Source organism: Sorghum bicolor, chromosome 3 (genome assembly GCF_000003195.3).
Source record: "Sorghum bicolor cultivar BTx623 chromosome 3, Sorghum_bicolor_NCBIv3, whole genome shotgun sequence".
NCBI lineage: Eukaryota > Viridiplantae > Streptophyta > Magnoliopsida > Poales > Poaceae > Sorghum > Sorghum bicolor.
This window is the reverse complement of record NC_012872.2, coordinates 69,619,031-69,735,786: the sequence shown is the minus strand read 5'-3', so window position 1 is coordinate 69,735,786 and position 116,756 is coordinate 69,619,031. Positions and strand designations below refer to the sequence as shown.

General features: G+C 45.3%; 14 protein-coding genes, 1 long non-coding RNA gene, 1 other non-coding gene and 1 pseudogene across 28 annotated transcripts; 9 read left to right on the top strand and 8 right to left on the bottom strand.

Annotated features, from left to right (window-relative positions):
* Positions 5,897–7,032, top strand: LOC8063310 (uncharacterized protein DKFZp434B061). Of its 2 annotated transcripts, none has more exons than XM_021457980.1 (3): positions 5,897–6,008; positions 6,266–6,685; positions 6,785–7,032. In XM_021457980.1, exons 1-3 carry the CDS (start codon positions 6,003–6,005, stop codon positions 6,863–6,865), a joined length of 507 nt encoding a protein of 168 aa, XP_021313655.1. In that variant the 5' UTR covers positions 5,897–6,002; the 3' UTR covers positions 6,866–7,032. The 2 variants fall into 2 exon arrangements, with proteins under 2 accessions (XP_021313655.1, XP_002458900.2); XM_002458855.2 differs by having other exon boundaries at positions 5,988–6,008; positions 6,263–6,685.
* Positions 18,183–18,979, bottom strand: LOC8078661 (annotated as a pseudogene).
* On the bottom strand, positions 20,182–22,764 carry LOC8078660 (2-alkenal reductase (NADP(+)-dependent)). The gene is made up of 5 exons (XM_002456723.2): positions 22,345–22,764; positions 22,031–22,208; positions 21,284–21,450; positions 21,101–21,183; positions 20,182–20,718 (listed from the first exon to the last, which is right to left on the bottom strand). The coding sequence occupies exons 1-5, from the start codon at positions 22,591–22,593 to the stop codon at positions 20,340–20,342; spliced, it is 1,056 nt and encodes a 351-aa protein (XP_002456768.1). The 5' UTR covers positions 22,594–22,764; the 3' UTR covers positions 20,182–20,339.
* On the bottom strand, positions 25,714–27,759 carry LOC8078659 (polygalacturonase). Its single transcript, XM_002456722.2, has 3 exons — positions 27,233–27,759; positions 26,837–27,126; positions 25,714–26,455 (listed from the first exon to the last, which is right to left on the bottom strand). The coding sequence occupies exons 1-3, from the start codon at positions 27,686–27,688 to the stop codon at positions 25,990–25,992; spliced, it is 1,212 nt and encodes a 403-aa protein (XP_002456767.1). The 5' UTR covers positions 27,689–27,759; the 3' UTR covers positions 25,714–25,989.
* LOC110434168 lies at positions 30,753–31,339 on the bottom strand. Its single transcript, XR_002451641.1, has 2 exons — positions 31,258–31,339; positions 30,753–31,010 (listed from the first exon to the last, which is right to left on the bottom strand). It is a non-coding gene; the product is annotated as an uncharacterized LOC110434168 (long non-coding RNA).
* On the top strand, positions 31,418–36,303 carry LOC110434167 (beta-hexosaminidase 3-like). 3 transcript variants are annotated; one of them, XM_021457957.1, is made up of 15 exons: positions 31,418–31,521; positions 31,716–32,053; positions 32,176–32,250; positions 32,659–32,694; positions 32,792–32,903; positions 33,002–33,072; positions 33,221–33,351; positions 33,499–33,564; positions 33,741–33,841; positions 34,074–34,133; positions 34,227–34,260; positions 34,396–34,494; positions 34,588–34,647; positions 35,000–35,250; positions 35,899–36,303. In XM_021457957.1, exons 2-15 carry the CDS (start codon positions 31,751–31,753, stop codon positions 36,063–36,065), a joined length of 1,566 nt encoding a protein of 521 aa, XP_021313632.1. In that variant the 5' UTR covers positions 31,418–31,521; positions 31,716–31,750; the 3' UTR covers positions 36,066–36,303. The 3 variants fall into 3 exon arrangements, with proteins under 3 accessions (XP_021313632.1, XP_021313630.1, XP_021313631.1); XM_021457955.1 differs by having other exon boundaries at positions 31,454–31,597; positions 31,704–32,053; XM_021457956.1 differs by having other exon boundaries at positions 31,456–31,597.
* LOC8062461 (TPR repeat-containing protein ZIP4) lies at positions 36,462–40,136 on the bottom strand. The gene is made up of 5 exons (XM_021457954.1): positions 38,635–40,136; positions 38,350–38,539; positions 38,238–38,270; positions 37,538–38,155; positions 36,462–37,437 (listed from the first exon to the last, which is right to left on the bottom strand). The coding sequence occupies exons 1-5, from the start codon at positions 39,984–39,986 to the stop codon at positions 36,730–36,732; spliced, it is 2,901 nt and encodes a 966-aa protein (XP_021313629.1). The 5' UTR covers positions 39,987–40,136; the 3' UTR covers positions 36,462–36,729.
* Positions 42,934–43,914, top strand: LOC8062460 (S-norcoclaurine synthase). The gene is made up of 2 exons (XM_002458853.2): positions 42,934–43,196; positions 43,479–43,914. Exons 1-2 carry the CDS (start codon positions 43,013–43,015, stop codon positions 43,781–43,783), a joined length of 489 nt encoding a protein of 162 aa, XP_002458898.1. The 5' UTR covers positions 42,934–43,012; the 3' UTR covers positions 43,784–43,914.
* On the top strand, positions 48,024–51,809 carry LOC8062459 (G-type lectin S-receptor-like serine/threonine-protein kinase At2g19130). Its single transcript, XM_021455857.1, has 2 exons — positions 48,024–48,334; positions 49,224–51,809. Exons 1-2 carry the CDS (start codon positions 48,121–48,123, stop codon positions 51,509–51,511), a joined length of 2,502 nt encoding a protein of 833 aa, XP_021311532.1. The 5' UTR covers positions 48,024–48,120; the 3' UTR covers positions 51,512–51,809.
* Positions 64,454–67,726, top strand: LOC110433470 (LOB domain-containing protein 6). 3 transcript variants are annotated; one of them, XM_021455668.1, is made up of 4 exons: positions 64,454–64,661; positions 64,918–65,340; positions 65,493–65,853; positions 67,225–67,726. In XM_021455668.1, exons 2-4 carry the CDS (start codon positions 64,930–64,932, stop codon positions 67,230–67,232), a joined length of 780 nt encoding a protein of 259 aa, XP_021311343.1. In that variant the 5' UTR covers positions 64,454–64,661; positions 64,918–64,929; the 3' UTR covers positions 67,233–67,726. The 3 variants fall into 3 exon arrangements, with proteins under 3 accessions (XP_021311343.1, XP_021311341.1, XP_021311342.1); XM_021455666.1 differs by having other exon boundaries at positions 65,493–65,896; XM_021455667.1 differs by lacking the exon at positions 67,225–67,726 and having other exon boundaries at positions 64,923–65,340; positions 65,493–66,165.
* TRNAI-AAU lies at positions 72,795–72,868 on the top strand. Its single transcript has one exon. It is a non-coding gene; the product is annotated as a tRNA-Ile (tRNA).
* LOC110434157 (rhodanese-like domain-containing protein 4A, chloroplastic) lies at positions 74,768–78,218 on the bottom strand. 2 transcript variants are annotated; one of them, XM_021457933.1, is made up of 4 exons: positions 77,477–78,218; positions 76,597–76,699; positions 76,263–76,517; positions 74,768–75,217 (listed from the first exon to the last, which is right to left on the bottom strand). In XM_021457933.1, exons 1-4 carry the CDS (start codon positions 78,130–78,132, stop codon positions 75,164–75,166), a joined length of 1,068 nt encoding a protein of 355 aa, XP_021313608.1. In that variant the 5' UTR covers positions 78,133–78,218; the 3' UTR covers positions 74,768–75,163. The 2 variants fall into 2 exon arrangements, with proteins under 2 accessions (XP_021313608.1, XP_021313609.1); XM_021457934.1 differs by having other exon boundaries at positions 76,372–76,517.
* LOC8062458 (zinc finger protein 316) lies at positions 83,976–85,568 on the top strand. Its single transcript, XM_002458851.1, has one exon. It carries the CDS (start codon positions 83,976–83,978, stop codon positions 85,566–85,568), a length of 1,593 nt encoding a protein of 530 aa, XP_002458896.1.
* LOC8078658 (DNA-directed RNA polymerase III subunit RPC4) lies at positions 94,893–97,824 on the top strand. 4 transcript variants are annotated; one of them, XM_021457820.1, is made up of 10 exons: positions 94,893–95,049; positions 95,759–95,823; positions 95,925–95,983; positions 96,084–96,138; positions 96,289–96,328; positions 96,493–96,590; positions 96,721–96,763; positions 96,851–96,984; positions 97,107–97,331; positions 97,410–97,824. In XM_021457820.1, exons 2-10 carry the CDS (start codon positions 95,770–95,772, stop codon positions 97,551–97,553), a joined length of 852 nt encoding a protein of 283 aa, XP_021313495.1. In that variant the 5' UTR covers positions 94,893–95,049; positions 95,759–95,769; the 3' UTR covers positions 97,554–97,824. The 4 variants fall into 4 exon arrangements, with proteins under 4 accessions (XP_021313495.1, XP_021313494.1, XP_021313493.1 ...); XM_021457819.1 differs by having other exon boundaries at positions 97,104–97,331; XM_021457818.1 differs by having other exon boundaries at positions 96,066–96,138; positions 97,410–97,823.
* LOC8062457 lies at positions 97,877–99,553 on the bottom strand. 4 transcript variants are annotated; one of them, XM_021457816.1, is made up of 4 exons: positions 99,415–99,553; positions 99,225–99,328; positions 98,628–99,002; positions 97,877–98,488 (listed from the first exon to the last, which is right to left on the bottom strand). In XM_021457816.1, the coding sequence occupies exons 1-4, from the start codon at positions 99,482–99,484 to the stop codon at positions 98,066–98,068; spliced, it is 972 nt and encodes a 323-aa protein (XP_021313491.1). In that variant the 5' UTR covers positions 99,485–99,553; the 3' UTR covers positions 97,877–98,065. The 4 variants fall into 4 exon arrangements, with proteins under 4 accessions (XP_021313491.1, XP_021313492.1, XP_021313490.1 ...); XM_021457817.1 differs by having other exon boundaries at positions 98,628–98,999; XM_021457815.1 differs by having other exon boundaries at positions 99,225–99,331; positions 99,415–99,548.
* Positions 101,387–102,810, top strand: LOC8062456 (mitogen-activated protein kinase kinase 9). The gene has a single exon (XM_002458849.2). It carries the CDS (start codon positions 101,683–101,685, stop codon positions 102,643–102,645), a length of 963 nt encoding a protein of 320 aa, XP_002458894.1. The 5' UTR covers positions 101,387–101,682; the 3' UTR covers positions 102,646–102,810.
* LOC8062455 (signal recognition particle subunit SRP72) lies at positions 105,502–109,911 on the bottom strand. Its single transcript, XM_002456719.2, has 6 exons — positions 109,635–109,911; positions 109,412–109,548; positions 108,047–108,426; positions 107,666–107,762; positions 107,305–107,592; positions 105,502–106,704 (listed from the first exon to the last, which is right to left on the bottom strand). The coding sequence occupies exons 1-6, from the start codon at positions 109,759–109,761 to the stop codon at positions 105,730–105,732; spliced, it is 2,004 nt and encodes a 667-aa protein (XP_002456764.1). The 5' UTR covers positions 109,762–109,911; the 3' UTR covers positions 105,502–105,729.

Below are 116,756 nucleotides of genomic sequence, written 5' to 3'. Positions count from 1 at the left end.
CTATGAGGACTGATCCGATTGTAGTGTGCAAAAATAGTTGGAATAGGTACACCTGCAGACACCAAAAATATAAAATTGGCTACCTTATAATTCTGGAACTTAGGTAGCCAGGGAAATTTCAAAAGTAGCAAGAGTGCTAGCAAGCAGATCAAACTGCACGTAACACGGGATCATTTAGGGCCACTGATACATGCACATAACATCTACATACAATCTGATTTTGTGTGCTTGAAGCATGGAGAGGTGCCCACATATATTGTTGATCTGTTGTAGACAACTCCATACCTAGTTCATACAAACGCACAACCCGTTTATTCTTTGCATGATGGAAGAGGTGGCAAAATAACACCAATCAATTAATGACCAGACCATTATCTATGAAAAATATTAATATGCGTATTCTAGGCATCCATACCAATCTGGATCTACAAAATCCAGCAGAGATAAAAAAAAAAGCAAATAGAGGTGGATCACACATTGACATTTCGCTTCAAACAATGCAGAGATTATAAAGTGAAACATTATTTTTTGACCATGGCACATTTTGTATATTAAAGAGCAACCCTTGAAGACCTCGTATGCAAACTCAGCCCAATTATGCTACATGGCAAACTCTTGCAAACAATAAATGTGAGAAGTTGGGAACGAAACTGACAATACATTTGTGTCGATAACACAAATGAACGAAATTAGGCATACTGACTTCAGCAAGGCTAGATTTTGAACCCAATTAAAGAAGAAGATCCTTGACAAAAAGAAAAGCATCCACACCATAGTAAACATATAATATAGTATGCTTTAATACAAAGTTTTTGCTATAAAGGTTTTGTTCTTTTCTTTTTTATATATATTTATTTGGCTGAATCTTTGAAAAATTATAGTAAATCATAGAAAAAAAACATAAAATAGAAAATCTAATTTTCATAGACTCCAAATGAGTATATATACACAATGAACATATAATATATGTATGTTTTAGTCCGACAAATAATTATAGAAGCTACAACTATGAATTATTTCAGTTAATTATAGAAAAGTATAGATCTAAAGCTACAACAAAAAAATTATACTAAAGCATATCATATCATATATTTACCATGTAGATATGCTCATGTGGAGTCTAACAAAATTAGATTTTATATTTTATGATTTTTCTGTAATTTACTATGATTTTCAAATATTTAGCCAAAATAAATAAAAAAAGACAAAACTTCTATAGAAAAATCTTTATACTAAAACATACCATATTATATGTTTATTGTGCAGACCTACTTACGTGGAGTCCAACAAAATTAGATTTTCTATTTTATGATTTCTCTGTGATTTACTATGATTTTTCAAGATTCAACTAAAATAACTAATAAAAAAAATAAAACCACTGTTACTATAGTAAAACCAGTGTTTACTATAGCAAAACTGCTTCGGAAAGAAATATAAAGTACACGGTTTGAAAAGTGATCTAGCAGGCCCAAAGTACCCAGTACTCATCGGCCATGGATGGGCCCATGGCAGCTTATGCTACCTTCCTGTGTGCTGTGGCGCTGGTCCTGCACCTGCACCTGCTCGGCCCGGCCTGCCTCCCAGCCCCGCCCCGCCAATGATGCGACGTTGATGGCTTGATGCTATTGCTGCACAGCCTGAAGCGTGCTCCCCCGCGAACCGGCTCGCACCCGCACCCGCACCCGCACGCAGAATTTGTCTTGTTTTCTTCGGTCGGTTCGGTGGTTTTTCAGACTTGTTTAGTTTCAAAAATATAAAATTTTTTAATTCTCTATCACATCAAATTTTACTGTGTTACATAGTTTATCTATAATTTATAAGATAAATCTTTTAAACCTAAAATCTATAATTAAATAATATTTATTAAATACAAACAAAATTACTATAATATCTATTTTATAAAAAAAATTAGAATTAAACAAGACCTTAGCCTTCCTCGGACCCTGCATGGTCCATGGACAAGCACGGCATGCAGCTGCGAATCTGGAACGGCACAGGGCACAGGCACCGACCAATTCTGCGTCAAAAGTAATCTCCGGTCGTGAGACTCGTCACCGGAAGATGCACTGGTCGACGTGAATAGCTGCTGCAGCGGACCAGCGGTCACTTTTCTCGTCGCTCGTCAGGCAGAAAGAGGACGTAGTAGATGTACAGGGTATGGAGCTTAATTAAGCGCGTGTCCTCTGATTCCGCTCGCTATTTTTTTTTAGCTAATACGGGTACCGATGTTGATTTATTATGAGACAAAAAATACTATATTATCTATTACGCTTATATGACAGATAATATCTATTTTGTCTGTTTATACTTTTTGGTGTTGATTCAGCGAATCCTAAACTGGTGTTTCTATTCTCAAAAGGACATTTTACAGGCATCGACATCAACTTCAATTGAATATAAGTATATTTTATTTTCAATCTCAAAGCATTTTGGAAATGATAAAAAAAAAGTTGAAACGTACATAATACAAATCCTGTTTTAGTTTCGTTAAAGTCGAATTCACAATAGTTGTCCATAGAGCAAAAACTACATATATGTCCCTGTAATTGTAAAGTGGGCAAGTGGAGCTCTGTTATAAAACTTTCCCCTTTTATTCAGTTTATTATTATTTTCAGTAGGCCGGGGCTCTGCCACCCAAAGAAAACATAATTTGCTAGGGAGCAGGGTCCCGTTTTCTATCTTCAGCGTGTGTTGATTTGTGTTCAAAGCAACCTGTTTGGATATTAAGTGCATCTACATTACTCATTTTGTACTAGTAAATTTTGTTTGGATGCTAATATATTTGAAGTTTTGAATAAATACTACGATTTTGCAAAATACTTTGGTTTCAAAAACACATGATTGTTTGGATACAACAAACTATGTAGTTTCTAAAATTGTGATTTTAACAAAAACGTAGTATTTTTGGGTTTCTAAAACACTTCACTAAAATCTTTTTTCCTAGACAATAGTTTTATACGTTTTTGACTTAGAAAGCCATAAATTTTTAAAACCACGCCATCTAAACAGGTCCTAAATGGCAGGGACAGATCTAGCATCGTGACAGAGTGGGCTCCAGCCACCACTATCACTACTCAAAGTATGAAGCCCCTCCTAAGCTCTTTAGAAATTGGTACCTATAGAATCTTCAAAGGAGGAGATAGAGGCTAGAGCCATAGAGGTAGAAGATAATGGAAGAAACCCCTCCTCTTAGACCTTGTTTAGATGCGAAAAGATTTTAGATTTCGCTACTGTAGCACTTTCGTTTGTTTGTGGCAAATATTGTCTAATTATAGACTAACTAGGATCAAAAGATTTGTCTCGTGATTTACAGGTAAACTGTGTAATTTTTTTTATTTTTGTCTATATTTAATGCTTTATACATGTGTCGAAAGATTCGATGTGACGAAGAATCTTGAAAACTTTTTGGTTTTCTGGGTGAACTATACAAGGCCTTAGGCCTTGTTTATTTCGCGAAAATTTTTGGGTTTCGCTACTGTAGCATTTTCGGCTTTATTTGACAATTATTATTTAATTATAGACTAACTAGACTCAAAGATTTGTCTCGCAAGTTACAGGTAAATTGTGCAATTAGTTATCTTTTTTATCTATATTTAATACTTCATGCATGTGCCGCAAGATCATGACGAAAAATCTTGAAAAATTTTAGGAACTAAACAAGGCCTTATTTTCTTAGGCCTTGTTTAGTTCCGAAAAGTGAAAAGTTTTTGGTAGCAATTTCGTTTGTTTGTGATAAATATTATTCAATCATGGACTAACTAGGATCAAAAGATTCGTATCGTGATTTACAGCTAAACTGTGTAATTAGTTTTTATTTTTGTCCATATTTAGTGTTTCATGCATGTGCCACAAGATTCGATGTGACGGAGAATCTTGAAAACTTTTTGGTTTTCAGGGTGAACTAAACAAGCCCTTAGATCTTGCCGCTGTAAATGGGCATAGGAAACCACCGTGCTGCTGCCAAATTCCCATGAGGATTTCGGTACGCCGTTGGAGGTTAACGATTGATTGTTGTACCATCGTATTCAGGTATTTGACATCAGTTTCAGAACCAAAACATGCACGGTGATGAACTGATGAGCTCGATCAGAAATTAAGAGCAGCCAAATTAAATTAAGGAGAAACTATTTATATGTCGTCCTGACATCCCAAATGTAATGATACTAAATTAATAAAATCAATGTTTCGCGCAAAAAAAACTTCAGACATTTCGGTCAAAAGACGTAGCTAGCTTCGTTCTCACTTGTTGAAAAAGTTGTGTAAGAACATAAGAAAATATCACTCGCAGAGAAGAAAATTTTGCTCCTGCAGAGACAACGAGACACAGGACACATGGAGAAGTCGCAGGTGCCTCCAGATGGAGGTTAAAAGTCTAAAGTTTCATTGTCTTGTTCTTCTCATGCATATATAGTGTCCTATATGTTATTTGTGCATAACTTGAGGAAACTATATATATGATGAATTCAAGTCAAATTTTGGCCGAATTTTATCAGAATGTGATTTGTTTTTATTATAGTCAACGACAGCTAGCTGAATCCCGAATTTTCTAAATTTCGCCTAGGCAACAATTTTTTCAGCTTTTGAATCCCCGAACCATGCCTAGCACCAGTATATATGCATGGCACTATGGCAGTGTATGTGTAGGACGACCGGCCGGCCGGTTTCCTTCGGTGCATGCAGCCGCTGACAAGCACTGGACTTTGAAGCTATAGCTGGCCCTGGCCAACTCTTTGTATTGCCCGAGGAGTATTTATCAACGGTTCACATGCACTCTTCCAAATAAGCAGAAGCAGCTGGGGCCGCAGCCTGTAGCCTCCCCAAACGGGGAAGTCTACTCTCTACAGTCTCCCCGTATGCATATGCATATGCATACGCATACGTAGGAGACTGGCTACGTACCGTAGTTTGCATTGCCCTGCGCGACCCAAATTAAAGGCACAATGATGGACAAATCACAGCACCCGCTGCTACACAAGCACTAGTAGTAGTAGAAGCTAGTGCAGTCGTGCAGAACGTCGTCGGAACGTACTCCTATAAATAAATACTAAAATAAATAAACGACGCATGCAGCTGCAGGAAGCGTACGTACAAGGGGTCATTGAAGACTGAACCCGGCCTGCACTGCACTGCAGGCACAGCGACACCCGGGGCCCTCACCCATGCTGCCCAGCGTCAGCCGTCAGTACAGTACAGGTCGATCGACCCGGCCGCCCACGCGTGGCGCAGGTCGTCAATGAAGACCTCGACGATCGCATGCAATGCAATGCAGTTGCAGACTTGCAGTGGGAAGCCACAAGCCACGATCGATCGAGCACCAGGCCAGGCGCGCCGGCCAGCCATGACCACCCATGAGCCATGGACGCAACGTCAAACTCGAATTTACTCCGGCCGGCCAGTCGCCCACGCCCCGGCGCAGTTCTGGCCGGCGTCCCCCACCACACCACAGCTTCCACTTCCACGACGATGGACCTGGACCCTGCTGGTCACCGGCCTCCTCGCTGCGCGCTCCAGTGCGCACTACTTGTAGGAGTAGCAGTAGCTTCTACTGCTGCTGCGGCTGCGTACTTAGGCCGAGGACGAGCTAGCTCGCTCGGCATCGATCCGAAACCCATTCCCTGCCTGTTGGCCTGTTGCTGCATGCCTATGCCTTGGATACCTAGTACACTACTACCTTGCTCTCTCGCTCATGCCTTCAAGAAGTCAAGGCCTCACATCACACAAACCGCGGCCGGCTTGGCGTCCCCTGTTCACTTCATTCGATCGTACTCTCGCCTTTTAATCTTTTTATTTATTACGGCTATAAATACATGTGTACAGGCTCACCCGTCCATAAAATGTCCGTCAGCTTGGAGCTGGCTACTAGGCTTTCCCACTCTCTCTCTGACCATAGCACGCTTGTGATCCCCCAAAGTCTCTCCGATCCTTCCTTCTCTCATTCTGTCGTCTGCTCCTGTCACCCACCACCCCCGTGCGCTCGCTGCGGACCCAAAGCAAAGCAGCAAATGGAGGTAAGTGAACAACACGTCAAACAAGCTCTATAATAATGTGTGAAACCATGCAATCGTTGTTCCACCCATGAAAAGTTGATTGATTGTATTGCTGCTCTAGCTAGTTACCTCTATCTAATGATTTGATTCACGAGGCTATATCATTCATGCACCAATCCGCATGAGCTTCGTTTAATTTCCTTGGCTTGCAATTTCCTTATACTATCTATTTACATATGAAACGGGATCGCCGGCGTGCTTGCGTGTGTGTGCAGCAGAAGGCGAGGCGGCGGCGCGTGCCGGCGTTCGGAGAGTGGAACTACAACTACTACGGCAGCGCCGAGCTGGCCACCCCCGCGGCGGCGGTCCCCTTCGAGAGGTCGTACGCGGCGGCGCCGGAGCTGGAGGCCCGCAGCGACGTCTGGTTCAAGTACTCGCCGCCCCCGCGGAAGCCACCGCCCGTCAGCAGGAAGGCCCGGAAGCCACCGGAGAAGTCTTACGGCGGCAAGCGCCCCCGTGCCGCGACGCCTGCGAGGGCGTCCGACGGCGTGGTCCCGTCGTCGTCTGTGCCGCGCACACCGGCAAAGATGAGCACCGGCACCGCTGCTAGGGCGGCGCGCGTGGTGCAGCGCGTCGACGCCGACCTGTACCAGGTGCCCCCGCCGGAGTTCGTCCACGACGACGACATGAGGCCAAGGGTAGGTCCGCAAATGTTGTGGCACTCGTCTTATCTTAAACTGTAATTATGTGCGTAGTATGATTTGTCGATTGATGTCACATGTCGCTTGCATGCACAGTGGAAGCAGCAGCGTCGTAAGAAGGCGTCGAGGAGCCTCTGGATGGGTTGCTTCGGGTTCAGCTGCAGGCCGGCTGAATAATTATTTTCTGTATTTTTATTAATTCTATCTACGTATATGTATCTACTAGTTTAATTCTACTCCTTTCAGATTGTGCAATATTTTGGATTTTTTTTAAATTTCTATTAGGGTATTGTACAGTGTTGATCGAAAAAAAAAATCTATGCATGGTGCCGTATTCACACCCACCTGACACGCGTCCCAGAACAATCCGCGCCACCGTGCTACAGAGACTACGGCCTCGTTTAACGGCCTTGTTTATTGTTTAGTTCCTACACGAAAATTTTTTAGGTTACTGTAGTATTTTTATTTTACAAACGTTGTCTAATTATAAAGTAATTAGATTTAAAAGATTTTGTCTTTTGATTTATAAATAAACTGTGCATTAAGTTTTTATTTTTATTTATATAAAATGTTCTAGGCATATACCGCAAAATTCGATGTGACAGAAAATCTTGAAATTTAGTTTTTTAATGAAACTAAACAAGGCTTCACGAAAAAATTTTAGATTCAGTTACTAGCATTTTTATTTATATTTATTAATGATTGTTCAACTATAAACTAATTAGATTTAAAAGATTCGTCTTATAAATTACTAGCAAATTGTATAATTAGTTATTTTTATATATATTTGATATTTTATAAGTATTTTAAAATATTTGATGTGACGAGAAATTTGGAAAAAAAATTAAGAACTAAAATTTTAGAGCGAGCGGACGAGCCCGCCTTCCTCGTCTGCCACCTCAGCATCGTCCCTGGAGTCATCGGCACCAGCAGCGACAGGTAGATGGACGTGATGAGGTTGGGGCGTTGGTACGGAAATATTTGACTGTTTTTATTTTCCATATTATAATATAATATCGTTTTTTGGGAAATATAAAAATATCATTTTTAATTGGTTTTACTCTCATTTTAAACAATTTTTTTTTATATTTTTTAATTGCTAAAATTCGTTTCCGTTTCTTTAATGAAATTGGAGGAACAAAAGTCTCTACAGATAATTATTTATTGAATGAAAAAATTATATAAATTACAAAGAGTGGTGTGTTATAGCATCCATAGCTCATGAAACATAAAAGGAAACAAGCTTATGAGTGAGCGAGAGCCCCCCGCGCCGCCACCGCCGCCGGCGGCGGCCACCCCCACCAAAAACTCCACCCCGCGCCCACTAGCTACAGATCCCCCCCCACCACATCCCCCACCCCCCTCGTCAGAAGTTCCAGAGCCATCCGAAGAGCCAGAGGTTGAGCTCATTGACTACGGCGACGAGGAAGACCCGGACGACTACGATTCCGACGAGGCGATTCAAGACGGTGATGGGGCGGACCAGCCTGACCAGCGCCGGGATTCCGGCCTGGCGATTCAAGACGGTGGGGCGGACCAGCCTGTCCAGCGTAGGGAGGACGTTGGGCGGGCAGATCCGCGTTCAAACGACGCTACGGCAGCAGATCCGCGTTCAAACGATGCTACGGCAGCAGATCCGCTTCAGGCCCCGACGATCTCCGCCTCGGTCGAGGAGTCGCCTCTTCCAAGCCAGGTGCCCCCTGCTCCCTCCCGACGACCTCTTATGAACAAGCTCAAATCAGTATTGGTGCAGCCATCGCATTCGATGGCCTTAACTCTGCCTGCTGCTCCACGACGCAAGACGGTGTGGCGCCGTCTGAGTTTTGCCCCTGCGACCGCCCTGCCTCCCAAGGCCATCCGACCAAAGCCACCGGCCACCCCTTCTGGGCGAGGAAATTACCCCAAGGCTGCTGAGCTCTGCGAGGCCACAGCAGTTATTGCATCCCAGGAAGACGCAGTTTCACCGAAGTGGCAAGAAAAGAAGAGTAGGCACTGGTGGCGGAAGGACGCGGCTCGGCACCGTACCAACTCCGGCGGCGTAAACGGGCCACCTCCGGCGAAACCCAAGGCTCGCGACGCCTTCTTAAAGCGCCTGGCCGGGCGTTGTTTCAAGTGCCTTGCCTCCGACCACCTAGTTGCAGATTGCCGTGACCCTGTCCGCTGCCTCCGGTGCCGGAGGAGTGGACACACATCCTCCTCCTGCCCTGCTCGCCGGCCAAGAACCATCTCCCCCAATCTCCGCTCCAGGCTAAAGTTTCCACCCGAGAGCATCCACAGCCGCATCACCTTCCCCCCGCTCCCATCCACTTCCAAACCAACCACCCCTTCAACCCTCGACGCCGTGGAGATGGAGCACACCCCTGGTTTCCCCAGCCGCAGGCCGACACTTGGCCGCACGGCCTTGGTGATGACGGATGCCATGTCACGTGCGGCGGCGCGGCTCCTCGCGCATGCTGTTGAGGTGACCATGCCTGAGGAGGGCTACCGCCCTTCCACCTTGGAGGTCGCCTATGCCCTGAGCGGCCAGCTCCATGTCCCCCGCCTCAACATCCGAGTGTCGCGACGCAACTCCGACACTTTCCTCGCTGAGTTCAAGATGGTCCCTGAGCGGGACAGAGCAGTTGGCAGGGGCTCGATCGACATTGGCGGCTCCTCCCTCCCTATCCGACCGTGGCGCTCTGCGGGGGGGGGGGGGGGGGGCTGTGGAGCGCGTCTGGTGGTACCACGCCAAGGTCACCCTGGAGAAGGTACCTATGGAGGCATGGAACGAGGACGGAGTTCGGCTCATCCTGGGGGACTCCTGCATCCTTGACCGCCTCGACAGCTACTCCGTGGAGCGGGAACAATCGGAGTTCCTCACCTGCTGGGTGTGGATGGAGGATCCCGACGACCTGCCAAGGGCGGTGGAGCTCTCCCTCTTCGCGGCGGGTGCGGGGCGCGCTTTCGACATCAACGGTTTCCCATCTCCGACCCGCATCCCGGCCTCGCCGCCGGTGGGAAAGAAGGGGGAGAGCGCGATCCTGGTGCACCTCGCGGGCTATGAGGATTGGAGACCACGTTCCCCTGAAGCAGTCCCCTCTGGCACCTCCTCGGAGACAGGAAGCTCGAGTCCTCCGGCCTGGGTCCCTTTCACCTGGGTCCCTGGGGTCCTGGACGGGCGGCGCTCAGCCGCAGCCATGGGCCCCCGTGCAACAGTCTGTCGCCCGCCGGCACCCCCCCTCCAGCACCGCGACCGTGACCCAGAAGATGATGACAGGGGGCCCCGCCGCCAGCCTGGCGAGCTGAAGAGCTACAGAGTGCGCCAGCTGTTCCCTGGGTGCGCCTCGAGCCGCTCTGTCCGCATCCGCACCCAGTCACCGTCGGGCTATCGCCAACACGGCGACGGTGGCTGGCGTGCTGTGGGGGAGCTGGATTCCGGTGGCCGCGGACGGAGCATGGTGCGCTCCCCCCCGAGGACAGCGCGTGGCAGGGACTTCATCCCACATGCGGCAGAGTGCTGGGAGCGTCGCCGCTCCCGCTCGCCGTCTCGCCTCGGCGGACAGGATGTGGAGGAGCTGCTGGTGACCTCCTCCCAGGAGCCGCCTACTTCGGGGCGCTTCGACCCAATGGCTTTGGAGGCCACCATCCCACCGCCGGCACAGAGCCCTCATCTCTGTTTCTACCCCGACAACTCCGGCGAGGCCCCCCTGTCCCCGGAGTATGCCCCGACCTCGCTGCTGGGGGCGGGAAGCCTACAAGAAGTGAAGTTTGGACCGGGGGTACAGCTCGGGGATGATCAGCCTGTCTACCGGGCCACCACGCACCCTCCGGTGGAGGAGATGCGTGACATTGAGATTGCTGACCTTGTACACAGGATGGAGATCGACACTGAGGGGGGGCATGAGATCGATGAGGAAGGTGTGGATGGAGCTGCTGCTGCTGCTGACGGCCGGGGCCTGTTCAAAGAGCTCCCCGGCCCTCTGCTGCCTACACCGACGCCTTCTGCTCTCCAGGAGCCACCCTACGGGGGCCGATCCAGGAAGACGATGGCATCCACTCGCTGCAGCCTCCGTCTTGCGGCCAAGCCATCACCGGTACCTGTAGCACAGCGCGCCCAACTTAAGCTGATGAAGGAGCTGGACTTTGTCAACGGGCAGGCTGTAGCACCAGACGCTGCGGTGACGGCGTATGTTGACATGTATGCTGACGACCTGCCTGAGCAGGCAATCATGGCCATCAGGGCCGCGACGAAGATGGGAAACAAGAAGTTGGTCAAGGTCTTGGCTGCTATGGCTGAGCAGGCTGCAGGGGCAGCAATGGAGGCTCTGTGAGAGTCTGGATGGTTGGCTCCTTCGATGCAGGTCTAGTTTGAAATGGTAGCGAAGTTAGTGCCAGCAACAACCGGTCCTAAACCGGTGAAGTTAGGGTCGTCCTGTCAGTTTTTTCCCTGTTCTGTGTTTGTGAGCTGTGTGCTTGTGAGCTGTGTGTTTGTGAGCTGTAAGCCAGAAGATGGTGGTAACTTAGATCGGTTCAGGTCCCATGATGTAAGGGAGGGAGACCGTCATGTACCTTGTGATGTCTGTTGCAGTAGATCAATGAAATCAAGGTTGCTGGCCACCGATTTGTCTCTCCTGTTAGCTGTTTTCTTCCAATAGATAATAACAGTCTGAAAATTTTTAACTGGAATGTACGGGGTCTCAACAGTGTTGTAAGAAGGGAGGCTGTTAAACTGATGATACAGCAGGCCAATCCAACAATTATATGCTTGCAAGAAACAAAATTAAGCAGTGTTGATTGCCGCCTGGCAATGGAATTCTTGGGGCCTAGATTCAATAATCATTTGGCTTTCATCCCTGCGGATGAAACAAGGGGTGGTGTGCTGATAGCCTGGGATCCAGATTTTTTTGTTGGACAGCCCGTGGACACAAAACTTTACTGCTTATCCGTGAAGATGACACTTAAGTTGCAAAACAATGCCTTCATAGTTACCTCGGTGTATGGACCAGCCTCCAACAACAGTGCTGACAAAGATGTTTTCCTGGCTGAACTGATTGACTCCCAACCGGCTTCTAACGCCCCTTGGCTGTGCCTAGGGGATTTCAACCTGATCCTGGAAGCACGAGATAAAAACAACAATAACCTGAACCGATCTCAGATGAGGAAATTTAGGCAAGCCCTTGATGCCAGTGAACTGATGGAAATAAACTTGCAAAATAGACGATACACCTGGAGTAACGGACAACGCAACCCAACCCTAGTACACCTTGATAGAGTTTTCTGCAATAAGGAATGGGATGACATCTTCTCAGGATACTGTTTGCATGCACTGTCCAGTTCACTCTCAGATCACTCCCCCATTTTCCTCTGCAAGCAAGTACAGCCACACCATATGGCAACTTTCAAATTTGAGTCCTTTTGGACACGAGTGCCGGGGTTCACTGAAGTTGTACAGGAAGCCTGGTCGAGACCAACTAGAGGATCCTCCCCGATTATGATTCTCCACAACAGACTGGAAAACACTCGCAATGCCTTGAGGACTTGGAGGAAAGGCTTATTCAGCGAAGCCCGCCTACAATTACACATGTCAAATGAGGTGATCAAAAGACTAGACAAGGCTCAGGAGTCAAGAACATTGTCATATGCAGAGTTTGAACTGCTTAAGGACCTCAAGCAGCACGTTTTAGGCTGGGCAGCCATAGAAAGATCAAGGCGACGACAATGCTCCCGCATTCTAAACATAAAGGAAGGGGATGCTTGTACAAAATTTTTTCATCAAAAAGCAAAGGGTCGCCGAAAGAGGAACCTGATATCTTTCCTTAAAAATGACAGTGGTGAGCTGGTGTGGGAGCACAAAGATAAAGAAAACATCATCCACGCCCACTTTAAAGGAATTATTGGCACCAGGCTAGGCAGGCGCTGCACACTGGACTGGGAAAGCCTCAACCTAAGTGCCATCGATGGTTCAGTGCTGGATCAACCCTTCACACTAGAAGAAATAAAGTGCACCATTGACAACCTACCGGCAGAGAAAGCGCCAGGACCGGATGGCTTCACCGGAATTTTTTACAAATCCTGCTGGAACATTATTAAGCATGATCTACTAGCTGCAATGCAAAGTTTCTACAGTCTGAGAGCTGGACCATTAGAAAAGCTAAATGGGGCTACAATTGTACTCATCCCAAAGAATGACTTGGCACAAGAACCAAAGGACTTTAGACCAATAAGTCTGATAAACTCCTTCGGAAAGCTTATAACAAAAACACTTGCTATCAGGCTATCACCTCATATAAGCAGTCTGATCTCAAATTCCCAGAGTGCCTTTATAAAACATAGATGCATACATGACAACTTCCTGTTTGTTAGGAATCTGGCAAGAGCATACCACCGAAAAAAGACCCCAACCCTCCTCTTTAAGTTAGATATTTTAAAGGCTTTTGACACAGTTTTCTGGGATTACATGCTAGAGCTTTTGAGCCAAAGAGGTTTCAGTGCCAGATGGCGGGAATGGCTGGCTCTCCTGTTCAAAACATCAAGCTCATCTATCCTTTTAAATGGAACATTGGGGGCAAAGATTGTGCATGCTAGAGGACTTCGACAAGGTGACCCTCTATCTCCATACCTCTTCATCCTAGCGATCGATGCCTTGCAGAGGATACTGGACTTGGCAACCTCCAACGGCACCCTATCCCCTTTGAGGGGCAGGAATGCAAGACTTCGCCTCTCCCTTTATGCCGATGATGCTGTGATCTTCACAAACCCCATACAATCGGAGGTCCAGGCGCTGTTTACAATCTTGGGTAATTTTGGGGAGGCAACGGGCCTAAAACTAAATGTGGAAAAATGCACAGTAGCGCCAATTCGATGTTCGAATATAAATTTGGAACAAGTGTTGAGCTCTTTCGCTGGGAAGAAAGTTGATTTTCCTATGACCTACTTGGGCCTGCCTGTGACCTTGGGAAGACTAAAGATGGTGCACCTGCAAGGAATTGTTGACAAATCAAGATCCAAACTGTTGGGGTGGCAGGGCAAGCTCCTGAACCCGGCTGGGCGGAGGGAACTAGTTAGATCGGTGCTGAGCTCTATACCAATATACTTACTAATAGCTATGAAGCCACCAAAACAACGGCTAAAAGACCTGGACAAAATGAGGCGACGCTTTCTTTGGGCAGGGGATGAAGAACTTACGGGAGAGAAATGCAAAGTAGCTTGGACACTAGTTGCAAGACCAACTGTTTTTGGCGGACTGGGCATTCTGGATTTGGGGAAGTTCAGCAGGGCACTCAGGCTGAGGTGGCTTTGGTTCTCCTGGACAGCGCCAGATAGGCCTTGGAGAGGAACCAAGCTTCCTGTTGACGATGGAGATATTGCTCTGTTTACAGCTGCTACGAAAGTGACAATAGGAAATGGGAGACTAGCTTCATTCTGGAACTCAAGCTGGTTAAATGGTCAGGCGCCTGCAGCCACTTACCCCCTACTGTTCAACCACAGCAAGAGGAAAAACAGATCAGTTAGAGAAGCCTTAAATGGAGGGGCTTGGATTAGGGATATTGCCTACAACCTGAATCATGAACTCCTAGATGATTTCTTCAAACTCTGGCGAGCAATAGAAGCGGAGGCGATTACCCTTGACGAAGCAAGAGAGGATCAGATTGTTTGGACCCTGGAAAGCTCAGGTGTATATACAGCGCAGTCTGCATACATGATTCAATTCGAAGGTCAAATCATTTCAAACTTTCCCAAATTAATCTGGAAGGCGTGGGCACCCCCTAAATGCAAATTTTTCGTCTGGCTTCTACTGCAAGACAGGCTCTGGACTTCGCAACGCCTCCAGTTAAGAGCCTGGCCAAATAATTACTTCTGTGCCCTATGTGAGCGGAATTTAGAGACAGCACACCATCTCTTCTTCGAATGCCCTTTTGCACGCAGTGTTTGGGCCTGGGTTGCCAATTGGAGTGGATGTCACAACCTACGACCGCAGTCTTCGTATAATGGGTGCGACCTGGAGCTTTGCTTTCTGGAAAAAGTGGATGGAGGAAGCAAACTGGGTCACTCTCTAGCTGTTCTTACGCTCTGGATGTTATGGAAACAAAGGAATGATTTCGTCTTCAGAGGCACCAGGAAGGATGAGCGACATACCTTTTTTGAAATCAAGGAGGAATGCTACCTCTGGTCTATCTCCGGCGGACATGTTTTGAAGCCTTTGTTCGTTGCTAATAACGCTCTTATGTAATAAACCTTTGTCTTGTTTTTTCTGTATTTCTCTTCCTCGTTTTCCTCTTTCCCCCACAGCCTAGGCTGTAGGTGGTCGCGCTTCTCGCGCATGTAAACGTTGCTGCTGTTCTCTTCTTATGATAAATCAAAGCCGGGTTTTCCGGATCTTTCAAAAAAAAAATAAAAGGAAACAAAGAAAATAAAGCAAAAAAAATAGATTCAGATCGTTTCTAAGGAAGTGATCCATGAGTTAAATAAACTGAGTAGAAAGTTTCGAGTTCACTCGTGCTCCAACAACTTCAGTTCTCTGAAAAAGAGGTCCCTACGGTCACTAAGACTTACTAGTGTATTAGCTCTTATCTCATTTGTACCCATTTTTTTATATTGTAATACCGTTTCCGAGTTCCGACCGTTTTCATCAACGTCGCCGTCAATCTTGACAACAGGCGGCGGAGTCGATGTAGAGAACAAAGGTGAGGTACTCCTTGGGGGCTGTCCCTTTAATTTTAGTCGACAGTCTAGTTGAGCAGCAACGATGAAATGACAACATCTTTCGACAAATAAACCCAAGCTTTCAATCAGCTAAAGATTTCTTCAGGGCTGAACTTCAGCTTTGGTTCTGAGAATAAGACGAAGATCCTTCCAAGGTCTCAATCAATGGATAGCAAGTTTATCTTAGCTTGGTCTCTCTCTGTGTTAGCTTTTATTTTCTTTTCCTCCTTCTTTGTTTCCTAGTCCTGCTTCCGGCTGACCCCCTCTCCCTTTTTTCTTTGCCGGCTCCTTTGTAATTTTGATTCCCTTTAATAAAATTTCTGTAGAGATGCAAATCCCTCCAGTTCCATCAAAATACGATGGGCGATGGAGATAAAGTTTGATGGCTTGATTTTTTTTGAAACACAGATTTCATTTACTCATCCGACTCAGCAGAATCGCTGGTCACCAGATCCTCAACAAAGTGAGGTTACAGACTCCCAAGTGATGGCTTGACTAATTGCCTCGGATGAGAGGCCTTGTTCAGTTCACAAAAAACTCCAAAATTTTTCAAGATTCCCCGTCACATCAAATCTTGCGGCACATACATGGAGCATTAAATATAGATGAAAATAAAAACTAATTACACAGTTTGTCTGTAAACCGCGAGATGAATCTTTTGAGTCTAGTTACTCCATGATTCGACAATGTTTGTCAAATAAAAACGAAAGTGCTACAGTACTCCGAACCAAAAGTTTTCGCGAACTAAACAAGGCCAGAAGACTCTAACCGACTCGAAAGCATGGAAGAGCAGATATGCCTGCGGCTGGTGGTGGGAAGCTTGGCACGCATAGAATCAATATTAGGACACTTACAAGTTATGGTTTGTTTAGTTCCAAAAAATTTGCAAAATATGAATAGTACCACTTTCGTTTGTATTTGACAAATATTATCCAATCATATACTAACTGGACTCAAAAGATTTGTCTCGTCAATTTCGACCAAACTGTGTAATTAGTTTTTATTTTCGTTTATATTTAATACTTTATGCATGCGTCTAAAGATTTGATGTGACGGAGAATCTGAAAAATTTTACAAAATTTTCTGGAAACTAAACAAGGCCTTACTCACTCCTTCCACAAACAATGAGCGTGTTTAGACCCTTGGCTCGCAGCTCGCTACTGTGTGGCCTTGTCCAACGAGAAAGTTGAAGGAAACTGTTTGTTTGGATTTCTAGCCCAGCAGACAGCAGGGAGAAGGACTAGGGTTTGAGAGTGGATGCGAGAAGGATAAGGCCGTCACCGGCCGGCTTGCACTCATATAGAACGTCAGTGCACAGTATTTTTGGATGAACAGTACAGACCTGAAGCTAGAATTTCAGCCCAAGCCCGTTTAGTTTCAAAAACCGTAAAAGTGGCCCAAGGCCGAAATCTTTTTGAATTTCACCTCGAACTAAACAAGGCCCAAGTACCTCAATACCTGTGTGGACAAGGATTTCCTTGCTACTTTCAGGAGAGACAAAATGGCTCAATTGGCCTGGCAAGGTTGGACAAGATGACTAGCAAGGTGAGGCAAACTTGGTAAATCGAGCACATCCAATGTTACGATGGAATTTGTGAAAGTAAAGTTAAGTTAACTTTAATTAAATTTATAGTAAATAGTATTATCTTTTGTGTTATTAAGTATATTTAGTACGAAAACAAATTTCACAATTAACTTAATGATACTTATTTTGTATCATAATATTAGTACAGTTTTATATAGCTTTGATTAAACTTCAAATCGTTTAAAACCTCAAAAAGTGAGGATTACATCCTTTTGTGGATGGAGGGAGTACAAATCACCAATCCGTTTGACATTGAATCTGATTACACAGGCTTGATTATTCGATAGATCTAAATAGCTAGGCTGACTAGCAGGATGGTGAGGCCAATTCGAAGCTAGTTTTTCATCCAAAAGACCCACGGACACCTCTTGGGAAGATCCGTAGAGGAAACACATAGTAGGAGTACGTACCCTACGATCAATGATACCACCTAGAATACCGGTAAATCTCGTCGAGGGAATGACTGGTCAGGAAGGAGGTTCAAAAAAACTTGAGGTAGAAGATAAACAATATGCTCGCCTGTGAGTTTTGCAGCGCTGCAACTCACAGTCGAGACGAATGAAGGTGTTTATTTTGGCTTCCAGTAGTTTCTAGGAGCATCTAAATAATAATGCGTAGGAATCTTCTCCTTTTGTTTTGATAGAATTGGAATCTACTTAATAAACTAAGTTATTTGGCTTGAAATTTGATATCCATAACTTTTCAAATAAAGTTCACATATAAGTCTATCTTAAATTTATAGGGTGGGAGATGTAAATTGATTCTATAGATCATCATGTTATGTTTCTATTTTGCAACTTATAACACACTCTTCAACTCGCCCTCTTACAATAGAAATGCAATGCATAAGTACCTCTCTCACACAGCACACAACAATATATGCAAACTTATTTCATATACATTTATATTAGCTTAATTAATAAGTATCTAAATTATAATTACTAAAATAAATTCAATTCCAAAGATCCAAACGGGCCTAGAGACGAACTGTGATAGAGTTAGGCGTTCTGCAAATCTTACAAAATACAACCAGGCTTTTTGAGAACTTGGGAATGCTGAAATGCGCATTACAAACAGTGAAACAGAACCCATCATTTGCTAAATTGCTGGTAGTAACTTAAGTGAAAGCAAAGTGCCTTCGAAATTAAAGTTTAAGAAGGAACTAGTATTACAATTGATGTCCCCGGAGGTTGATGTCAGACAAAAGTTTCAGAGCAAGCAAGCAAATCATATGCGGACGACGTAGGGATGGAGCTTCTGGGAGAAGACGAACAGGTGAGGGAAGTAGAAGGCCACCACGAATCCTACCACGAACCCAGCAGCGGCGCCAATGCTGGACTCGTCGTTGATCCTGTACAACCTCAGCCTGCGTTTGCTTCTACGACGGCCACATTCGGTCAACGGTGCATCACAAAGCCCTTGGTTACCAGCAAAGCTCGATTCCGCAAAATTCATTAGAGACAATGGAATAGGCCCAGACAAATGGTTGTACGCAACATTGAACACTTGTAATCGATAAAGCGTACTGAATTCCCCTGGGACATGACCATTGATTTGGTTGTACTGAAGATAGAGAGTGTTCAGGTATATAAGATTTGCGATGCCGACTGGGATTTCACCAGAAAAGCTATTATATGAGAGGTCCAAAGACGTCAGGCTGGGCAGCTGCCGTGCAATGTCTGAAGGGATAGGTCCTGAAAAATTGTTAGTTGATAGGTCCAGCCCAGTCATGCTTGCGCAATTCTGAAGACCTCGAGGAAATTGGCCTTGAAGACCCAAGTTACCGAGACGCAAAATGAGAACCCGATTCTCATCAGGGTGCCAGCATTCCACGCCAGTAAATTTGCATATAAAACCAGGGTGGCTTCCGTTGTCAAAAATCCATGAGTTTTTCAGTATGCCGTAGGGATCAGTCACTGACTGTTGTACAATCTTTAGGCATTGGACATCAAGATCGAACCAAAACATGATGACGAGCCGCTCAACAGCAGCAACCAAAGGACGAACTTGGAATTGTCAGCCATCCTAGACATGGAACAGAAACAGGTTTGTAGGCCAAAAGTTGCAGCTTCTCAGTTCCCACCTGAGCTGCTCAAACATGTATAAGAATACTCAATTACACCACATGCAAAGAAGAAGCATTCTTGCTACGGATGCATCAAAATCAAAACATAGTTATCTGCTTGTTTTTTTCCAAACCCACTTCTCCGGTGCAAAGACAAGAGAGAGAGGTGTATCAGTGAACTCACCGGCTGCTCCACGTGAAGCAGAAGCCACCACCCCGCAACTAGATGAATGGGCAGAGGCACACGCCTCTTAAACGATTACAGCCGGTCCTGAGGCCTTGTTTAGTTCCCAAAATTTTGGGATTTCGGACACTGTAGTATTTTCATTTTTATTTGGCAATTATTGTTCAATCATAGACTAACTAGGCTCAAAACATTTATCTCGCGATTTATAGACAAATTGTGCGATTAGTTTTTGTTTTTATCTATTTAATACTCTATGCATGTGCCGCAAGATTCGATGTGACGGGAAATCTAAAGTTTTTAGCAAAACTTTTTGGGAACTGAACGAGGCCTGACTTGACACTTCAAAGCAGTTGACAGCATCTCCTGACTTGACATTTCAAACTCAAAGCAGTTGACAGCGTCTCCCTTCAGATGAGGCAGGCATTGCCTCCAAATGGTGTCAATCGTTTGTACCCAATCGTAACCATTTCAAAACTCAGTACCGCATCTTGTGCCAGATGGTGGACAGGAGGAGCCCTTCCTCCCTCCCTCGCTGAAAGACAGAGGTCGAGTAAGAAGTCTGAAACTGACAACACTAGAAAAATAGGTGGTACCTGCCGTACAGGTTCAACGTTTTTTTCAGCATGAGGTTAGTGCGTTGATGCCATTAGATCGTGACTAAGCAATACTAAATTGCGACATCCTCTGTATCAATGGTCTCCGGAATGAGCAGTTTCCTAAGACTGACACTACCTCCGTTTCAAAAAAAAAAAGACTTAAACTACCCTGTAAACACTGATGCCATCACAATCACCGATTTATCAGGACACTGATTAACCTATATGTGACGTGCAGCTAAAACATGTGAAGAGTAAAGACGATGTCTCTCCTACCTAGTAAGCACTCCAATTCATTCAGAATAAAAGTATGAATTCATAGTTAAATACTTTCGCTTGTTATATTCAATGGGCGAACATACACCCAACAATTGGAGCAAAAAAAAAAAAAGAGAGAGAGAAGGTAAACTCTGAACAAGATCAGGCTTCCAACAGAGGATGTCATCCAACAAGATGAGGCTTCTCTTTATTGTTCAATGCAACAGAGGTTCTAATATTACAATGCTCATCTAATATTGACTAGAATGTAGACGGTCTCAATCTTGAGACACACGCACAACCTGCTTGCCAACATTTTTACCACTGAACAGACCAACAAAGGCAGCTGGTCCGCTCTCCAGCCCAATACTCACATCTTCCACATACACAATCTTCCCATCTCTGTAATGCTTGGTGATGTCATCCACGAACTGTGGGAACAGGTGTACGTAATCACTCTGGATGAATCCCTTCATCTCTATCCTCTTGCTTATGAAGGAGAACAGGTTGTGGATCCCAGCAGGAGCAGTTACCCCATGCTGGGAAACCATACCACACACTGCAATGCGGCCATGTACTCGCATGTTGAGTAGTACAGCATCAAGCATCGGCCCACCTACGTTCTCAAAGTAGATGTCTATGCCTTCAGGGAAGTACCTACATATAGGAAAACATGCATTTTTACATCAAGATCACAGCGTAATAATATGATCTGGATGGATTATTTGTCAACTTTACTTGACACATGACTGAAAAACATGTGCAGATAGAGGTTACATCGATAGTTCCACCATTTTAGTAATAATGATACAATGCCCTATTATGTTCAAGAATAGTATGTCCATCCTAGGTACATAGATCTTTTGCATAAGGTCGTCGTCATTTTTTTTGGAAAAACTTAAGGTCGTTGTCGTTAGTTTGCAAAAAGTTTATATCCACCAAAAGGTTCATCAATTTCAGTATGATCCAAGTTTGGTTCATCAATTTTTCCTGCAAGCTAAATTAGTTTTGTATGGTTTTTCCCTGAAGAAAATCTGACCTTTTTAAGGCAGCAGTCAAGTCAGGCTCTTCCTTGTAGTTGAAAGCTGCATCAAATCCGAATTTTTCCTTTAGGAGCTCAACCTGAAAGATATTGCGCACCCTGTATGATACAACTATATCTATATGGGCAATGCATGCAGGTAAGGTAAGGTATGGATGAAGTACTAGCATGAGTGAGTACCTTCTGATTTGTTCCAGCGCTTCCCACAACATAGCAGCCATGGAGCTTTGCAAGTTGACCAACAATTTGCCCAACTGCTCCAGATGCAGCAGAAACAAAAACAAACTCCCCTTTCTTTGGTGAACAAATCTCATAGAATCCAACGTAAGCTGTAAAACCAGGCATGCCTATATATGGAGGAAGCACGTAATAAGAGACATAAGCTTAGTGGATTAAACAATAACTCGCATAGAGAGAAACATCATTTTCATTCCAGTATCTGTCAACCAAGGGTACGGTTTCCCATTTCTTTCAATCACACAAGTGCACAACCCTGAACCTTTGGTGTGCTTGTCACAGCATTATGTCTATGGGGGTGTTTGGTTGGGGGTGTTAAAGTTTAACATGTACTGTTGACAATTATTGTCCAATCATGGGCTAATTAGGCTTAAAAGATTCGTCTAGCAAATTACTCTCTAGCTGTGTTTTTAGTATCGTAAATAGTCTATATTTAGTACTCCATGTATGTGTTCAAACATTGAATTATTTGATCATGTCCTTTTATTGCCCCTTATAGGCAATAAATTTGTTCAGCCAAGGTCAGTGTTTCCAACAGTTAAGTCTTTCAAACAAAAAGAAAAAAGGTTCATACCATTGCTGCTGCTCAACAGCCTATCGTGTTTTGGTACTTCATATAATTTGTGTCTTCTATGCTTTAGAATACAGAGATGAAAAAAATTGAAACAAAAAACATAAGTAGGAACTAACCAAGAAGGCCCAGATGATAAGAGAGTGGTATGTCGCTTTGCTGAATCTTCGTGAGTTGTTCAGGCTTGGTGATCAGACTGTAGTCCTCCCAGCCAGTCATCCCGGAAACAATGTCACCAGCACTAAGTCCTGGATAAGTGGAGTCGACCACCCTCCCCACACCAAACCCTTCAATAGGCTTCACAGATCAAGGAATTGCTCAATCAGCGCACAAATCGTCCACTCCCACTTCGCAGCTTGCGGCTTCAGCAACTAACCAAAGAGCCCAAGCTCCAAAAAATGGGGGAAAAAAAAAGAAAACGAGGGAAGCTCACTGATCCAGGCTTGAAGGGCGGAATATAGGAGCCCTGGAAGTCCCGCATCCTGCCGCGCATGTAGGGGTCACAGGAGAGGTAGAGGTTCTTCACCAGCACCGCGGGGCCGCCGCCGGCGCACTCGGGGACGCGCAGCTCCAGGGCGCCGCCGTCGACGAGCTCCATGTCGTCCTCCCTTGGCGCGCGGTCGATGTACCCGCGCAGCACCACCTTCCTGTTCCTCGCCACCGCCTTCGGCTCTTGCTCCATGCCGCCTCCGCCGCCGTCGCCGCCCGCCCGCCCGCCCGGGAGCACGTCAGTTTGGTCCGCCACGTTCTTCTGCGTTCTGCCGGAAGTTTCCTGTGCGGACCAAGAAGGATTTTGTGCGCGAACGCAGGGCCGCAGAGGTGGGTAGGTGCGCGTCGCGGCGCGCGTTTGGACAGCGGAACGGCCCGCGCCTCGGTGTCGCCGATGGGTTCCACGGCACGTTTGGGTTGCGATTGCGAATTTGCGATGCGTGCTGACTGCTTGTGTACTTTTCTTCTAGAGGATGTTTGGATGGGGTGTTAAAATTTAACCGTTATATTTAATAATTAGTATCTAATTATAAACTATGAAATTTAAAAAATTCATCTCATAAATTATTTTCTAACTATATTTTTAATTTTATAAATAATGTATATTTAATACTATATGTGTCTTGATGAGAGTTAAAAAAAACAGGACAACTAGTTTAGGAAAAAAAGTCCATCTCGTCTCTTTCAACTATTGTGTAATTTATCTTTTTGATGAATTAGAAAACATGCATTTCTAGACTATAAAACCGATTTTTATACTTCAGAAACTTTTAAAACCATAAAATTTGCCCTTTTCAACGAGACAAATTGAAGTTTCTCAATATCATCAGATGTACCTTTTGCTTCTTCTCGACATGTACGACGTCGTGGGTCTGCGGTGCACGGCATGGCTCAGTGTCGGGCCGCTGGATAAAGCTGGCCTCGGCAAGGGTATTGGGCCTCCTTATATTTCACGGGCCTCGAAAGTGCGACGCCACGGCGAACAATCATATTATGGGCCTGAGTGCATGTTCATTAGACCGGCCCAAGCTTAGAAAATTTGTGGTCCACGATCCACGAACACGACTGCATACAGTCACAGCATGAATGTCTACTCTACAGGAGCAGTTCTTATAAGATTTGATATTCTATACAGTAACTACAGTATCAGTGTAGCACATTTACCTCACTAATGAGCCGTAGTTCCTTCGTTCCACCGGGCCTTGTTTACTTCCAAATTTTTTTGCAAAATAGGAATAGTAGCACTTTCGTTTGTATTTGACAAATATTGTCCAATTATATACTAACTAGACTCAAAAGATTCGTCTCGTCAATTCCGACCAAACTGTGCAATTAGTTTAAATTTTTATCTATATTTAATACTTCATGCATACGTCTAAAGATTCGATGTGACGGGGAATCTGAAAAATTTTGCAAAATTTTTCGGGAACTAAACAAGGCCCTAGATTGAAAAATACCAACTTATCTTTACTTATTTTGCTTTCTCAATGACTGTTTCTTTTTTCCGTTGTGTTAGCCATACCATGTTCTCTTTTCGAAGGGGGCAGCTTTATTAGACATTACTAAGGAGCATGTGCTGAGTTTAGTTTAGCTAGTTAGATTTCTTATGGTAGAATTTATTTGCTTTGACTTTAGTTCTCCACTTGCTCACATTTTCTTAAAAGTTCCTAATGACGACCCCATCTATTTATAGACAAGACCCCGATAATCATCTGGTCTAGATTCGCCAGTGTGTGTATGTATGTATGTATTCATAGGAATATGAGTGAAGCCGACTTGTGTGTGTGGTGCAATGGCACCAGGCAAAAAAACACAATCATTAGTAAATACCTTATTCTGAACATATAAAATAGTTGAACGTATAGAGTTGTGAATATTTTGTATCATCATAGGTTTTAAGCTAGCTTTACCTACGATAGAGATGAATGTGCATGCATGTATATGAGTGTTTGCGCTGAACTATATAAGTAAAACAAATATTTACCGATATATAACAAATTAGTTTTAAGGGAACAAGAGGGGCAAAGAGCCCCTACTAAATAAATATATTAAAAGGCAATAATAATGAGTTCAAAGGAAGCACTACAAATAAGTCTCGAAATTAAGGAAAATGTAGAAGAAAATCTTGAAGTGGGAGCTCCGAGGCGGACAGATGAAAAAAATACTTATAAGGATGCATCTATAACATAAGCATGTTCTAGGTGTTGGGGAAATGTTCTATTCGAGTAAGGGTCTATTTGAATCAATTAGTACTAATATGTTCATAGTAGATATAGTTGGCACCTTTTAAACATACTCCACTAGTTATCAACTCTTTAGCTAATAATTAGTTGGTCTAATAACAAGTATGTTTAGATCCACTAGTACTAATTTTAGATGCTACGAGCATCTTCAAAAGTCTTTCTAAAATTTACTCTCAAAATCATCATTTGGGAAGTCATTTAAGTAAAATATCGCTTCCTATATCTTTGTACTCTCTATCAACTTTTCTATATAATGTGCATACTCTATAGAGCCATCCTTGCTCACCATCTTTCACTAGCAAAAAATCAGGAATAGGTGTTGTCTATATTTAAAGATCCCTATAGGCATTTTCTGTTCATCAAATAAATCTCTATTTTTGTATATTAGAAAATATATAAAGAGTCCTTGCTCTAACTGTTAGCACTAGCGGATCCAAATAGACCCTTAAAGAAACGCCGGCCCGATGACCATATAGAAATTGCTCCACCAATAGTGTAAGGAAGAGCGCATAAAGGGGAAAAAATATTAAGGAAAGGTGGGCTAATGCTTGGTCAACTATGCTTCTGGTAGTGGAATCAATTAGATTTAGCCCAACCCGAAGAAAACTAATTAAGCAGTACTCATGTGGCACATAACAGCCCCTTATTGTCATATTGCCGGCCGCTTATAATAAATACATACACAATAAGATACACTAGTAGACATCAAAACTTAGATTTTGATCATCCTCTGCTACTCATCTAGATCTTTCATGTGGTACTTTCAAGTTTGTGTAGGAGCAAGCACAATTCTTTAGTTTTTTAATTAATTAAAATGGCATGATTTTCGATTTTAAAAAGAAAAAAATACTATATTCTTATTTACATGTCATTTTTAGGACTATCTGCTAGATATGTTTTAGATCATGCTACACAAGGAGAACGACAAGCCCAAAGGTGAAATGAGCGTGCAGTGTGTTGGAGACCGCAGGGCTACAACCTACAACAATGGACAACAAATCAACGAACAGAGCTTTAGTTTGGTGTTAGAATTAGAACTGTGCTCTGAGAGCTTTTGTTGAGTGCTTAACTTGTACATATAGACCACAATAATATAATTATTGTTTTTCTAAAAAGCCACTCATCTAATAATCATACTGCAAAAAATGTGAAGGACTAAAAAAGAACCAACAGATGTTCGACTATATAATCATCTACTGTCAGAAGCTCGTAATGTTCGCGTAGTATAAGCACTCGCTGCATACGTACTCCGTACATAATACAGTACACTCGACGTATGCATCTATATACACGTGACGATACATGCTGTGTCCGGCAAGGCAAGGTCGATTGTCTGATGAGATGATTCAGAGGCAGCTCGGGGGCAGCACGAGGCCGAGCGTGGTCCCCTGCACGTTCCGGCAGTAGGACTTGGCGGCGGCGGGCCGGTTCTGGTACGTCAGCGCCACGTCCTGCAGGCTGATGCCGCTGCAGGGGTTGCTCCGGCTGCAGTCGAAGTTGACGGCCACCGGCGTCGCCGACGAGCCCCGGATGCCCACGTACCGCACGTCGCTGATCCTGATGCTGGAGCTCCTGCCGGCGCCGGGGCAGCCGCTGCTGTCGGGGCAGTAGTTCTGGTCGATGATGATGGGGTTGTCGACGCCGGACATGGTGGAGTCCGCGAAGGTGACGCCCGTGACGAAGCCGCGCTTGGAGCCGCCCCACGTCTTGATCCGCAGCCCGTTCATGGTGCCGGTGAACCACGTCGTCTTCACCGTCACGTTCTGCACCGCCTCCACCTCCATGCCCTGCTGCTTGCCCAGGCTCCCAATGCTAAGAATTAATAGTTGAACAAGCCACAAAGCAGAGTATGTATATTATTAGTGGATGGATGGATTAGGTACAAACCCAAACGCCATGCATGCGAGTAGGAGTATATGCGAACTAGAGTCGTATGAAGCGGACCCAGGTCAGGTCTGTTTCCACTAATGCACGAAAACGTTGCCACCGTCTGACTTGAAGAAGATCTTTCAACTTTCGAGGCCGTTTCAGTCAAACCAGTTTATGGATTGATTTCCATAAACCAGAGCTCAAACTTCCATTTCCCATGCTTTGATTTTATCGATTTAATTCCTAACGTGGGCATTTTCTGCCTCATTCATGCAGACAAATCCCCGCGCATCGCGCTGACGCAACGAGACGACGACGACGTACCTGATGCCGTGGCCGGGGCCGCAGGCGACGCGCTCGATCCAGAGGTGAGAGTTCCCGGGGCCGATGGAAATGCAGTCGTCGCCGGTGCTGATCCTGGCGTCGTACACCGACACATGGCTGGACATGTGCATGTGGATCCCGTCGGTGTTGGGGCTGTCCGCCGGCGCCTCCACCGTCACCCCGCGCACCGTCACGCCGTGGCACTGCAGCACCACCACGTGGAACAGCTCGCTGTCCACCGACCGCACGCCGGCTACCACCACGTTCCTCGAGTTGGCGATCGTCAGAGACTGCATGCGCTCAAGCAAGCAACCAAGCACGGCGAGACAAGTTAGTCGCATTACATTAGCTTGTGCTGTCATCAGGTTTCGAGTTTCGACGACGACGACGACGTACCGACGTGGGGTTCGGACAGTCGCGCTGCCCGCCGCGCCGTCTGCAGGCCCAGAGCGCCCTACCGCGGCCGTCCAGCGTGCCGCCGCCGGAGACGACGAGGCCGTCCATGTTCTCGAACGTGATCCACCGCCCCGACGAGCCGCGCGCGCCGTAGCGCGCGGGGGCGACGACCGTGCCGGCGATGGCGAACGTCACGGCGCTGCTGTGGCACGGCCCGGTGAACGTGGCGCTCCGCACCAGGTACCTGCCGGGCGGCACGTACACGGTGGCCGGCCGGGGCGAGCGGCAGGCGTCCGCCCACGCGCGGAGGAAAGGGCCCGCCGCGTCCGTCGCGCCGTCGGGGCGGGCGCCGTAGCGCAGCACGTTGTACACTGCGCCGCCGGCCGGGTCGGGCAGGAACAGGAGGGCGGCGTGCAGGTGCACGAGCAAGCTCAGGACGGGCTTGGCCATGGCCATGTATGTATGTGTGTTCCCGCCAGCCTCCGGATGGACGCGACGACTTGTGATTCCGCAGGCTGACAGGTGATAGTTAGGTATGTTTTCGAGTTCGACGATGTGCTAGCTAGTACACGTGTATTTATAGTGGTGATATCTACCGGCCGCCTCTGGTTAACATGGGGGTAGTAACATTTGGAAATGAATCAAAGTGGGCGAAGAGTTTGAGAGCGTCCATCTTCTAGAAAAATAAAGGCAGGGGAGAGAATTTGAGAGAGTAAAGTGCACCAGTGGTCTTTAAACTTCTGCGATTGTGTCATCGCAGACTCACGGTCCCTAAACTCCAAATTTACGACGACTGTGCTATCTCTGGTGTATTAACTTGTAAATTTACTCGTTTAGGTCTTCCATGTTCGACTATATCATCCTAGTTCCTAATAAACTCGCAAACTTGAGAGGCATTGTAGGAGCTAAGCAGTTGAGTTCAGGATTCAGAAACCTAACCTGGGAAACGAGAATTCAGTTTGGTTAGTAAACTTTTACATGCGGCATTGACCATTGGGAGGGTGAATAAAGTATGGGTTTGGTGAGTTCTTGGAAACAACTCATGGCAGGCCAGACACTTACCATGTGTGCATAACCTGTTTCTGCCGAGACATAGATAGTACTAGTAGTAGCGGCGAGCAAACACATTGTCCAAACTATAACTGCCATCGTCGCTTTGCATGGCGAGCTAGCTGGAGCTGAATATGGTCACTGAGTTGTTGAAGGATGCATGAATTCGTAAGCGGTGCAGGGTTGGAAGGTTGGAGCTCGTCACGAATAGACGTCAAAGTTTGGGGCGTATTTCTGGCACTTGTGGACAACTAGGCGTATTTCCGCCACCGTCAGCTCACGCAAATTATTGCAGACCATTCGGGGAAAGAGCTCCAGAATTCACAAAATGGCTGACATCGATCGACATGTGGAGTTTGAAACTGGCTGAACTCTACAGAAATCAAGAAACAAAGCCCTTCCCATTCCAAGACAATTCGTGAATGAACACCGAAACATAGCCTCACTTCCATAAAGTGTTTCAAGAATTAATAGCGAAACCAAAGCTACCCCGTTACCAACCTGTCTATCTGCATTTGGAATCAAGATTGGAGGCTCAGGCAATTAGGTTTCATCGACCTTGCATTGCTTTCTACTACCATCGGCAAAAACTGGCTAGACAATTCATCTTTTGACGACCTCACTATCTGAAACGAACCTGTGCAGGTAGAAACTAGGAGCATGCTTTATCGTAGAAGTAGCAGTCCAATGACCTAGTACGAGTGTTGGGTTGGTCATGTGACTGTTGCAGGATAGCAAATTTGACTACTCTCAGCAGTGGTGGGTTGGGCACATCTCAACCCAGCCTAGGCACACGTTCGAGTTCCTTCAAATTCAACAACTACTTCGGTCAAGCAAACAAGACCTTGGTTTGGCTTCGCTGTTCACCAAAACCGATCACCATCACCTACTGTGTGATCATGGCAGACCTTTTTGACACCATCTTTCAACATATATATATACTGGAAAACGTAGAGTATATATATTTGCTAATTGCGCTAACTATAAGGTAGCGTCAAAGGTTTAACCACTAATGGGCCAGGTAAGATCCAGTTTTAACCTCATGTGCCAATTCAGCCCAACTTTGTGCAACAATAATATCTCGGCCCAAAATGAGATAGCCGATCAGTCCAAGTTCGTGCGTGCGGACTCACTAAACAGTGAACGTTCAGTAGATTTGAATCTAGCGAACGATCAGACAGCTCCCACGACTTTCCTTTTTTGGCAAAAAAAATCCCGCAATTTTCTATTTTTGGAAAGTTTTCTATTTTAGGCAAAAAAAATTCGCTACTTTTCTTTTTTGAAAAATTGTTCTCACAACTTTTACGTATAACTTATGGAACAAACTTTTACGTATAACTCATATACGTGACTTTAACATATACCTTCATTGTGACAAAGTTACACACATAACTTATACATATAACTTACTACATGATAAAGTTATACGCATAACTTTTATCTATAATATTTTATGGAACAAGTTTATCAACATAATTTATGACGAGACAATTTAGCGAACGTTCAAAAAAGTTACAATTAAAACTTAAGCATATAGTTTAATTAAACCAATTTTAACATATAAGTTAATAACTGAAAGTTAAGCACAAAACATAATAAATCAAATAGCTTTGCAAAAAGTTAGACATAAAAGATAATAATTATAAGTTAATATCTACTAGTTACACACTTACACGTATAAAGTTAGATATAAAAGTTGCGTACAGAAAGTTAGACATAAAAGTTACGTGCAGAAAGTTAATAATTACAAATTATATGGTTAAAATTTACATCTAGCATTTTAAAATAAATGTTTTACTTTTTTATGACATCAGCGGTGGTTATGGAAAGGCCCGCTAGAAGGAGAGGTAGTTTGAATCTTTGTTACATCAAATCTAAGTGAACGATCGCCCAAATAAAATAAGGGTTGACAGCATATATAAAAAGAAAAAATTGATAGACTTATATAAAAAATAAAAAGAGAAAAAAAGACAAAAGAAAAATTAAAAAAATGTTTTATAATTCTGTGTTTTAAAGTTTTGGCATAAGTTGTAAGTTATATGGTATAAGTCATATGGTGATAAGTTTTGCAAAGTGTTGTACCAAATTCTTAGTATAATTTATAGAAATAAGTTATGTTCTATAACATATATGTATAACTTAGTTACCTTCTAAAAATGGAAAGTTGCGGAAATTATCATTTCCAAATAAGGAAAGTTGTGGGAGTAGCTGATGGTTCGCTGGATTCCTTAGTGATGAACGATAGTGGAATTGGATTTGTGTCGTGCGTGCCGTGACCCGTGACAGTGTGTGCACTCGGTCCCGCTGTCCAAGACCACCCGGCCAGCAGGTCATACTAGCGCTAGCAGCACGTAAATTGCGTGTATCAACTCCTCAAGAATGGCTTACCTCAGGTTCCATCCCACTTTGGAGGAGCTAGCTTCAATCCTGCTGTTACCTTTGTTCTTGCAAGCTATTTGTTTTCGAAATGTTAGACAGAAATTAATGGCATTTTGCCTGCATGCACCATCATTATAGGAGTATTAGCCAACATCTTTCGAAAAGGAAGATCAACCAATAGCAGGCGAAGGGGAAGGCCAACAAACTGAGTGAGCGCAGCAACGTGACGCTTCGGTGGACAGTGACAACGGGCAATAGCTTGTGATCAACCTACCAACCAGATCCTTGTCACGCTTTTTTACTAGCCCCAACCCGCGGCACCTCCCAGCTCCCGCCATCTCGCCAGCACCTCCGGTTCATATCATGCAACAAAAAAAATATTAGCACGGAAAGGCAGAACGTGCCCGTTTATGCACGTACAATATTTATATAAGAAAAAGTATGCACAGCATTTGTGTAATATAGTATTAATATATGATGATACGCTACTACTACATATCTACATAGCGAAAACACTGGTCCTGTATATCATATGGAGCAGAGTTGCTACCAAAATTAGCATCTGTGAGCTGAGCTGACTACCTACCCATCCGTACCTGATTTGGGTCACCGAAGTGCACCAGACCAGGGCCTGTGCATGCCTTTTCTCCCCTCCATCTAACCACTCCTTGACCCCGGTCTGCAATGTCATGCTGCCGCTCCTCCTCAAGTCCTCATATACCTCCTCGTCGCTCGTCTTTGTCCTAAGATAGGAATCAAATAATCTTTCGATTGGTTCTCTTCCAAACAGGTGTAGGAAGAGAGAGAGAGAGAGAGAGAGAGAGAGAGAGAGAGAGAGAGAGAGAGAGAGAGAGAGAAAGGTACTTGCCTTGCGCTTGCAGATTGCTGCGTTCTTCCTCGCGACTTCTCTTTTCCCATCATTTCTTTTTCTCTGAGGTGAGGCTGGGCCTTTGAGCTCGCCCAAGAAAAGATTGTCTCACCTATAGTAGCTGCGGGATGCCTGTCAAAACTCAAAACTCATTGATTCTTTTCTTACTCTAAGAGGTGTTTGCAGCTTCTGTAGAGAAGGATACGAACCACTCTGCAAAGATGGCACCAGCTCTGAGGCTGCTTCTTGCATTTCTGGCGATTGGATCCTGCATCGCTGCTGACAACATCGACTTGTGGCCGATGCCACAGTCGGTGTCCCACGGAACACAGAAGCTCTACATCAAGAAAGATATCACAATGTCCATGGTGGGAAGCACCTATTCTGATGAGAAATCAATCTTGAAGGACGCCTTCCAGAGGATGGTTGATTTGATCACACTGAACCATGTCGTTGATGGAACAAACCCAAGTTCTTCGGTTCTCACTTGTGTTAATATAGTTGTCCATACACCTGAAGATGAGGTAATCTGCTTGCTTGATCTGGTATATTTATTTAGTTCATCTACAGATTGCAACATCTGTTTATGTTGATACTTTTACTTCAGAAAAAAATGTTGATACCTTGCACTCTCCATCTTCTGCAGCTTAGCTTTGGGGCAGATGAGTCATACAACTTAACTGTTCCAACAACAGGAGATCCACTGTATGCACAGATCCAGGTTAGTAAAAAGTTCAATGTATAGTTGCATTGTCTAAAAATACATTAGAAGCTTACTCTTATTCCCTCCTTGAAGATGAATTCAGAACTTGTTTGCACCATGCAAGCCTTCAGAATATTTTGTAGCATGCATAGACCTTTCCATATTAAATCTCTAAAATACAAATTAACATAATACACCAGATGGACGGTTACAAGAAAAACACAAGTTATGCCTGTAAATAAGTATCATGTAATGTCAACTCCGCTATGAAATGTATACTCCACAACATATCTATGTTCTACATGTTATGAAATGGGAAGAGTCAAGAGAAAGTGAAACAAATGCAGACATGCACCTAGCATTTATATACACAATGCAAGTCACTTCAATAGGTATGAATTGATGATACCTTACAATATTTTGTAGGCTCAAACTGTTTTTGGAGCACTTCAAGCCTTGCAGGTAAGTACTTCATGTGGTTCATAGAGTTACAAGTAATAAGTGTAAGAAAGATGCCTCACAATCATGCAGTCCAACACTATTTTTCTAATCAATGCAGACATTTAGTCAGTTATGTTACTTTGATTTCACATCACGGCTCATTGGACTCAACTCTGCTCCTTGGATAATTACCGACAGACCCAGATTTCCTTACCGGGGATTGCTTATTGGTTAGAACCAGCATTTTCACCTTTTACACATATCAAGTGTCAACAATGTGGGCGTCCAGTGAGTGATCAAAACACCATTAATTTAAGCTTACTTGCAGATACTGCGAGACATTACCTCCCTGTTAAGATAATCAAAGGAGTGATTGATGCAATGGCTTACAGCAAATTGGTAAGTTTGATATTTTGAATTTGCATTAAATTTTAATTGCTTGACCCATAAGTTACAAGAAAGAAAAAGTTTGAATTTTTATTTTAACTGTCTATGCTCGCTAAATAGTTTCTTACTTGTTACTTGTTTTATTTCCTTCATCACACAGAATGTTCTCCATTGGCATATCGTGGACGAGCAGTCATTTCCCATTGAAATACCTTCATACCCCAAATTGTGGAACGGTTCATACTCTTATTCAGAGAGATATACAACGTCTGATGCTATTGACATTGTACGGTGCGTTCTATTTTCATTATCAATACTTTACAATACCAATATTATACAAGCATTGAAAATTTGGAGGTAGTTACCTTCAAAACGATGGAACATACTAAAAAAAAACTTCACTGAGAGTGAGTATATTGGTCAAAATGCACTTTGCAGGTATGCTGAAAAGCGAGGTGTAAATGTGTTGGCGGAGATTGATGTTCCTGGCCATGCTCGCTCATGGTAAGAAATTTCATTATGTTCAGACGTTCAATGTGCTTCAAAGTTACATGAAATCATTTGGAGGGCAAAACCGTTTTGTATTGAAGTCATGAAAAATAATCTGCAAGATTTCACAAGTGCAATTTGACTAACATGACAAAATGCAAGGCTGAAATTGTGAAAATTATACCTTTCAGGGGTGTCGGTTACCCATCATTATGGCCATCAGAAAGCTGCAGAGAACCACTTGATGTCAGTAAAAACTTTACATTTGAAGTCATCAATGGCATTCTTTCAGGTGGTACATCTTAACAATTTTGTTGACAAAATTGAAGTCGCTCCAAAGCTAGTTATTTCAAATGATCCCTAGTCTGTGGGAATGGCATGAAAGGTCAAGCTATTATAAATCGGGAATGCCTATAATGGACAAATTATCTGCATTGAATCACTAATTCACTATTGGAAAAAAAGTAAATATCCAAGTATCCTACACAGCAGTCTTAACATTCACAATTTATGTTGTCTTTCAGATTTTAGCAAGATTTTTAAGTTCAAATTTGTGCACTTAGGCGGTGATGAAGTCAATACAAGTAAGAAGAACAATTGCATTTACAACTGATATAGCACAGTGACCAAACAATAGATCTATAGATCACACATTCATTCTATTCTCTGAATTTCAGGCTGCTGGACCACAACACCCCATATTGAAGGATGGTATACTTCTATGCACTCAGTGAACTTACAATTTCACAACTAACCTGATGTTTTTTTATGACTTTATGCATAAGTAGAACATAAATAGGTCATGTTCTTGTACAAGTCAATTAATTCAAGACAATCCTTTTATAGGTTGAATAATAACCATATGAATGTATCAGACGCATACAGAGATTTTGTATTAAGATCTCAAAAGATAGCGATATCACATGGCTATGATATCATAAACTGGTACCCCCCCCCCCCCCCCTATTCGACAATTTTCCAGGTTCCAGTAAGTTACTAGCTATTAAAAATTTAACAGACAACGTTTCGTGCTTACAGGGAAGAGACATTTAACAGTTTTGGAGACAAATTGGACCCTAGAACCGTGGTGCATAACTGGTATTTACTCACTTTCTGCTTAATTTATAACATGGGGAAGGTTTTACTTGCGTCTATAGCACAATGATTCTGAGCTTCACGCGATGCTCTCCCTGGAGTTTACAGCTGTTCAGAACATGAAGGGGCATAACATTTCAGGGTTATACATATTCATTGAAATAAAGGGTTTAAATAAAATGAAAAACAAGACCAGCCTAGGAGGAACCTACTTTATATTAAGAAGAAATAAATTATTTAAAGGGTTTCAGATTCAGTTAACATTTTTCATGCAATTTGTACTCCTATGTTCATCCTGGTTCTTTTTTCTGCTACCAATAGTTAACAATTAGCAGTTTTGCCCATAAATTAATAGGCTTGGAGAAGATGTAGCACCCAAAGTGGTTGCTGCGGGGCATAGGTGTATAGTAAGCAACCAGGATAAGTGGTACCTGGATCACTTGGATGCCTCATGGGAAGGATTTTACATGAATGAGCCCCTAAAAGGTATCAATGATACAAAGCAGCATCAACTGGTCATTGGTGGTGAGGTTTGCATGTGGGGTGAGGAAATTGATGCCTCAGACATTCAGCAAACAATTTGGCCACGTGCTGCAGCAGCTGCAGGTAACTGACTGTGACTGAAAAGGTTGAGTGTCCTGATTAATGCCTGATATATTTCAAATTTAATGGACAAAACATTATCCAAACCAGAGTCTTAATTGCAAGCTATAATCACCTATTATTTAGGGGACATAAATATAGTGTGACACAGTACTCCAATCAATTAACTTTGAGCAGAAATATGGAATGCTTTGAATGATAAAATTCCACCCAGTATATACATCTCCAATATTCATGTTCTCATATAGTATAGTAAGATATGTCATTAAAATTCCTAGCAGAAAAGATTAAATATGCATGCTCACTGCTCATATATGACATTGTTTTATTAGAAAGAAGAGCATACTGCACAGAATAAATTCTCAAAGGGACGCACAATTTAGCATGTTGCTGAACAATGATAGATGACTGCTTTCATAATTTCAGTAGATTCTATATAGAAATTGAGTTGATGTACACCAAAAAATTATTTAAGGGCATGTCCACCCTAACAGAAGCAGAGTTAACAAGCAACCTCGTAATCTATGGTACTATGAAATTTGTATGCCCCTCACAAATACTCATCTGCTATGCCAAGGAATGCATTGTTGCACTGCCATCTGTGTGAACGTTTTTTGACTCACCATCCTCTTACATTGCATTTCCTTGAAGAGAGACTGTGGACTCCGATTGAGAAGCTTGCAAATGACACAAGATTTGTCACATCAAGATTGGCACGCTTCAGGTGTTTGCTGAACCAAAGAGGAGTAGCTGCTGCACCATTAGCAGGTTATGGTCGTGCATCACCATCAGAACCTGGCCCTTGTGTAAGGCAATAAATGTCTGTAACTAAACGGAAAGGGGTATTCACAGAGGAAAACCTGCCATTCCTTGACAGAAAAGGATTCACTCTTACCCCTGTTATACATTTAGCAAAAGAACGTCAGATAGTTGGTTTAGGGTTGTGTAGAATGTTTCATGTCCTTTTTTGCTCCTCTCCAGTCCAATTTCCTCCCACAATAATTTGAATGCCTATGAAATCTGTATGTTATGGTAATGAACTGTAACAGCTTCCTACGGGGTTCACTAGTTGTCTTAACTTACCCCCCACCCCAAAAAAAAAACAAAAAAAACAACTCACCTCAGAAACCAGTTTCCAGTCAAAATAAATTTAAACGCAAATAATTAACATATGTGTGGCACATGATCATACTAAAATTGAGGGGCGCTCTCACTGGCAACACAAAGATCATCATACTTACAGAAAAGTCACCCAATATAAGACAAAAATTAACTTTTCCTTACACATGAGCATACTTAAATTCTGGGACATTTATACTGCCAACAAAATAACCACATACTTCTCTACAAATCATAGAAATTTTCATCATAAAATGGAAGCGCATTTGAGTGCACATCAATCATATGAAGAATATCAGTATTTATGGTTCAAACAAATGTTCTATTTATCTCCAGCCATGAAATTCCACCATTCATAAATTTCTAAACTAGGACAGGTTGAGACATACTACCAGTACCAGACATGCTAGTACTTGGTTCCCCATCTTGCTGGCTACATTCATCAGGTTCTTTACCAGATAATTTCTGAAATTTCTCAAAGCATTCCTCCATCCCTGGTATATACAGCTTCATTCTGTCAAAATGCCGAGCAAGATCTAGACCCATCTTCATCCATTTTTTAGCAACAGAATGTTGTCCAAGCCGCCCAGGTAAATATGACTTGTTCCATGCAGTTATTGCAAGCCACCTCCCTTCCTCAAATGGATACTCACCATCTCTAAGTCCAACCACAATCTGGTAAGCTTGTTGAAATACATCATAGGCTGCATCACTCATGCTACCACTGAAATCCTGGAGACCAGAAAGGCATACTAGCTTTCTGAGGGCAGCACTGATTACCCCATAGTTTGGAGAGTGAGAGGCAAGGGCAGTACTGATGCTGGCCTTCAGGAGAAACTCAGCAACCTGGAGGTTTGGTTGGGTGCCTTCAAAGGCCATGTCTCCAAGTATGAGAAGACGATCTGGTGTACATGCTTTAGATGCTGCAAAGCTCTTGACTAATTGGAGTTGCTGAGAGTGTGCACTAGTGTCCAGTCTATTGAGAAGCTGGTAGAAGTTGAATGTATGAAGAAAGGGAAGGTCCAATTGATCAGAGGTCACCGTAGCCGAAGGCAAAGTCAAGGGTAATAGCTGCAAATCAGTACAAATGAATCAAAAGAATGTCCAAGAAAAACAAATCCAAACACACTGGTATCAGCAACTCTTGATAATTGGCAAGCTCCAATTTTACCTTGCCAGCCCTTCTGAGCATCTCAATGCCCTTTTTAAGGTCAGAGTCTGACAATGAAGACTTGTTTAGTTCTTCAGCCTGGAGCATGCAACTGACACTCATGATCAATGATTTGCAAATCAAGACAAGGTTAGCATCATCTTCCCCATTATTTGAGCTGAAAAATTCAGCTGCAAGCTCAAAGAATTCAGAGGAATAATCATACTTCTTCTCTTTTACCACCTTTAAAGCCATATTCCATGAACTGACAGCAAACCAATTCAGTTCACGCAGCCCTACAGTCCCCTTTCCCAAAAAAGTTTCCACACCAAGCTCATCCATCCGTAGCTTGGCACGTCTTGAGTACTTCAGAATCTCAGCCTCAGATCCTGGCTCACGAAGGAGGAGGGCTATCAGGTTGCGGAGGACAGTGGCCTCGCTCATTGGCATTGGCTTTCCAGCAGAGTAGAGGCCTAGAAGGAAGGTTAACGAAGCAACTGCCACACGAAAAGACTTGCAGCCGATAGCTTCATGAATCGAGAGCGTCAGGAAGTGAGGGTTGAAGTCAACATAGCCCACCATGGTCTTCATCAGCTTGATAGCCTCATCATCCTCCTTCTTGTGTAGAAGGATCTTAAACTAGAAAAATGCATATGTATTAGTAAAAAGTGCTAGAACTAAAATAGGCCCTGTAAAACTGACAGCGTGTACAGGGCATTACCTTCAGAAAGGCACAGTGGATATTGGGTTCAACCTGCAGGTATGCATTGGATCAAGCATAAGAAAGCATCACACAATATCATCTAAAAGGCAACGGGGAGAAAGATCAATACCTTTTCAGCCTCAGTTATGAACTCTTGGGCTCGATCAAGATGACCAAGTGCCATATGGCAAAGGCAAAGTACTCGGAAGCATTTTGCACGGCGGGATCTGCTTTCCTCGTCACGGGAAACATAGAGCATCGACCTCTCAATCAAATCCGCACCAACCTCGCAGTTCTTTGCATGGAAATGCTCAGAGCCACTGTCCAAAATTACAAATGCCAGCGTCAGTATGTGCACACATTTTCTTACGAAGTACTACTGAATATGAGTTCAGTAGTGTAAGAGAATACAAACCATGTCCATAGCAGTGCATGCATTGTGTCACGCTCATGGGTGTTAGCAGGGCCATTGAACAGCGCAACCACCCTCTCATCTGACACGAGCTCAGCAATCGCTCTTGCACGCCCAGCCCCGCCGCCTGCACCTTGAACCACCGTTTTCAACACCCTCACTGCAGCAGCAGCAGCACTGGCGCGGCACCGTGCAGCAAGTGCAACAAGCACCTTAAGTGCAGCATCCAGCCCCGCACTGGCAAGGTACAGCTCGGCTGCCGACACGCACAAGAATTCGGGCGCTTCCTCGTTGGCCATGAGCCTACCGAGCTCTCTCTCGGCATCCACCAATTTCCCGCTACTGAGACACGCACGCAGCGCCATGAACGCAATGCTGGAGTGCTCCTTCCCCAGCCCCGGTGAGGCTCTCGAGACCCTGGTACAGTGCAGGGTGCCCTCGTAGTCGTTGGCTTCGAGACGCTCAGCGGCGAGGAAGCGGAGGCATTGATCCTTAATCGCTTGGAGCTTTGGGGTTGCAGGAGTGGATCTCGGGGTCGTCGGAGAGGCGCAGCAGGGGGAGGCCGCGGCCTTCTCGCAGAGATCAAGCGCTTCGGTTAGGAGGGTCGACGCGTGGATGGTGGGATCCGGGGATTTTGTGGCGAAAGCAGCCTTGCCGAGGAGGAGGTACGCCTCGGCGAGGGCTTTGACCCCCTCAGAAGACGCCGCGGCGAGGGGCTTGGACCGGCTTAGCAACGCGACGGCGAGGGCGTGCTTGCCCTGACTCGACGCCGCGCGTGCGCGCGCGAGGTTGAGGTCCAGCAGGATGCCCCGATCCTCCTCCGTGTCAGCGGCGCAGACCAGCGGCGTGGCCTTCTCGAAGCAGGAGGAAGCGAGGTCGGCGCGGCCGAGGTCAAGCCAGACCAGGCCGGTGCGGTGGAAAAGGGACGCCGCCTTCGCAGTGGCGTTGGGGACGCCTTCCGGGAGGCCAGCCACGAGGAGGAGCTCCGGCGCCGCCTGCCGAATCTCCGTCTCGGCAACCGCGGCCTCGGGGCTCCTCGCAGGGAAGTTGTGGTTGGCGCGGTCGACGCACGCGTTCCAGAGGCGGAAGGCGAGGTTCCATACCTTGAGCCTGAACGCCCCGTTGAGACCTGAGGAGGAGGAGGAGGAGGAAGCGGCGGATGCGAGGTTGGTGAGGAGGCAGCGGAGATCGGCAGCGAGCTTCTCCAGGGAAGAGGAATCGGAGGCGTCGAGCGCCTCGACGTCGGCGACGATCCTGTTGAGGTCGGTGAGGAGGGCGGCGTGCGGCGGCGGCGGCCGGTACTCGGGGGAAAGTTGGGAGATCCGGTACTCGGGGGAGAGCTCGGAGATCTTCATGGGGTTTAGGATTCGGCAGTTCCGATCGAATCGAGTGGTGATTTCGAGCGAGAAGGGAGGCTAGGTGTGGGGGTGGCGGCAGTGGAGACTGCTGGAGAAGGAATTCCAGAACGGCAAATGGGGGGAGAATTCGAATTTTGAAATGGTTGCCGAACGCCGAGTGCCGGTGCCGGCTCAGTTTTTATACCAGGATCATTCTTCTAGAAGATAACTGAACGAATGGTTGCATCAAATATTCTCCGCTTAGGCTTTTTCTTACTTCAACACAAATATCAAAAACTATTCAAAATCTAACACATCGAATCTTTCGAAACATGCATAAAACATTAAATATAAATAAATAATAAATAATTTTATAATTTATCTATAATTTGCGAGACGAATCTTTTAAGTCTAGTTAATCTATCTTTGAACAACAATTGTCAAATACAAACAAAAATGTTATACGGACCTAAAAATTTTCGGGTAGGGAACTATACAAGGCCTTATTAAGGCTTTAGTTAGGGAGGTGAAAAAAATTTGAGTACTGTAGCACTTTTATTTTATTATGTGGCAATTATTATTCAACTATAGACTAATTAGGCTTAAAAGATTCGTCTCGTATATAATTAGTTATTTTTTATCTATATTTAATGTTTTATGTATATGCCGCAAGATTTGGTTTGACGAAAAATCTTAAAAAGTTTTTGGGTATTAAGGTCAGTTTCAATGCGTAGTTTCATGGCATGGTTACCAAGACTATAAATTTATAACTGAGCCATATGAGTTTTATGGGAATAAAACTCTTCTCTCATCTGATGAAACTCCTTCATTTAATGACTCTGCCAAATCAACAATTTTGCTTATGTGACACCCTATTTAATGTGTATGACACTTTTATGAAACATGCATTGACACTAGCCTAAGAGCAAGTTTAATAATGCAGCCCACTTGCTGGCTGTATGATTTCTTACGGCCTTCTCCCAGCCCACTTATACAATAGTTAGCTATTCACTATTAATATATGGTTCACTTCTCTCTCACACAAAGTTTCTTTGGTTCTTGTGTCTAAGCTGGCTTTAAGCTTACAGCCTGTTTCTCTTCTCTCTACTTTCTTCTCTCCTCACCTTAGCATTTAGCCAGCTTAAAGCCCACTATAATACTTGCTCTAAGGTGAACTAAAGCCTAAGGCCTAGTTTAAGGAGCAAGCAGAGCCAAAGCATCATGTGTCAGTCATGAAGTTGGCCGTCGCAAGCCCACATAGGACCCGCGTGCCAGCGTGTGATTAACCGTCGGGGTGTCATCGAGGTTGTGCGGTGGACATCTCTTGCTCTGCCCGTGACGCAGCTCACCGTTGACATCTCTGCTTCAATGTCGCGTCGATTCCGACATAAGGGTACGCCATCGTCACCTTCTCCTGCATGTCGGTGGCAGAGTGGTCGCGCTAGTGCCAACTAGCCCTGGGGAGGTGGCCCCGCGCTTGGCCGGAGCGGCATGCACAGAGGTCTTGCCTCTCCTCACGTCGTTGGACGCCTTGCGATTGTGGATAGAGAGATGGAATTCCTTTTTTCGCGAGCGTGGCAACACGACACGTGATTCATTAAGTAGAAAGGGAGCGTCAAAGTTACAACAGTCCGAAGTAAAGCTCTAATTACCAAAGGGTGGCATAACCCCGACACGAGTCACAGCGCACAAAACCAGAAATTACATGATTTGATTATTGGGAGCAATGTGCGACGGAGAAGCGAACGGAGCGAAGCGGCCCAGGTGCTTGTAGCCAGCGAGGAACCAAACCCGCGCCTCCTCCATGATGGTGAGGAAAACCTCCTGCGGACTGGATAGCCTGAAATCGAAAGTTCTTGAATTCCGCTCTTTCCAGAGATGCCAACCGACGATGAAGACGAGAGAATCGAAGCCCTTAGAGATGTGTTTAGGTACCTGTACGTTAAGAGAATGTATACATAAGAATTAATAGTACTATCTAACAACAACACCGTAGTTCTTAAACAGTTGTGACTTGTAATGACCATGGCCATCATTCTCGACGTTTCACCACCGAGGGCTAAAATTAGTGGTGATGAGGGGTTCCGACTCGAAGGTGATGACTTTCTGTAGCAGTGTCTTTGTTTGGTAGGAGGGATGGGACAAAATGTGATAGATGACATTTTTGACACAATTAACTCCTATTGCTTGCAGTGAGAATCACCTCTGTTCTATGGGTTTTAGATCAACCTGTTGTGTTTATATTCTTTTCTTTTCTATAGATATAGATATAGAAACATGACACTCCAATTAATCAGAGAGATATGATGGGCACAACATATCTTTCTCAAATAAATAAGTAAATAGGACACACCAATTAGAACAGAGAACATGATATACTCTACTCGGTCACTAATATTTGATGATGATTTGATCAAAATCCAATCAAAATTTTGAAGCTTCAGCTGTCAATAGTTTCTAAAATATTTAATTTAGAAATATAGAAAACAAATTTATATTTCATTAGAATCATTTTCGTATTACCATGGTTATAACAACTTCAGTTTAATAAGAACAATACAGGTTAAAGTTAAAGATCGATAAAAAAATCAGTTGCGACGAGTATTTATGTTGAGAGGGAGCAGACACGGACTGTAGACAAACAAATGTGTCGTCCCAAACCAGCCAAGCTTGCTAAAAAGACAAATAAGGGCGGCCAAGTGACTAACTACACAAGAAGTGACTGACTTCGACCGGTTCAGGGCGGCCAAACATATGGTAATCAATATCTCTCAGGCCTGCTCATCAGGCAATAATAACTCTTCATTTCGTCAGGGGCAGATGCACCCAAATACCGGCCTTGCTCAGTCTGCCCACATCAGCTCTTGGAGATGATTCCAAGCACAAAAGACAAGCATATCTTTGAGTATAATCTGCTGGCTTGTCTATATATGTAGCAGGAACACCGGAGAGCCTCCACAAGCCGCTCACATTCACCTAACACATACACCACAGCTCAGAGCATAGAATCACACAGCAGCAGCCGAAAGGCCGAGGAACTAGGAATGAAGGGAAGCAAGGTCCACGAGCACGAGGCCGACGTCCCTGCCTCCGAGCTGTGGGCGATCTATGGCACGCTCCGCGCCGCGGAGCTCCTGCCGGAGCTGCTCCCACACGTGCTCGCCAAGGTCGAGCTCCTCAGCGGCGACGGCGGTGTTGGTACCATCTTGCAGCTAACATTTCCTCCTGGTGAGACAAGCTTTATTTGTGTATAAAGACACGTAGATCAATATATATTTATGCTGCCATAATCTTTGATATTGCATATGCTATACTTTCGTTATAAATTATAAGTCACTTAGTTTTTTTAGCTCATTTATTTTGCTATATATTTAATTAGACATATTATTTATTCAGATACATAGTAAAATGAATATATCATAAAAATTAAAGCGATTTATAGTTTGAAACGGAGCTAGTAGTATAGCAGTAGAAACATTTAATTGTTGTGCTCTGCTCTGCTCTTGCTAGGGATTCCTGGGCTGCAGAGTTACAAGGAGAAGTTCATCAAAGTTGACAACGAAAACTTTATCAAGGAGGCAGAAACCATTGATGGCGACATTCTGAAGCTGGGGTTCCTGGCCTACATGATACGGTTTGAGGTCATTTCAAAAGGGCCCAACTCGTCGGTGATAAGGTCGACTATCGAGTATGAGATTGATGATGCACACCCAGAACTTGAAGCTATGGTCAGCACTGCACCATTGGCTGAAACTGCTGAGAAATTTTCCGAGCATGCTAAGGAGAAGAGTGTCATCCCCCAAGCAACCTCTTGAAACAAAAATCTCAAGACTGCAGTTCAAGTCTATATATCATGAGAGACAAATGAACTAGAGTTTCAGAGCTTCTGTGTTGTGTTTCAAATATACTCCCTCTATATAAAATTATAAGACGTTTTGACTTTTTAGTTACATACCATTTGCTACGCATTTAGATACATATTATGTTACATAGCAAAAGTAATTTATGTAAAAAGACAAAACATCTTATAATTCAGAATCAAGATACTTTTTGTTTGGCTTGGTCTATGACACTAGTCAATCACTGTTTTATAGCTATGGCAAGATATTTCCATGAATCAAATTTCACCACCATCAATCTTGAGTTAAATACATGGATTTGTTGGGCTTAAATACCGCATTGATTCTGCCTAGCGACATGCCAAAGGAATACAAGTATTTTTAAGTGAAATAGCTACTCATCTTCCACCATGTCTGCCCTGCAACTATCCTTTCGAAAGCATGACAAGAGCTTCGCCACTATTTTTATTAGATTCCAATGTGCACGCCCTTGCGCGCATGAGTAACACTTAAACATAGTATACGTGCTGTATAAATAGAACATGTCTTGGTAATGTTTACGACTGTCTTGTGTTCTTTCCATACAATCTCAAAGACCACTTAGAATCATCAAATGAATATTCCACAATTCATTGAGGCCCAACTAAGTAACATAGATGAGGTCATTATGTAAACCTATCATACACCAAACATTGTGCAATAACATGTAAATGCAATATTGGTGGTCCACGGAACATCCTGTAGTAAATAACAGTTTGTTACATAAAGGTGACAAATGCATGTCTCAAGTAATTTCAATGTTACACATTCATGCACAATTATCATGTCCTAGATTCACGAATTCAAGTCCTTGGAGTTTAATCCCATACAAATACAACTATCCGATCAAAACATTGGCCAAAATAATGATGAGGTCCATGAAATGGGATCTAGATCTTAGCGCATTGTTTGAAGGCATTGATTACTGTTAGGAACGCTTATTTTGGTAGAAAACATAAGCAAAGAATAGGGGATTAGAGGATCAAATAAAGTGAAACACTGAAGAGACAACCACACGCCCTCCGTACGCAAGAGAAACAAACCTATTAAAGTGGCACAAACCAAAAGTGGAGCCACACAGGCACCTAGGATCTGGGAAAAAATGTCAATCAATTCAAAATCAATAGAAAAATGCTTGGTGAAAAATTAAGTTTGGTGGTACCTATTGTTGAAAAAACTAAGTAAAACATCGAAATTAAGCTGCAAAAAACACATAAGGAAACCAACGCCCTATTTTCTACTATAAAAGAGCACGCTTTGAAATGGCAAATATGGGAAACACAGTAAGCAATTGCTAGATAGATGAAGAGGCCAAGCAGAAATTATAGTGCTAAAATTGTCATGAGTCGATCCCATGTTAGAGGGACAAAGGGAGCAAGCAGAAACTATAGTGTTGAAATTATCATGAGTCAATCCCATGTTAGAGGCATCCCTGACAACTTGAAACTTTAGTTGCTAAAAAAAACACTTCAAACTTCAGCATAACAAAGTTATAACTTTGCAGATAAATCTTTCTTGTGGGCACAACAACATATGAATTCATGTCCTATAGAGTAAATTTGATACGCTTAACAATTGTCGACTGACTATGTGATTGAATAATGGCTTACAATTTTGGTAACACAAGTTGTCAACCTATTTGATCATAATACAAGTTTTTTGAGCAGGGTTTTCATTGACTCCATCTTTTGGTTTCTTACCATCTGTATGCAATATTTTAGTATGAAATTAAAACATTGCATCTGCAAATTGGTAGTGGTGCCTTTTATGGTTTATTCTTGGGAGGATAAGTATCTTTGTGGTTGTGATTTTGACTTTAATCTCGTCTTGCAGATCTTGCACGTAAAAAAAAGACCTGAACTGATTCTAGTCTACCGTGAAGATGTTCTGGGGTTGTCTCCATCCATTCTTAAGCAAGCGTATTCTGATTAAAGTTGTTGACGGGATCTTCTGAATGAAAAGATTCAATGTAGACTGTTAATCATATATTAGATGGCGCAACCTGTTTGTTTGGCTAATAAGCACGACGATGAAATTTCCTGGCAAAAAAAGCATGATGCTAAAATTAGAACACAAATTTGCTGCCATCATGTTGAATCATACTACGATCTTTTTTTGTCTTACATCTGTTGGATCATGTTTAGGTAATTTTGGTAGTTTTAGTCGTCTGTACTTTGTGAGTGGAGCCTGGGGGCTTTTGTAGTGTGTTTTTTTCTTTTTTCTAATAAAAATCCGGCAAAAGTTCGTTGCTGCCTTTCGAAAAAAACATATGTTGAATCATGCTACGATCTTTTCCTGGTTACATCTGTTCATACTAGCTAGTGTTCATATGACTATTGTTCAGTTGATGTATCTGGACTTTTTTTCACAGAGATGTATCTAGAATATTGCTACCGCAATCCTCTCAGACCTTGGCTCTATCGTCTGCTCGAACCAATGCAGCTAGATCTCAGACCTAGGCTCATCGTCCGCTCAAACAAATGCAGCGGCGGTAGGCTTATCATTCGCATGGGCTCGGCAACGTTACTGTGGCGTTGTCCATGTTGTGAATATCTTGATTCATGACCAATTGGTATAATGGTAGTAGGGACACAACTCTACCTTTGAACATGTACAATATCTTTACCTTTTTTCTATTTCTACCCCTAGCCACTGACATGTGTGCCCACATGTGCAACCCGGTTACGTGTCTCCTCACTTATCGATCGCAAAACTTATTTGGCGGAACCATCCCTACTCCTACTCTTTTGTGAAATCCAGTTATAGATGCTCACAAAAAACAAGCGCACATTACAACTTAAATTACTAAGTAATAATCATATCTAAATCTAAACAGGGCCGACCAAGCCATGCTGCTCGACATGGCTGGATGATGCCATCGTCGACCCATTCAACTTATCTGTCGAATATACAAATCATTCAACGGTGTTTTTCTCTCATAATAAATTAGTGAACAATACGGACCAAACCGTGATTTCATCGTGGGCTGCGTCCCATGACGACACCGACCCCCTCCTTTGAACTTTGAACGTTGTTAGCCGCTAGCCCCAGAGAGGTCGGCCGGCTGGAGAAGCAACCCATACCAGGGCAGGCAGCCCCAGCCAGACACCCAGGCCCACCGAGGCCCCGAGGGAAGAAGATAAAACTGTGTCGCAAAAAAAAAGGGAAGAAGATAAAACAAAGACCAAATTGAGGTCGCCAAAACCGCAGCTCGATCGATCGCGTTCTGTTGTCTCAGATAGCCGCCGATCCCCGTTGCGGTCGCGCTCTAGTCCCAGCGCCAGCGCGGCCACATGTGACGCGGACGCGGACCGACCGATGCACTGCTCCAGCTGGCTGGCCCTCTGGCTACACCGTTCGCGGGAGCCAACACGACACCGGGGCGTTGTGCGGCGACCAGGACCAGCGCGGCGCGCCGGCGCCAATGCAATGCAATGCAACCGGTGCCGCGGGGGTTCGGCGGTCGGCTTGGTTCGGTGGCGCTGGCGCATCGCCGTTCGTTCGTTAATGCGCGCGCGCGTCCTGCTGTTGACTGCCACTGGCCACTGCCCACTCGCGTTAATGACGGGCCATCCAATCCATCCAGGCCGGGCGAAGCCAACGTGCGCCTGCTAGAACGCCGCAGGCGGCGGCTAACTCCCAGTCCCCGCGAGCTCGGCGGCGTCGACGTGGAAGAATTAAGAAACTGGCGCGTGCATCGCGCTCGGACTTCAGACTGTTTCGGTCCCGTCGATGTCGTTCCGTTGTTCAGGCGTGCCCAGGTGACGGACGGACGGACGGACGGGACCGGTGCTCTGCTCCCTCCGTCCAGAGTCCTGGCACACGTACGTACCATGTGACCGTAAACCTCCTGTGATATGATATGATCTGTACGTACTCCTACGTGCACTGTGCACCCACATGGACATGGAGGGGACTTCATTAGCTTCACACCGTGAAGCGTTAAAAGCATGTGGAGAGTGGAGACCGATCGACGAACGAAGGGTCGCGTGAGGGTGAGGCCGCACAACACGGCGTCCCGTCCGGTGTGGATCGGCGACGGGGCCGGCGGGCGGGGGCTGAGGTGCTTGTCGACAGCGGCCACGGTCTCCGTCCCCGTACGACGCCTTTATGGGCCGCATTTAAACGCAGTTGCCCGACCCCTTTCAGTTCCTGTTTTCATTCATTCCCTCTCGCTTTCTGCACTCCCGCTTCACCGGCCAGTTGGCCGATCCCTTTCTTCATCAGTTCCCGTTCGGTATTCTCGTTAATTTCTCGCTTGGATTGGAGGCTGCATGCCCTGCCCCTGGCTAGCTGCAGCAATGGCGACTCGCGGTGGAGGGCCGGCTGCGGCAGCCGTCCTTCTGCAACTCCTCGGCTTCCTGTTTCTGCTGCGGGGAGTTCCGTCGCGAGCCGAGGACGACACCGTCGCCGCCGGACGGCCGCTGTCCGGCGGGCAGAGCCTCGTGTCCAAGCGTGGCAAGTTCAGGCTCGGATTCTTCCAGCCAGGTAACCTCTGTCGCCCCTGACCTCGTATCTCGGACATCTGCGGGTTCTTGCTGTCTTTTGGTGAATTGAAGCTCAGTTTTATAAATTTATTTATATTGTATATAGGTATATACAATATAAATAAATTCATATTGTTTGTACAGAAGAGAAATGTGTCGGTACGTGGAGTACAGTTAACAAATAAATAAAAATACAAGTTTTTTTATGAAGGAAGCTAATAATCATATTTATTCGCGCAGTATAGATGCAACTCCAAATTCCAAATACTTTAGATGAGCATTTCAACGAGAATTCAAGCCAGCAGATTTTCCTTTTTCTTTCAGTGGGAAACTAGTTTTTTTTTTCTCGGTGAACATTATTTGAACTTTTTAGTTCTCGATAGTAACATTTGAGAAGGAAATAAAACAACCCCTTAAAAAACTAGGAAATTGTAGCACACAAGAAAAATCACGTTAGTCAACATTCTCTTTACCATAGTAGTATCACTTGTCCTCACTGCTAACTTTTCTGAACCTTCACAGATCCAGAAATCTTAGCCTGTTGTCATGTACCGGAACGGAAAAATCGAAGGTTGGGAAAGTTTGACAAACAGCTAGCACAAAGACAAAACAATCAACTGAAAATCATCTAACTTTCTAGAAGCACACCTGGCCGTGTTCATATTTTAATGTCTTTCCCGATCATGCGGATTTAGCACTTGACTTGTTCAAAGTGTTTGGCACAAAGCGAGTGCACCGCCACTCATCGCTCCGAGAAATCAGCCTCAAAAATAGACTGTACTTCTGACGGACAATTGTGATTATCACGTGCAAATTTCTTTTAAAAATAAAATGGTGGATCATCGTTCAATTCATCATATGCAACTACTGTTCTGTGCAAGGTGCAACAGACAACTCGACCCAGCGCTGGTACCTGGGCATCTGGTACAACCAGATCTCGGTGCACACCACGGTGTGGGTGGCAAACCGGGTGACGCCCATCTCCGACCCGGAGTCCTCGCAGCTTTCCATCTCCGGCGACGGCAACATGGTCATCGTCGACCACAGCAGCAGGTCTACCGTCGTCTGGTCAACCAACGTGACCGCCACCAACTCATCCACGGTCGGCGTCATCCTCGACAACGGCAACCTCGTCCTGGCGGACGCGTCCAACACCTCCGCCGTGCTGTGGCAGAGCTTCGACCACTTGGGCGACACGTGGCTCCCCGGCGGGAAGCTGGGCCGGAACAAGCTCACGGGCGAGGTGACGCACCTCGTGGCGTGGAAGGGGTACAAGGACCCGACGCCGAGCCTGTTCGCGCTGGAGCTGGACCCGCGCGGCTCCAGCCAGTACCTGCTCAACTGGAACGGCAGCGAGCAGTACTGGAGCAGCGGCAACTGGACGGGGACGGCGTTCGCCGCCGTGCCGGAGATGACGCCCACCGGCGCGTCGCCGGTGTCCGAGTACACCTTCGGCTACGTCGACGGCGCGAACGAGAGCTACTTCATCTACGACGTCAAGGACGAGTCGGTGGTGACGCGGTTCCAGGTGGACGTGACGGGGCAGATCCAGTTCCTGACGTGGGTGGCGGCCGCAAACGAGTGGGTGCTCTTCTGGTCGGAGCCCAAGCGGCAGTGCGACGTGTACTCGGTGTGCGGGCCGTTCGGCGTGTGCACCGAGAACGCGCTGCCGTCCTGCACCTGCCCCCGGGGGTTCCGGCAGCGCGACCTGGCCCAGTGGCTGCAGGACGACCACACCGCCGGCTGCGCCAGGAACACCGCCCTGCAGCCTTGCAGCGCCGCCGCCGCTCGAGACGGGCAGAAGAAGCACAGCCGCAGGAACGATGATAGGTTCTACACGATGCCCAACGTGAGGCTGCCGAGCAACGCGCAGAGCACGGCGGCGGCGAGTGCTCACGACTGCGAGCTCGCGTGCCTCCGTAACTGTTCTTGCACCGCGTACTCCTACAGCGGCGGCGGCGGCTGCTCGCTGTGGTATGGGGACCTCATCAACCTTCAGGACACGACAAGCAGTGGCACTACCGGAGGCAGCAGCAGCAGCATCTCGATCCGCCTCGCTGCGTCCGAGTTCTCTAGCAACGGGAACACCAAGAAACTGATCATCGGGCTCGTCGTCGGGGGTTTCGTCACCGCGGTCACCGCCATCGTTCTGGCTACAACGTTCATTCTAAGAAAACGAAGGATCAAGTCGTTGAGGAGGGTCGAAGGATCCCTGGTGGCATTCACGTACCGCGACCTGCAGTTGGTGACCAAGAACTTCTCAGAGAAGCTCGGCGGCGGGGCCTTCGGGTCCGTGTTCAAAGGGGCGCTGCCCGACGGAACCCTCGTGGCGGTGAAGAAGCTGGAAGGCGTTCGGCAAGGGGAGAAGCAGTTCCGTGCCGAGGTGAGCACGATCGGCACGATCCAGCACGTGAACCTGATCAGGCTGCTCGGGTTCTGCTCCGAGGGGTCGAAACGGCGCCTCCTCGTCTACGAGCACATGCCAAACGGCTCTCTAGACAGGCACCTGTTCGGGGCCAGCAGCCAAGGCCAAGGTGTCCTAAGCTGGGACACCAGGTACCAGATCGCCCTGGGAGTCGCGAGGGGGTTGGACTACCTGCACGAGAAATGCAGGGACTGCATTATCCACTGCGACATCAAGCCCGAGAACATCCTCTTGGACGACGCGTTCGTGCCCAGAGTCGCCGACTTCGGGCTAGCCAAGCTCATGGGCCGCGACTTCAGCCGCGTGCTCACCACGATGCGGGGCACGGTGGGGTACCTGGCGCCGGAGTGGATCGCCGGCACGGCCGTCACTGCCAAGGCGGACGTGTTCAGCTACGGCATGATGCTGTTCGAGATTGTCTCGGGCCGGAGGAACGTCGGGCAGCGCGCAGACGGCACGGTGGACTTCTTCCCGTCCACGGCCGTCAGCCTGCTCCTCGACGGCGACGTGAGGAGCGCCGTGGACAGCCAGCTCGGCGGCAGCGCGGACGTGGCCCAGGTAGAGCGGGCCTGCAAGGTGGCGTGCTGGTGCGTGCAGGAGGACGAGAGCCTGCGGCCAAGCATGGGGATGGTGGTGCAGATTCTGGAGGGGCTCGTCGACGTCAACGTCCCGCCCATCCCGAGGTCGCTCAAGGTGCTCGCCGATCCGTCCAAGTACGCCGTCGAGTTCTTCTCAGGCTTGCCGTCGACCTGAGATTGGGCCACTGTCTGTTAGCGGCATCAAACTTACAGTAGGGCGTGCAGTGGTGTATATACGGAGTATGAGCTAATGAGTTTGCCAAGAACTTACTCGTGCCACGAGCCCACGAACCTTGTGGTAGAATAGAACTTCTTCAGGTAGCCAAGAAGATTTTTTCGTACGGTTACTTGAACCATACATTCACTTATCCGGATGAGAAATATGTTATGATAGTAATGCTCACTACATGAAAATCAACCATGTACTGCATGTAATATATAAAATTCTACCCAAATGCTTCAATAATTTACATTAACTCCAGCTCACGTATGTCCGTCCTCTCCTCTCCGTATCGTCGCGTCATCAGTCCTCTCTCTTCCTCACCATCTTTCCCTTGGGCTCTCTCCCGGGCCTGGTGGACCGCGGCCCGGAGGCTGTTCAAGCACCACATGGAGCGGGCCAGCAGGCTCGGTGGCACGTGGGCTGCAACTGCGAGCTCGGGTGTACATATCATATGGATGTTTGAGAAGGTATACGCGACTGTGTTTACAACAATCGCAATTTTTTTGTAAACAAAATATATGCAATCCGGTTTCAAAAAAAAAAATATATGCAATCCTGCAAACCCCTATGGGGAGGTTCTTGTCACGCTTATTCATGTTCTCATACAAAAGTTCTTATTTGTAATTTTGCCAAAAAGGGTAAATTTACGTACAAGTTATGTTGAAAGTTAAAATCGAGCTGAAGGAAGGCTAGGGACAAGTGCTTTGAAGTATAAGCTACATGAAGCATATGACTACCTCAATTTGATTTTTGTGGTGAAACTTTTTATGGGCACGTTATGAGAACGTATTTGGTGTTTGGTCCCCCCAAAAGTGCATAGTTTTCTGATAAAATTTTTGTATATGAAACTTAGGAAACTGAGAAATATCATTTTTTAAAGTATACAAACACTTGAATTTTTAACTTCTAAACTCGATATCATCTTGAAATGTCTGGATGTACCTGTATGTATACTTGCTTGTAAACAAATAATCTTTTTTCACAGCACATGTAGTTCAGATTTTAGGTCATTCCAGTAAATAGACAAAAATATGTTTTATTTCTAGAAAATCCCATATTATTGCAAAAAATATATCATTAAATTGTTTACATTGAAAAGCATTGGAATAACAACTACAATGAACTTTCATCCAAAAATATAATGTTAGTTAAGTACCTTTGAAATTGGATTTTGAGTAGAGGAGAGATTAGGAAGTCGTGCTTTTAACAAAATAGCATACTGTAAAGATGTTATAATAATGTGATTTGGTCTCTCCCGCTAAATTTCAAAATTTTCTAAGCATATTTGGATATTATTCAATTGGAAAAAGTCTACATCACCCCCTAAAATATGGGGTGCTGTCTACTTTATCCCTCGAACTATAAAACAGTCTAATTTACCCTCTGAACTATCGAAAACCGTTCAAATCACCCCCTGGGTGGTTTTTGATGGCGGTTTTGCTACAGTAACCCATAGTTAATAACAGATAAAATTTGATTTTTCTAACTAATTTAAAGCTACAGAAAAGATTTATATTAAAGTATACCATATTATATATTCATTGCGTAGATCTACTCATGTGGAGTCTAACAAAATTAGATTTTCTATTTTATGATTTTTCTGTGATTTACTATGATTTTTCAAAGATTATATGAAAACAAATAGGAAAAAAGAAAAGGTCAAAACCACGGTACTGTAGCAAAACCGCATCAAAAACCGCGTGGGGGTGACTTAAACGGTTTTTGATAGTTCAGGGGGTAAATTAGACTCTTTCATAGTTCGGAGGTTAAAGTAGACATCACCCAATAGTTAAGGGGGTGATGTAGACTTTTTCCTTATTCAATTTTATTGAGTAACTAAGAAATAAATAATAATTTATAAAAACCTTTAAATTTGTCCTTACAAACTTGCATATGATCATATAAACATTTGTGTGCATACATATATAGTTTTGCAAACTATTTTTTTTTTTGACAATGCATGTTCTAATGTGAAGTGTTGTATAATAGGCATAAATACATTTAAACTCTAAAAAACATAAAAAATACTCCTTCCATCCACAAAAAATGCAATTATAGGATCCGTAATGATCAAATTTGCTCAAGTTTGACCAAATTTGTAGCAAATATTATTAGTATTTATGTCTCCAAGTAAATTTATTACGAAAATATATTCTATAACTAATCTAATGATACTTATTTTGTATAAAAATATCAGTACTTTTTTAAGTATCTAACTTCTCAAAAAGCAAAAATTGCAATTTTTTTATGAACAGAGGGGGTATGAAATTACTATGGATGGATAACCATTAATATATAAAAAGGTTCAATGGAACTAAATATCAAATGGATGAGATATTAAAGTTACAACATGTGATATAGGCATAATTCAAAAATTGAAGGGGAAATGGGGAATCTCAAGTTGGGCTTGACATGTTGGGTTGGCCAAGGTTCAAGGTGAACAGAGGCATGCGGCCCAAGGTAAGTTGAGTTAGCATAATGGTTACAAGAGCTTCAGTAACACCGGAGGTCCAGGGATCAACTCGCCGTGTCTGCTACTTTATATTTAACCCCTAGCATATGTAAGGTGGGCGGTATGTCTTCCCCAACAACAATGCACTCGGCGAGGTTACGAGGTAGGACGGAGCGCCGGCACGGGGCTTGTGATCGAGCCTGCTAGTTCTTCTGACTCCTCGTCACGAACCGATGGTGCAAGCGGTGTGCCCATGATGAGCTCACATCGAGAGCATCCCTTTGGATCCCTAGCTGAAGTTGCGTGAGCGAGCTAGCTAGCTAACTAAACTATTAGCTATTATTATCCGATTATTAGTTGATCATTCAACTAACAATTAGCTACATTATCAGTTAGATATGTTTACATTAAAAAAACTAACTATTGGCAGCTAACCATTAGCCGTATGCCTTGTTTAGTTGACCCCAAAAACAAAAAAGTTTTCAAGGTTCTCTATCATATTAAATCTTGCGGCACATGCATGAAACATTAAATTTAGACGAAATCAAAAACTAATTACACAGTTTACCTGTAAATCACGAGACGGATCTTTTGATACTAATTAGTTCATAATTAGATAATATTTGCCACAAATAAACGAAAGTGCTACAATAGCGAAATTCAAAAAGATTTCACATCTAAACAAGGCCTAAGACCCAACATAGGAGTAACTCCCAATCAAAGAGTGTCTATGCTATCGCCAACGGCTCAACATTGCCGCTCACACAAAGCTGCTAGCGGGAGAGCTGCAAACAAGAGCGAGTTTAGGCATCTCTATGGAGATGTCTGCCGACCCCGATAATGACCTAAATTCTTTAATAAGTAAAACATTATTATGAATCAAGAAAAATCTATGTCGTATTAACGTTGATGACTCGATACATCACTTGTTGCGAGCGTACGAAGGGCAGCTGAAGAATATTCGGGGTATTCATATGGAGGGGTCAACCCTCGCCCTGACTCCCGCCCAGCCCTGCGGCTCCAACCTCTACAGCAGCTACAGGCCGAGGCAGCGAGACGGAGTGGTGGTCGTCTGGTGCTGGTGGAGTGTCAACGTGCACTCCGAGGTGCGCTCTGCCTCAGTGCCGCTCCTCGCCCTCGCCTCGCATTTACTCGTCGCTGCAGCAGGCACGCGAGCGCGCGCGCCAACAATGACACAGACACATGCATTCATTCATCCGTTCATTCATTCATTCATTCGCTCTCGCATGCTGCTGCGCGCTGCTCCAAAATTCCAAGGACTTGTCACTTCCAGTCAGCCTATACTAGCACCAGTATGCTATCGGCTATCGCTGTGCTCTCTGTGTGCTCTGCCTCTGCCCCTGCTGATGGTGTATCTAGCCCCAGCCTGCAGGCGCGGCAGCGTATTTACGCGCCCATGGTCCATCTCGACCGGCTGCCGCACGGAATGAGACGTCGGCCGGCAACTCGCATCGTGTTCGCCTCGCTCGCGCACTGGCCGGCCAGCAGGCACCGCACGCCGATGACCTTGGTCACCTGGACTGGACCTGCCAAGGGACGAAGGGCGGGCGAGCAGTGATGGAGCGAGAGCGAGCGAGGCCGCGCACGTACGGCGCCACACAGGACGGGCGGCCGGGCCTTTCGGGCTTACCATTAGCGACGCACGGCCAGGGGAAACTGAAAGTACGGGCCGGGACGCATGAGGCAGCTAGCGGCGCCACATGCTCCGGCCTCATGGGTCCGCCGGAGGATGGAGCCGAGCAATGCAATGCAATGCAATGCAAGCGGGGCGATGGGACGGCTCGCTTCTACTAGTACTACATGCCGCGCATTCATTCTGATCTCCACTCCCAAGGGGGCGAGGACGCGACGACGACGACGACGCAGCGGCATGCAGCAGGCAGTGAGAGGCAGAGTGGGGGGAGCAATAACTCCGTCGTCATTCTCCCACACCCTGCTGCTGCTGCCTGCCCCCGTGCTGCTGCCTTACCCCCGTTTTGTCCCCCTGGCCTGCTGCTGGCCCGGCCCGTACACACGGTACACTATCTGCGTTGGGCACTAGGGCCCCCTCCCCGACCCTCCCCATCAAACCACCACCACACCACACCGGCCTGCCCATTCTCTTCTCTGCTCATTCCCCTCTCGCCTCTGCCCATTCAAAACGCACGGCCTTTGTCGTTCATGCGCTCTTCTCTTCATTCTCTTTTCTTCTTTCTGCATTCATTCATTCTTTCTTTCTTTCATTCATTCATTTATGAGTCATGACGACCGTCGCTTCTTCCTTACTCCAAATAAAAAAAAACCGTCATCCTGGAGTGGCACTGTGCCAGTGCCACTACTAAGGCTTTAAATTTTTTTTTGGATTCAGACACCGTAACATTTTCGTTTATATTTGTTAATTATTATCCAACTATTGGATTAACTAGCCTCAAAAAATTTGCCTCGTAAATTACATATAAGTTGTATAATTAGTTATTTTTTATCTATATTTAATACTCTATGGATACATCTAAAAATTTGATGCGACGAAGAATCTTGAAAATTTTTTGAGAACCAAACAAACACTAAGGTCTTGTTTAATTACTAAAAATTTTCAAGATTCCCAATCAATCGAATGTTTAGACGCACACATGGAGTATTAAAATAGATAAAAAAACTAATTATACAGTTTGCTTATAATTGTAGAGATAAATCTTTTAAGCCTAGTTAATCCATGGTTAGACTATAATTATCAAATACAAATAAAAATACTACAATAACCGAAATAAAAATAAATTCACAAACTAAACAAGGTCTAAACAAAGCCTAAAGTTTAACTGATGGAACCAAACCGAGAAGGCTTCAAATATTTGTACATGGCGCAGCCCGCGTGCATGCACATGACGCTCGTGTTACGTACGTGCTATGGCTACTGGCTAGTCTAACGCAGAGGCAGGCAGGCAGCGAGGAGGCACACGGCGCACAGGCCCGCGCACAGTGGATCGAGCTAGAGCATGAGGGCGCGGATCCCGAGGATGACGGTGGAGATGGTGCCCTGCCCTGCCCTGGCTCGGGTCGGGTCGGGCGCTGCATTTCCCTCCGGCTGACATGGCCCGGCGAGGCTCGCAGCAGGCCGGCAGATGGGAGGATCAGTGTCTCGCGTAACTCCGCTCCGATCCCTGACGTTGACAAGTCAGTCCGTCGTCTAGTAGTAGTCCCGAGCGAGCACGAGGACAATCCTTTTATTCGGCCGCCAACTAATAACGGGGTAGTGAACGTACTATTACGCCTTGAGACGACGTCTCGTCTCGTCGTTGGGCCTCAGAAAATTGACGGCGGCTTCACGCCTCCAACCCCGAGCATGCGCACACGCAGCATGCATGCATGCATGTAAAATCCAAGTGGGTCGGTCAAGCGTGAGCGAGGCTGGTCACCACGCACGAATCCCATGCGGTCACCACGCAATTTCCCCACCCCTCCTCGGCCTCGCTCCGCGGTTCACGCAGCACGCTATCCCTTTCCGCTCGCTCGGCTCGCGCACACTCTTTCGCCCCGCGCCCGCGCCCAGCAGGCAAGGCAAGCGCCCGTTGCTTTCCGCGTCCCCGTACCGTCCGGGCTGCCGGCGGCCCCGGCCGCGAGGACCACGCGCCCAGCGCGCGGCGGCCGCCCGACACGAGCCCCACGCCCCACGCCGCGCGCGCGACTCCGGCCGGCTCTCCTAATCCTCTCGTTGTTTGGACGACTCACGACTGTTACCAACGCAACAACAACCCGGCCGGAGCGGGCGGGCGCGGTCATTGCCTGCCGCAGGTGTTGTGTCCAACCGAGATGAAAACAAAATCACACACGGCCGCAGTGTGCTGGAGGCATGCATCATCGACCACACACGTCTGGAAATAAATCACATTGGTGCACCGACCACCACGACGACGGTGCGGCGTGGCAGATTGACAGAGGACTACTGGACTAGTAGTACATTGCACCATCATCACCGTACTCAAGCAACATGGACGCCGAGCCGGCCGGGCGGTACCACACAGCCACACGACGCCACGCGGGTTAAACCTCATGTGAAAACCGCCGGCCGGAATTAATGGTGGAGCTAGAAATGGCAGCCGCCCACCTGCCGCGGTCCAGCCCCTCTCTGTCTCTGCGGCAAAGCAGCTGCACAACCTGTCGATTTGACGTCTCTCTAGGATAGAAAGAATGCAACTGCCGCGCGCGCGCGGACGCCCACAAGGACCCCGGCTCCCAGACGAAGTTACGACGAGCGATATGATGGAGCGGCTAGCTGCAACTTCCCGAGCAACAAGCAGAAGGAGGAGAAGCAGTGTACTCGATGATCGACATCTGCTGCCATGCATCCATCGATCGGCCGGGTTAAATGATCGTCGAATGGGATGAGTGACTCGAAATTCTCCTAATCATTCGCTACGGCTGCAACCGGGGGCGCTTTGCTTGTCATCATGATGAGCGTCTGGTTTGTCGATGCATGAATTGTGGCCATCACGGTATTGAATGGGAAGGGGGGGTCCTGATCGAGTGGGGGTAGTGTTGGCAATGGGTAAATCCCATCGGATATGAACTCCTCAGACCCATCCCCGTGACAACAATATGACACCACGGGTATCCCCATATACAGTGATGGGTGGGGGAATTTTCCCAGACCCATACCCGGGTGGGTAAATTAGACCCGGCGGGTCACCCATACCCGCCAAACATCAACCATTCACAAGCACCAGTCACGTAGTAGCAATTCACAAGCATCGTCACATAGCCATTCACAAGCATCGTCACATAGCCACCTCACCATATACCTAGCAAATAGCAACATAATAATTTCTGCTACAACCACTAGTCACAACACCATAATAGTTCATTGTCCATACAAATCACGTAGTAGAGAATAGTACTTTGCTAGCACTACATAGGGTTTCAGTGTATGAGCTGGCGGTGGACTGGTGGCTGGTGGGCTTCTTTAGTTTTGAGCTGGGTATTTTTCACCCATGGGTAAATGGGTATGGGGACTACTAGAACGTCACCATACCCGCGTACCCAATGGGTGAAGAGTTTGCTCTGCTTGTGTACCCATGGGTACTGGTTTCACTCCATATTGGTACCCTAATAGAGTAAATACCCATCGGGTCACGGGTCGTGGGCCCCCATTGACATCTTTAAGTGGGGGGGTTGGAAAAGGACGCCGAGGGAGGGCGCTGCCTCTCAATCATGCATTTGCGTTCCTCGCTAGTACATGCCGCATTCAATAGCATCACTTAGGTGTGTTTAGCCCGCCGCCCCGCCACCTTGGCGACACAGGAGGGACTATGGAGGACGGTGATCCACACACACCTCTCTCTCTTTTTTTTTGAGGGAATCCACACACCTCTCTTACATCATCGTATGATTAAATGGGAATGCTAGGCTAAGGGTTTTCTACCTATTGTCCTTGAAATGATGCATTTACCTATTGTCCTTGAAATGATGCATTTCTATCAGTATCTCTTTAGTAAAAACTATTTAGATTTTGATAAAGTATTTATGATACTAAATAAGTGTGTTTTAAAGATATATTATATGGTGGATCGAATCACACTTATTTATTGATATTTTTAGACTTGGTCAAACTCAAAATGGTTTGACTCAATATTATGGTAGAATTGTATTCTTTTTCAGATATACAAAGGGAATGCATTTTTAGGGACAAGCTGTTCCATTCTTATCCAAACAACAGAGTCTTATATAGAGAGTCTTATATATACACGCATCTTGTTATTCTCTATGTTATGGAATCGAGAAAGATTGACCTATAAGTTATGGAATCAAGAAAGGTCTATTGCCAGATCAATAACTTTATCTTATTTGGTTTCATTATGAACCGCAAGTCATGAACCCATAATGTTGTATTGCTTGATAATTCAAAAGGCAATAAGCATTAGGTCCACGATTCATTCAAGCCTGATTATCCTTGAATAAACAAAGTGCCCTTTGTGAGGATTATTGTGACTTTGACAACATAACAATTGGGACTAACAATGTTTATCAATATATATATATATGGATTTAGTCCTGCTTATGGATAAAAGATGGACTTGGGTTAGCACAACCCATAAAGGATGTTCTAGGATGAGCACAACTACGCAACAACATTCCATTGTATTACAGAACAAAGATGGGCCACCAACATGTAGTTCTTTTTCTTCTAGAGCACTTGGTCCGCCACGCCACAAGCACATCATTTGCTTCAAATTAACAAGGCACGCAGTAACATAGGCACACATCAAGATGAAATGGAAATGAAGGTGTTCAATCATTTTCACAACCTCTTTGGAACCACAGTTGAGAGCCCAAGTGTAAATAACTTTGTGGCTTATGGCAAATTTTACACATATTAGAACTTGTTAGGTTCAAAGTCGAATGCAACAAAATATTTTGGCTCGGATGATATGTCTAAGTTTGAAAAACCAAAACACTTTGACACAACAGAACATATGATGCAAGTATGAGAACTTCTAACTCATTCTTTTTGAACCAACCAAGAGGTCAACATCTAGAAAAATTTAGATATTTTGACACATCAAAATTTTCTACGAATAGTAGTATCAGAACTTCCAGTGGATAATAATATGACTTTCAACTAAATAGTTTAGATATTCCGACACATCAAAATTGTCTATGAATAGTAGTATCAGAACTTCTAGTGAATAATAATATGACTTTCAACTAAATAGTACTAAGGACCGGGAACCTTATACATTTAAAAGATAGAACTTTTGGACTTGGACATTGGAAATTTTGATTTGAGCAGGACCCATTTTAAAGGATTAAGTCAATTTGAGATGTATTAAGAATTTCAACTCAAAATAGATCAAGATGCAACTATTGTATGAGTATAAGTAGCCTTGCACGGTCGAAAGACACAACAATTAATCAAATATAACATTGTCTGACTTCCTCATTTTCTACATTTTTTATCCTTAGATTGTTGCCCATTTCTTGTTTCATGGTGTGATGGGCATATTAGAGCAATCTAGCATGAACCCTCAAATCTTGGCCCTACTTTTGATTTGAGGGCTCCTACTTTTGAGGGTCCAACTTCTTTTTTGATTTACTCGAACAACAACTCTGAAATCAAAACCTCTCAAATCTATTCCAGCAAAATTGAGACTCATCTTTCTCTTTCTGCAGTCATATCCATCGTCGGTTCAATCAACTAATCTATGGATGATGAAGAGAGCATACTTACTACGATCGGACGGGACACCAAACCATTTAAGGTCTTGGTTCGTGGTTTGGTTGGTCCAACCAATTGAACTATCAGTGCAACAAAATTCAAATATAATAAATCATGCAAGGAAAACAAAACACATATCATAGCTCAGTGCTAGAATTCTTACTTCCCCAACGTCTAGGCCATGGTTTGAATCCCAATGTTGGTTGCCCAATTTTCTTCAATTCAAATCCTAAACCAGTTCAATGGTTTCATACAGGTTCAATTGCACACCGGTCCTTTACATGGACTGAATCAGGTAGTGTTTTGGTCATGGGTTATTTTCTATATGACCCATTGGTCCAGTCTGGTCTATGGAGAAGCGATGCGTAAGGACTAGGGCCTCACTGGGAGGGGGGTCGCCGAGGAAGAGAAGAACTAATGAGAGAGTATCCACGCCGTGAAAGGAACTCACTAGGGACGAGACGAGTGCTGGAGAGAAGAGTTGTGTTGGGCCTAGGGGCCTCATCGCAGGAACCACAACACGTAGAGGGATCTCGCTAGGGGAGTTGTGCCACGCAGGGGCGGAGCTAGAATTTGAACATAGGGGGGGGGCGTACAAATCAAGAATAATCATGTGTATTAAAATATTACATGACAAAGGTGTACATAACAGAAAAATAAACGCTTGTGTTACGATACAAAAAAAGAAGAAAAACTAAAAAAATAAAGATAAATTAATTAGTCTCAGGCCTCTAACATTCACCTAATCAATCTATTTCTTTGGCCAGGAAAAAAATCACAATAAAACAAGTAGTTAAACGGGGGCAAAATTAATTAGCACTAGATCCTAACATTAAATGACAAACAATCAGTTGCATGTCGTTTAGCCTCAGCCAAGACGATCACTTAAACGGGTAAAATGGTCATTTAAATAGAAGGTTAAACAGAAACACCATACCACCGTTAGTGTTTAAAAGTTGAGTACACAAGCTAAATAACCGTTTAGAGTTTAGACAAATAATGACAAAAACTTAAGAGATAAGAAAGATAATAGGAAGACTAATGCTAAATAATCTAGATCCCATTGTTGGGGATCAATTCAGAAGGATGAAAGGAGAAAAACGCTGATTTTTAATTAACTAGCTAATTAGAGTATATAGTAGGGGAGAAACTAATGTTTGATAGGCAATAATAAAAAATAAAAGATATGAAGTAAATATTAGAAAGATCTAGATTTTATTTGTATAAGAAACTATTAGAGATTAATATGAAATAAGAATAAAAATCATAGTACAGATAATATTGTTAACTAGTTAATTAGACAATTCAGCATCTAATCTATGAGATGTATTAAGGGTAGGCAATAATAAAAATAAAAGATATGAAGAAAATATTAGAAAAATCTAGATTTTATTTGTATAAGAAACTATTAGAGATTAATATGAAATAAGAATAAAAATCTTAGTACAGTAGTTAGTTAATTAGACAATTCAGCATCTAATCTATGGGATGTATTAACAGAGTTATGGGAAGGTTGGGGGGTGCCAGGCCCCCCTCAGCCCCCCCTTCCCTCCGCCACTGGTGCCACGGGAGGGTCTCACCGGAGGTATCCACAAGAAGAGGTGCACTGTTAGGGGAGGGGTGCTACGCTAGGAGCAGCGAAGTAGATGGCACAACATCGAATGTGGAATGGTAGGCACAATTCCACATGCGCACGAGAAGGGAAACGTCTGGAACTATCATTTAAGGGGTGAGAGGGAGATTTGAGGGGCCTCACATTTTTAGGGCTATAGTAGGGGCTTTCTTTGGAGCCTTTTTTTTTCTATCACCCTCAAATTTTGTTTTGAGGCTCAAATTGAGTTCTACTGGAGTTGCTTTTAGGCTTTCATCCAATCTGGTAGGATAAACCATTGTGGGTGTACACTATAATCTTATCTTGGACACGTGTTTGATGGTGTTGTCTCACATTTCCACATGTCTAAACCTATTTTGTTGCACATGTTAGAAAGAGTCTGGCTCCACCTGAGGTGCTCAAGTGTGATGAAACAAAATTCATCACTAGGAGAAATAGTTGATGTCAAAATATTTACATTACATTGGCAGTTTAGGGCAAAAGAATAACTATGATTTGAGAAAGCAATACATAGAGGTATTAGAAGTGTAGTATTTCATTGCTTTCACCATCCACATTTTATTTATATTTTATGTGAACAAGGTAACATTTTACAAATGATATGGATATCATCGTGCACAAGAATTAAATATTTCTATAATATATTCATAGAAGTGTATATCTAAACAAAGATAACAAAAAGTGAAAAGAAATAGCCCTTTTGTAACGAGAATGAGACTATATATTTAAGCATATTTTTCTATTTCCATTTTTTGTTTATTTGAAGGACAACACGATTTTAGTTTCATTAGCTTATATTCAATATGTTTCCATTAATGTCCAAACGAGATCAATGTTAAACTAAGAACGTTTTTGTTGTTGAGGTAGTCGCGGTATACGTTTGCTAGACACATTGTTTACATATATCTTTCATCTAGAGGTTACATGACGACGACCAATTAAATTTCACATGTTGGAACTTTTGACAGTAAACTTGGAATATCCTACTAAGTGTTTTGACTCGTCCCAGAACATCAGTTATTTAATTTTTTTTGGGCAACTGGAGAGCGCAATTTCTGAAAAATGGGATATCATGATACGCATTAGAACTTTCTATGGATAGTAACATCAGAACTTCCAACTAGCAGTGATTCAACTTTCCACAAAATAATTATTAGGACTAGTAGTATTGTTGTGTTATGTAGATCAGCGCAAAGAAAAAAAAAACGGTGAGACTTTGATGGCAATGAGGTACTCCCTCGATCCCTTTTTAACTATCATCCTCACTCGACAAGTTAAATATATTTAACTTTAATAAAAAATATATAAGAGATTATTAATATATATGGTACATAATAGATATTATTAAAATAGTCATTAAATAAATTTATTTAGATATAAATTTCAAGACGAAAAAGGGAGAGAGAGAGGGTGGTTCTTGCCCAGGCGATGATGGAAGTGATGGAAATCAAAATCATATCATTATGCTATCTGACTCATACGCATTTTCCAGAATATTATTATTATTATTATTTACTAATTATTATTTTGTTACTACTGCTGCTGCTATTATGACTGCTACCAGATAGGATAGCTCTAAGACGCTGTATGTCCGCAGCAGCCTTGAGCCCATGTAAATGGTCCTACACAAGGCCCCGGTCAGCAAGGGCCTTTTCTTCTTCCTTTGCCCCCCCAGATTGCGCGCTCTCTCCCTCAGAGCCTCACAACTCGGCGACGACTACGCCAAGTGCCCAGGTCTTCTCCAGGCCCGGTCGCTGCTGCTCTACACCAGTTTCCCGGGTCTTCTTCGGAGTTCGGACTCGTCTTCGCCGGCGACGAGCACCGCCAGGTACGCCCACCCTTTGGTCATCCCTTCCTTCTGTTCTGTGGAAACCGAGCACCCAAACCCTAACTTGCTATTTGTATTCGGATCTGATCTACTGGGTCCGCCCCTGATTTATTTTGGGCAGTATTCCTCATTTTTGGCAAAAGAGGAAGTCCAGCCAGATTCTCTATTCTCCCCCCTGATTTCCAGCAGCTTCTAAAACTTTCTAAACAAACTAGAAACAAGAGTCTAACACACAGCTTGTGATCCTTTGTGCCAGGGCAGCAGACGGATGGCTTCGTCGGTGCCGGCGCCATCGGGGTCGGTGATCACCGTGGCATCGTCTTCTTCCTCAGCAGCCGCGGCCGCGGTGTGTGGCACGGGCTCGCCATGCGCTGCGTGCAAGTTCCTGCGCCGCAAGTGCCAGCCGGACTGCGTGTTCGCACCCTACTTCCCACCGGACAACCCGCAGAAGTTCGTGCACGTGCACCGTGTCTTCGGCGCCAGCAACGTGACCAAGCTGCTGAACGAGCTCCACCCTTTCCAGCGCGAGGACGCCGTGAACTCGCTCGCCTACGAGGCCGACATGCGCCTCCGCGACCCCGTCTACGGCTGCGTTGGCGTCATCTCCATCCTCCAGCACAACCTACGCCAGCTCCAGCAGGACCTCGCCCGCGCCAAGTACGAGCTCTCCAAGTACCAGGTGATGTACATGACGATATCGTCGTCGACATATCATCCGATCCATGTCACCGTACCACATGTTGTAGAGATCACACATGAGCGAACGTGTGTTGTGTCGCGTCGGCGGCTAATTCCCTGCTCGATCTTCGTCGTTCTTCCTTGTGTATATAGGCGGCAGCGGCAGCTTCTGCGTCCACGGCGGCGCCCAACGGGCCGCAGGCGATGGCAGAGTTCATCGGCAACGCGATGCCGAACGGCGCGCACAACTTCATCAACATTGGACACTCGGCGGCGCTCGGCTCCCTCGGAGGCTCCGCCACCGTGTTCGGCCAGGAGCAGTTCGCCAACGCGCAGATGCTGTCCAGGAGCTACGACGGCGAGCCCATCGCGAGGCTGGGGATCAACGGCGGCTACGAGTTCGGGTACTCGACCGCGATGGGCGGGTCTGGCGCTGTCTCTGGCCTCGGGACGCTCGGCATCAGCCCTTTCTTGAAGTCCGGTACCGCCGGCGGCGACGAGAAGCCCAGCGGCGGTCAGTAGGCGGTCCGTGTGATCGATCCATCAAATCTTGTCAGGTTTGGTTTGGTTTGTTTTGCATGCTGCCTACACAGTGTTCTAGTCTGTTTTGCCTTTCTGCTTCCGAGTAATTCGCGAGTTTGGTAGACTACGGTTAGTCCGTTTTCTTTGCTAGATGCGCAATCATGCATGACTAATAAGGGTTTCTGCATGATGCTAGTTGGAGCGTCGGTCTTGTTCAAACAAAGCATTGCACAACTGTTTGGATCTATATATTATTGATGACTTGGTGCATGCATATGTACTTGAGCACCAGAGCTTTACTGAACCTCTGATCAACAGAATCCAGCATCTCTTTTGTCAAACTGTTTTGCTTTTATATTGGGTACTTGTTTAGTATCCACATGCACAGCACAAGGTGTGGTGAACAAATCTCTTTTCAGATTTCCGATTTGTGTTGATCGTGTGGTGAACCTAAACAGCTTTTTTTTTTCTTTTTTGATATGGGTGTTCCTGTGAAATAGTAGTTGAAACAGAAGAGACAACATCGGTTAGCAAATCCTGGAGAATATCACTATCTCTAGGCAGTCCTCTAATTTTCGAGAAGTCCTTTTTAAAAAAAATAAAAAATAAAAACTGTCTATGAGCTAGGGCACAGAGAATTTGGTGGACGTGCATCAATCATCATATATATATATCATATGGTGGCATGCCTAATGTCATGTAGGTGATGAATTTCGCATATATCTATCTGCTTAATTGCATGGCAATGTACTAGAAAGTTTCCTGTGCCAAAATTAAGCGATTGGTATCAAGAGCACGCACGCATGAGTGTATCAGTATCCCCAGCTAGCTAGCTAGCTATAGCTAGCGACAGTAGTAGCTGCTGGTGCTGGATATATCTCTAGGAAACAACTGAGATATTTTGTTTCCTTTTTTAACGTAAAACTGGTAGAAAACTGCCATTTTATTAATTTTAATTATAAAGAGTAGAGCTTTGTATAAATTAAAGCATTGTCAGCTCGCTACTAACACAATATTCCATTGTAATGTGCTGTCAGCTTGAATGAACTGTACTAATATAAGTACCCACAGGCCACATCATAGAGAAGCTTCTGTGTTGAAATAGTAGTAATATTCTTTTTGTCTATTCATAAGTGGAAAAATGTACAGTCCGTGTCAACCCTGCATTTAGCATGCAGTTTCTATTTACAACAGTTTGTTGGACAGTTCCCATTTTTCGTGTCTAGCATAACAATCATGCTGTCTACATTTCAGCCATAGTAGTATATACTACATTTCATAGCCATATATATATATTGTTACGTTTTCAGCTATATATACATACCAACCCTGATAGACATATTTGGAATTGTTTTTTTTTCAGGTTACTGATGTGAAGAAACGAAAAAAAAAATCCATGAAGTGCTGAAGACCAAGTGGCGTGCAAGGATTATCCTAAATGTCCACCGTTACGACGGAGGGCTAATTTGCAGTCGATTCTACATATGAAGAGTGCATGCATGCTTATGTCGTTGTTTAATTAATTAATTGCTTGTTTGTTAATTACCACCTCCCTCCCTCTAGCCTCCATCCACAAGATCGTCAGATATTTCATGCAAGCATCCACAAGTGCCGTCTTATGTTGTTGCTGTACTGCAAAACAGAAAAAAATTGCATGCTTATCCCTGATTTTTTTTCTTCTCGGACGACTAGCGCCCCTTTTTGTTTCTAGTTTCTACTATTCGACCTCTAGTTCTCTACTCCATGTATTGCTAGGTTGGCTATACTATGAAGTTGACCTTTGAGGAGGTGCAGTTTCTTATGGCCTGATGGATGCATCTGTGATTCTGTGTGATATACTGCTGCTGCGTGTATCTTTGCTTTGACTTGTGGTGAGCTATGTTGGATTGAACAAGTGATGCTAAATGGCCTATAGCTAGGTATGTCAGGCAGGAAAGATGTAATGTATCATTGCATGCATGGACATGGAGATAGACTCGACTCGACCTCGGCCGGCATTTAACGTTCGCATGCTCGCTTCCTACCTCCCCCGCTGGTTTTGCTTGCAAGAGAGGCCAAAACGGCAGAAGACTGCCCTGACCATCTCTCTGAACCTGAATCTCCTTTCTGCTATTGCGTGGGCGCATATATGATCCTACACTGATAGGGCTAGCCGGAGCTATGATGCTAGTAGACGGCCGGCATCGAGTGGCCATTGTTTAGTTCACCCCGATAACCAAAAAGTTTTCAAGATTTCCGGCACATCGAATCTTGTGGCACATGCATGAAACATTAAATATAGACGAAAACAAAAACTAATTACACAGTTTAGCTGTAAATCACGAGACGAATCTTTTGATACTAGTTAGTCCATAATTAGATAATATTTGTCACAAACAAACGAAATTGCTATAGTACCGAAAACTTTTCACTTTTCGGAGCTAAACAAGGCGCTTGCAGGGTTAAATGGCACCTCGATCGATGTCACATCCTGATGCGGTACTGGTCAACCCTCAGATTGCATTGCATTGCATTACGATCCATCGATGTCTTTTCGTGGTGAACCCAAAAAAGATCCCCAGCGGGCACTGGGCAGGGCTATCTTAGCTAGGAGTAGTAGTAGCACGCAGCAAATCTGCAGCAGCCCAAAGACGAGCAACAACCACCTGTGGCCAAGCCATCAGAAAAATAGGATTAAATAAAAAGATCTTATTTGTGGTAGCATCATTATTGTAGCAAAGTACGTGCAAAGCATGCCGCGCGCATGGCAATGGCAAGGTCTGCGCGCACCCACCGCGCTTTGCTTTGCTTGCTCTATTCCATGCCGCACATGCCTATATAAATGCACGAATAGTTGCTCTGTGCAGGGGTGATGATACGTTGCACGAAGCAAGCATAGCCATCGAGGCATGGCGCGGCGCATGCATGCAACATGTATCGCGGCAGCAGCCACTAGCACACTATGGAAAAAGCTGTTGCTGTGCGGAAACCAGTGGCAGCTGAATGGACGACGATGCCACCGTCTCTCTCTCTCCTGTACGTGCATTCTGTTGCCTGAGTGCTCCTGTTGCTTAGCGCGGTTCGTTCGTTGACCAAAAATTGGGGGGCTAGGCTAGCTGTTTGACACGGCACAAGGCATTTTCCACGCAAAGGGAACACATGGAGATGCTGCATGCTACTCCTAGGCCTTGTTTAGTTCCAAAAATTTTTGCAAAACAGGTACTGTAGCACTTTCGTTTGTTTGTGAAAAATATTGTCCAATCATGGATTAACTAGGCTCAAAAGATCCGTCCCATCAATTCCGACCAAACTATACAATTAGTTTTTATTTTCGTCTATATTTAATACTCTATGCATGCGTCTAAAGATTCGATGTGACGGAGAATGTAAAAAATTTTGTAAAATTTTTTGGGAACTAAACAAGGCCCTAGCAATTGGCAAGGCCACCCCATGATCAATGAATGTGAGAAGAAGCGCGGGCAGGGCAGCAGGGGCGCCCAAAAATGTCGTCCTGCAGGGAAAATTCAATGCACATCCCTGCATTCATAGCAGTGCCCGCCCGCCCTAGCATACGGGCAATGCCCCCAGCACAGTCGCGCATTGTCTAGCCCTGTCGCAGACGCGCGCACAGTTCTGGTTTGGTTCTTGACTAATGCTGTAATAAACATTTGTCAAATCCATTTTGAACAGCTGCAGTACTCCATAAGTAACATTTCAGTAATCCACTCGATTTTCATTCCACGAATGCCGGACAAGCCGGTGGGTGGAAGAGACTCGAATTGGAGTGCCAATTTTCTTTCTCCCTGTATAGGAAAAACCAGCACAGTGACACTTTGAACAGTACCTGTATAAGTATTAAATATACTATACTCCTAGAGATGCTACTAATTAATGAAGGAGGTGGCAGGCAGGCATGATGAGAGGCGATGGAGATGGAGACGTACGCTGGCAAGTTTCGCACGGACAGAGACAAGCACCGCACACACGAGAATGATGCGAGCCAAGGGGCGATGCGTGGCTGGCCTTGTTTGGTGACACCAAATTTTTAAACACATGTATGAAAAATATTGAATATAAATAAAAAAATATAAATAATTGCACAGTATAATTTGATAAACGAATCTTTTAAGTATAGTTATTTTATGATTAAATAAAAATTACTAAATAGAAACAAAAATACTATAATATTAAAACTAAAAAAATTTGCCAACTAAACAAGGCCACGCGTGGTACAAGTACTTGCCCCTTCCTACTCGCATTCATTCATTCAATTGGAATTGGGATGGATGGACGCGGGCGCCGGCAGAGACGGAATGGACGGAACAACAAGCAGATCGTTGCAAGAAGGAAGGAGGGGGACGCGCCGAGACGAGACGAGCGCAATGATGGCGGGCGATCGGCCGGAGGGGCCGGCGGCAATGATGACGATCGACGGTGCAGCAGCGACCAGCGCAGCACAGTGCGGGCGTACGCACGCAGCAGCTGCAGGGTCAGGTCAGGGTGCAGGCGCAGCGACAGAGAGAGAGAGAGAGAGAGAGCGCCTCTCCGATGGATGGATGGATGGATGGATGCATCCTGTGCCGGTAGTGGTCGCGCGTTAAATGCGATCTGCTTCGCTCGCCGGCCGGCGTCTGCGCCCGCCTCCTGCCGCGCGCGGCGTCGCCCACGAGGCCGTCTGGCTCTGGCCACGCGCCTGCCGCTGCCGCTGCCGCGCCTGCCTGTGCCTGCGCGCGGCCGCCCTCCCTCACACGTCTCCTCGCTCGCTCGCTCGCTCGCGCAGCCGGCCGGGGCCCAGCTGCTCGATCAGCTTTCAGCTAGCTGACCCACCGCGCGGCGCCAAACGTCCCTTTTGCCGCCCCTCGTGACGTCGTCCAACCAGCGGAGTTTCTGGGCCGTTGGATGGGTACGACGGGGGTGCCGGCTGCCGGCGCCGCCGTCGTCTCTCCTCCAGTCTTGTCTCGCTCGCCTCCTGCCTGCCACTGCTCTGCCTGCCTCGGCCGGCCCATGGCGACGACTGTTGCCACGCACGCTCGTTCGTCGCTTCCCCCGTCGTCTTTGCGTTCGTCGGCTGGCGACCACTGGGCACGCCTCGGTGACGAGTGACCACTGACCACCGACGACTTGACTAGCAACGCGCGGGTGGACGGGTCATCGGATGTCTCGTCAGGCACTCACAAACGTGCGGGCGATCGGACAGGGGGATCGTCGCATCAACCACGAATTTACGTGTGCACTGCACACCGCGTTGGAAACAGTGGTAGGAGAAAGTTTCTAGGTACTATATAATTTACGAGATTAATATTTAAAGTTTAGTTAGTTTATAATTAGATAATAATTATTAAATAAAAACGAAAATACTAGATAAATTATACAATTAATTATTCTTTTATCTACTGTAAAATTTAATATAAACAGAAAAATTTGAAAATTTTTTAGATTTTAGGTGGACCAATAAACTTTTCGATTGCCTGCCGGTGAAAACTGCGGATAGGAGTTGAAAACATCATGATATATATATATGGTTCGTCATGAGTACCGCTAGTACTAATGATGATGCTACTGTTACTAGAGGTACCTGCAGAGATAATTCCGGTGGCCCGCGGCGCCGGCCGACATACGTGAAGGTAGTGATCTCGGCGGTCGCCATCGTGGTTTCGTGGACGCGGCTGCTGCTGGGTGCGCCGTCGCTCGCACTAGCTAATCATGATACTGTTGTTATCAGCAGCAGTATACTAGTAAGAATCTCGTACAATACTACACCACATCGACTACCGGTGGGTACGTATCAGTTGCTAATCTTGGATCGAAGCTGGAAAGGATGGGTGCTCACTGCTCAGACAGTCGTGTACCATACCTCTGTCGACTGTCGTGTGTCGTCTTCGTCGTTGAAGCAATCCTCGTCCTTCCATTCCACATCAACTGTCAGCACTCATGGCGATCGTCACTCCTCGGGAGTAGTATCAGTGTACCAGCAGTAGCCACAGACGGCAGGACTGGACGGAGGCAATTGTGAAATGTCTAGGACTTGTTTAGTTTCACCTTAAATCTCAAAATTATTTCAAAATTTTTCATCACATCGAATCTTGTCGTACATACATGGAATATTAAATAATAGATAAAAAAATAACTAATTATATAATTTGCCACGAGACAAATCTTGTAAGTCTAGTTAGTCCATAATTAGATAATAATTATTAAATACAAACGAAAATACTACTCCATCCGTCCACGAAAGAATCAATTCCTAGGATCTGTGCCAGTCAAACTTTATCTTTTTAAAGTTTGACTAACTTTATGGAAAAGAGTAACAACATCTATAATATAAAATGCACATTATATGAAAATATATTCTATGATGAATCTAATAATACTAATTTGATACTATAAATCATAGCATTTTTGTCTAGAAATTTTGGTCAAAGTTTAAAAAGTTTGACTTAGGACAACTCTAGAAATTGACTCTTTCGTGGACGGAGGGAGTATAATTCTCAAAATTTTTCACCCAAGGAACTAGACAAGTCCTTACTCCTACAGAGGGGACTGGACAGGATGGTCTCCAGCTTCCAGAGCGATGTGCTACAGTCTAAGGCCCTTTTTGATATGCCAAGGCTAAGAAGGTTAATGGACTCTAATCACCAGTTAGCTCTTATTAGTCCATGATTAATCTGTATTCATCATTTCTATTTGGCGTCCAAAGATATAGGACTAACTGATAGACCTATGGATGGAAACAATACATAATTACCCTAGTAATGGACAAAGACAATGATAGATTTTTAGTCTATGGTAGGAGGTCAATATAATCGACTTCCACATCATCCTACATCTATAAGGATTACAATGACATACCAAGCAATTACTGGTTAGTGGTGTTTTTGCTTCAAAACACATATCTCTATTTCAGAATTTTGCGTTGCTACTGTTTAGAATCCTTTTGAACTAAAATATGTAAATGGCCCATTAGCTCAGTTGGTTAGAGCGTGGTGCTAATAACGCCAAGGTCGCAGGTTCGAGACCTGCATGGGCCATTTTTTTGTTTTTGTCATATTTGTGAGCATAACGGGGCTTATTGAGCATGTTTTTCAGTTTTTGTTTTTAGCATGTATTTTTTGTTTTTGGCATATTTGTGAGCATATGGGCCTTATTGAGCATGTTTCTTAGTTTTTGTTTTTAGCATGTTTGTGAGCATACGGGGCCTTTATTGAGCATCTTTCTTAAAATGTTGTCCTGTCTGTCAGAGTTGAACCAATTACCAATTTTTTCAAAGATGAATCAAGGAACTTCTCTGTTGTATGGGTTCTAAACGCTTCTCTTTCTTTTGGTTAAATATAAGGTCGCAGGTTCGAGACCTGCATGGGCTATTTTTTTTGTTTTTGGCATATTTGTGAGCATAACGGGGCTTATTGAGCATGTTTTTTAGTTTTTGTTTTTAGCATGTATTTTTTGTTTTTGGCATATTTGTGAGCATAAGGGGGCTTATTGAGCATGTTTTTTTAATTTTTGTTTTGGCATATTTGTGAGCCTAAGGGGGCTTATTGAGCATGTTTCTTAAATTTTGTTTTTAGCATGTTTGTGAGCATAAGGGGCCTTTATTGAGCATCTTTCTTAAAATGTTGTCCTGTCTGTCAGAGTTGAACCAATTACCAATTTTTCAAAGATGAATCAAGGAACTTCTCTGTTGTATGGGTTCTAAACGCTTCTCTTTCTTTTGGTTAAATATATTTCAGTAGGGGCTTTGCCCCTCCTGTTTCTTCAAAAAAAAAGATGATACAAGGACCTTGTGTTTTGTACGGGTCTTAAACCCTTCTCTGCTCTTCTAAACCCTATTTATAAACAAACTTTTAAATATTTGTTGATGTTTACTTGCTAACGTGGATGATATGATAGATATGGATGAATCAATAGTTGTCCATAATTATTAGGTACAGATAACATATTTTGTACCATATCATACTTTTACCATGTTTATTCTACAAATGTGCATAAAAGTGAGATTTCTTATAAAGTACTCCATCTATTCCAAATTATAAGATATCTTGACTTTTTTAGATATATTACTTTTATTATATATTTAGAGTATATCTAAGGCCTTGTTTTAGTTTTCTACCCAAAAACTTTTTCACCTATCTCTAATGTGGGTTCATTAAGAATTACTTAGGCACTTAGATAGTGGCTCTAGGTGTGGATTTTCACGGGCTCCGCCACTAGCCAAAAATATGTTGACTCGTCAATAGGCACCTCTGCTGGGGAGGACATGGTGAAAGATTTGCTGAAGAAGAGATGGAGGAAGTGAGCGATATCTCAAGTCGAGAGAGGAAGGCGCCTTTGCAGGATGGCGAGAAGACGTTTGAGCAGCGTTCTGATGTTTAGGCTGGGCCCGTTTTGGCGTTGTTGTCTACTGGAGTCTTCGCATTCGTTAAGTCCATGTAGTTTGGTGGTTGTTAGAACAGCATTGAGCCAGTAGCGTTTAGATGGTTCTTTGGCTTTGTTGGATAATAAATGTCGCTCAAACTGGTATCCCAAATGTAAACCGCTTTTTTAAGCTTTCAATATAAGCCGGGACGGAAACGGTCTTTGTTGTAAAAGAAACATCACCTCTTTTTGTTTAGACAACAATAATACTCCCTACATACCTAAAGTCGTTTAAGATAATGAGACGGTCTTCAAAGCCTAACTTTGACTCCTTATTTTTATAAAAATATTTATTAAAAGTGGTATATGTATATTTTTATAAAAGTATTTTTCAAGACAAATTTATTCATATGGTTTTTTCACATTTCCAAACTCAATAACTTAAAAGTTATTCATAATTTATATTCCCAATGTTTAATCAAATCTTATCCAAAACAACTTTCTTTACAGATACTGAGTATATCATCTAGTTTGACGATGTTAAAGACCTCAGTATGTACGCAGAGTGCATGAACTGAAGTCTGAATCTGAACCTCTGTTACAATTGTAGTGCTGCGACCTATATGGTGTCTGAACCAGTGATAATACAATAACGAGTTAACCACAATTGTCAAATTGAGAATGCTACGGCACCACCAAGTGTATAAAGTCAGGTACAAAATGTCATTTTGCCCCACATACAAACCAATTAATAGTACAACAAACGGGTACAAGCTTAACAATTACAGAACTAAGAATTCACCATGGCCTCAATAGAAGCAAGAGCTCCAAACACCAATATTGGTCCTCTTCCATGTCATCCCAATCAATCTCCTCGGCATCCACGGTTACAAGTATACAAAAATGTTTGTGCAGGAAACGACTGCTTCTGACCTTTTGAGTTTCACACATGTTATTGTCCTGCATTACTCTTACTTCGTCGGTTTTGATGGTGTTGGAGATGATGGAGGCTTCAAGTCAGGGTACTGCATGCACAATAAACTCAAAGGCTTGTAGCAGTTTGTACAGTTGTATGCGTAATAGTTTTTGTGGTCACTGGTCAGTTTGCATCATAAAGAGTGAAGAAACAAAGGATATAAATGAGTGTAGATATCTAAAGGACAGTCTGTCATGTATCTACTTTATGTCAGCAAATAGCATTTGCACTGGAATTCCCTGTCCTTGCCTGTTAGTAATTTCTGTGGACCTGAGTCAAGCCATTTATGTGCCTCCAAAGTGCCATTATCTAGCTTTCAGGTGAACATAGAGCTTTAATGATTTAATCAAAATATGCCTTGTGCTGTCTTGAGTTACGCCTGAAGATACGTTAATAATTTGAGGTCTTAACTCTTGAATTAGGCATGTGGATTTGGTTGTGGTAGCTTGGGCTAGAGCTACAAATTTGTGGTATGATGCCTCTTCTATGAATAGGTTGAAGCTGGAACTCTTTCCATTATCTTAAAAAAAAGCTCATGCTGTGATTACCATGATCTAATTCCTTCCTCAAGCATTCACATATAAAGCTCTAAAAAATAATATAGTCATAACTCAAGTCTAGAAGCATACACCAAACATAAAAGCCATGGCCAGTTCTTCCCAGAAGTCTCTTCATTATCTTAACAAAAAAACAAAATTGGCCATGCTATCATTAACATGATCTACTTTCTTTCTAAATATTCATATAAAGCTTTAAAAAGAACTACTATGGTCATAACTCTAACCTAGAAGCATACCAAATACAAAGGCAGTGGCGAGCTCATCCCAAATTATTTATCGTTTCAGATGGATTTGAGTCAACTATTTCTTAGTTGGTCTGGCATTGCTATAAGTGTGATAGCTGGAGATAACATAATTTCTCAATGAAGTTCACTGTCAGTACAAAAGAAAAGCAGTAAGACGTGTATGAATAGTTGAATACTGGTGCCATTTATAATCATATAATAAATGGTAACCAGTTGGATCTATGAAGAAAAATCTAGAATAAGCAGGTTAATTTTGAGTGTGGTGATGAAAAGGCAAAAAGAACCATACATTTGGATATGGCGATAATGGTCTCCTAGTTGCATGTTTTGCAGCAGTTGTACTTCCATTGGAATTTTCATAAACATCTTTGGATTCATCGCCAGTATTGACTACAAACCTGCTTGGAGGAGCAGATGATTCCTCGCTTCCCTGCTGCTGACCGTATGTTCCATCATTGCTTGCATCTGTGTGAGCTAACTTTGCACCCTTTTTTTTCCTCGGGAAAACATGAACAGATGGGGGAAGATAATTTTCTTGAACCGCCTAATGGAGATGAAAAGACTTAGAAAGGAAAAGAAAATGAATTGTATGCTATTCCTCACACAATAGAATAATACCTTACCTGCCACCCTTCTGGGCCTCTCAAGCCTCCTTTAATTGCATAGGCTTCCTTAAAACCATTCTCGACCAGTAGCTCAGCAACTTTCAAAGAATTACCATCAAAGCTACCTTACACAGCATAAATTTAAGTTGGTAATGTGGAGGAGAAAAGTTGGTAAGTGCTACTAGATGGCAGCATGTCAAGAGACCAAAGGTTCTGAAGGAAGTTAAATATAGAGTACTCTTAAAATATAATTGCTTTGGCAGAAGTAAACATATAGCAAATCTAAACGAAAGCTATCATTAATCTTGTTGAAGTAAAAAATCCAGAGAGGTGAAAAGTTACATGGCATCCATTTTGGTTAGGCTGATTTTTTTTTTAAAAAAAAGGAGAACAATATTTCTTCTAGATTTATATATATTTTAAATTTTTAATCATATGTAAATTAGAAACTGATTGGATAGAAAAGCCAATAACAAATATCCCTCCCATTGCTTAACAGTTTAAGTTCCCTGCATCAGAAACAGTGAAATTACAAATTGTGACTTAGTGGTGTTCCCAAGGAATTCTTCATAGTTCCTGAGAAAGTACACACCAATCACTTGTATTTAACAAGAATTTTGCACAATTCAGAATTGTAAAATCAAAGAGCCATTTAGTTTACACAGGACACAACTATATGCATTTTATTTACTATATAGAAGGTGTACACCTTAGAGTACACATCTAACAGTATGTACACTAATCTTTTGCAAATTACGGCTCAACTGTGGTAGACACATTTATTATCGCCCCTAAATATTGTGCAATTCCATTTGAGGCGAAACCCATTCAAAGACATAAGACATTGTATCTGGTACTTTAGGTAAATAATTCAATCAATTTTCCATGTAGCACTCACTTGTCAAGGACGCAGACGACGGTGTTGGTCGGGTCTGGAAACCTCGCAAGCACCTCCTTGACAAAGCCCTTGTCGTCCTCCTCGTCGAACTCCACCTGCACGGTGCTCTTGTCGACAAGCTTCAGGTTCGGTGGCGCCATGAACCGCACGCTCTTGCCCCGCCTGATGTCCAGCAGCTGCGCCTCCGGCACGTCGCGTAGCTTGCGGAACGCATCGATGGCGCTCACGGGCTTGTACTTCTTGAAGACGTACTCCTGCACGAGCGGGATCACCACTAGCCACACGAACACGACCCCAGCCACGAAGAAAGGGTTGCGGTTGTTGAAGTCGTCGATTGCCACCACGATGGACTCGAGGCTCACTTTCCCGTCGCCCTCCGCCGCAAGGGAAGGGAGCGGCCAGGACGCGAGGGCGGCGGTAACGGGGACAAGGGCGTCCCGCCAAGGCGCCGCCGCCTTCGGCGTCTGGATTGCGGCCTTGGAAGCGCTAGTGGGGATGCGAGGATCCGGGATTTCGGAGGCGTTGGCGGTCTTGGCCGCATTGGGGAGTAAAAGTAGGTTCTTGCGAGCATTTCTTGGGGCATCGAGAGGATTTGGGTGGTGGGAGCTGGAAATTCGGAGGAGCGAGCACTGCTCTTGGAGTCGGAGGAGAGCCATGGTAGCGCGAGGCCTGAGCTCTGTGCAAGGATAGCAGAGCTCCAGGGAGCTAGAAGATGGATTGCCCACGAGCCAGCAATTCAGCGTCGTCATTCAGGTAGCTATCCGAAAAGGGGAGGGGACTAGATAAATCATATGGGCCTTGGGCTTTGACAATATTAATTACTAACTTTTACAATTGGGTCTTGTGTGTAATCCATGGGCTTTTCTGTTCAATCTGGACAACGGAAGATGGATAAAAAAAAGGATTGATTTGGGCCATAAATGTGTAACTGAGTATCATGGGCTGGTCGGCCCGTGTGGATATTAATCTGTTGGGCTGATGAATCGTTAGGGGCTACAGCTGCGCTCTGGTCACTTCTAATCTCCCCAACCGTCTGCGGTTGTGCTCACATTTTCCGGTAGTTGTTTTAGAATGTTTGTACTCATATTTTTCTCTCTAAACTATACGGCTATAAAGATTTTTAATTAGATTTGTTTTTACTCCTGGGTAGAACTGTTCATAGATCATCTAACTCTGACCAACCCAATCTGACCTGACCCGTCTTGACCCGCCATCACGTTGGGTTGTTAGGCCCTTGACTCTTGGTCTCACCCAACTAACTCAAAAAAGCTTGACTCAAAGTGCAAAAACCTAAGAAATGGAACTGCTCCGGGCCTAGAACCATTCGATATTTTATACTGAGCTGAAAATAGCCATTCCAAGCCAGGAATGCCTAACCGAATGGGCCCTAAAGGAATTGATGAACTGAGGAAGCACGACAAAGATCATATTTACTTGAGACACTCAGCATGCACTACCGGCAGTGCCATCTTGACCTTGGTGTTTTTTTCCTCGCCTTTAGTCTCTTTTCTTCATTTATGCCCACGAGTGTATGCAACGAAGACTAGAATTCTATATATATGTTCAAATAAACAGACAGTAAGTTTCAAGCAAACATGATGAGGCAGGCGAATCCTAGCCAATTTATTTATCATTCACATAGCAACAATCTAGCCCTATAGACTGACACCACAAATGAAGATTCAAAACTAGTTGTTGTCTAACAGGCACTAGGAAAATACATACTATATTTACATCACAACTAATAGATCCAGTGCATATATAGTGGGTAGGTGAAATTGTTTGCACTGCCCATTTTGCTAAAAAAACTTGTTCATAGCTAGATCACCAGATCTCAAACTTAGTTTCCACCTTAGGAAACATGTAATTTATATAATAACTTTCACTATTAAGTGCATTGTCCACCCATAAATGTAGTGGAGCACACTGCATCCATAGACCTACCACAATCACAACCATAGTCGAGCACATTGTAACTAGAAATATTGTTTCAGACAAAGAGTGACTAATACATGTGACTGAGTTAAATGCACTAACGTCCACTAAACTTTTATGTGTATGCCACTTAGCTAGAGTTCATGCAATTTAGCGTGAGGGGATGTGAAACCACAGGTACCGTGCTGAGGTCGCATGACCACCAAATGCTCTCCGTGGTGTGGGTCCATGTGGCGCTAGTGCCATGACCGGCGTCATGGGATACCTTCGTGCTCCTCTCCTCGGCCTCCATCCTTGCACCGCTACCCATGCCTAACATTTGTCTCCCCCTCCCTTTCTCCATGTCCCCCATACCAACTTTGCCTCACTCCCTCTCCCCTTATCGCCAACCAACTCTGCCTACCTCCCTCTCCCTCTCCCCCTGCCTCTTACCCTCCATTCCTACCTCAGATACCATTGTCTAGGAAGGGCCCACACACCTTTTGTGATGACTATTCTATGTACTAGTTCATGGGCCAGTGCATCACTAACAGGGACACAAAGCGTGTGGAGTTGCTACAAAAGGCCTCGATCTATGGTGGTCGGGGGTGGGGAGGGGGTTGATGGTGATGGGGTTGAGGCTGGAGCTGTGTAAGAGTTCGAGGGGCACCCATGCGTCTCTTTGTCTATTTTGCTTTTGTTGTTCCATACTTCCATTTGTAGCTATACATATGTTTCATATAAGAAGCAATATACAATGCCTAATTTCTCCATATGGAATACACATGTTTCTGAATGTCACCCTCTCCTAGCTATTTTGAACCCTAGAACTACTTTTGGTACTTTGGTCCCATCATCATCATGCAAAGATGGTGTGAACCAATGCCCACTAAGAAGCACCATAACCATAAGCTTATACTAATGTACATCATTTGGGTTTCATTCATTCCTTCTTTGCACCCCTTTCAAGCACTACTACAAAAATCTTTTGTGAGGCGTTTCGAAATGTGCCTTAAAGGCGGGCAAACATTTCAACCGCCTCGGTTAATGCCTCGAATTAACTGAGGCAGTCGTGTTTATTAACCGAGGCGGTTACAGTCAACCGCTTCGCAAGGCGGGCCTTATAAGTAGCCCGCCTCCAAAAATACCCCCATTTTTGGAGGCGGGCCACTTATAAGGCCCACCTCGATTAATATTTCTGAGGCCCAACGAAAAGCCCATATCCAATTCATATCGAGTTTATATATATAGGGGGAGTTAGGGTTCCAATCAATCAGTCGTCTAAATCCTCCTCTAGTAAGTCATCCCCATCCCCTAGCCCGACGCCCCCAACCCTCCCCTTCCCATCTTGCCACCGGCGACCCTCCCCTCCCATCCAGCGACACTCATCCCCTCCCTGTCCTGCTGGTGGCTCCCCTTCGCTCCTCCTCCCCTCTCCTCTCTACAAGGCCCCTCCTCTACCTCCATGGTTGTGGGACGACATGAGGAGGCCCCTTCAGCGGGCGCATGGGTAGCTTGGTGGCGGTGGCAATCTCCTCTAGGCGCAGTTGACCTACCTTTGCGTGGATTGGGGGCAGTGGTGCCCCACAGTACTGGATCGAGGGCGATGGCGCCTCCTTACAACGGATCGAGGGGCCGTCGTCCTCCTTGCAGCGGGATGGCGCCTCCTTACAGTGGGATCGAGGGCGATGGTGCCTCCTTGCAGCGGATCAAGCAGATCCACGGCTCCTCAACAACGCTGGAGGCTCCCCAACAGCGTCTGGCAACTCCCCAACTACTGCGAGGATAGGCACTACAGACGTGAGCGACGGTGGCGGCGGCGGCTAACTGTGGATGGGCTTGGCGGGCCTGTCCATGGATTTTTTTTTCATTTTTTCATTTTTTGTTTGATTAACCATGGCGGGCAGCAAAGCGCCTCAAAAAATAGGTCATTTACCGTGACCTTTGATCCGAGGCGGTTGCAAAAACCGCCTCGGTTAATCAATTTTGCCCACCTCCGTAAAGATTATTGTAGTAGTGAATGTCACGGTGGCAGACCCATGGATGGAGACAACTGTCGTCGCCTCTTCCTTGATGCCCATCTTCACGTTCCAGCGTTGACTGCTCGCCATCGCACTGGATATGCCCAAGCCGACGTTGGTCAAAGACGAGGCATACAACATCAATGTGGCTGTCTTTTTCACATCATGCCACAAGCCACTATCATTGCCTCACGAGATGACGAGTCTCTCTCTCTCCCTCTCTCTGTGTGTGTGTGCATTCACTACATGCTTTCCGTGAGTGTTCTTTTTACAAAACTGGCGTGATGGTACAGCTTCGCAATACATGTTATACGTGTCTTAGGTTGTCTATTTAGTTGCATATATGTTATGTGACATGTACGCGCTATCACCACCTACCAGAGTCGCGACTCACCCTATAGCCCAGGCGACTCTGAGCACCGTCGCCGCCATCGCCAGCCCTCCTTGCTTCCACCACCGCTGGTCCCTCTCTTATGCCGGAGGCCGGAAAGAGCGAGGATCCATTGTTTTTAAATATGTTTTCCTAGTATAAAGAGTTTTTAGGGTTAGGATTTTCTCCATGCCAAGTTTTTTGGTAATGGGGATTTATCTCCTCCCCCTCCTCTTTGGCAATGGTGAGGGGGCAAACTGGAATCATTTTTTCTATGGCGGACTTGTTGAAGATGAGGGCGACAACTACAGCGTCAGCATCCTCACCGTATGATGAAATGGAGATTTTTGTTTCTGGATGGTGACATCAAGGCAAGGATGGTGTCGCCGCCATAGAATTATTTTCTCGAGTCTCTTCTTTTGTTTTATCATGGTTAGATCTAATCACGATGAGGACTAGAGAGAATACGTTTTAGATCAGTCTTCTTCATTTTTCGGTGGCTGAAAGAAGAAGAAGGAAGACACCAAAAAGAAGAAGTTTTTCAACTCTGCCTGTATGAATGTTGATCGTCGTTCATTGGGCATTTATTCTCAGGCTTTTTGCCGAGTGTTTGCCTATGCAGTCATCCATGCATACTACATAGTGTCTAGCAGGTTTGATTTTGAGATTTAGAGTTATTCACAACGTGAGTACAATTTAGATGAAAAATCAGTTTCTAGATATTTGGAGTGTAATAATCCAGGGTACTTGTACCATATTGATGTATCAAACTATTATCTAATATAATTTCTTGTTTCGTCGCAAAAAAAATGTTATGTGACATGTACTTACAGCAACCGCTGTTTGTAGGGTTATACACGTATGTCCAAATAAGATTGGCTCGATCCAGAGTGACGGTGGGTTCGTAGGCTATGTGTTGAGACGTGGTGGGTAGAATTTTTTTTTCCTTCACAGGAGCATGCATGCAACGTAAGAATTTCTTGTTGAAAGAAAAGGAAATTTTTACTAGAAGAATAATATTTGTTTACGTTGGAGTCCGAAGATATAGGAAAGAGAATCTGAAACAAATCATCAGCAGCGGCACAGCTACCGTATCGTAGCCGGATTCATATCACCAGTTCAATGTAAACACACGATTACCACTGGCCTACTGGTTGTCTGATGAAAACAGAGAGTAATAATGGTTCCAAACCTACAGTATATACTACATGGCTCCAGAGTAGCAATATATACAAGGCAACACTCTATATATACATGAATAGCTAGCATAATGAACAGCTAATAGACCCTTCCATTCGTGTGGCAACTATCAATTCGTATGGAGAACGAAACAGGAAATCACACCACACATACGACATGGAACGGAAAGAATTAAGAGCGTCCAGGTTAAGATCGATCGAGCGGTGAAATCGTTGTGTGCTGACATGTATAGCTAACAAAATTAAACGACCTGATCGTCCTAATACAAGACATGCATGGCTATAGATCTGTTTCTTTTCTCGATCTCCAGTCTCCAGTCTCCACAGTCCACACTATACGTCAACCAACCATCGAATCCTACGGTTTTGCTTAGGCTTTACACACTAGCTAGCAAAATAGGAAAGTTATGTGTATATATATATATATATATATATATATATATATATATACACACATATATATATATATATATATATATATATATATATATATATATATATCTCCGAGATTTTTTTTACTGCTTTGGCTACAGCTGGTATATGATGCGGGATAGCATGGCGCGTATATAGTGCGTTTTAGATTAGATGCGTATCTCGGCGGAAGAGGGAGTAGTAGAGACGGGGCGCGTAACAGTTTTTTTTTTTGACAAACCTTTTATTTGGGTGGAGAGAAAGGGCGCGCGCGCGTAACAGATGATCTGGCCTTCCCATATATTTTGCAACGCGCACTAGCTAACAGTCCAGCGATCCATCGGATCGGTTGCTGCCTGCGCGGAGCGGAGGAGTCCCACTCTCGCTCCACATCGAGTTGCTTGCCGCGCAATCTCGCGTCCCCGACGCGCGCACGCAACCATGCCATCCCCCTCCGCTATTTAAGCCCACTGCCCTCCCCACCCACAAGCAGATCAACACAAAGCCCTGCCCAGTAGCCAGCGCGCGCACCCAGAAAGCAAATTGCGCTTAGCGAGCCCTACTACTCCCAAGTCCCAAATCCCATGGACTCCTCCAGCCGCCGCCCGCTCTCCGATCTGCTAGGCGCTGGGGCTGGGGACGACGACCTCGAAGAGGGCGAGTACGTCCCCAGTCACTACCAGTCGTCCTCCGACTCCGACACCGACGACGACGATCGCTTTGATCATCAGTCGTCCTACCCGCAGCACGGCGGCCGCATGCGCCGGCTGGAAGACATCGTCGCGGAGGGCCGGGTCGGCGCCGGCGCAGCACGCCTGCCGCCGGCGTCGCCCACTCCTTCTTCCGAATCTGAGGGCACAATCAGCGACCACCGCAGCGTCTCATCTGGCGGCGGCGGCGGCGCGCGGCCGGCGCGGAAGTTCCCCTGCTACGTCTGCGGCAAGGGGTTCAGCAGCCGCAAGGCAGTGGACGGCCACATGAGGGTCCACGGCAGCGGCAGCGGGAGCGGCGCGCGCCATGCGGTGGCGTTCAGTGGCGGCTGGGCCGCCACTGGCAGGCGTGGCTCGATAGGGGGCAAAAGCAAGCCTTCAGCCGCGGTGGCGGCCTCTCTGGATTCTGAGTCGACGGGCCACTCCACGGCCGTCGTCGCGGTACAAGTGCAGCAGCCCTTGGAGCCAGTGCCCATGGCGTTCGCGGCGACCAATCTGTCGCCGATGCCTTCTTCCACCAGAACCAATCTGTCCGGGGAGGACGACGAGGGCAGCAGCGCCGCCAGCGCCACCGCGCAGCCGGTGGTGCACTATGATGAGCCCGTGGCGGCGGCGGCTGTGGTGGCAGTGGCAGTTGGAGCAAACCCTTCTTCCACTGCGGATGGGGCTGGGGCTAGGGCTGGGCCCGTCGACCACCAGCTGGCTGTGGCAGATCAACAAGCTCCTGCTCCACAAGATCACCGCCAGGCTGTGTCTGTGCCTCCTCCAGCAGCGCAGAAATCTCAGCTCACCGAGCAGCCACTCGTGCCGCCGCCTGCTGCTGCACCTGCAGCCCAGCTCCAGCAAGGCGGCGGCCAGCTCGTGCCACTGCCCCGCCCCGCTCAGCCACCGCGGGAGTACAGCTGCAAAGACTGCGGCAAGACCTACTCGACGCACCAGGGGCTCGGTGGCCACGCCGCCGGGCACAAGAACAGGCAGAGGGAGCAAGAAGCAATGGCGGCGGCCGCGGGGATGATGATGATGCCCCACGGCGGCGGCGGTGGCGCCGAGTTCCTCGCTGCGCTCCGCCGCGGCCGCAAGGCGGAGGAGCCGCACGCGTGCCAGAAGTGCCACAAGGTGTTCGCAACAGGAGTCGCGCTCGGTGGCCACATGAGGATGCACTACACTGGCCCGCCGATCGTGCACAAGAGCAAGAGGAGGTGTGTGGCACTCGTTGCAGCAGGGCAGCAGCAGCCGCCGCCGCCGCCTGCCGTCACCGAGGCCGACCTTAGGCTTGCGCTGTCCGCTGCTAATACTGAGGAGCCGTCGTCGTCGGCTGCACCGGCCATGGCGGGCACCGGCAGACTGCGTCTCTTTGGCATTGACATCGGACCACTGGTACAACAAGCGGCGCCGGCGCCATCAGAGCAACAAGGGTCCGGCACGATGGAGGATTATTCGTCCGCCGGCGAGCAGCAGCACAAGTAGACGGCGACAGTGGGAATGGAGAAGGCGGCCACAGTGGAGAAGGATCGCGTATTGGCTCTCCCATGCATGCGTTTAAGGAAGGTTTAATTAGGTTTTGTCATGATATAGTTTCTCGTCGATTAGATTGGTCGATCGATTATTATTATTATTATATTATTATTATTATTATTATAGTTTGAGATTTGTGATTTGGTATACCATGTATACGGGAGAGCACCGATGATTTTGCACCGCATGCATACAATGTTTCCTTCCTTTCTTTCTCTCTTTTCTTTTGGCAAAAAAAACTTTCGATTCAAATATTTTCCTATATATGTATAATACAACGGTAGATTTATACTACCGGTATAGTAAGCCTTATAATCAGGATCACGAAACTATATATGTGTTCACAATGTTAAATATCAAAGTTTGGTGAATTTGTGCCGTTTTTTCACTGCGACGGGGAAGAGTTTATGTCACACGTATATAACATTATAAAAAGTCTGCCGGCTTATTATTACAAGCCAAGCTCGAGCTGGAACAACGCGTGTTTGTTAAACTACAAATCTAGCTAATGCCTAACACTTATGCCAGACTGATCTTAATTCGACAAAGATTTTATAAAATGTATTTTGTTCAAAGCATCGACAGTTATATTATTCATCATTATGATCCTGGCTCATGCATGCTACGCCTACTTGTTTTTGTTGAGTTTCCACGGAAGATCCGAAATAAATTATCTTCTTGGCAACCGCTATAATGGACCATTTTAGGTTTTGTTTGGATGTCCATGTTTCTCCAACTTATGTGTGTTGGGATGGTTTGGTGTAAATTCCACATCAAACCACCCCAACACATATGAATTGAGGGAAATACATAAACATCCAAACAAGCCATTATACTTCGTCATGTACAAATGAGTTTATGAGTAAGCAAAATAAAACAAACCGTGCGTGTGTGTGCCATGTTTGTATGACTTGATGTGACAATTATCCTAGTATATAAAATAGAACCTAGTAAACGCAATGAATTGGCATGGCAATATTTGAAGAGAGAGAAAAAATAAATTTCACGGCATGATCGGCCACCACGTTAACACAACACTTTCCTAGTGATAATGGAAGCATGAATTTCGACACAATCTGAAATCAAGCTAAAATCATAACCAATTCACATATATATGCATGACACATATAAGTTGAGGGTATAACAACAATAAAAGCTAGCTGAAAGCAATGATGACATCAACCAAAGACACCAGATTTTAACATGGAAAAACCTCCAAATCGAGTTAGAAACCATCACATCAACCAAAGAGTGTGGATATAGACTTTCACAACATAGATGACGAATCCTCGTTGATGTCTTGCAAGATCTCATCTTGCATCACCCGTCTTCTCTCATTTGTGTACTATTTTGAAGGTTCACTTCTCTGTTTTGGTGCCATCTATTGTCTCCACACAAGAAGGGGCAGAAAATACCGCTGGTCTCTTCTTCTCTTCGCTTTTTATCTGTTCTCTTTGTAAGCCAATAAAAAAGGTGTTTGTTGACACTGTTTTTGGGCGCGTGTCCATGATTGGTAAAGTGTAGGTTGGCAAGATAAGACGGCAGTGCTTGATCTACAGGGTGAGTTGCCGATGAGGATGATTGCCGATGGAAGGATGGTTGAACGTGACCAAGTCCATAGGTGATGATATGTTTGTGCCGATGGCTATGACAGGAGAGTCTGCCGATGATACGGAGGGAGAGCCTGGAAGTTGCCGATCGGTTTGTGGGGGTGTTCTGGTTTGTCACGTGAGGATAGTTTTACGTTTTCCTTAGTTATTTAGATCGTTTTGCATACGGATTCTGTTTAATTTGGAATTCGAGTTCTAGTCGTGTCTGGTTGTAGCTCTTTGAGCAGGGTATAAATGTAGACCCTAGGGCTTTGTAATCAAAAAATCTATCAATCAATCAAACACCAGTTTTTACTCATATTCTAGCATCTATTTTCGACGACTTCGTCATACCTTTTTTCTTTTATTACGAGTTCTTAGGAATTCGTCGACTTAAGCTCGGTGTGTTCTCAAGTTCCGCGTGAATACCTCTTGGCCGTGGCATCCGGGCGCATCGCTGTTGTCGGGACCAAAGTATTCGAGTTACCACCTTTGCCGATAGTAAGGTCAAATCGGCTGGCACGCCTTAACGTTTAAATCGGATATTAGCCCTTTGTGTTTGCAGATCCGCTTTTGCATCAACACATCTTTTGGCACGTCCGGTGGGACCAGATTCAAGATCAAGATCAACATGTCGACTTCTGAGTTTGATCAGGAGAACATCATCCCTGTGACGGAAGCCAATCTCAAGGATGAGTAGAAGCAAGCTATTGCTAAAGCCATGGAGGATTACAAGCAGCAATGCCTGAGGTCCTTCAGCATGAACAGAAGCGGCGAAGTAATCCAGAAGGATGCACTGCCGACGCCTCGGCAGGTTACTTTTGAAGCCAATCCTGGTAAACTTCAAGAGATGGTTGATAGTGCTATCAACCGTGCTTTGATCAACCAAGCTGGTGTGCTGTCCAATACGGTTTTCAATGTCGTGGCCAGAACCTTCAAAGAAGGACAATTGCCACCAGATTATGTGGGTCCCTCTCATCATCAGCCGGGGTCACCGGTGGTCACAGCTCCATCGGCTACTGCAGCCGCTGTGGAAACACAGACTACCGTTCCTCCAAGCACGTTGGGAGTCACCAATGCACAATCTCCGCCGATGACAACCAATCCACCAACTTCAGATGAGCAGATTAGGCTCACTACAGATCTATTGGCATCGGCAATGTCAGGACCGGTCCCTCCTCCCAACTGGTGGGGTTATGGTATGCCCCTCGAATACTTGAAGACACCTGGCACATCTCAGGCAACCGATATAAGAGGCAAGACTCCTATGGCATCGGCACCTCCAAATATGCCGATGAACCAGAGTCCCCAGTATACTACAACCACTACTGCAAGGCCTTACACTGGGAATTCTCAAGCTCCAACGTTCCAGATGCCTAATGCATCGGCAGATTCAATGCTGATGCAGCAGAGGTTTGTGACTCAGCCAGGGTATGTCAATTCAATGATCATGCCCAATTACCAGTCATCGGCAGGTCCTATGCCGATGAACACTAATAATGGATGGCTTGGGCAGCAAGTCTTTCCGCAGACGCCCCAACCGAGTCACCAGGCCACAGGGTTCCAGCACGGCCAGATCTATCCCGGGTTTCAAAATCAGGGAATGCCCAACCAGCCGATGAATTTCGGACAGCAGACTGGCGGGCAACAGCTTGGTGGTCCACAGATTGGGGGCCAAATGATTAACCCGATGTTTCATGCAGATCGTGCGCCGCACAGACACGTGGAGGCTTACCAGCAGGTGCCGGACCCGCAACCACCTCATCGGCAAGATGCCGATGCTTATTGGGCCGATAAGATTGCTGAAGTAATGAGGGATCAATTTGGGAGAAAGCCCAAAGTCAACACTAACTCTTATCGGACACCGTATCCTCCTGCATATGATTTGATCCTGCTTCCAAATCGGTACAAGGTACCGGATTTTACTAAGTTTTCTAGGCAGGATGACACGTCAACCATGGAGCACGTCAACAGGTTCATCATCCAGTGCGGGAAAGCTGCTAACAGGGACGAGTTAAGGGTTCGCTTATTCTCGTCATCATTGTCTGGATCGGCTTTCACCTGGTTTATATCATTACCTCCCAACTCAGTGATTACTTGGGCCGATCTGGAGAAACAATTCTACAAGTACTTCTTTTCTGGGGTCCATGAGAAGAAGATCACCGATTTGGTTAAATTGAGGCAACGCAATGATGAATCGGTTGAAAGTTTTGTGCACAGGATACGGGAAGTCAAGAACAAATGCTATAGCCTGGTTCTAGATGATCGGCAGCTAGCCGATTTGGCTTTCCAGGGTTTGTTGCCACACATCAGGGACAAGTATGCGTCTCAGGAGTTTGAAAGTTTAAGTCATTTGGTGCAGAGAATTTCTGATCAAGATATCAAGCCTTTCGAGCCCAAGAGAGCATGGAACAAAAAGGTGTCGTTCGTTGATGAAGCAACAAGCTCGGACTCTGATGAAGAACCAGTCATCGGTTTGGCAGAATGGGTGAAAAATAAGAAGCCGATGTCTTGCCCTTTTGGACATAAAGAACTAGAGAAGTTTGTGTTTGACACCACTAAGGCCGATAGGATATTTGACTTTCTACTTCAGGAAGGTCAGATCAAGCTGTAACCTAATCATGTGATCCCATCGGCTGAAGAATTAAAAAGGATGAAATATTGCAAGTGGCACAATGCAACTTCTCACGATACTAATGAGTGTAAGGTTTTCAGACAGCAGCTGCAGTCGGCTATAGAATCTGGAAGGATCAAATTTGACAGCTCCAAGACCCAGAAGCCGATGAAGATTGACCAACATCCTTTCCCGACAAACATGCTGGATGCTATGGGAAAGGCCAAGGTCTTAACATCAGAAGCAGCTGAAAGAAGTGCATCGGTGGATCCTCAGCATCAAATCACTACTGCCGATGCGAAAGGGAAGGGATTGATCCAGGAGGGAGCCAACTCAGGAAGGCCTCCCCGATCTGGCATTGTGATAACTCACAGGAGGCCTCGGGAGACCTGGCAGCAACGTGAAGATCGGTATCGGCGCCAGCAAGAGGATTATCGCTGGAAAGAAGAAAGACGCCGGCAGGAGTGGAATCGGCATAGGGATCACTGGAATTGCCCGTTCTTCATTCATTGTTGGGAGGAGAATATCAAACTTCCCACTGTCAGAGATTGTCCTGAGTGCAACGGTTATGAACGGTACGACAGGTCTGATCGGCGCTATCATGATCGGCAATTTAATGGGCCGATTAGAGGGAGAACATCCGTTCATGATCGGCTGGGGGGCAGGCTCAGCGTGCACGACAGGCTTGGAAATCGTGTTGAGTATTTCCCCAGGAGCCAGGAAGAACTTGAAGAAATGGCTAATGCACGGGTTCCCGATGAGTTCATATTTTGCAGGGATGCCAACACTTATCGGATGGAGTCAAGGGAAAATCGTCGCCCAGCGGTGAGGCAGCAGCAACTTCCTCCATGGTGTCCGGAGGGGTTGACCAGGACACAGAAAAGAAGGCTGCAGCGCGAAAGGCGAGAAGAGTTGAGCAAGGAGGAGAACTCTGGGCAGTCTGGGGATCAGCAACAACCAGATCCTAAGGGGAAAGGTCCATCGGCAGATGTCAACATGGTCTTTATGTTGCTGATGGAATTCCTTGCACCGTCCAGTGATGATGAGTTGGAGTTCTCTGATCAGATAGCTCAGTTGGCTCTGGATCCGATGACAGCTATTTTCGAGAAGCCTGCCGATGATGAAAGGCAACATCTTAAGGCTCTGTTTGTTAAAGGAAGGGTTGATGGTCAGCCGATGACCAAGATTTTAATTGACGGTGGGGCTGCTATCAACATCATGCCTTATACAGTGTATCGGAAGCTTGGGAAAGGAGATCAGGATTTGACCAAGACCGATATGATGCTCAAAGACTTTGAAGGCAATGTGTCTCCAGTTAAGGGAGCTATCTACGTAGAATTGACCATCGGCAGCAAAACCTTGCCGACCACCTTCTTCGTAATCAGTGGGAAAGGTGCCTACAATCTGTTGCTAGGGAGAGATTGGATTCATGCCAATTGTTGCATCCCGTCTACAATGCACCAGTGCTTGGTCCAGTGGATAGGTGACAAGATTGAGATTGTCCCGGGAGATTCTTCCTATGTTATTGCATCGGCAGAAGCAGACACCTACGAAAAGACTAGGTGTATTTCAGGAGAAATTTGGAAAAAGGATTTTCGTTGCCGATTATGAAATTCCACCGATCCAAGCAGTCGGTTCTGACGAAGGTTTTTAATGGATAGGTTCGCCGATGATGGAAAGTTAGGCCAGGGGTTCACATCGGCCGATGATTTGGTAGAAGTAGATATAGGTAGTGGTGATAAGCCTAGACCTACTTTTATTAGTGCTAAGTTAAGTCCTGAGTGTAAGCAACGGTTAACTGATTTGTTGAAGGAATATAATGATTGCTTTGCTTGGGATTATACTGAGATGCCTGGTTTGGACCGATCGATTGTTGAACATCGGTTGCCTATCAAGTCTGGATTTCGACCACATCAGCAGCCAGCTCGCCGATGTAATCCTAATATTCTTCCCGATATCAAGGCCGAAATAACTAAACCCATTGAAGCCAAATTTATTCGGCAATGTCGATATGCCGAGTGGATTTCCAATGTTGTTCCGGTCTACAAGAAAAATGGGAAGCTTCAGATTTGCATTGATTTCAGGAATCTTAACAAAGCTACACTGATGGATGGATACCCAATGCCAGTTGCCGATCTGCTGGTTGACGCTACGGCTGGGCATCGGATTATTAGCTTTATAGATGGCAATGCAGGATACAATCAAAAATTCATGGCCGAAGAGGATATTCCAAAGACGGCATTTAGATGCCCTGGTCATGTCGGGTTGTTTGAATGGATAGTCATGACCTTTGGCTTGAAGAATGCTGTTGGTTTCTGCGTTAATGAGGTCGGTTGGATCTGGATTCTCTAACGGACCAAGGCATTGGAGGTGTGGTTGATCGGTGGGGATGATGATTTTGTTGGACAGATCCTAATGGTTTTGAAGGTAAAAGAAAAACAAAGAAAGAAAAAGAAAATGTTCAGTAAAATGGATTGCGGATGAACAGGGATGCGAGAAAAAGCACAAAAGGTGGAGTTAAGAACTGACCTCAGGAACGGTGAAGTTAATGGCCATCTTGTCACAAGGAGGGTGATCGAAGGCTTCGGAGTTGATGAAGAAGGGGCTTCGTTGGAGATCTTGGAGCTCTTGAACAGCGCCGCCGCCGGAAAAGTGAAGTTGGAGCTGTGGAATGATGTGATGGAGAAGGAGTACCCGAGAAGAAACTATTTATAGGACAAAACGGGAAAGGGCAAATCTGACTTATCTCTTCGCCGTATCCGTGAAATCCGAGGGTACTCAGGTAGATATGGTAACTGTTCGCACGGTAATCAAGGGATTGTGCCGGTGATTTGACAGGAAGCGATCATTATCTAGAGATATTTTACTGTGCGAGATCTCCTAGTCGGTCCATCGGCAGCGCCTTGTAACGGTCATATTGCCGATGGGCGAATAAAGTGGAGATAGCCGTTTGGGAGGATAAGATATGGACGTCCTGGTCAGTCCATCGGCAAGTCCCTGTAACGGTAGTATTGCCGATGCGTGACTAAAGTGGGAATGTCCGTTTGGGAGGTTGAGGATTTCGAGAAATTTGCAGAGGAATAGGATCAGAGTTGTTCAGATTAAGGCTATCGGTTACCAGATTGGGGGCATTAATTGCGGAAAGGCATTATTACTACAGAGAATTTCGGAGCATTAATGATTTCATACTCCGAAATTGGGGGGCATGTGTTGACACCGTTTTTGGACGCGTGTCCATGATTGGTAAAGTGTAGGTCGGCAAGATAAGACGGCAGTGCTTGATCTACAGGGTGAGTTGCCGATGAGGATGATTGCCGATGGAAGGATGGTTGAACGTGACCAAGTCCATAGGTGATGATGTGTTTGTGCCGATGGCTATGATAGGAGAGTCTGCCGATGATACGGAGGGAGAGCCTGGAAGTTGCCGATCGGTTTGTGGGGGTGTTCTGGTTTGTCACGTGAGGATAGTTTTACGTTTTCCTTAGTTATTTAGATCGTTTTGCATACGGATTCTGTTTAATTTGGAATTTGAGTTCTAGTCGTGTCTGGTTGTAGCTCTTTGAGCAGGGTATAAATGTAGACCCTAGGGCTTTGTAATCAAAAAATCTATCAATCAATCAAACACAAGTTTTTACTTATATTCTAGCATCTATTTTCGACGACTTCGTCATACCTTTTTCCTTTTATTACGAGTTCTTAGGAATTCGTCGACTTAAGCTCGGCGTGTTCTCAAGTTCCGCGTGAATACCTCTTGGCCGTGGCATCCGGGCGCATCGCTGTTGTCGGGACCAAAGTATTCGAGTTACCACCTTTGCCGATAGTAAGGTCAAATCGGCTGGCATGCCTTAACGTTTAAATCGTGTATTAGCCCTTTGTGTTTGCAGATCCGCTTTTGTATCAACAGTGTTAGATGTACACAAGGTTGATCCACTTGCTTAAATTACACATGTGGGTCAACTCAATAAGAGCAATCGCTCTTTTTAGTGCTCACTCATGAGAAGGATTTCTTAGAAGGCACTTATACTAAGACGTAGATTCCTTTTTGCTCTCGGATGGATAAACATCTCACAAATCCTCTCTTAAATCTTCCAAATAAAATCAATCGAATAATATGTCTAATCCTACATTGTCTAATAACCAATGACTTAAATCTCCAACAGATGCATACCGGCCCCGAACAATGGTATACATGTGGCCAACAATGGTAAATCTCCAACAATGCATGCACAGAGCGAGGGCCACGTACGGCCTCCAACTTGAACCTCACCAGCGGTATACATACTAACATACCCCCCGACCGCCGACTTCCGGTCTGCCACAGCTCGCCATCCTTCATTGTGGCCACAGCGGTTCAGGATATTCGGGCCGGCACGGCCCGCCGGCGCATCGTGTCGTGCCGAGGAGCAAAGGGAACGCGCGCGGTTGCCGAGACAGACGGTGCGCGGCACGCTGACGCCTGACGGGGAGCAGCAAGCGTTGCGGGCGAGAGTGGAGATGCGTGCGGGCCCAGCTTAGGCCTTGTTAAATCTAAAAAGTTTTCAAAATTCTTTGTCACATCGAATCTTTCGGCATATACATTAAACACTAAATATAGATAAAATAAAAACTAATTACACTTTGCCTGTAAATCGTGAGACGAATCTTTTGACCCTAGTTAGTCTATGATTGGACAATATTTGCCACAAACAAACGAAAGTACTACGGTAGCGAAATCCAAAAAGATTTCGCATAATCCAGTAATCCCGCTCCCCAAACAACCAACAGGAGATAACGTTTTTCCGTTCCGTTCCGTTATGCGCGGGCCCGCGGCGGACTTAACCGACTCACAAATCCGGCAGCAGCCCGTCCCCTCGGGATCCCCCGTCTAGGCCAAAACAGGCTTCCAATTACACACGAGACACCACGGCTCAGCACGTGTCTTACCCAGCTGTGCTTACCGTGTCCCCTGCACCCCACGCCGCATCCGATCCTTCCTCTGATATCCCCGCGTCTTGCTGGGTGAACATGTTTCTCGGGACTGAACGATGGGGCCCGTACCGCCCGGTCCACTATAGAACTGTTCTACTCTACTCCACTACCACCTGTCATTTTCCTTCCCTCTTCATCAACGTCTCGACGAAGCTGCCAGTGCTGCAGGTAGACCGGACCGAACAACTGCAGCTCGGGAGCGGCCATTTCTCCGGGGGCGGGAGAGCTCTACCTCTTGCAGCGGTAGAACAAGAGCAGCCAGGTACGTGTGCTTCTGAGCCGGGTGGGCGGGGGTTAGCTACGGCTAATTCTACCAGCTGCGAATTCTATGCTTGCTTCTTTCTTGGTTTCTACGCTGTCGATGGAGCCCCGAAACCAAATCAAATTTCTTGGGCGCACACTGCAGAGTGGGAGAGGTTTGATTTCGCGCCACCGGGCTCGAGGAGCACTCGTTCTAGGGCGACGACTCGTGCTTTTCGTGCGACTCCGACTCGGGGTCTTGCTTCCTTGCGTAATTCCAACACTTGGGGCAGCAATGATTTTTGGGGAGGAAGGTTGGTAGATGAAGTGCATACAAGTGGCTGTTTAGATAGGAAGGTATAGTGAGCTAAAAATTAGCCAAAATTAACTCTAGCCTATCCAAATGGGGAGCGATGGGTGGACTCATTCTTTAGCCAACTAGCTAACCAAACCTGCTAATTTGGATTAATTTTTAGCCTCCTTCAAAAACCTACACCACCGTACGGCAGTGTGACTATAAAAAGACTCCTGATGATACAATGGCTGGGGAAAAGAATTTCAGGCGACAGAAAACAGAACTGAGAGGTACGGAGAGGCTTATTAGATTAGATTAGATTTCCTCAGACTGCTAGTGTAGTGAGACAGGAAAGCACGTGCTTCGGTATGGGGGAAAATGCTAACCGCTTCTCTCTAAACAAGTGCTTAACTGGTCTCTTAGTTATCTATGACAGAGTGAACAGAAATGGATGCGGATGGTAGCTCCAAGAGAAGTCGCCCAGTTCGTCGTGCTGTGAAGGTGGCTCACCAATCTTCTTTCTATTCTACTGCTCGGCGAATTGTCAAGAGCAATGCTGTGTGTTAACACCTTTCTGTGCTTCTGTCTCTTAATGCCTTCAGAAGCTCAAGTTCAAACCGAAGGTGCCTCCACAGAAGCCAAAGAAACTGAGTGCACAAAAGTAATCTCTTTGTCTTTGGCTGCTAATAATAGTGACGCTCAGGTCTTTTTCAGCAACCATATTACAGTTACCATAAGCACAGCACATTTTTCTGTTTCAGGCCACAGCAAGAAGACCCTAAGCCAATTGATCAAGACTTGATGAAGATATTGAGGGTGGGTAACTGGTTATCCAATTGTGTCGTGTCATGATTTCAGATAGTATTGTCATTTGCTTAGGGGGAGGGGGGGGGGGGGTGGGGGGGCGGGGGGTGAAAAGGATCAGCACGTGCTTTCTATGGCTGAACTTATATTTGTTTTTTTCAGACTCACCAAGTGGCTGCAAAAAGTTCACTAAATAAAGAAGGTATTTACTCCCATGCCACACGTGCTCTGAGATACCTACTTCAGGCATTTTTTTAAGATTTAGGAGCAACAGGTCTTTCAATCAGATCAAACCAATGCACACATATAACAGCATAGATTAAGTCAGTAATATCAAAATAATCGGACTGAACATATTATTTGTAGATGAGCGCCCAATGCAGAATACCCCCTCGACACCACCTTCTGCAGATGTTGTTAACATGTCACCAACACAATTCGGATTGCAGAAACAAAATCAATTGGTGAGTGCCCCTCGAAGGCAAGAACGTCTCTGTCGCAACCTTGCTGTATTATAAAACACCATGTGTTTGTTGACAAACTAATTAACTTATCTTATGTACTTTCTCTTTCTTGTTTCTGCGTCAAATGAAGCCACTCCAAATTCCTAGATCCTTCCCTGTTCCTGTTCATTCAGGTGAATGTCAATATTCATAAGCTGCCCTGTTCTTCAGAACAATACTTTCCACTATGAAATTTCATGGGAACATTCAACTCTTGACAGGAATGTTTTACAAAGAAGATAGTGACGACGACGACAACGATGATGGTAGTGACAATGTTGAGTTGCATGAGACTCAGCCAAATTCAATTGAATGTGAAGCTTTAACACGTCCAGCAGAGGAGCTTGATTTGCTTGTATGATCTTATGAGCTCTGTTGTGTTCCAAAATAAATAAATAAATTAAAAAAAATGAGCTCTGCAAAACTATATATACATAATGTCTGAACACTCATGTGATTCACTTGCAACTTTAGCAGCAACAAGGTAGCAAAGAAAGAATGTTCCTCTTCCAGCTCCCAAAATCTCTTCCTTTGCCCAAAAGGACGTCCAGTACCAGTATAGTTGAAAGACAAGGAAAGCCCACTGGCAAGGAGGTGAAGGAAGGATGCAACCTGCAGCAGCTGCCTCAGGGTTATTTGGGCAAAATGCTGGTATACAAGAGCGGCAAGATCAAAATGAAGTTAGGAGATGTCATGTTTGATGTTAGTGTACAACTTTCTCATCTTTTTAAGCTTAGCAAGATATTGCATATATTTTTTGCTTAATTTCATCCGCTGCAGGTGAGCCCAGGAGCAGAAACTAGGATGGCACAACATGTAGTAGCTCAGAACACTCGAGACAAACATTGTTGCTTACTTGGAGAGATTGAGAATCGGCATGTTATTGTGACTCCCGATATGGATTCTTTGTTGAACGACAAGTAGAGATTAGGTTGTAATCTGTAGCAACTGTAGCAGCTTTGGCATATGTTGTGTGTAGACTTGTAGCTAGTTAGTTAGGCAGGGTTTGGCTGCCATCTGTACCAATTGTATCAGCCTTGTCAAATGGTGTATAGGATTTTAGTTGTGCAGTGGTGTACGTTTTACTGTGATTGTACTACTATGTTAGTTTTAGAAATGCCCAGTTGATAAATGTTTGTATGAATTGACATTTGACCTTAGTGGTACTGGAAGAAAATAAATCACATTGTCCTATCTCCTTTTTTTTGGACAAAACTGGAGGGGCTTTCGATCCCTACAGGCATTTGTTGAAGGTAAAACAGAAGTTCAGGAATAAAACAACCATTGTTCTTGTGTCATTGTGTGCAAGGGCTACAGTTAGTACAAATTTAAGGGATTGCACAATGAAGTTCATATTTAAAAGTGTGGTTCCCAATAGAAAGAAAGGTAAACTAAAAATGCCAACCTAAATGCTGGATAGAACAAATCAAGAATGGTTACAGAAGGCTAGAAAAGAACTTGGCCAACCATTCCTTGCGAAGGTCTGGGCTACGCACAAGGAAAATCTTGCCTTCGATCTCATTTTTCAGAAAATATTCGAATGCAGCGATTGACATCCTTTCGTTGTAGCTGCAAGCTGTAACCGCCTTCCACAAGTCATCGGCAAAGTCTCTGGGCTTCAAGCTTTTCACAGCATCTATTAGCTCTCCAATCTTCAGAACTAAGTAGCGGATATCCTCATTAGCTATCTTCTGCTCCATGGAATCTTCAGGTATCTTACTATCATCAGAGTGAGTGTTTTGATCCCTTTCCAACCGAATTTCAGCTGCTGATGGATCATATTCATCACCGAAGATGAAAGAAAGCTCATCATAATCCTGAATAGGCCTATTCAGCAACCCTGAATACTTCGAGTGATCCTTCATTGCAAAGAAAACAAACAAGTTCAGCCATGACAGTAAATGGTGGCACTGTGCTGAAAGGCCACATGAAGAGACTTATAAATAAGTAGGATCTACACTAACATAGAGATAGCAAATCTGAAACTAAGGGGACTACCAAGGCATACTGTTGGTAATCTTCTTCTCGTATGCATATAGTCCTAGTAGCATAATCCCATGATGCAGATCCATGGGATTTAATCCTCTCTACCCTTCTCCATTTCTCCCTCAGAGCTGTCAACCTCCTCTGAACATCAGCAGCGCAGCACTGACGTTGAAACTGCTGAGAAACAGCCCCTGCAACTTCTCGCAGGGTATCCTCCTTGAACAGTGCGTCTTTTCCCTTGCCATCTGAAGCCTGCTGCATCAAGTAATTGGTGAGGAACTTGGTCCTGTGTTTGCTCCATATGAATCTCCTAGAAGCAGTCTGGCTGCCTCTGAACATGCTTTGAGAAACTTTTGGTTCCACTGAAGCTGTTCTCTTGCTGCCCTGCTGAAGGTATGGTCAGTGAGTAATTCTGCCAATCAGCTAGATTCCACTCCAAATCATAAACTGAAGTGTGAAATTATAGCATATCAAACTATCGAGCAACCAGTTATGCATAGATTCCACAGAGGATCTAACATTCTACTCGGAAGAAACACATCATCCAACAAAGAAGCTAATACCACATGTTAGAAACAAACAAACAAACAAATAGCCAGTTAATAGTACCGTTCTGGAAAGCGGCGGACATGAACCGGCGATTGAGCTACGCCTGGCTGAGGACCCGGGCCGTGCATTGCCGGCGAACCCACAACTGCCGCGCCAGCGCGAGACTGCTGTCGTAAACTGCCAGGGTCAGAAATCACGAACTCTTATTTGCAAGCAACGGGGAGGGAGGGGAAGAGCGGGAGAAGTGCACCGGAGCGTCGCCAGTGGAAGGGGAAACCGGCGGCGGCGAGCGAGGAGGGGAGATTGAGAATGAAGTCCATAGCCGTGCCCCGTGCATCAGCTCGGCTCGGAGTTTGGGAATTCCTTTTCTTTTTTTTCCCCAGAAGAAGCGTACAGGTAGATTTTTTTCCCTTTTTTTTCAACAAAGAACAGGTAGGCCTGTGCCTCCCAAATCCCATTCAAATCTTCCATACAAAATGCGACAGTTTCTGAAAGTTAGTTTTACAGAATTTAGAGGAAATTTTGGATGCACTTGTGTGCTAATGTATTAGGGTAAAGTTAAACTAAACGTCATCTACTCCAACACATATAAATGGAACACACATAAATTTAGGTGAATGTGAGCACATCCAAAATAAAAGGTAGGCATCTTTTGGTTGGGTTTTTGGAACCCGACTACGCGGACTCAAGTCCTTGACTTGGTATAAGTGTTCGTATTTTACTGAATTTATTTTAAAATTTAATGGCGCTATTTTTTTAGTGATAGACGACGTGCTCGTCGATAGCGAGATGTCTATGATGACTTCGTCAATCTCAAGATTTATCATTCCAACTTAGTTCTTCGGAGGTGCTCAGAAGGGTAGGGTGTGCGTGCATGGATTTATAGGTGTAAGAGTGTGCTCATGTACGTGTCAGTAACTGGATCTCGTAAAAAAGAAGATAAGTATCTTTTGAATAAGCTGTTCGAACAGAGCATTTTAATGCATAAAATCAATTGAAGGATTATTAACTTATAAAAATAGAATTCTAACTGGGTAACCCGTCAAAACCAGAAACAAAAACACGTGACCCACCCTAAACCCTGCCAAAGAGGATGGCGACGATGTTACAGTTTGGGTTCTGACAAGGTTAAGATCTATTCCCCGGTGGTTTTAGAAGGAGGTTCAGGGACGAGGAGGCAGAGGCTAAGACGCCCTTGCAGCCGGCTAGGAAGACGGTTGGAAAGGGCCGGCTGCAAGGGAGGTTCTCCCATCGAGCCAGTTGGGAGGTTCTCCCATCGAGGCGGCGAGAGAAGACGGTCGGGAAGGGCCGGCTGCAAGGGCGTCTTAGCAGAGGTTGCCTTCACCCTGCCCTGGGATTAGGGTAAGCAGGGTCGAGGGGCGGGGGCGAGTTGACGGTGGTGCAGCGACGGCTCGTTGCTGGCCTCATGTGATGGGGGCAGGGGCGAAGGATGAGGGCGAAGCTCGCTGGCGGCTTCACTGAGCCTAGGAGAGGGCAGGGTTGAGATCTAGGGGAGGGAGGTGGGTGGCACGGTGAGGCAAGAGGGTGGAGGAAGAGAGACGTGGGGAGGGAACTTCACAGGAAGGAAGAAGGGAATCGTGTGACTAGGTCACACAACAATATTGTCCATCGAAACACATCTCAGAAAAATTCCAATAGTCTAGCTTTCGAACATTAGTGTAAAAGCAAAGCAAATCCACAATTGAATGCAATGGAGCCCAAAATTGCTAGTCATTAAGAAGTTAAACGAACATATTCTTTTGTACTGTGCTATAACTTAAATTTCTCATCTAAAACATGGACTTCTCAACCCCGTAGAGAGTGTTCCGTTTAGGTTTTAGGTCCACCTATTGCTGTCATTCACTAGCCCTTGTTTTCTGTAGCAAAACACCATTCACCACTCATGGAACGACATCTCACAGATAATAAAAATGTATCATGTCCGTATAAAGAAAATAAAAACCCTGCATGTAGACTGGTGGATGCTCACCCCTCCACATGTTGTTTGGTTGCATATTTTTCAGCATCGTGTCCTTCATAAACAGAGCTGCATTGTCAGACTGTAGGCAATTTGTTATTTGGCAACTCCCTTGGTTGTGCCGCTTGATCTAAAACGACAGTCATAGCTCTCATGGTAATGCCTGCACCTCAGAAGCCTTTCCAGTAGCAACCAGAGCAGCAATGATATTTACCTTTAAATTCAGTGAATTGAGTTAATTTTAAACTTTATAGCTACTCATGCAATCATTTGACAACATATTTTACTGCTGGTTGGAGTCGGAGTCGGACTGAAGAGAAGATTCCGGCGGGTGTTGCCCTGTTCCGACTTGGAGTCGATCACGATCAGATCCGCGCCAAAATCAGCTGAGTCCTCGCCAAAACCTTGCATTGCCTCACGCGCTATCTATAAATCCCTAGCACCCGACAGCTTCGTCCCATCTCGCACTTATTTGCAGCTCTCCCTTCCTTTCCTGCATCTCTTCTCGTCTCCATCCACGTGCACGGCGCGTCCGATCCGATGGCTTGCTCGGTCATCCCGATGATGATGCCTGACGAGATGTTCCGCCGGCGGGTCAGTGCCGCTCCGCCGCACCAGCTGAAGATGACGGCCTCCGTGCCGGTGGCGGCTCCAGCGCCTGCGCCAGAGGAGCTGCGGCTGTCGGACCTCGACTGGATTGGCGACCTCGGCAAGGGCGGCTTCGCCAGGGTCTGCAAGGCACGCCACTGCCGCACCGGCGCGGTGTTCGCGCTCAAGCTGTCGTTCGACCCGGACCCGCTTGTCGTGGAGTTGGAGGCCGAGGTGCTCCGCCGCGCAGCTGGGGCGCCGCACGTCATCGACTTCCACGCTCTGCTCCGCGGGCCCGGCGGCAAGGCCGCGTTCGTGCTCGAGTACATGGACGCCGGGTCTCTCGGCGATCTCCTGCGGCGGCGCAGGCGGGTGGGAATCCCGGAGGCAGCCGTCGCCGAGGTGGCCGCGCACTGCGTCGTGGCGCTGGCCCAGCTCCACTCCCGCGGCGTCGCGCACCTTGACGTGAAGCCCGACAACCTCCTCGCCAACACCCGCGGGGAAATCAAGATCAGCGACTTCAACCTCTCCAGGATCCTCTACGGCGGCTCCGGCGAGCGCCTCCAGGTCCCCATCACCGGCGGCACCTTGATGTACTTGAGCCCCGAGCGGTTCGCGCCCAATGCCCGCGCCGGGCCGCACGCCGCCATGGCGGCCGATGTCTGGAGCCTCGGCGTCACCGTCCTGGAGCTCTTCTTGGGGCGACTATCCCTCTTGCCCGGAGTACAGAAGCCGTCTGCTGAGGAGGTGAAGCAGGCCATCTGCGACGGGAAGCCTCCGTCCGTGCCGGAGGATGCAGAGGCGTCGGCGGAGCTGCGTGGGTTCGTGGCGGCGTGCGTGCAGAAGGAACCGGCGCGGCGCGCCACGGTGGCACAGCTGCTCTCACACCCGTTCGTTGTGCGGCGCGACATGTAGGCGTCAAGGCGCGCGCTGCAGGAGATCATCGTCGACACTCTGTAGACTGTAGTAGATTAAGGAAAAGCAGTTGGCCTGTGTAGTGTGATTAGTAAAACTAATTGTGTCTCTTTGCTGATTTGACTGTACTTCACAGTTCTGAGATCAATATATTATTTGCGACAACCGGTGTCCATTCAGCTTGGATGCAAATTTTTGCTAGCAACTAAGGCCTGGATCCGATGCAAGAATGAATTTTGATGTTTGCTTATTGCCTTATTCTATGCGCTCACGGTTTCTCGACTAGTCTATATACTCGTTTAGTTCAAAAATTTTTTTTTGCAAAATGGACACAGTAGCACTTTCGTTTGTATTTAACAAATATTGTCCAATCATAGACTAACTAGACTCAAAAGATTCATCTCGCAAATTACAAGCTAGCTGTGCAATTAGTTAATATTTTTATCTACTCCCTCCGTCTATAAAATAATCAATTCCTAAAATCCGTGTCAGTCAAAATTTTTTAAGTTTGACTAACTTTATAAAAAAGAATAACAACATCAATAACATAAAATATGCATCATATAAAAATATATTCTATGCTGAATCTAATGATACTAATTTGATATCATAAATTTTAGCATTTTTTTTCTAAAAATTTTGGTTAAATTTTAAAAAGCTTGACTTAGGACAACTCTAGAAATTGATTCATTCGTAGACGGAGGAAGTATATTTAATGCTCCATGCATGCGCCACAAAATTCAATGTGATAAGGAATCTGAATTTTTTTGCAAATTTTTTTGAACTAAACAAGGCCTCATTCATCACCAAAGATGGCAGTCCTGAATAGGCCAATTCAGTAACCCTGAAACCTTCGAGTGATTCTTCATTGCAAAGAAAACAAACAAGTTCAACCACGACATTTAATAATGGCATTATTATACTGAATGGCCACGAGAAGGGACTCGTAAGTAGGATCTACACTAACGCATTCTCATTACCATGGTTGGTAATTTTCTTCTGGTATATAATGCTTATTGTAGTCCTATGCTAGTAGCATGATCCCATGACGCAGAACCAAGTGATTTAATCCTCTCTACCCTTCTCCATTTCTCCCTCAGAGCTGTCAACCTCCTCTGAACATCAGCAAAACAGCACTCACGCTCAAACTGCAGTGAAACAGCCTCTGCAACTTCACGCAGAGTGTCCTCCTTGAACAGTGCGTCATTCCTCACCAGTTACTTGCAGCAGCAGGCTTCAGATGGCTAGAGAACCTGTGTTTGCTCCATATGAATCTCCTAGAAGAAGTCTGGCAACCACCGGAGTAGACGAAGCGGTGAGATCAGGAGACGATGCAAGTTACTGGCGTAGAGGTTGCTGGCGTCCGCAGTCCGATCGGCAATTGCTGTATCCGATTGTGCAAGTGTAACTGTGACAGAGCGTCAGAGCGTCGATGGAGACTGATTTGAATCTGACTAGGAGAGAATTGGCGTGGCGCCCACGCGTGACGCGTCTCGTCGTTGCTCAATGAATTCGGGCTCCGACTCCGACTCCAATTCACCCTGACGAACACTTGAGAATTCGACCGAATTGCCAGGCGTCCCTGGGGCCTATATATTTCTGCTGCGCACTGCTACCGGAAACCATCATCTCACCGATCGTCGCCTCTCTGTTTCATCTCCTCAGCTCACTTGGCGCCGGCGCGCCGCGCCCTTTGCCTTCTGGTGTGCGCGTCTCCGTCTTCGATCAATGGCGATCCCGGTGGCCCGCGTGCACCTCGCCATGGCACACGCGGCTCTCCCGGCGCTGCTCCCAACCCCACCCAAATGGAAGATGCTGCCGCTGCTCCCGACGCCACCGTGCGTCGCCGCCGTCCTCCTGAAGCCGCTCGCCAAGCCCAGCCGCGCCGACTCCGACGAGAGGTGGGACGCGCGCAAGACGACCAAGCCGGCCAGCGCAGAACCCTCAGCCCCATCATCATCGTCAGTCCCTCGTTCCGGCGGCAGCGCCGGACACGGATACCCGCGCAAGAACGCGACCTCGCCGCCGCCCAAGCCCGGCCGGGCTGACTCCGTGGAGAGGTGGGACGCACACAAGAAGGCAGCGTGCCCAACTTCGTCGTCTTCAGGCACGTCTTCCCTCGTTAGCAGCAGCAAGTGGCCGATAAGCCGCGCGACGTCCGCCGAGCGCTGGGACGTGCACAAGGAGCGTTGCCCGCCGCAGGCCGACCAGCGGCTCGACGATGGCAAGAGCAGCAGTATTGGCAGCAACGACGTCGACACGGAGGAGATACTATGGAAGCCGCGGGCCATGTACGCTGGACCAGGCTTCGTCGCCGCCGCGCCGGAACCCCGCATGCTTCCCATGCCAACAGCGTTCTTGGTTCGCGTTGCATAGCTGCACTGCACGCACTCATGGGCTCCGGCTGCTTCATTCTTCGGTTGGCGAGAGCAAGTTGTGATCGCGTAGCAGACTACAGTACTACACTTCCTAGGCTACTGCTTGTTTTAGACATAGCAGAGATGTAAACTGTTAACATTGTTAGAATTTACGAGTTTTCTTATAATTTGAATCAGGAGTATCCTGGCGAAGAATGTATGGAGTATCCTGGCAAAGAATGTATGTGACAGTTTGAGTTTCGGGAAGTGGTTTCTGGCCAAACTGTTCCAGACTTTCGACTGGTTTAATATTATCACTGTTGGACCGCCACGAAGAGGTATACCTCGGCAGCTAACACGACGGATCAATACATGTCGTGATCGCATTAGCTGCAATTATAGTAAACAGTCACAATACATGTCGTGATCGCATTACCTGCAATTAGAGTAAACAGTTACAGGGGGCCTGAGGTAACGCGGAAGCTTGGAGCAATAAGAGTCCAACGAAATCAATCAAAGGTTTATTAACTTATAAAAATAGAATTCTACTGTGGCAACCAATGGAAACACGTCTCAGCAAAAATTTCAATAGTCTCAGTCGCTTGAAACATTAGTGTAAAAGCAAAGCAAATCTGCAACTGCATGCCATCCAGCCCAAAATTGCAAGTCATCAAGAAGATAAACGAACATATTCTTTTGTACTGTGTTATAACTTTAAAATTCTGATCTAAGACCTGGACTTCTTCTTCCTGGATTTGTTGCTAGTTTTTGGCTGATCAGTATTTGCCGCTGGTGTCTTGGATGAACTGGTGGTTTGGCTTCCTTTTGAGGAACCACCGGCATTGGTTGCTGCTGTCTCCCTAGACACAGCTCCTTGAGCACCTCTGACCTGAGCCCTCTTATCCTTCCTCTTTGGACGGTAACTGGATCGCTCTCTCCTTGGTAGCCATCTCTCTGGATCTGGTGGCGGCCCTGGGTTTGCTGGATCAAAGCCTTTCGGGTATCTAGGCTTCCGCTTCCTCTTCTTTGCCTTTTGCTTCTTCACTTCCTCAGGAACATCAACCTTCATATCTTGGGGCCCTTCAACATGCCTTGCACCAGATGTCTTCTCCAAGCTCTCAACATTAACTCCTTTGAGGCCTGGCAATGGCTTCAGCTTCTTCTCATATTGTTCAGCCTTCTCCAGGTTTGTGCGTGCTGAAGTCATCACTAGCCCAGCCAAAGCTTCAATACTTCCATGGCTCTTCACGAGTTCCTCGTACAACAAACAAGCCTCTTCATCATGTCCATGACTGAGCTTAAATGAAGCAGCCTCCCGTGTTAACATATCTAATTTGTTATCCTCGGTCATGGAATTCTTCCACCAGTGGATAGCAGAATCAAGTACAGAAGCTGCAGCATTGGAGTCACCTAGGCGCTCTTTAAGAGCCACTAATGTAGCAACTGTTGCAGGCATGTGCTGGATGTCAGGTATTCTGCATAGTGAGTCAGCAGCAAGCTGAAAATGGTTGGCATTAGCAGCAATCTGAGCAAGTGCAAGGAGAAGCCCTTTAGAATTCTCAGGATTCTTCTCAGCATACTGGCTAAGAACATCTTCAGCTTTCTGAACCTTCTTTTCTTTCACATGAACAGCGGCTTGAAGTAAAACAGGGAATACACTATCTGGAAACATACCAAGCAGTCCACTGACCAACTCATGTGCCTTGAGAGGGAAAAAAACAAGAACAGAAATGAGAAATCATTGATAGGCTCACGAAAATGGTCACCCAAACAAATGAAAGGGGTACTGATGATGATAATTTTCCAATGAGGTGATCGTATAAACATGTTTTTAGTGCAAACGTCATTTTACAATCAAACATATATTATATTGACCATGGTCATTTTACTCAAGGACTGAACAGAAAATGCTCAGTTCAGTTATACCAATTTAAAAACAGAATTTGTAGTATGTGTAACTGTACAATTGTAGGGCCTTGCTAAAATGTCAGGAAAGAGGTTCAGGATGAGCATGCAACAAATCCAATTTAGCAACATACACCATCCACGCTACTGTCCAATGACCACTCCTAATTTCTTAACTAAAAAGGAAAAACTATTTTGATATGACTCGTCAGTCGTCACCCATTCATGCCACTGCTAGTGCTAGAATTATAATAACTTATTTGAAATAAGGTTTAGAAAGCAAGTATGAGAAACGAAATTCAGATAACAGAATGATCCCACTACACCACTCATTTTCAAATAGGTGATTTCTTTACAAAAGGGAAGCAGGATATGAATGAAATTTGCAAACACAAACCTGATCAGTTTTATTTGCATGGAGCAGTAGAAGAACACGTGCAGAATAAAGAGCTTCTTTCTGCCTAGGGGATAACTTGAAGTCAAGGTTTTCAACAAGATGTAACTGGTTTGGAGCTGTAGTTGTTCCAATAAGCCGATCAAGCTTCTTCAAGCTATCTGCAGTATCTTTTGTACCTTTTAGTGAAATAAGGTTTGTTGTTGCCACAGCAAGTGATGATGGATCAGCTGACTGCCCATTTATCATATTAAGATAGGTTTGCAGAGCTTCTTGAGATTGTCCTTGTAGCTGAAAATATGATGAACAAATCAATAGAATAGTGGTTGATTTTATGTAAGCGAGTTTCTCCAGATTTAGTTACCTGCTGCACATAAGCAAGCTGAGCAGACACAGGAGCTAATTCATATTCAATCTCCACATCGCCATAGTCTTCCACCATAAGCTCTTCTTTCCCAATTCTGCAGAGCAAACAAGAGGAAATTATAATCGAGCCAACTGTTTAAGCATAAAGCCGAATGGCCTTCGTAATTTCACTAGCTGAGGCATCTCCATAAAAAGAATATCTGGGATTGTGAGGAACATTTTTGTCTTTTCTTACGGAAACAATTAAACTAGTTAACTATTGAAAAAAAAATTCTTGAATTCAATCTAACAATATTAGAAGGCTGTGCAAATGAAAGAATTAGTTCAGTAAACTGAAGGGACACATTCATTTTAGCAATCACTGCGCCAGGAAACTCACCTTTTCGCCAAGTCCAACTGCTCCTTGGCTTCAGAGTACTTCTTGTTTTCTATCAAGGAGCAAGCAGAATTGTATGCGAGCTCAAAGCTACGAGTATCCCTGAGTGCTCTTGTGGTAAGATCAACCTTATGTGCCTTCATAGCTGCCTGCACCTCAGAAGCCCTTCCAGCAGCAACCAGAGCAGCAATGATATTTATCTTCAGATCCATTGAGTCAATTTTAAATTTCTGAAGCTTCTCATAGCTACTCATGCAATCATTCATTCTTCCTAGCCGGTAAAAGATCTGGGATTCCAGCTGGAGAACAGCTGAAGTTTCTTCTTGACCTCTTAAAAGCTCCAGAGCTTCTTGCAGTTTGTTTTGCCTGTAGCAGCAGTAGGCCTGAATGATAATAACAATACTTAGTTTGATCACACAAATTGTTTTTAAATAACAAAAATAACACCCTAAGATCAGGTTTGGAAAAAACGTAAGTGCATGGTTCTCTGTCATGTGGGGAAACACCTACACTCGGCGGCGCAAAAAACCACAGAAGTAATTAACTAAGTTATATTCAAACTTCTACTTAGATGAAAAAAAAACACAGAAGTAATTAACTTCAACAAAACGCAAGGAACAGCACCAAATAGAGAATGAGTCTAGTCATACTTCAACTTCAGCATACAAAATTACTGTCTTAAATGTAACAGGATCAGACTTAAGAATTCAGACAGGTATTACAGACCATAAAGTTAATGAGTGGAAGTGTGGTATTAAAAGAGTTGGCCCTGTTGAGGTGTGTTTAGCTAGATGGATAGATCTTATACGAAAAATAGTTAAACCGGGGAATGTTAGAACAGCTAAATAAATATACTAAACATAAATTATCTCTTGTGTTCAACCTGAAGGATGATCAAATTACTTCATATTTAAGTCAACAAAAGTGTTGCAGCATGACATGAAAGCTTATTCTCGTCCTGCAGTTTCTACCAATATGTCACAGGTAACTGCGCTCATGATTTTCCACTACCTTCCCACCCCTTGATGTCATTCTCCTCACATATGAATATAAGTTGGGCAGAGCACAGCACCGCAGCATGCAATGCAGCGATTACACTAAATTGCATGACCTCGATAGCAAATTTCACTACACAATTACCAGCATCAGCACTAAACTACACCGGAGGAATTCATCAAGTGAAAATTTCCGTTTCAATCACACAAAACAATTGAATTACTTTATCATAGGACATAAACCCATACAGATCTGGCCACTCCCGCATCCTAATCACAGTCCACAGTCTAGTCCCTAGTGAGCCAAGTGACAACAAAGGGAACGGACAGACCCATCGGGCGAGCAAGAGCAAGTGAGGACAGGTCGCGTCACCTTGTAGTAGCTGAGGTCGATCGGGAGGCGCTCGGCGGCGCGGATCGCGGCGAACGCCTTGTCGATCTCGTCGGCCTTGATGTATGCCACCACCTTGCATCGCACCGCGTCCTCATCCCCTGGAGCCGCCTTGAGAACTGCGGAACCAGTGGGGGTCAGATTCGAACGGGGGTTAGGGCACGAGACTCGGGACTGCGCGGGGGGAGAAGATGAAGTGCTTGACCTTGGTCGGCGACCTTGGCGGCCTGTTCGAAAGCACCGGCCTCGATGTGGCGGTGAATCGAGGTGAAGAGGTCCTCGACGGCTACCGGCTCCGCGGCGGCGGCGGCCGCCTTCGATTTGGGCGGCATCGGGAGGCGTGGGGCAGGAGGGAGAGAGACTGCTCACGAGAGCAGCACGCCAGCACGCGCTGCAAGAAAACTGGTTCGCCTTGAAGCCAATCCGTCAACGTTTTTCTCCTCACCAGAAAACCGTGCTCCTCTCCTTTTTTCCCCCCCCCCCCCCCCCCCCCCGTGCTCTTCTCTCTTTTTTTATTTTTCTTCTGAGGTGTATTAGGGAAATTTTTAATTGATTTTCCTTGCAAGAAAAGATTAATGGATACTATAATAAATAATAAGGTTAAAACAATACAGATAATGGCATACATGCGTTCATAAGCCACATCGTTGCGAGGATGAACAGATAAAAAGCCTATAAGTCCGACAGTCCGTAAGGGTCAAGAAAACTCTTTAACCGAATTTTTTATTTGAAATTTGTATACGGAGTCAGGAGTACTGGTTGAAATAAAGTGAAAATAAAAAATTCAAAATATGGAGAACGGCACAATATAGTTGGATGCACGTCGATGATGGTCGGGATGGTAAATAAAATCGAGAACAATGATGCGTATAACTATTTCAAGTGTTACACATAATAGATATGCAAATAGTTTGATACTGTATTAGATTGGCGAGTATTTCTACTACAAATCACGTATGCAAGATTATGGTGACGCCAACCATAGTCACCCGGGTCCCTATACAAATATTGTTGTGCAATCTCATAAGTACACCGATTACAATTGTCACATCAGCAAGTATAAAATTGAGACTCACAAAAGATATGATGTCCCTAAACCAGACACCGTGAAGAGCTTGATCAAAAGTTATGGACTTCAGGACATTAACAAGGGAAGAACAATATGTTTCGATTATATGATTCTCATAATAAAATTACCTGAGGCTGCCACATCCGTCAAGCCATGCATTATGTCCCCACACTAGGCATCATGTGTAACATCTATCGATCCAGTGCCAGCCATGAGCCCATGACCGTTGTGCCTTCATGATCAAAAACAATAAAACCCAACTGCCCTTTTTCTTATTGACGAGATAACCAATATCAATATTTATTTTGATTGATTATCTCTGGCATCGGTGGAGACCATCTGCTGACTCTGTCATTTTTTTCTAGTGACATTTGCCTCCTTATTGATGATATCCCGAGCCATGCTACATATCTTATATAAAACATGGTCAAGTTGAAAGTGTAGTGTCTTCTTTTGATTTGACTTGACAAGGAACTTTCACTATTTTTATTTTTATACGTAGAAAAATAAAATTTAAAGGCCATCTAGAGTTCCCAGCCTCCATCAAATATGAGAGATTTGCACGAGTACATGAGGCCTTAGCCATGTTATCCTGTGCGACTGAATAATCCTTATCCTTATAACCCATAAAGGCCCATATGAATCCTGGTTGGGCAACCAGCCTTACGTGGGTCTATATATGTACATTCGGCCCGTTATTTTTGGCCCGGTCCGTGGCACGGCCCGGTCCGGTGCTTGCGGGCCACGGGCGGCACGGCCCGTTGCCGGACCGGGCCGTGGGCCGTCGCAGCAGCCCGCGGCACGGTGGCGGCCCCGCCCGGTGGAGAAGGCGGCCCAGTGGCGGCCCGGCAACACGGCAATATAAGCCGGCCGCCTCCCCTTTGCCCTACACCGGCCGAACCCTAATCCATTCGTCTCCCACCCCCCGCGCCGCACTCCTCACTCGCCTGTCGCCTCTCTGTCTCGCTCTCCTCGCCGACTCGCCGTAACCCTAACCTCGCCTCTCCGTCAAGTGACCTCGCCGGCGATCCGGTGAGGCGGTGACCTCTCTGACTCGCCTCCCCACCCCCACCCCCCGCGCCGGCGCCGCACTCCACACTCGCCTCTCTGTCTCGCTCTCCTCGCCGTAACCCTAACCTCGCCGGTGAGGCGGTGACCTCTGTGACTGTGACTCTGTCCTTTCTCCTTACTCTTCTGTTCTCTCCGCCGTCGGCCATGTGAGTACTCCTTCTTCCCTCTCGTTCCTCCGCCCCCGTCAGATCTGACCCTTCTCCCCTCTCTGGCGATCTTTGCAACTTCGGGTCTCCGGCACCGGGCTCCGCCGTAGGTAAGTGGTTCTGTCTCCCCTCTCTGCCGATCTTTGAAATCATATGAAATCTTCTCTGTGTGTGACTCTGTCTCTCCCACTCTCCTTGGCAGGTTCGTGCCTGACGCCGCCTCTTCCTCCTCTGGAGTGGAAGTGGACATGGCCAGGCCGCCAAGAAAGGCGTCGAGGGGCAGTGCTGGAGGTGCAGGCCGGGGTGGGTCGTCCTCCTCGCCCAACTCGTCCGGCCGTGGTGCTGTCCTCGCAACGCGGGGCTCGGATGCAGTTGATCGGCGTCCGGGCACCATCGACGGCGAGGACATGAACCGCTGTTCGGACGATGATCTGGAGATCGAAGACGACGACGACATCCGTTAGGATGCGGCTGCCTTGGGAATCGATCTCGATGCACCCATTGATGTCGATGCTGATGACACTCCCACCCCTGGTATGTCTGGTAAGCGCTCTGATGTGTGGGAGTACTTTGATGAGGTAAAAGAGAACAAGATCCGTGTTGGTGCTATCTGTAAACACTGTAATGCTAAGTACTCTGCTTTATCTGCTAATGGCACTGGTCATTTGAGGCGTCATATGAAATCTTGCATGAAAAAGAAAGACCATGCTGATATGGTACAATCTAAGCTAGCTTTGAATGCTAATGGTTTAGGTACTTGGAAGTATGATCCTATGGTTGCTCGCATTGAATTGTGCCGTTTGATTGCTAGGCTGGACCTTCCATTAGGTATAGGTGCTACCCAAGCTTGGATTGATTACATTACGCGTGCTCACAACCCTCTGTATAAGCCTGTTTGTAGGCAGACCACAACTAGAGACATGGCTAAGTTGTTTGATGAACAACGTGACATGATTATGAAAACATTGTTGCCTCCTGCATCTTCTGTTTCTTTGACATCTGATATCTGGGCTGGTAATGCTAAGGAGGACTACATCTCTGTTGTTTGCCATTATGTTAGTAAAGATTGGGAGCTTGAAAAAAAGGTAGTTGGTTTTAGATTGATTGAGTGTTCGCACACTGGTGAAAACATTGCTGATCGGATTTCTAATGTTGTTGAGGAGTTCGGTTTGATTGATAAGGTGTTTGTTGTTACTCTAGACAATGCCTCTGCTAATTCTAAAGCTTATGATATATTGGGCCCTGTTTTGTTTGGTTATATGGGATCTTATCCTTCACCTACTCGTGCTGATCCCAACCATGTCACTTACTTTCTTGTGCATCAGAGGTGTGCCTGCCATATCATAAATCTTATTGTCAAATCTGGTTTGAAAGTTTGTAAAGACTGGCTTGATGACTTGAGAACTGTTGTGAACTTTTTAAATTCTTCTAATCATAGGATTGCATTGTTTAAGAACTTTTGTATTGCTAAAGGTGTCACACCCAGGAAGTTTGGCCTGGACATGGATGTTAGATGGAATTCTACTTTCTTGATGCTTAAGCACTTGATACCTTACAAGAAAGTCTTTACTGTTTTCATTAACTCTAATTATGGCTCTGAGTTGTTGACTAATGTGCATTGGTATGTTGCTATGTTTAAATTCCTACAATTGTTCTATGACTCCACTGTTATTCTTTCTGGTGTGTACTATCCTACTGCTCCACTTGTTTTGCACCAAATGTTTGAAATTGCTGAGCATTTACAACAAGCTGAGAGCAATGAACATTTTAGACCAATTGCAAGGCCTATGAAGGCCAAATTTCTTAAGTATTGGAAGAAAATTACTTTGCTTTATTCATATGCAATGATTCTTGGTCCTAGAGGTAAGATGAAAGGCTTCCAAAGAGCCTTAGAACTTCTTGGTAAGGCACTTAATGTTAATTACAGTTTGTACTATAGTGATGTTAAATCTGAGCTGACCAGGTTGTTTTGCAAGTATCAGGAGAAATATGGGAATGAGACAAGTACAGCTAGGGCTCAAAGGTCCATGCTTCCTCCATCTGGTGCTGCTAACAGATGGGGAAGGATCTTTGAGTCCTCATCATCTACTCCATCTACTACATCTGCTGTTAATGAGCTTACAGCTTACCTAGACAGTGATTCTGTGTCATGGGCTGATCCTAACTTTGACATATTGCTTTGGTGGCGTGATCACAAGCAAACCTATACTATATTGTCTATTCTTGCTCGAGATATCATGGTTGTCCCTGTTTCTACAGTGTCTTCCGAGTCCTGTTTCAGCTTGACAGGTAGAATTCTTGAAGACCGCCGGCGTCGCCTTTTGCCTGAGCATGTGGAGATGCTCACCTGCATCAAAGACTGGGACCAAGCTACAAGAAAAGAACAACATACAGTGGTGGACAAGGACTTGGAAGAACTGTTCAAGAACCTATGGATTGGTGATCCTCCTGCTGATCCTGATGGCAGCGGCACTGGCAGCGGCACCGGCAGCGAGAGAGCCTCCCATAGCACTGGTGGATAAGGTAAGATACAATGACTTCAACCTATGTTAGTTAAAATATTGAGAATTTTAACTTGAATTTGAACTAACAAATTTGTTTTGTTATGTTGCAGTGCTGGATTTTCTTTTGATTGCAAGACTGAGAGCAAACTGATAGGATAGTGCTGCTGGACTTGTTCTTTTGGTTGCCACTGAGCTGGCTAATGTAATAGGGCTAGCTGTTGTCTGTTGACATGTTTGAAACACTGAACTTAAATTTGAATTAATTTTTGAGCTGATTGTACTCTTTTCCTTTCTAGGATTTCTCCCACAAGGGTGGGTTTACCTAGAAAGGTTTTTAATGAGGCAGCATTGCACAAACAGCTCATTTTGTTCTATATGTTGTGATTCTGTGCTTTTTCTCTTTGATTCTGTGCTTTTTCTATTTGAAATTGTATCATGCTTCTTTCATATGCTGAGCCTGTGATATGTTTGTCGGGCTGTGGGCTGGCCCGAGGTATCGGGCTGAACGGGCGGCACGGCCCGGAAAAATGGCCCACGGACCGGACCATGGGCCGCACCCTCGACCCGTAGCACGGCAGTGACCCGGCACGGTCGGCCCGTGGCCCGACGTGGCCCGCCCCGTGCCGTGCCGGCACAGCCCGCTCGGGCGCGGGCCGTGCCGGTCCGGCCCGTTGTACATATATACGTGGGTCTAAAAAGATTTTGTGTAGCCCATATTTCTCTGTTCTGCTCTGTTACACTGCACGACACAAAGTGATGACTTGCGACTCGCGAGACGTGTCAGATAACCACTTTACACACGAAAAAAGACAACGACGATGACAACGACACGACTGCACTTGCGCTGTTTTTTTTTTGATCACTTGCACTTGCGCTGTTGAGGCGCGGCGAACCGGGTTGGGAGCTTCTTGTTTCTCGTCGTAATAGTGCCTCCCTTTGTCAGGGCTATGGGTTCTCAAGAATTACGGGACGTTTATGTTTATCCAAAACCTCGGCAACAAAGACGCAACGGAAACTGTTAATGAACGACCCATCAGAGCCACCAATTATATCGCGTTGAAGTAGCTAGTGAGACGGTGACGCAAGAGAATCGGCTGAAGCTAAACTGATTTGATCAGCACCTCTTTTCTTTAGGACGTACGACAAAGGGGTGTTTGAGACTGCTCTGCTTTATGTTTTTTAGCCAAACAGTTTCAGCTGTACGCACTCAGTTTGAGAAAAAAGGGTGGAGTTGTAAGAGCACCTAAAGAGATACTCCACGAACTCCAGTTTTTTGTAGAGCCACTCTATGATAGAGTTTGTAGAGCAGATTTCATAGAACAGTGCCAAAGTCTCTTCTCCACTGGGGGCGCTGGCGCTTTCCAGCTTTGGCGCACTCGCGTCGAAGGGAAACGGCGGCGAAACAACGGCTGCACTGCAACCGCAGGCGGAGTCCACCAATTCCGTCCTGTCCAACGCCGGGTCAGCATCGATCGCCTTTTGCCGGACCGGACACCCATTTGCAGAATGTCAAGTGTTTCTCGAAAGCGAACCTAATGCTAATGCTAACAGCAGATTAGCAGGGACGGAGAAGACCAGCCATGACATGGCTAACACAAAAAGGTGGGTGAATTACACTCAAAATCACACCTGGCAGAGCCAATCTAGATCGTTTATCTCGACCCCCTAGCTAAACGCATTTCCACAACCGAAATGGAAGGAAAAACAAACAAACAAACAAACAAACAAAAAGAGAAGATAATATCCGCTGCAAAAACTCCGATGAGTCTCGGTGGGTCGAGTCGAGTCACGGAGGAGATTACGTTGAAGCCAGCTGCTTGTGTTAGGTGGCGAGTCTATCGCACTCGCACAGTGAGTGCTTGCATGCTCACCTCGTCAACACCACCACCTAAACCTTGAGAACAACGTGTGCCTTTATTTTATTTTATTTTTTTGTTCAGCAAGTACTAAGCGTGGATTGGAAATCCTGGTCAGCTGGACCGCGGCGGACGCCTGATAGATTGCATCGGCAAACTTCCCACTGAATTCTCGAATGTCTGTCTGTTCCGGCGGCAGCCATCCAATCGATGAGCTAGGCGACTTCAACGGTGACCTGCGTTCCATTTGTAATGATTTCTCTCTGCATTATCTGGAAGCTTGAGATGGATACCCTATCTCTTTAGAGTTCAGACACTGTTAATTAATCTAAATAGACTTGTAGCGTCCACTTGGTGAGAGAGGACGATCCTGCCAACAGCCTACTTGATTACCTATGGCTCAACAGAACCTGTCACTGATATAGCTAGTGTTTATATTTAATAATAATGGGTTTAGCTTTCTTTCAGAATGACGGCAACACTGGTGGAGCGACTACGGGTTGATATTATCCAAAATAGATGTTCTCCAAAGAAGAATTGATGTGTATATGTGAAACAGATGATGCTTCGACTAACAAGATTCTTCTCTCCTTGTGCTTTGATTGCTACTTGTAACTGCTCAGCTGTCTTCTTGCCCTTGCTTCGCTCGCTTTCCACGTTTTCAGTATGACAACTTGCATC

Bases quoted from the DNA above. Each gene is read 5' to 3' on its own strand.
- LOC110433470 (XM_021455668.1), top strand. From the start codon at position 64,930: ATGGCTTCGTCGGTGCCGGCGCCATCGGGGTCGGTGATCACCGTGGCA. The intron at 65,341-65,492 runs GTGATGTACATG...TTGTGTATATAG, and splicing joins ACGAGCTCTCCAAGTACCAG to GCGGCAGCGGCAGCTTCTGC.
- LOC8062457 (XM_021457815.1), bottom strand. From the start codon at position 99,484: ATGGACTTCATTCTCAATCTCCCCTCCTCGCTCGCCGCCGCCGGTTTC. The intron at 99,003-99,224 runs GTACTATTAACT...CCATACCTTCAG, and splicing joins GTCCGCCGCTTTCCAGAACG to CAGGGCAGCAAGAGAACAGC. The intron at 98,489-98,627 runs GTAGTCCCCTTA...TTTGCAATGAAG, and splicing joins ATTACCAACAGTATGCCTTG to GATCACTCGAAGTATTCAGG.
- LOC8078660 (XM_002456723.2), bottom strand. From the start codon at position 22,593: ATGGAGCAAGAGCCGAAGGCGGTGGCGAGGAACAGGAAGGTGGTGCTG. The intron at 22,209-22,344 runs GTGAGCTTCCCT...TGATCTGTGAAG, and splicing joins CGCCCTTCAAGCCTGGATCA to CCTATTGAAGGGTTTGGTGT. The intron at 21,451-22,030 runs GTTAGTTCCTAC...CTCCATATATAG, and splicing joins TTATCATCTGGGCCTTCTTG to GCATGCCTGGTTTTACAGCT.
- LOC8062460 (XM_002458853.2), top strand. From the start codon at position 43,013: ATGAAGGGAAGCAAGGTCCACGAGCACGAGGCCGACGTCCCTGCCTCC. The intron at 43,197-43,478 runs GTGAGACAAGCT...TGCTCTTGCTAG, and splicing joins GCAGCTAACATTTCCTCCTG to GGATTCCTGGGCTGCAGAGT.
- LOC8063310 (XM_002458855.2), top strand. The intron at 6,686-6,784 runs GTAGGTCCGCAA...TTGCATGCACAG, and splicing joins ACGACGACATGAGGCCAAGG to TGGAAGCAGCAGCGTCGTAA.
- LOC8062456 (XM_002458849.2), top strand. From the start codon at position 101,683: ATGGCTTGCTCGGTCATCCCGATGATGATGCCTGACGAGATGTTCCGC.
- LOC8062461 (XM_021457954.1), bottom strand. From the start codon at position 39,986: ATGAAGATCTCCGAGCTCTCCCCCGAGTACCGGATCTCCCAACTTTCC. The intron at 38,271-38,349 runs GTATTGATCTTT...GCATACCTGCAG, and splicing joins TCATAACTGAGGCTGAAAAG to GTTGAACCCAATATCCACTG. The intron at 38,156-38,237 runs GTAATGCCCTGT...GCATTTTTCTAG, and splicing joins TCCACTGTGCCTTTCTGAAG to TTTAAGATCCTTCTACACAA.
- LOC110434157 (XM_021457933.1), bottom strand. From the start codon at position 78,132: ATGGCTCTCCTCCGACTCCAAGAGCAGTGCTCGCTCCTCCGAATTTCC. The intron at 76,700-77,476 runs GTGAGTGCTACA...TGTGTAAGGTAG, and splicing joins GTCGTCTGCGTCCTTGACAA to CTTTGATGGTAATTCTTTGA. The intron at 76,518-76,596 runs GTAAGGTATTAT...CATCTCCATTAG, and splicing joins GAGGCCCAGAAGGGTGGCAG to GCGGTTCAAGAAAATTATCT.
- LOC8062455 (XM_002456719.2), bottom strand. From the start codon at position 109,761: ATGCCGCCCAAATCGAAGGCGGCCGCCGCCGCCGCGGAGCCGGTAGCC. The intron at 107,593-107,665 runs GTAACTAAATCT...TCATATTTTCAG, and splicing joins AGCTTGCTTATGTGCAGCAG to CTACAAGGACAATCTCAAGA. The intron at 106,705-107,304 runs GTTTGTGTTTGC...TTCCCTCTCAAG, and splicing joins ATGCAAATAAAACTGATCAG to GCACATGAGTTGGTCAGTGG.
- LOC8062458 (XM_002458851.1), top strand. From the start codon at position 83,976: ATGGACTCCTCCAGCCGCCGCCCGCTCTCCGATCTGCTAGGCGCTGGG.
- LOC110434167 (XM_021457957.1), top strand. From the start codon at position 31,751: ATGGCACCAGCTCTGAGGCTGCTTCTTGCATTTCTGGCGATTGGATCC. The intron at 33,073-33,220 runs GTAAGTTTGATA...TTCATCACACAG, and splicing joins CAATGGCTTACAGCAAATTG to AATGTTCTCCATTGGCATAT. The intron at 35,251-35,898 runs GTAACTGACTGT...ATTTCCTTGAAG, and splicing joins ACGTGCTGCAGCAGCTGCAG to AGAGACTGTGGACTCCGATT.
- LOC8062459 (XM_021455857.1), top strand. From the start codon at position 48,121: ATGCCCTGCCCCTGGCTAGCTGCAGCAATGGCGACTCGCGGTGGAGGG. The intron at 48,335-49,223 runs GTAACCTCTGTC...AAGGTGCAACAG, and splicing joins GCTCGGATTCTTCCAGCCAG to ACAACTCGACCCAGCGCTGG.
- LOC8078658 (XM_002458850.2), top strand. From the start codon at position 95,770: ATGGATGCGGATGGTAGCTCCAAGAGAAGTCGCCCAGTTCGTCGTGCT. The intron at 96,139-96,288 runs GTGGGTAACTGG...TGTTTTTTTCAG, and splicing joins ACTTGATGAAGATATTGAGG to ACTCACCAAGTGGCTGCAAA. The intron at 96,329-96,492 runs GTATTTACTCCC...TATTATTTGTAG, and splicing joins AAGTTCACTAAATAAAGAAG to ATGAGCGCCCAATGCAGAAT.
- LOC8078659 (XM_002456722.2), bottom strand. From the start codon at position 27,688: ATGGCCATGGCCAAGCCCGTCCTGAGCTTGCTCGTGCACCTGCACGCC. The intron at 27,127-27,232 runs GTACGTCGTCGT...GAGCGCATGCAG, and splicing joins ACTGTCCGAACCCCACGTCG to TCTCTGACGATCGCCAACTC. The intron at 26,456-26,836 runs GTACGTCGTCGT...ATTAATTCTTAG, and splicing joins GGCCCCGGCCACGGCATCAG to CATTGGGAGCCTGGGCAAGC.